Source organism: Scatophagus argus, chromosome 12 (assembly GCF_020382885.2).
Source record: "Scatophagus argus isolate fScaArg1 chromosome 12, fScaArg1.pri, whole genome shotgun sequence".
Taxonomy (NCBI): Eukaryota; Metazoa; Chordata; class Actinopteri; family Scatophagidae; genus Scatophagus; species Scatophagus argus.
Genome location: NC_058504.1, coordinates 5,977,588 through 6,097,556, shown reverse-complemented (window position 1 = coordinate 6,097,556; position 119,969 = coordinate 5,977,588). Strand labels below are relative to the sequence as shown.

The 119,969-nt window shown below is 40.5% G+C and overlaps 3 protein-coding genes and 2 long non-coding RNA genes across 12 annotated transcripts; 2 read left to right on the top strand and 3 right to left on the bottom strand.

Moving 5' to 3' along the window:
• The first annotated feature begins 8,358 nt into the window (after positions 1 to 8,358).
• Positions 8,359 to 73,649, top strand: fgfrl1a (fibroblast growth factor receptor like 1a). Of its 2 annotated transcripts, none has more exons than XM_046405714.1 (8): positions 8,359 to 8,882; positions 10,157 to 10,260; positions 33,997 to 34,269; positions 60,903 to 60,977; positions 64,748 to 65,044; positions 68,021 to 68,193; positions 68,332 to 68,512; positions 68,876 to 73,649. In XM_046405714.1, the coding sequence occupies exons 2-8, from the start codon at positions 10,170 to 10,172 to the stop codon at positions 69,298 to 69,300; spliced, it is 1,515 nt and encodes a 504-aa protein (XP_046261670.1). In that variant the 5' UTR covers positions 8,359 to 8,882; positions 10,157 to 10,169; the 3' UTR covers positions 69,301 to 73,649. The 2 variants fall into 2 exon arrangements, with proteins under 2 accessions (XP_046261670.1, XP_046261671.1); XM_046405715.1 differs by having other exon boundaries at positions 8,411 to 8,452; positions 10,199 to 10,260.
• A 10,890-nt stretch (positions 73,650 to 84,539) lies between these two features.
• LOC124067924 lies at positions 84,540 to 87,783 on the bottom strand. Its single transcript, XR_006844842.1, has 5 exons — positions 87,338 to 87,783; positions 85,900 to 87,103; positions 85,645 to 85,701; positions 85,284 to 85,342; positions 84,540 to 85,197 (listed from the first exon to the last, which is right to left on the bottom strand). It is a non-coding gene; the product is annotated as an uncharacterized LOC124067924 (long non-coding RNA).
• On the top strand, positions 86,785 to 116,941 carry LOC124067922. 7 transcript variants are annotated; one of them, XR_006844841.1, is made up of 6 exons: positions 86,854 to 86,941; positions 88,542 to 88,731; positions 88,882 to 88,980; positions 89,364 to 89,566; positions 90,103 to 90,200; positions 116,754 to 116,941. It is a non-coding gene; the product is annotated as an uncharacterized LOC124067922 (long non-coding RNA). The 7 variants fall into 7 exon arrangements; XR_006844837.1 differs by lacking the exon at positions 116,754 to 116,941 and having other exon boundaries at positions 86,785 to 86,888; positions 90,103 to 91,440; XR_006844839.1 differs by lacking the exon at positions 116,754 to 116,941 and having other exon boundaries at positions 86,810 to 86,882; positions 88,665 to 88,731; positions 90,103 to 91,440.
• si:ch211-255i20.3 (transmembrane emp24 domain-containing protein 11) lies at positions 88,144 to 90,239 on the bottom strand. The gene is made up of 5 exons (XM_046405712.1): positions 90,110 to 90,239; positions 89,469 to 89,560; positions 88,896 to 89,021; positions 88,567 to 88,713; positions 88,144 to 88,304 (listed from the first exon to the last, which is right to left on the bottom strand). Exons 1-5 carry the CDS (start codon positions 90,237 to 90,239, stop codon positions 88,155 to 88,157), a joined length of 645 nt encoding a protein of 214 aa, XP_046261668.1. The 3' UTR covers positions 88,144 to 88,154.
• Positions 92,069 to 100,664, bottom strand: spon2b (spondin 2b, extracellular matrix protein). The gene is made up of 6 exons (XM_046405711.1): positions 100,519 to 100,664; positions 99,161 to 99,431; positions 98,584 to 98,807; positions 96,480 to 96,671; positions 95,792 to 95,978; positions 92,069 to 93,206 (listed from the first exon to the last, which is right to left on the bottom strand). Exons 2-6 carry the CDS (start codon positions 99,393 to 99,395, stop codon positions 93,028 to 93,030), a joined length of 1,017 nt encoding a protein of 338 aa, XP_046261667.1. The 5' UTR covers positions 99,396 to 99,431; positions 100,519 to 100,664; the 3' UTR covers positions 92,069 to 93,027.
• Positions 116,942 to 119,969: the final 3,028 nt, after the last annotated feature.

Genomic DNA, 119,969 nt, shown 5'->3' with positions numbered 1-119,969 from the left:
TACAATATAATGTATAGTGGTGCTGACACTATTCAGAAAATAAAAAAAAAAACACAGCACATGTTGGGTTATCACTAAAAGCTTTATATTAAGTATTGTAAGTGTAGAAACAAATGCAATTAGTTGTTTTTAATCTCTTTCATACAATCATCAACTATAATTCAAATGCATTTAATCAAACAAGAGCAAAAGGCAGAGAAAGACCTGCGTTCAGCTCTACAAACAATCAGAATATCTCATTATGTCACTGTCATTAGGGAGTCTCACACACTCCTGTTACAAACTGCTTTTATCCTACAGCTGATGTCATCACGGCAGGCTGAGACATAGCTGACCCTGAATCAGTCCAGTCTAAGGTTTGGTTACACTAAGTCACCTTAGGTTAGGCAACGTCCTGTTGTATTCTGTTCTGTACCCTTCTGTGCTTTTACAGCTGGCTCCATTACATTACACTTTTTTATTTTCCCAGTCTGGGGGCTAAATATCTCCCGTTAGATTAACGGGCCCCCATGGTCATTTAGACCGATGTGTGTGTGTATATGTGCATGTGTTTAGGTGCTGTGGGGGGTCAGACTACCTGGCATCCAGATGTGGAACAAGACGTTCTGCTTGAAACACAGCTTTTGTTTCTTTCAAACTTTAAGACACAAACTGATACAGTTGTTGTATTGTATAGTAGAAAACAGGTGAAAATACGGTAGTGGCAGAAGTGAGAGGTACTAATACCTGCTGCCAGGGGAGACAGGCGGTGTTTTCAGTAATATTAGTAGTTGCATTATTATTAGCAGCATTAATAGTGGTAGTAGTAGTAGTGCAGTCTTAATAACAGAATATTTGAAAATTCAGTTCAGTGAAATCCATTTTGAGGGGAGCATAACGGGATGTTTTACATCACGCAGCTACCAAGGTGAAAGAAATGTACACTTTAATCCTGCTCTCAGATTTAGAAGCCAGTGCAACAGCTTGTAAATAATACAGCACACAAGTTTTCAGATTACTCTCAGTCATTTCTGGTTCTGCCTTTGGGGTCAAAATGCCGCATTTATAACGCTCGACGAAATTGATGGGTTCCACTTATGAACTTTATTGTATCTCATGTCCTTTATATCTGTTTTTCCAACGTTTCCTGTTAATGTCCAGGGTTTGCAGTCCCCTGGCAAAGGCATGATAATGCAAAACATTTAAGAAAAGCAAAACGCATAAACATATTTTGAGAAACAGGAAGTGAATCTGAAATCTACCAAAAGTCCCTCTTTCTCTCCCCTCCCTCTCTCACTCCCTCTCTCTCCCCCTTGATCGCTCTCTTTCTTTCTGCAGCAGTTTTCCATTATCAGTGCCCAAACCAGCTTGTTAAAAAGAGTGAAACTCAAACCACAGTTTTGAAAATTACAGAATTCCTTCATAAATGCCCAACCCTCCCCGCGGCTACTCTGGGTTCAGGCTTGAGGTGAGACCGACATACTACAACACTCACACATGCACAAATCATATGTATATATGCAGAAACAGCCAAAGATACATGCACACTGCTGCCGAGTGTTGACGCATGTATCTGCACACACGTTATGCTCATGCACATTTATGCAAAGAAAGGGTCGGAACAGTACAGCAGATGCATAAACACATGCCCAACACAGAAATGCATGCTCACACAGAAACATATATGCACAAGGGCACATTAATAGCCCTGTGGCTGCATTGCCCTCTTCCCTTCTTTCAAACATTAGCCAGAGCTATTTCCTACTACAGCTGAGGCTGCCACATAGCAACTGGTCAGACTGCCCTAGCAACATCAACATTATCACTCATTTTTCCTCGTCATGGCAGCAAGCTAAAACTGAAACATTTATTTTTTTACTTACTAAGGGATGTTCAAGGGTAATGCGGAACAGTTTTGCTGTTCCTTCTTTTCCAAACTCTTCAAAATGTCATCAAATCTAAAAGGTGTTTCTGCCATTGGCACACCTGGCTACTCGGTAGATTGCTTTCATAATCTTTGAACTGGCAGGAGAATTTGGGCAGGTATGGTGATGCTGAATAAATTACATTTTCCTGTTCCTCTGCAGCTGCTGTTTGATTTCCCTCTTGTGTGCACTCCTATCACATAACCCTCTCCAACCTGGCTAATAAATTGCAATGATTCTCAGCTGCTCCTACATGTAAAAGGGATAAATTGCTGAAACCTAACAGGATTCATACCCAGTCAGCTTAGATAAGATAAATAATTTAGAGGTGGACAGCCAGTCTTTCCATGCTGCCTTTAACTTTCGCAGCTGGTACAAACACAAAGCTTTTCATGCTGGAATAAGAAGTTAGAGTAACACCAAACCACAAATGTTTCGCACATACACGCCGTTCAGTTTCACTCTCCATGAGTAATTCTATGTTTTGCTTCAAGGGAAATTGGTGCACTTTGGCCATAATTGTTTCAAAACTGCTAGCTAATTATGACCTTTTGAAAACAAAGTGTACAGATTGAATGTGACATTTTGCTGTGCCTGCAGAATATAAACGGCCTCTTGCACTGGCTGAAGCCCAGTAAAACCTAATAGCGAAAATAACCGTGTCCAAACTAGCGCTTTCACTGAACTGGAAGTCTACATTCACAAGTTTCTGCCCACTGACCTCCAGTATACTAGCAGATTGGGAGAGTCAGACTCTGTGCAAAATAATCATCAACAGCCAAAGTATCATATTTGTACATTACACACACTACGGTGTTTGTAAGATATTTAAGTCAACATGAAAATAGGGCTTAGAATAATAAAAAAATTTCCATCTATCTGCTGATGAAAACCATCAGATAAACAAACATGCAGGTTTCACGCTGGCACTGGAAATTTGTTCCAATTCTGCAACTGGTGACAGCAACACGACACCAATTCCAATTTGCTGAAATACAAAAATTATGCTTATCAAATCATAATAATGAAACTTTGAATATGCAACATCAAATCTCTCTTTGTTGACCACTATACATAAATGTGCATACAGTTACCGAGATCAGATGTGTAGGCTTAAGGAGGGTTCAGTTGCAAAATGACTATGCAGCAAACCCATCACACACTCAGAAAAAAATCATCTGTAATGACTAGCCTCTGTTGTTTGTCTTATTTGAAACAGATTCCCAGTTGCAATATGACAAAGACTGCAGAGAAATAGTATGTAATCTGCTGCTGACAGGGGATGTTCTGCATAAGCTGAGTAATTATCGAATCCTCCCCTCAAACAACCTCTCTGAATCTCTCTGCTTACCGAAAACAAATAGACTACTTTGGACTTTCTTTGGATGAGAGAAGAGCAAAAAGTACAGCAGAGGTACAGTATGTCATATAAAGACAAGAAGTTTGTCTCTTACGAAAGTAGTTTCTTCAAATGAACATTTCACAGAAACAGAAGGGGGACTTTTGGAGGTACTTCCTGGATCGGTCCAATCAGCCTAAGATCTAAATTGTAAGCCTGAGAAGGATAAACAAAAAGACATATTAACAGATACAGAAACAGAAGGTGGACTGTGGTCATGGATACTATTACACACGCTAGTGAGACTTCATAAAATGGATTTGATACAGAACAACTTGTGGTGGAAGTGTAATATATAAGCAGGTACCTTCTTACATGCATTGTTGACTTTTTCCTCTGGAAGGAGGTTATTGGAGAATGAAAAACCCTTCCCACAATCTGCCCAACTTTGTCAACTGGGAGATATACCACCAGAAATATCTACAACAGAATTTGGTTTAGCATGGACAGGCGCCATTGCTACCGCTGGAATAAGTCTTTGCCACTGGAAGACAATGATATGTTCAGCAACAGTTGGAATCCCTGAATGTGTTTGTGTGTGTGTGTGTGTGTTAGGTTTGCTTGAAAATGTTGGACACAGATGGGAATATATTATTACACATTACACATACACATACACATACACACACACACACACACACACACACACACACACTCCAAACAGCCTTTACCAGAAACAGTTCCATCCTGCTGCCTGTCACAGTACATAGATTTCAATGGAGCATACTCAACCATATTCCCACCATCTGTCATGATGATTTGAGAAAAATACCAACTATAATTGCACTTAAAACATGAAAGACTGAGTGCTTGCATCCATGTGTGTATTTATGTGTATTTTTGTTCCTCTGCTACCATCTGCTGAAAAAACATGGGATTTAAAGCCCTCTGAAGGTAATACACTGAAAATGGTAATTCAATTTATTTTTAATTCTATGACATATTTGATATAAGTAGTATTGACAGTAGTATTGATTTCAAATTTAATGCTGCAAACCGTTTGGTCAGTAATTAGGTATGCTACATACACAGAGAAAATCTATGACAACATTGGTAATTTCATGGGATTTCAGTCAAATGCAGGGTCATTCAACCGCTGCTGCTCCATCAATGGCTAACAAGAGTCAGGCTCTGTAATAATCAACATGGCAATAACAAACTTCTAGCTCATGGTCACTTCACTTTCAGGGATGGCTGTCAACATAAGAACTCAAAGCCTTGCAGCAGCATCAGCACATTCTCTGGAGTACAAGTTTCTTGCATACAAAAGTAGAAATAACTTTCCTTCATTTGGTGATTGCTAATCTTGAGATTTATTCATAACTTACTACTGAATGTATCGACCGATGATGTAATACAGGATTAAGGATGTAAAACAGACACATAAAACCACATTTCGATATATCTTTGACTTCTGATCACTGACCTTCTGACACTCAGCTCAGATCTTTCTTTTCCTCCATTATCTATACCACTTAACCTGGCACGGTCTTTCTTTTTCTTCTCCTCCCCAGCTTTGCAACTCTGGACGCATTCAGCTGGGATGGGATAGCTTGACTTTTTTCCTCCTTCTCCGTTTCTTTAATTGGTCTCACATTTATATCCAGATGCCATTAACATTTAAAAACACTCAGTTTTTGCTCTTCTGCAGATATTTTTTTCCCAGCTGCTCCGTTACTCAGCGAGACTCCCAGGAGTTTGGTCTGCCTCTGCCTGGTCCTGACACTGAAATAAAACAGTGGTTTAAAGCGGTTAAAGCCGTGGAATTGGAACACCGCCATGGACAATACTCTGCTGTTCTGTTCAGTTAAACCAAATCGTTGCTGTAAATACGGCTGTATTAACTGACATAAAGAACCTGGTATCCTAAAATGTCCTTCAGCCCTTTTCAGACAAACCTAAGGTTGTTTTGAGCCAAATAAAGGCTGGAATTGAAATCATGTAAATTTGCTCTTGAAGCAATAAATACATCAGGACTGCACTCACAATTCCCGCATAAACCTCGACCATCATAAAGCTTGTTTGAACAAAGTGAGGAACATTTTTTTAGAAAATACTTTTGCCTTCTTTGTGTGTCTTGTGGATTTGTTAACTTCAAGGTCAATTAAAAATACCTAGATTACATCAGCCTTAACAAGTTGGCTTTCTGGATCTCCATTGCTTCAGTCTTCAGCTTCAGTCTCAATTTTATTCTGTTAAATGATCTGCACACGCCAGCAAAAACTGCACTGATTTGTACTTTCATTTTTGTAGAATTAATCTGTTATTAATTAATCTAATTAATCCGTGACTAAAGCTGAAGACTTTCTCATATCTGCACATACAGTCTATGCGTCTGCAGTTTGCTGGTGAAAATAAAGATATTTTTTGCATGGCATCAGCTGTTATCACCCCTCTGTTACAAGACTGAGCTTGAGGTCCCTGCACGTACACCCACCTGACCCAACTGCAAGTAGCTCTGAGCTGTCAATCATGACGATTCGCCACCTTTTTTTTATAGCATCAAATAACTAATTAAAACCAAGCTTATCAGAAAAATGAACACTTGAACAAACATCAGCTTGAAAAATAATGATCAAGAATGACAGAGACTACCTTTGGAAACATATGATTTTACATGTACTTTGAGTTTTTTGTTTGGTTAAAGTTGGATCTGTCACCACACCGAAGTCTGACACCAGGGGGGCGATCGAGATGTTTGGCTTCCCATTTGTGGAGCCCTAATGTTGTCCATCTTTATTCACAGTTATTGAGTGTGACCAACCGCACGCACAACTCCAGCACACTAAAACCAGTAATAATCATGACTCATAGCTGTTTATTAAGTTTAGCTATGATGATGATAACATGTTAGAATTATTTTTGGGAGACGTGTCCTCATAATATATGTTGTAATTACAGCCCTGATTTTGACAGCTATTGTGATTAAGATATGACATGATTATAGTGGAAATAATAATCATAATGGAAACAATTTTTGCATTTCATTTTTTGCTGAGGAAAAACAAAAAATATAAAAATGTTGATTATGTGATTTCTTTTGCTGGGGCCTGTGCCAAACAAGCATTTCCTCTTTCGTCCGGCTTCTGCGATTTGGATACTGCACTTGGCCATGTTCTGGTTTCAATACCAATACTAACATGTATATAGTACACATACATATATATACTAGATATATTACTAGAAGAAGAATCTTTACTTATGAAAAGACTCTTCTTCTAGTCACAGATGATCATACTCAATACAAAGTTGTGAAACTTGCTCTCTGCATTTAAGCCATCCCTGAGGAACAGCGGGCAGCCACTGGGACCATCAGATCTAAGCCCAAACCTTGATCATAAAATTAACGTAACACACATGTTTTCATGGAAACCCACTGGAAGAACGTGCAAACGCCACACAGAAAGGACCTGTGCCAGCCGGGAATTAAAACCACCTTGTGCTAACTACTGAACCACCTCAGGTAATTAGAAATTAAAGTTCAAATTGCTTGTCTGGGATGGTCCTGATAGATTCACAAATGTAGACTAATTTTACAGGTCAGATATTATCACAGGACCTGTGAGTGTACCCAAGTTGTGTCCATCTGTCGTGCTTCGCCTTCTCTGCACTGGGACTGATATTCATAACAAGACATGGAAACACTGATGTCCTGTCACCAGGAGATGGCACTACTGCTTTACTGTGTGGGATAGAACAGAGAAGAATCATGCATGTAGAAGGAAAGCAAGGACAGTATGGAGCCAAATCAGGGTCAAAAGTTTCATTACTTTGAAAAATAATAGTTGAACTTGAAAGATGAAATTCTGATTTTGAACTCTGAAAAAAACAACATTGTACTTGAACTAAAAATAAGAGTAGGAGGCTGAGAAGGCCTGAGGGACCCCGTTCACTGCCCTTAATGGGGTCAATAGTGAGGGGTTCCCCCCGCGTTGTTGTTGTTGTTGTTGTTGTTGTTGTTGTTGTTGTTGAGAAAAGAGAAGAGAGAAGAAGAAGACAGAGAAAGAAGAACAAGAATGAATAAAGGAGGACGAAGAGAAAAAAAGAAAGGAGGTGAAGTAAAATACAGAGACAGAAGGATTCAAAAGAAAAGAAAAACACAAAAGAACCAAGAACAAGAATGAACGATTATGAGATTATGGGCTTTCTACAACCATATTAGAAAGTGACAGTCGAACCATAAAACTACGCTTAATGAAAAAACAAACATGTAAAGGTTTATATTTCTGAAGCAGTTTTCATATGTTCATTATGCCATATTTTTTCATGCATTCAACACTCAAGTTCAACTCATTTTTTCAAATTAATGAAACTTTTGATCATGATTTGGCTCCATAAGACCGAAAAATCCAATGTGAATCATTTTATTAGTTAGTGTATTAGTTCTACTACATATCATTGGCTATCACTATTGTGGGACATCCCCCCGTTCGTTTGAGTTAATGTAATAACTCATAAATGCCATGGGGTGGCAGTATTGGTCCACAGCGTGACTTTTCGCAAATTCTCATTCACTGTGGGACAGCGAACCTGCATTAGGCTTCATGTAGAGAATAGAATAGGAAAGCAATCTGTATGATGGAAAGTCCTAAATTCTATAATTATTCAAGACTTTGGTTATTTATTTAGTATTTAGTTGAATTATTTGTTCATTCAATTGTTTGCTACGACGATTACTACTACTACTTGAATTTCCCTCGGGATCAATAAAGTATCTATCTATCTATCTATCTATCTATCTATCTATCTATCTATCTATCTATCTATCTATCTATCTATCTATCCATCTACTAATAATAATAACAATAACAATGAGAAGGAGAAGAAGAAGAAGAAACCTTTTCACATTTGCTCCGGGAGCCCTCCTCAAAGAAGGAAATTGCCCACTCGCCGTGGACCATTTCTATTCCTAACAAATGATTTGACTTGATCTGAGTTAATGCCCGCTCACATCCTCTTCCCTCTATACCGCTCCAAATTTGTCCTGTAAGTTTCTGATCGCTGATTGGTCCCCTCGCTGATTGGCCTGTCCTCTGATTGGCTGAAAGTTCCCTACTCGGACAGTCCGTCGACTCATTTTGTTTTCTCGCCTGCGGCTGAAATTTGGACGGTCTGCTGGTGCTGCAGGCAATGTGGATACAGTATTCAGGTTTTAGTCTTATATATAATCGTCTGAGTAGTTGCGTAAACGGACGGGGAATGTAGACAAAGTTTTTCTCTTCTTTCTTTCCTTCCTTCCTTCCTCTCCCGGTCCTGTTAGTGGTCTGGAGCGTTTCACATGCGGACTGTCATTCAGAAATACTACAGCCTGCATTTTGAGCGCTCACGTGTTTGACCTTAGCCGATTTATTTTTTATTTTTTTTCGCGTAGTTATCACCTTCCTTGTGTACCATGTCGACTTAATTTACTACAGCTGCGTTTTGTTGACAGACGCGTCTCCTAACATCTGTAAATCAGTTTTAGTGAACCACGGATCAAGTTGTCGAGATCATAAAATCACGGATTTTTTGGGATAAAGACACGGTATACGTGCAGGGTTGCAGAGGGCTGCAGAGTGTGGATATCTCGTTAACTTAATGTAAGTCCGACTTTATTAATAAGCCAAAGTTACTATAATATTTACATAATGTATCCACGGGGTCTTAATGTTTCTCTGTCGCGCTTTGTGTTGAGTTTACAGTGAACTTGTATTCCTTATTTTGCCTTAATATGCCTTTCATTCGTATTTCTTTTTAGAAGTAGAAGTTTAGAAGCTTACGTTTGACTCATATGTCTCTGCAGAAGTTAAGTTTAGCTGTGGTAACAGTTTTAACCTGTTACAGCATTCACTTTGGCTTATGAAGTGGTTACAACTATAGACAGCAAATAGTAGGCTAAATGTGGTTTAATAATGCCGTCCTGTATGAATGCAAATGAAAAGGGTTCATCATAATTACACCATTTAAATTAATTTCCACGTGCATTATTAATTTTTTTAAAAACCACAAATGAAGATCATTAGATCTAGGATAATCATAATGCAAACAGTCACAAGTTGCAGACGCTCCTCTTCCTTCAAGAAACTTTTACTCTTTAATTTACAGCCGATTTCAACTCATTTGTATTCGGTTACTGTAAATGTATGGAACAAAGATTGTTCAGTGCACTACCTGTCCAAATTCAAGTATGACTAAAACTGAATTTGATAGGTTTGAAAATCCATCAGATACCCTGCACTTTTAAGTGTCGAGCAGTTTCTGTTTAACCGAGTTTCTGAGGTTGACCGATCCTGATCAAAGATACAGCATGTGAAGTATTGAAATAAGATCTCATAAGGTTCAGGGAAGAATTTATGTGGCGGAAAGATTAAAACCACTGGTAAGGAGAGACATGTGGACAGGTGGACAGAATAAATCTGCAAGGAAAATAGTTTGACTTCCAGAAAATCTTTTGCAGATCTTAATAATGTTCAATGTAACGTGTTACTCTGACCGTGGAACATTTTCAAAGTGAGTCCATGTTTTCTTTCACCTTCTATTGAATGTTTACCTTTAGAATCTTAAGCCTGGTGGGTTTTGGAAACACCTGGACAGTAATTGGCAGTGTAATGAAAAATACATATTTTTTTAGTACCATTGTGCTTGGAGCTATTTTGTCAACGATTCATCAAAAACCCAACAGATGGTAAAATAATAAACTTTCTGAAATAAATCAGCCTCTGACAGAGGACAATACAGCAGTTTTGGTTAATTGAATTGACGATTTAAATAATGAACTGTAATCAAAATGATTTAAAGACGCCTGCAATGTGGGAAAACTTGCTTAGTATTTCCTGAATATAGAAATCATTCATGTTTTTTTTTTTCTTTTCAGGTCAAAAGACTAAATGATCCTTTTTCCTTTAATGAAAACCAGAATGGAGTTTCTCCTGGTCTTTGTGTTGCTGGAGTTGGTCCTGATGTCCACTGCTGCAAGAGGTGAGTAACAGATTTCGACAGTGATTTGGACATTGGATAATGAGATCAGTCACTGCAGCCGATAGCACTAGATAGCCGAAGAACTAGAAGAAATCTCCTAGTTTTGCATTCTTACTGTCACACTGCTCTTCCAAAGCCTCCAGGATTGGTTTGAAACATGGTGGCACAGTTGCTTTGACTGTGGTTTCAGACATAACCTTCTCATTAAAGCTGAGGTATGATGGAGAGGACCAGAAGTTAAAGCCTCTCCTCTGTCTTTTTCATCCCTTCTATGTCATGTTCTTTGGAACTACTGTACTTTAATTTTATGTTTTGCAAACAACTTTGTCAGCATTCATTGGCTCATTTGGCGCTGATATGTTTATTCAGCTCTGATATATCTGCACATGCTTGTCCTGAGGTTTACTTAATGAATGCTTCTGCTTTTTAGATACTTGGCGAACCTTACTCAGCTACTGTCAGGTGTTTGTGCACTCACCTGGCTGCAGTGGGGTTTTTCTACCTTTTGGTTATTTTGCAAGGATACTACCTCGTTGGCTGCAGTATTTCAACTCAAAATACTCAGCTGAACAACCCCACAGGGACATTGGTGGTCAGGGTCAAATACAAAGCACTACCCTCAGTGGTCGGCACGCTAACTTGTTTTTTTTCAATGAAACTAAATATGATAAAAAGTAAACAACAACAGCTACAGTGTTTGCACATAGATAAGAACGATCCCCAGCCTACAAGCATTATGGGCAGACGGTTGTTGAGTTGGCGCCCGTTCCAGAGATCACACCGATGATGAGTTTTCAGTAGGAACAATGCTGCATTCAGCGAGGCGAAGCCGACCCAGCGTGCAGACACAGGGCCGAAAGTAAACACAGGACCATAGACCGCAAAGAGATGAGATTAGATTAGCCTATTAGGGATGTTTGCTGTGCAATGCCGCAGCATTTCCTCCCCCTCACCGCCTGCAGTCCGTCAATGAAACCAGGGCAGGCACCAGAGAGAGAGAGAGAGAGAGAAGGTGGGGGTAATGGTGGAAAGGAGAGAAGAGGCGAGAGATGGAAAAGAAAGAAAAGCAAGAGGCTGAAGGCAGAACTTAGATAGACTGGAGGAATAATGTATGATAAAAAAGAAAGAAGGGAAGGCAGGAAAGGAAAAAAGGTACTAGAGGGAAGTAGTGAAGAAGAAAAAGGGGAAAATAGACAAAAGAGAGGGACAAAATGCCATTATGGGAATATTTTAGAAACCAAAGCCCTCCCATATCTTGTGACAAGGAAGACGACGAGTTCCCAAACAGATCTCTCTTGGTTTAAGTATTAACGCTGGAGATGTCGAACTGAAGCTGCTGTGAGCCCTCGGAGGCTTAGAGGTGAAAAAAAAAGAAAAAACCTAAGAATGTTTGTTTCTATATTTGCCTCAGACAAGTAAGAATTTATTCTGTTATTGTGTGTCTAACTCTGAAAGCTATGAAGAGGCAGCTGAAAGACATCCATGCAATATGGGGGTGCATGAGATGAGAGGAATGCTGGGTTTTGATGGCCATGTGGTATGAGGTCCATACCATGTAACTGTTAATTAGTGGTTTCCAGCTTGAATAATGCGTGACATCTATACTCCATGTCTGTATCTCATGTTCCCAGTTTGCAACACAGAATATAATTTTAACAAAACAGAAGAATTATCTGAAACAGAAAGAATTAACATCTAACGATCTAAATTAGGACCGCTCGGACTGCCATACGGTTATGTTAATGTCACTGTAAACCGATCCTCTCACGCCGTATTTATACCAAGACTGATTATTGCCTCACCTTCCAACTGCAAGTTGCTTGTGGCCTTGGATTTTGTCAAATGTTGCAGTTGTTTCTTGGAAGAATGCATCCAAAAAATGTGCAACTTTTTAGAAGAGCAGTCCATAATCAGTGATCTTTAGCCACAACGATGAGTGTGGTCGTTTTGAAACAGTTTGGCCTTTAGCTGTCGTGAGACTTGCCAAGTACAACTAAAGTGATCTGCCACTGGCCGCTAAGCTCCTTCACTGTGCAGAGAGTAATTACTTCACCAAGTGGAATCTGAACAATAGGTGACAAGGAACAGACAAGAAACATCCAAGCCTGCAGTATCGCAGTCTAACTGAAAAAAAGAAAAAAATCAAACATGTGATCTCAGAATGACCAAAGAGAGCATATCTTTCACTCTTTATGCTAAAGATACATATAAAGAAGCCTTTGAAAGCTTCACAACTGCCCTGGTCTCTCAGTGGGGTTTGGGCTAATGGGGCTTGTGCAGAAAGAAGACAGAAAGAAGAAGAAGATATCAGAACTGAGGCAGATAATATTGTATTTTACCCCTAGAGGTTACAGTAAATGATTGATAGAGAAATGTGCGTAAAGAACGTTGGATGCTCAGCTGTAAAAACTGTGAAAAGCTTATCATATTACACACTGAAAACATTAACTTTTTGTGGCCTCCTTTGCACACAATGCTCAGTCACAAATGTAAGGATGGTATCCCATAAATCCAGGAAGTTATGTCTAACATCATCCTTATAACTGCACCAGGTGGTCAGAGCCACACTAAAATTTCTGCCAAAGTACAATAATAGCTTATTGTATTAAAGAGAAGGCTGAATTAAGGCTGAATGTTCTCTATATTTCAATACAGGGCATATTGAAATATAGAGAACAAAATGATTCCTTTAATGGTAAATGAATAGACACCAGAAAGACCAATTAGTTTTAATGACTGTGACTTGTGGGGGGGGCGAGCATCAGATGACACTGAAGGCTGTTTTCCACTTTGACGGGCCGATTGGCAAATGGAAGCGTGAAACTCGCTGGACTGCTGCGACAGACAAAGATGAAGAGGAAAATTAGGAGAAGGAGTGACGGACCTGGTCAGAAAGAGTGGAACAGAACAGAGAGTGAGAGAGAAACAGATGAAGAGATAAAAAGAAATGGACAGACTGGCTAAAGAGAAAGAACAGGAGGAAGACAGAGTGACAGAAAGAAAGAAAGAAAGCAGTGAGCCCACGGGCAGAGTCAGAAAGTCATTCAAAATGCAACATTTCTGCCTTTCTTGCAGCAGATGTAGCGACACAGTCAGTGCACTGCAGAGACTTACACAACAACGCTGTGAACTGTTGGCTCTGTTTCTCTCTCAGCGCTGATGAAGAGGCATCTGAGAGGTGTGGAGGAGTGTACTGAAAAACATTAGACGCTTCAACTGAACAGATCAGACGTTTGTTTATTGGTTGATTTGCCTGTGTTTCTGCATGCCTCCACATCACACACACACACACACACACCCGCACACCTTAATTGTGCATTTGATGTGAAATGCCACGTGTATGTCGGATGATTTGATATGTTGTACTTACCCCTGAAGAGCGTTTTTTCTTTGCCTCTGCCTGTGAGATTTTGTGTTGCAACGACCAAGAGAGTGTATCACCACATCACGCTCTCATCTGTCTCTTCCACAAACCAGTGAAGCAGACTCAGAAGAGAAAGATAACGAGCGTGGATTTGTGTCCATTGTTTCCAAATGCACAGTTCTGCCTAAACATTTTAATGTCTTCCATGTGATTCTGCCATATCGACCACCCATTAGCTAGTGAGTGGGTGGGTGTGGGTCAGAGATCAGAGGGTTCATTTGTTGTTATACCAAGAGTACTAAAAATGCATCTTCACTGTACTGAAGTTGCCAGAACAGAGACAAACAAGAGAGAATGAGAAGAGCGCAACATCACTGCAGACAAAGACATGCAGACAGTGTAAACAGCCGCATACACAGATGTTGAAAATATATACAACTGGAAGACGCTACCCATAAATATGACCTAACACATGTAAGCACGCACAGACAGACACAGCCCAGAATCACTTAACAACCTTCTGTCCCACACACTCATTACTGAGGAATGTAATTAGCACGCTAACATGAACAATGAAAGGTAGGAGAGAAGTGTGGAGGGTAAAACTGACTGGAGGAGGAGGCTCACAATCACCAGACATGCAAGCAATGGACAAGAGAAGTAAATCGAGCCAAACAGACAGAACAGAGGTGTCAGTGTGGTGATGTTTTCTTTTTTTTTCCACCCCACTTGTGGGCCCTGTTAGGCACATGTGTAAAAGATTTAGGAGTCACATAAAGAAATGTGAGGTGGATGGGAGAAGCACATGAAGACAGCAGAGGGGAGTGAAAGTGCCTTTAAGGGTCGCAGTCAGACGGAAAAACGAGTGCTATTCTTCCCCTTTGCTCAAAGGGACACCCATCCGACTTCTGTGGTCAGAAACCCGTCTTTGGACAGTGTTAGCGCTTCTCAAAAGTGTCAGGGAATACTGAAAAAATAACCAAGTTTCTCAGAGTTTCCAAGCTGACGTCTTCAAATATGTTGTTGCGCTCAGATATCAGTTGGCAATCATGTAAAACACAGAAAAGCAGTAAATCCTCATGTGTGAGAAACATTTTTCTTTAAAAAAAAATGTCCTAAATAATGAAACAATTGAGCTTCCTGAGTAAGTTTTGCAATATGGAGCGCCCCGGTTCACAGTCGCGGTTACAGTTATAGGTGACCAATGAATAAATAGAGTTAATCTTTGTTGAATCAAGTCATTTTATGTTTAAACATCACCCATACTGTTGTGTAGTTTCCCACACAGTGTGTTTTAGATGAAGTCTAACTAAAGTTAGTGCTGATTAAATGTTACATTTTGTAATGAAACACCTTTTTTTCCTCCTCCTTTCTTTTCTTGAGAAGAATGGAGGACGAGGAGGAGGAGGAGAGCATCTTAATTCCTCATAGAGTAAACAACTGCATACCACAACCAGATGCTGTCTGACCACACAACTTCACCTCATTGTAAACAGACACACTCAAAGTCTCACATCACTAAGTCCCCTCCACCCCACTACTGTTTTTTAAGAATGCAACGCGTCCTAAGTCTCAGCTAACTATCGTAAATACCATTTGACATGCTGACAGTCATTATATGGCCTGATGGTGGTGGTGGACTTCTGTCCGTCGGCTTCAGTGTTTGCATTGGACAAGCCGGATCCAGCTCACTGTAGACCCTGTTGAAACATTCTGCAGCATCCATGCATTAATATTTTAGAAAAGTGCATTTTCTCCTCCATGGGACCCAGATTTTTTTTTTTATACTATGAATATTTTTAGTTAAGGAAGAACAGTTTTATGCACATGACCCAGTTTTAGATTCAACAAACTCACTTTTTGTGCCTTTTCAGTTGTAGATTGAGTCTCATTAAAAGATAAAAAAAGACTTTTTTGGTCTTGATCACATGCGATGATCGTTTTATCCTTCAAATAAGAGAAAAGCAAAGCCGTTCGGCGTGTGTGTGTGTGTGTGTGTGCATGCGTGTGTTTGTTAATTACATGGTGATTAACAGACAAAGGGAAGCTTCAAAGGGCACAAACGACTCTTTCAGCTCCTCTTGTTAAATCCTAATGTCAGGGCCAAATGTTGTCTAGTTGACTGTTTGGACTGTGACTGCCAGCAGAAAGTCAAAATAAGACAGACAGATTCATCTTCTTCTGCTGTTGTCTGTTGTAAATTTTGCTTGACTTCAGAAATTTTAAATAAATATTTGCAGATTTGAAATAACTATCAGATCTTCAACGTATGTTTATTGAGATGTAAATAGATGTAAGTACTGTACATGTAAATACTGCACATTTTCACATTTTTAATTTTATTATTTTTATAAGCTTTCTATTTTACAATATTTAATTTTTACTTACCTATTTTTTGGTAGCAGGGACAAAAAGAATTTCACAGCACATTGTACCGTGTATGATTGTGTGTGTGACAAATAAACCTATCTTGTATCTTGAGAGAAATAATTTGAAAACATGACATTACATGCGCACATCATCAATGAAGTCGTTTTCAGGAAACTGAATGGCGGACGTTAAAGGGCAGCCTCTCTCCACCACACCCCACTTTACCAAGATCAGTTCTCCTTCTCAGAGGTTTACAGGGCAATGTTAAAGGCTGTTAAAGGCCCACATTTAGGTAAAGTCAATGTTTGCTTTGAATTTGCTAATGGTGGGGTAGTAATGGGGCGGTCTGGACGTTCTCTGCGGGGGTTGATGGTGTGTTGTGGTGATGTTGGGGGTGTGTGTGGTGTGTGTGTGTGTGTGTGGGGGGGGGGGTTAACAGGTATAAGGCAGCATTACTCATACATGCATGTTCTGCCTGGTTCAACTCTTGCTTTAAACCATATGATGTTTACGCTGAGCAAAATATTTACACCATGTCTTTATGGCTGCACCATTCATTCTAAATGGAAATGTTCTTGACCATCATTTTATACATGATGATTCAGTTTGGTATCATTTAGTACCTCTGAAAACCTTGGGATCGTCTTTAGATCGTCTCTCTCTCTCCCTCTCCCTATCTCTCTCTCTCTATCTCTCCCAGCTTCTCTCTCTCTCTCGCTCTCTCTCTTACATAGTGTAGTATTGTTTGATTGTGGTGCCACAGTGCTGTATTGTGGTCTCAGTGGGGTTAGGGTATGTTTGGTCAGCGCTACAGCGTTGGAGGTTAAAGATCAGCCAGTGGATCAGGGAAAGGTCAGTCAATGTGTGTGTGTGCATGTGTGTGTGTGTGAGAGAGAGAGAGAGAAAGAGAGAGAGTGTGTAAGGTAGGGTCAAAGAAGACACATGCCAGCACCAGAGGAGACTGTAATAACACACCAGGAACCCCACAGGACAAGACACACTCTGCTTTCACTCCTTTATCTTCTCTCCATCTCTCAAACCGCTTCAGTTCAATACCTTTATTGACATGTGTGTATAATCTAGTTTTCAGGTCATTCTTAGAGACTCAATGTCCTTTTCCTTCTGTTTCCAGATTTCTCAAGGCCTCACTGACTAGCAGATCCATGCAATGTGAACATATAAATAGAGTGATGTAGCCAACTGGGCGGCTATGCAGACTGGACAAATTACTTCACATGGCTCTTCTTTGGGTGATTGAGGAGCTTGTGCTAAAAAAAGGTCGTTAATGCAACTTTGTGTTTTAACTGTGCAAATGGAGAAATTCGTAGGTTGTTTCAAGTCTGGCTTCTGGTCTACATCTATTCGTGATTGCAGTTAAATTGATTGTGATGTTGTCTTTTGGCCCGATGACCTGATGACCACAGATAATCCTTTATTAGTCCCCCCTGCAGCCCAAAAGACCTGAGTCTCCTCAGCAGATAAAGTCTGCTCTGTCTTTTCTTGTAAAGTTCATCTGTATTGTCAGTCGAGTCCGGTTTATTGTTCAGATGAACACCCAGGTACTTGTAAGATTTTACTGTATCAGTAACCGATCCCTGGATGTTCACTGGTGCAGCAGGAAAGTATTTGCACCTGTGGAAGTCCACCGCCAGCTCTTTAGTTATTCCCAGCGTTGGTCTGGAGGCTGTTCTGCTTACACCAGTCCACAAAGCCCTGGATGAGTTCCCTCTATTCCTCTATAGTAGAGGAAAGAAATCCTAAATCCTCAGAAAACTTTTGCAAGCGACTTTTAGCTGAGCTGTGTGAAAAGTCGGCAGTGGAGCGGGTGAAGAGGAAAGGTGCCGGAACTGATTTCCTGCAGTCTCATAGCCCCACATGTTGTGACCGGTTGATGAGGTTGTCCATGCTGCTTTTGTAAACTGCACTTGGCAAGGTTTGAAGTTTTTTTTCTCACTTACGTGGGTCAGAGATCTACTTTCCCTAGTCAATGTTCACAGTTTTCTAATAACAGAAACTTCCTTTGATGCCACCCAGCTAACCTCCAGTTAACTCCAGGTTCATTAATCATCGCTTGTGCTTCGCTCAGTAACGTCTTTATCCACCCCACTCTCAATGCTGATCAGCTCTCAACAGAGATGCAAAAGAAGCTAGATGACTCATGCCTTATAGACTTCTATCATCAACTTTGGAAGAAAACAGTGTGTTAAACCACCTGCCCGGTGGGGCAAATGAGTTGCTAGATTTAGTAGCCTAAGGTGGCATTTTACTTTTCCCATGCAGTCCTTAATGTTGAACTCTGCAGGTGTATCATCTTTAAAGTATTACATAGCAGAGCGTATTCCAGTAAGTTTCCACTTCATTAGAATTACAAAAACATATTTCCTCTTGACTCATGGTGGTATTTAACAGGCAGACAGATTGGTTCTCGTTACCAGGCATTATGAAGAAACAGGAACAGTGAAAAAGCTTGCTTTGGATAATCTGTAGGACCAATGGTTTTCATCAGGGACTACAATCTTTTGAAGGTGAAACAAGATAATAAAAACTGTCCACAGTAAATGTCTGTTCCCTCCATCATCTTCATCCTCTGTCTGACCTGCCTGCTCGCTCTGTCACTTTCTGTCGTGCTCTCTGACATTTTAATTCCTCTCCCACTTCCATTTTCTCCACTAGTTTCTCTCTCTCATGTCTGTCCCTTTTAACCTCCACCTACTATGCGCATATGTGCACACACACACACACGCAGAGTCTCCAGCTGTTATTCCTGGTGGCGTTACAAATGAGATGTTGAAAGGTGATCGCTGGGACAGGAGACACAGACCCTTGTTTTCTTTGGGCTTCAGCCTGTCAGACTGGCTTTGGTGTGGGGCAATGCAGCACTCTGGGCAGCTGTGTGTGTGTGTGTGTGTGTGTTTATGTCATTGACGCGCACCAAAAATACAACCATCATGACTTCAGTCTCAAATGTGATTGACATGTTATGGACAGTTCGACGCATTCTCTTCTCGGTTGTTTATCAGACATTCAGGTGACCGTTGACCCCAGGAAGTGGAGGCTGATCGGGGACAGGATGTTCAGGTGGATTGGCTTCAGGAAATACTTTTTGTAAGCTGTTCTAGTTTCTAGCAATGACATACACTATTGTGGTTGTTCTGATGGGCTTTTACTCATATCAGTTAAAGCTGAGTTGTTTATGCACAACAAAGATTCATGTTTATATCATATGTACCCCTTTGTCTTGTGCACTAAAGCAGGAAATGCTTTAAAGTGTTTTTCATCTAAATGATCACAAATGGCAGTGGAACCAGGAGTTTTTCTCCTTTTGGTGTGCTTTACAACAGTCTAGTCAAAAGCCTGAAACTTAAACATGGCACAAAGTCAAGAACCACCACACATGAGGGGACACAAATGTGCTCATCTTTTTCCGCAGTGCCAGCTGTCGATGTGGAATCCATACTGCAGAGGGAATGTGAGAGGGGTGTGAGAGATGTGTGTGTGTGTGAGAGAGAGATGAGTGTGTGTGTGTGTGTGTGTGTGCGGGGGATGAGGGGGGTCAGCAAGACGGGAGCTCTGCTGGCGACATCCACATTGGTGACTGTGACTGTGAGGCCAAACAATTACTGTTTTGTCCTCTCAATTTAAGTATGGTATCATGGAATTCAAAATATCCATATCAACATCCTCACATTTCTTTATTTTGAAATCATTCGTCATTTGCCATCAGTGCCCAGCGTACACTGTTTGCATGACATTTCTGAAAAGCTGTTGAAAATAGTCAGGGCTGGGTCATGCTGGAAAATAACTATTTTGTATGACATGTTGTCCGACCACATGAGACGGTAAACGTGTTTATAGCTGGTCTAAACGTCCACACACGAAGGTGACAAATCGGACGTCACAGAGGGAGGAGATGCAATCATTGTTTAACAAATGGAGCATATTTTCAGACATCCTCTCTTTGAAGACATTCATGCTGTTGCAAGTGTTTGTACTTGAATGAAATACTTGTGTAAAGAATGAAAAAAAAAAGAGGTCTAAACAGGCAGGTTCAAACTAGAGCTGCGCTGATTAATCAGTTAATTGATAGGCTGTCAAATAAAAGTTCTAAAAGTTGTTTTGATTAGAGATTAATCAACTGGAGTAATTTATTAAGTTTATTGTTTAAGTTTACTTTAAAAAGTGTGTAATTAATTGTGTAATTAAGCTTTGATGTGAATATTTTTTGGTTTCTGTGACAGTAAATTGAATAAATTTGAGTTGTGGACACTTGAGGATGTCATCTTGAGTTCTGGGTCACCGTTTTCTGACATTTTGTAGGTCAAACAACTAATGGATTAATTGAGGAGGTACTGATCGGTTTAATCCACATTGAAAGGAATAACTGGTTGCAGCACAAGTTCAATCCTGGCTTACTTTTTCACCACCACGCAGCTCCAAGCACTGCATGGAGTGAATTCTGGATTGTTTTTGTCCAGTCGATGGTGAATTTATCCCTAAATACAGTGAACCACATGATGAAAATTGTGAATTAGACTTGTTGTTATGCACATATGAGATCTGTTGTATGTCTGAAGTAGGATCCCTCCTCCATTGGTGTTGCTGATCTTTCTCTCTTTTTGCCCTTTAAAGGGTTTGCTCTGGGAGTTCTCACCTATCAGAATGGAGGGTCTGAGGTAAACAGACTGAAAAGCACTTTGAAGCAAATTGTGAGTTTTGGCTATCTTGATCAAATTGATTAGACTTTGAAACTGCTGCAAAAATGTCTACACTGAGCTTGAACTTCTGCTAGATGAAAGCCAGACGTCCATAGCCTTGAGACTTGGACAGTGTGTTATGGCATGAGTCTTTCTGGACTTCACATGCAGCCAAAGTAGACAGCACATCCTGTGATGATTATTGTTAATAATTTGTGAAGCCGCAAAGAATGGCATGACTGGCATTTTGTGCATTCTTCCCAAAGTAACAGGCAAAACATTGACACAATCTTTAAAAAGAAAAAGTGTGTATCTAAAACAGTGTATGTAAAGATTCTGATTACAAACAAAGTGAATTACCTCAGGACATAAATCCCCCGCCGGTAGCCACACAGCACTGACGTCTAACTGAAAGGCCAGCTGACCAGTTTGCTGCGTTAATTATCCCCCTCTACATGGCCTTTCATCGCACTGCTCAGCTCAGCATCCGCATTATCCAGAGTAATCCCTCTGTTGTGCTGGTACCATTATGACACAGGGACACAACAGGCCTATTCTTCCACATGTAATTAACAATGGTACTTATGGGCTGCTTTATGGGATTTAACCGTTGTGTTGTCCGCGCTTTAGAGAAGGCAACGAAGTTTAGAAGGTGGGGGAAAGGAAAGCGCGCCAGTCAGTGATGGTGTGGAGGTTTGGGTGCGTGGTTTTAACCACACTGTATTAAGTTTTTTAGATAAGGAAAGTCGTTTTTTTAGCATTTCTGTCCTGCCATCCCACGTACCTCAGCTTTTCATGACCTAAGAATAACAGATTTTTGGCATTTTCCAGATAATCCAGTGGGATCTTATATGGTCTGTTTCACTCACAAAGTATGACAATTGCCTCAACCCATAAAGAACTTCATCAGCTAATTGTTCAGTTTGTCAAATAAATAACGTCATCAATTGTGGAGATACATGCTTCTCACTAGACAGCTGCCTTATTGTACCAGATACATATTGAACCCGTTACTCCACTAGTTATTTTGCTGATTTTGACTTAGGAGCGCAATCAAAGGAAATGCTCATGGAAAGCTCAGAAATGACAATAATTCGTAAGGAAAATTTTAAAAAAGCTAAATTCCAAGGTCAAGTTCTTGTTCCAATTTTTTCCCAGTCGTTCAGCAACATCATGAAGTACAGAAATGCGGTAGCCACTATTAATAATAATATCACACTGAAACAACTGTAGCCGTGCAAGGATGCAATACCAATACCTACCTCACCAGTTACATGAACCTTATAGCATTAATATTAAGTGACTTTCTGTGACTTCTGGCAGCCGTCACAGAAACAAAGCAGAGAGGATGAGTGCCAAGAGAGGGAAGTGGAAACAAGTGTAATTTCAAAATTAGATTAAACTAAAGGTTTATGAACAGAAAATCACAACTTAAGTGTGTTTTCCATTGCCCCAAAAGGCAATAATAGGAACATTGTCACTGGTGTAGAGAGGGAGAGAAAAGAAGTTTAATGTAGTGGGAGTTCTGGGAGATTTTTTTCAGCTCTCCCCTGTAATTATGACGCACACACTCACAGCTACAGAAGAAAGACAGAGAGATTAGTCCACACTGACAGCTCCAAGTGCCATAGTGACTGATGGATTTCAGCTGGAATCGTGCGTGTGCGCGCATCCGTTCGTACATATGAGTGAGTGTGTGGTGCTGAGTGTCCACTATCATTCAACACTTCTCAGGCTCTGTTCCTGGCTCAACTTGTGCCAGTAAGCTTAAGGCTTAACATGGTGAAGTCATGCGACCGTGTTTGTAGCTCCTTTAGAGCCTGACGTTAGCTTTTTGCTTCTGCTGCGGTTGTGCTTCAAGAACCGTAAAAGTACTGAATTTCTAAAGTCTTATCTTGCTGAACAAGAAGTGTAGCCTTAAGTGTCATAAACTTTTGACTGCAATAATTTAGAATTCAATAGAAAAATGCCGTTGGCTTTTTGTCAGGTGACAACATAATGTGTTGATCAACATGTTCAGTGTAAATCCTCACATGCTAAAGGTTAAAGCTTGTTCAAGCATACACGTTTCATACATTTCGTTACTCTAATCCTGCCACAGAAACATTTAATAGAAGACGAAATTTTAAAATTCAGTCATTTTTGCTTCCATGAAGGCTTTAACAGCTTTGAGTTGTGTGAGACGTCGGCAGGATTGCTGCATTTTCCCCAGGCTGCGTCCCCTCTTCATTGTTCACTTTTATGTCCTTTCAAGATTTTACTGGACATTTAGATGTCAATCAAGACGGGGAGGTGAGAAAAAAATGAGATATATGCCAACGTTAAGCTTATGCAATTACTCACACACATACATGCACACACCTAATCCCATCCATTTCTCTCTCACACACACTCACTTGCACACACACACACACACACACACACACTCAGTAGGCTGAGATGAGACAGTGACCTGAGCTGAACAAATGGATTTAGTCACGGCTGAGGATTGGTGTGGAATGTGGGAGGTGGGCACGAGTGAGTGTTTGTGTGTGTGTGTGTGTGTGTGTGTGTGTGTGTTATGTACATGGTTGGAATGTCTAACTCTCCACGCAGTGAACCAGAAAACACACAGGTTGAGAAGGAGAAGGAAATGTGAGCGAGAGGAGAAGGAAATACAAGAGGAAGAAAGAGGGAGGAGGTCCTGTTTTTTTTGTTTGTTTGTTTTGTTTTTTTCATTTGAAATTAACTCGTCAGTTCTTCTTACTTGTCCTTGTGTTTATCATTCACATTCTTTAATCATCTTTTTTGCCAACTATGAGGCATTTTCTAACCCTGGTTTACAAAGTGCCACATTAATAAAGTTGTACTTATAGAACCTCGCTTAGTGTGTCTTAAACAACATTTAAATGTGAGGCAGGACATAACTATGAACTGAATAATACAAGTCACAATGCTGTTGAAACAACTGCTTTTACATTCAGTTTTTATTGCCGACTTTATTTCTTGCAGACCAACTCAAACTAGCTTTCTTGAATGTAGAGTTTATTTGTCATTTTCTCATTGCTCACTGGAGATTACAACAGAGTCTGTATCTACTGTTTTGGCCTTCCAGGGTCACCTACTTTAATACAACCCTTTTATACCTTATCTGCAACTATTTACTGCTAGGAAGCCGAATCCACATATTGAGGTGTTTATAAAAGCAGAGTCTCACTCTCGCCATCTTACCCTGTCTCCTTCTTTATATGGATTATGTCAATATGAAAGGCTCCCTTACAACAAATATTTTATCACTAAAGTGGACCATAGCAGGTGGCAGTAACTGGTTCTGTGTGTGTGTGTGTGTGTGTGTGTTATCACTGTTGTTAATGAGTAACAGTGTCTGCCTCCAAAATGCTGATAAAAGTCCAGCGGAGAACACAAGCTCGCTTCACACGCGCGCACACTCACGCTCACACACACACACACTCACACACACACTCACACACACACACACACATGCTCTAGAGTGTTAACTCTTCCCTTATCTGCAAGGCATGAGGCACTCCTCAGACACATGCAGTTAGTTCGCTTACTACACAAACGGATGTATTTAAAATGACCACTTTGTTGAGACAAATATAGCTCAGCGTATTTGTTGACCACAAAAGTATGTTTGATTTGTCTTCGGTTCAGAGGGTCATAACTAAGTCGTGTTCACTGTTGGTGACGCAAACGTGACAGCGACAGGATAAGTAAACTGGTCTGACCTCAGATTCCTCACATGCAACCACCAGACACCTGCCACTGCCGCACTTCTTTTGGGAGAGACTTTGCAGCCTAACAAGTGTTTGTTAGAAGTCGCGGGTGAAGGTCGGGTGGTTTGAAATGGTGAAACGGTTTACATGTCCGAGTTTTCTTTCTGTGTCAAAATGCCACTCTTTTATTCTCTAATTCATAAAATAAAATCTAATATCTGCAACTGTAAAACCTTAAATGAAAAACTTCTGTTCTGCCAAAGAGAACTTAATTTTCTTGACCAGTTTCCTCTATTTGTTTAATGTATTCTAAAATTTGTGCATTATTACTAGGAAAAAGGTTTGATGGTGAGATTTACTTTTTTTTGTTTCTGTTTTTTTGTTGTTTCTCTGTAGCATGAAGTACCTTTAAATATAGCGTTTTGAAACCTGCCTACTCCATGATATGTTATAAAAGTATATATACATATGTAAAACTATTATATTATCTCTTAGAAGTATTTAATACTTCAGACCTCAGATTGTTCCCAGTTTGTCTCAGGTCTTATTTTGCCCTAAAATAAAACCCAGTCCTCAGCCTCCATTCACTGACCAGCCAGGAATAATACATGAACAAACACATAAATACACACACTGACCTAGAATAGTACTTCATAGATTTATTTATTTTATTTTATTTATTTATAATAGACTTTTGACCTGCTTTCAGGTCCAGCTTGCCTACTTACTCCATTTACTCAGTGTTTTTCTGCACTGTTATCTCTCTCTCTTTCTGCTTTTGCTTTCTTTACTTCCTCGTTTGTCCCTTTGGTGAAGGAGCTATAAGTTGAATTTCCCTGGATGCTTTAATCTCTAATCTAAGCATGATTTATTATTTGACTAAAGCAACACTGAAGCTTGCAAAAATGATTCCCTGTGCAGTTAAAATGTCATCAGGTTACATGGATGCTGTGGAAATCTCATCTCCGCACACAGAAAGCATTTAATACTCTCACTGTCAAACTGCGTAAAAACTAATTTACCCTTCGTCTTTCTGCCGTGAACGCCAGAGGCAACAGCGAAAACATCCTTTTGTGTCTTCGTTTCTGAGCAACTACCAGATCTGTTTTTTTACTGCAATTTGTTAATGGATCGTTGATGATGTCTGTGACTCAGCCACTCTTTTTGTCTCACAGGATGTAAATGTAATACGAGGGAATAGCAAGTACCTTCTGTTACGGTTTTTATCCAAGGTAGTCATTAAAATGTCACTTTCTTGTCCAGTCTGTAAATCTTTAAATGCCAACAGGTAGTTGTTTGGGTGGATTAAGTCATGTCTCTTTATCCCTTCCTGAATTCATTTCTGAACTGCGTTTGTGTGTCTGTGTGTATTAGTGAGTGTGTGACTCTTATGCTGTCTTTTACAATTTATTAGTGTTTTTTCTTCCTTTGCTGTACTTCCCTTAATCTGAATTTATATATAATCAAGTCAAGTTGTCATTACACATACTCACACAAGTGCATACTGTGCATGATGTGGTTTCCGTAAAGCCCTTTATAGACTTTAAAAGAATTTTAGAGGTTCAAATTGCCCTCAAGTCCTCGGTGGTTTGAGGAACTTTATGTTCTCTGTCTCTGTTTTCTCAAAATGCTCGATCCCACTTTTTCCACGTTTGAATATCGTCCATCTTTCCTTTAGGAGATGAAACTACCACAGTGTTTATCTTTGGACCTTGCAGTGCAGGTTTTGCAGGTTGCATTGATATTTTTAATAAATTTGAATTTTGAAACTTGTGATATATATGATATGTATTTTATTTATGCATGTTATGTGAGGAAACAGAAATAAATTAGTGGCTGTTTGTTTCGTATGTTTTGTGTAAGACCACTGAATTTCCACTGCAGTGAACTGAAAAACCTGTCGTGGGGTTATTATAATGGTATCAAACCAGACCATTCAATAACAAATGAATATTCATTCTTCTATAATTACATCATTTCACAGTAGCAAGAAGCCTTGGTTGACAATAGTAGATTTCAAGCTAACAAATTGTTCCCATAATTGCTTTTTCCTTTTCTCCCAGTTAGTTGAATTAATTACTTTTTATAAATCTTTCCTGTATTTATTTGCGTAAGGTGTGTCACTAAGAATAATTGATATCTTTTTAATGTCTTTTTTTTAGGTTTTAAAGTGACCACATTTATTGTTCTTGCCAAGTAGAAAATCAACAGGAAAAGGACTGTGGTACATTTTCCACCTTAGCCTGCTGGTTTCAGAACATTAACATGAGATTTAAACACTGGACTGGGCTGAAGTCAATTATTTTAGTAATTGAGTCTTCTTCTGATTATTGCGATGATTAATGGGATACAAAATACTAAATATGCAATTGACGAAATAATATAGGCATCCTAAAATGAACAACTTGTTCAGTTGTTCATTGAGTAGCAAAAACACAAAGTAAATAGTACATAAAAATACATTAGCCAATCTTATAAACTAACACTGACGGTAACTAAACTTCCATGTTGGCACCATTTATGGCATTGTGTTTTTGTGGATGAAGTGTTTTTAAAAGAGGTTTGTGGAAATCTGTGAGCTTAATTCCCCCTCAAGTTTTTCTAACACAGCAACTTGTTTGGTAGGTTTCTTCTAAATAACAGCGTTGGTTCTTATTCTTAATCCCAATAGTGGAAAGTTTGGCCTCCAGTGAAAAGCAGGCAGGTGCAGCAGTAAGAAGAGAAGAAAGGGTAAAACAATATAACCAGCTTAGAAAAGCTGCAGTGAAAGGAGCAGAGAGAGAAAGCAGAGGCGAAGATCAAGTGTTGAAGGAGAGAAAACCAGCGAGATTACAAATCACATGTCAAAGAAAGGCTGGTGATTATTATCAGGCCGTAAAATACATGATTAAAATAACAGAAAAAAGGATCACAGAAGGTTTTACAACTTGTGTGTGTGTGTGTGTGTGTGTGTGTGTGTGTGTGGGTCGCTCAGGGGGATCAGGTTGCCGTACCAACCACTCAGCAGATTCCTCAAACTGATTCTGGCCATTGTGTTTTCTTTTGTATGTGTGTGTGAGAAAGGGAAGTTCAAGTGTTGGTTTTATGTGTAAAAGTGTGTGTGTGTGTGTGTGTGTATGTGTGTGTGTCATGTAGCCTTAGAATGATGTTGGCATATTCTCCCCTGCCTCAGGCCTAGTGTTAACTGTCAGGACGAGCTAACGAGCAGCAGCTGACCTTTTGTTGGCGTGGAAGTGGTTGGGTCAGAATGTGTGTGTGTGTGTGTGTGTGCATGGGTGGGTGTGCACGCGTGTGTGTACACCTGAAGAAGACAACTTAATGTGTACCCATCAGTCTGCCTATTGCCTCAGGCCGAAGAAAACAGGACAGTACAGGAAGAGAAGGCCAGGCAGTCAGTGAGATCTCAGTTTTTGTCGAGTTAAATGTCACTTTGCACAGCCTGATGAAAAAACAGCTAATGTGGCGCTACGCAACGAGCAGTCGCCATGGTCATAATCAATTTAGAGAGCATTGATGTGATAACAGGATTCGGGCTTATGAAGAGAATTCAGATATACAAACACAACAGCGGGGGATTACAGGGTTTCACTGAAAGCGTTGCATAAATAGCAGACTTATGGGTGCCTGGGTAATTTGAGTAACATGTACACAAATTCTCATTGAAGCACATTGCGAAAGGATAAACCTTGAGTCTATTTTATAAACTCGGAGCTTAGTTAAAACTACAAGAGAGAAAGGAAGAGGTAAACGTTCCTTTTATAACTGATCTGATAATAATAATGACCTCGTGTGGACCTTGTTGTCTTTCAGTGCAACACACTGCATAGCTTAGCATGCATACACACTACCTTGTGTAGTACATCAATGCTGTGTCCCACTGTTAAATGCTCTCCATCAAAAGCATTCCTCGGCTCTCCCCTCTCGCTCCAGTCTCACTTTCCTGCCAACAACAACGTTGTGTTGGACTCTGGAAAGCCATCTGACTCTGAGACCAGTGGAACGTTAAGGGCATTAAAAGCTCAACTCTCGGTCCAAAACCAAAGCATAAAGGGCAGTCCCGGCCGTTACACACTGCCAAAATATGCAACTCAAAATTTAGTTAATTAGCAGGCAATTTTTCAGCACTTGACAAAAAAATGACAAATGTATCTGGATCCTAAAATTATTTTTCTGCTGCTTTCAGGAAACCTCAGTTGTGCCCTTAGAGTAGGCCTTTATAATTCTCATTCATAAATAGTCATAATAAAAAAGATAAAATATGAGTGAATATGATTTGAACAAACATCACTCTGCTCAGACGTTAATTGGCAACAATCTTTGATGTAGAACAGAGAACCAAAGAAAGCAAACTAAACTCGACTATATCTGCTAATGTTAGTATGTGAAAATTCAATAATGTACTAGCAGTACTTGTGGGCCAATGGAGAAAAGCAGTAAATTCAAAGCACAGAAGTCGTGCAAAGAGTCTGGCAACAGTGTTTCCCAACATGAATGCAACTTAAACGCATACTATGTCATTTTCTGCCACTCTCAAAACAAAAATAAGTCCTAAGTCGAGTGGGATCACGGGAGCTGTTGTCTTCATTATTAAACAACCACCACTGCTGACAAAAACCTCTCTGACGTGACTGAATGTTCTAAAGTTCTGTTCATACTATTCTTAGTCACATTCACAGACTTTCCTCATCACTCTCCGACGCTCTCCTGGACGTTACAGCGACAGGTGACCAAACGCTTGCATAAAATTAGGGACTTGTGTTGGGAACAATGGGAATGATGTAAGGACACAACTCAACAAAATATGTAACAAAAGTCGAGTCGTTTTCACAGACATTTTATTGCGAAAATGTTGCATCCATCTTGGTTCTGTAAAATAGTTTTGTTTTTTTTAAAGGAGGGAGTAGTGAGTCAAAGAACAGACTGAACTGATTTCTGCTGTGCTTTACTTGGGCTTCAGACTCTTTCCTTGCAGAGGATGTGCAGCTCTGAGCTGGAAGGTTCTGCCTCTGTGGGAGTCGTGTGTGTCTGTTTCCCTATAGGCAGAATACCAGACATGCACATATAACCTACCTACACACATGTAAGGGGAAACAGAGGGAGGGGTTTGTACTTTGTGTGTGTATGTGTGTGTGTGTGTGTGTGTGTGTGTGTGTGTGTGTGTCAGCCTTCGATGTGCTTAATATTGTCATGGGGAGCCAGTTGCAGGAAACGGAGCACCATAAGCCCTGAATGGACTAAACAGACCAAAGTTTTAACGGCCTGCAATTTTCTTTCTCCCTCCCTCCACACACACATGCAGACACACAAGCACAAAGGCACGTGTTTCCTAAACGGTACACAAACATACAGGGATACACAAGCAGAAAAACTGCAGTTAGCGTAATTGGACTATGTACAATATTTGTCAGCCTTTTCTTCACTTCAGCAGAACATATTTGTTAAATACAACCCACACATGTGTATACACACACACACACACACACACACACACACACACACACTGACCCTGCATCTCATGAAAGAGAAGAATAGATTTTTTTCTTGCTTCAGTTTCACCCCTAGAGACAGATTTAGAGATTTTACTTCTGTCTTGGACTGTGGAGGAGGAGGAGTAGAAGGAGAAGGATGATGAGGAGGAGGGGAAAGAAAGGAGGCTGCTGGTGTATGTTCCCTTCATCGGGCAGAAATGTAGGAGAGGTTAAGTGTGGAAAGTTGAGAGGTTCAGGTAGAGGTCCTGCTCCTGTGATCCTCTGGGGAAGAAACTGGGGAAGTAAATCACACAGGAGTGAAAGGAGATAGCACATTCAGCGAAGAGGATGGCGAGGAGAAAATAGATAGGAAAAGAGTGATGACAGGGAAAAAAAGGGAGACCAGGAGGAGGTATTAAGGGGAAGCGTTAGGGGCAAGAACGAGTGAGGTAGGAGGGGAGTGTTAAGAGTTCAGGAGAATAAGATTTCAATCTGCTGAAGAAAGAAAGAAAGACTGAAAGGACACAGTTTGTATAGAGGAAAGTAGGAAATGGAAAAGAGTGGAAAAAAGATAGAAAGAAAGTGTTAAAATAAGAAAAAGTATAAATGGTATTGGATATATGTAAAAAGGAAGGGAGAATGAGAAAAGAGAAAGAAATGAAGTAGAGAGTAGGAAAAGGAAGAACAGTGAGCTGCTGGTGCCCTGATGAGAAAGCCATAAAGCTGAATGAACACATCCTCCCCTTCCAGACGTGAGGAGGGAGGAGGGAGGAGGGAGGAGGAGGGAGGAGGAGGGAGGAGGAGAGACTCTGGTGACTACCTCTGTGTCACTGATGGCTTTTTCACACATTTCATCTCCATCCATTCTGTCCACCTCCTGTTTTTCTGTTGAAACAACAGCTTGTCGTGACAGCAAATATTAGGAGACTACTATAGCTGTTCTCCTTTTTTATAATCGACTCTATATAAACAGCTCGACTTGAGTCTTATTCATCTCCTGCATCTAGAGCTGCAGCTCTCAAGTTATTTCTAAAGAAATTAAAAAATGTTCCAACTGCTAGCTTCACCAACCAGGGATCGAACCACCTTTGTCTCCTACCTGATCCACTCTGCACCGGACCCCTTGCAGGTGGTGGGCCCGCTGGAGAAAAAAAAAAATAACAATGTATGAATAAACATAGGCAAATGCAACAAATAATCTGTGAGGCAAAGCATTTTTCATGTGAAGTCTTTCACTCTCACTTAAAACAGCAACAAAGAGTAACTAAGGTGTATTACAGTCTGGGTCTTAGTCATCACTTCTGTTAGTAATAATAAGATTTTACGCCCCAAGTTGCTGAGATCTGGGAGTGTGGCGACATCGGGAACAAAAAATCTGACAGGTTGGTCAGGCAAGGTTTAAAAACATTTGAAATAAGCCAACTTATGTGGGAAAGAAAACTTTTGTAAACATCCGTCACATTTGCAGATCAACTTCCAGGGTCAACTTCGACCTGCTGTACTTGTGCGCACACACATTTGTTCAGTGCAACAAGGGATTATTGCTGACATTTTGGGTGCACTTACTTTGGATTTTAACTCCAAATGAAGTGTTCTAAGCAAACTGTTTACATCGCATCTCATCATCTGACTCTTTTTCCATTTTCTTTGTACTGCTGTAGCCATGTTTCCATCCATCCGTTCATCATCTGTCCCAGCTGACAATGACCAAGAGGTGGGCAACAGTCTGGACTGGTTACAAGTTCAGGACTTCTAAATAATTACTGAGTAAAATATGATTTGCTGAAGGACTGACAATGCTACTGTATGAAGAGATGTAGCAAACAAGAATTAGCCATCAAGCAAACCAACAAAGTTGTTCAGCAGGGAGAGTAGGGTGTCCAATAATGTCAAGGTTGGCACTTTGATCCCCTTCTCAACCTGCCAACATGTGGAAATACTCTTGATACGACACACTTTGGCTGTAACGCTTTGTGTATTCATGCCAAACCGCCACGGTGCAGCCTACACGGATGTACCACACGGCATGTAGATCGACGCATGTAATGTAGGAGTCCACATGCATGTGTTCCCCCTGGAAACTTTTAGCCATATGATGTCAGCATTAGGTGAACCTGCTTAAGCACATTTAAGTGCATCTCCCAGATGAAACAAAACATATCCGTATGCATTTGCATTTATTTCCTAACAGCGTCAAAAAAAAACAAAACAAAACAAAAAAAACAAACATTTAACTGTGACACCTAACTTGAGGTAAGAATTGAACTATGACTTTTTTGTACTGCTGCTGGTTATGGCAGTGCATCATCTGCTGTTTTTTTTTTTTTTTTTTTTTAATCTACTTCTAAATTGCTGGAATCTGTTTCACTGCTAGGACCACCTCTTCTTTCCATGTGACCACATCTTGATTTCTCCTTCTCTTACTGCTTCAAAACCCCCCAAATGCTGACAAAAAACCCAACAAAATAGTCTCCAAGGGCAAATTAAAGGCTTCCATATGCAGTATCTGGCACAAGGCTGCGTTAATTCTCTGTGATAAGAAAGTATCAGACAAAAGGAGCAGTGAATTAGACGTGTGTGTACATATGTTTTTAATCTTTATCAGACCATACGTATTCTTATAGATAAGCCTCCATCAGGCACATTGTTAAAATCAAACTGCTCTTTACCCTTCCTTCCCTAAACTACAGGACATGACCTGAAGGCGCTTGTTTTCTGACTGTTCTCCATACAGTTGCCTTTTGCTTGCTACATGGTGGCCTATCGTGCATTTTCGGTGTTTCAGTATTCGAAGGTTATTGTTTTAACCCAGAAGGAGTAGTGAGAAGCCAAACAGAAATGTACAGCGTGCCCTGAACCTTGCTAACTCCTACACACTGCTCCTACACCATCTCTCTCCATAGCTTCCTGTTTGTCTTTCTTTGTACCACTCTCCCAATTGGTCATATTTCACTCCCTTAAATTCCACCCTACCTTACTCCCTTCATTTCCTTCCTTCTTCTCTTCTTACCTTTCTTCCTCTCTTTCTTCTCCCTCTATTTGTTCTCTCCGTCAGCCCCAATTCTCTTCATCACTCTCTAATTTTCTCCCATCAGTGAGACTGAAAGTCAGCCTGCTCCTTCACCCTCTCTGTTCGACTAAGTGTGTAGTTTCATGGTAGACCAGCTGCTGAGCGGTCAAGGTCACGCCTGATTTTATGGCTGGACACAGTTGATATTAGATTGGCTTTGTGTTTTCTCCCTGGGGAAGCTATTGTTGTCTGTGTTAAGCCGTTCTGAACTTCTTAAAGGGTAATTCCTGTCTGTTGAAAGCCGTATTTGGAGGCTTCTTTGGTTCTGAGAAAAGTGGTGAAAATGAGAAGTGGTGTTACGAGAGGTCATCCTAATCTTGATCCTCGACCTGCTGACACATGTACTAATCTCCATCTCCAGCACACCTAATGCTGATCATTTTGATAATCTGAACATTGTTGAGGTTATTTTTCATCATTAGTCATTCATCGTCAATTTTCTGGTTGCAGCTTCTCCACACTGAAGGTCTGCTCCTTCTTTCTTTGCCATGAACTGCTGTAATATATTTGCAATATAACATATTTGGGTTTTGGACTTTTGGTCAGACAAAACAAGATAGTTAAAAAGGTCACTTTTGGTTTGAGGAAGTTTTGATGAGCATTTTTACTCCTTTTTTAAATTTACATTACATAGATTTGTCTTTACATATCGTGTTTACAATGACTACAGTATTACTCACACATACACATGGCAGATTAATACTAATAATTATTTCCAGTTCAATATATTCAAAATACTCTTGTTTCTGGGACTGGATGTGAAAGTCTTTGATGCCTTAATGTATCACAGTCCTCCATAAGAGGATATTGTATCGCTGCCAGAGTGGGTCAGAGTGACCTATTTTAATGCCTATTAAGGGAAAGATCTGAACAATGTGGTCAGTAGGCCACAGTATCTATTTAGTGATTGTACTACTGCTGCATAGTGGTTGTTTACATTTTCTGTAGTAATCTGATTTCTGAGCAGGGAGTGGAGTGGTGGAGCAGTAGTGGAAAAAACATCTTAACTCTCTCTCTTAACTCTTCTTTTTTTCCCTCTCCCTCCCTTAAGGTCCACCCAGGGTGTCAGAGCGAGTGGCGCACCGGCAGAGCGTCCGCCTTGGTCGCACCATGAAGTTGCCCTGCCCCGTGGAGGGCGACCCCCCGCCGCTCATCATGTGGACCAAAGATGGCCGCAACATCCACAGTGGTTGGACGCGGTTCAGGGTGTTACAGCATGGTCTACGTATTAAAGAGGTGGAGGCTGACGACGCGGGGACGTACATCTGTAAGGCTACCAACGGGTTTGGCAGCGTGAATGTCAACTATACACTCATTGTTATAGGTAAGTGCTTTGTAGAAACAATGTCACTGTGATGTGAGACACTTAATAATTAAATAGTCAAAACTGAATTAATAGCACCACTTTTACAGACTTGATATATTATTTCAGAGCAGAAGAAAAAGAACTTATTACTATATACTAGTTACCTGCTGGGTAACATTTTTCAAACAGACTGGGCATAAATGTAGCATTGGGTGCATTTTCAGGTACACATAAAATATTTATTTTGGAGGAGAGCTTGCGATTGTGGGCGTCACGGTAATGCTTAGGTTAGCACCGTCGCTTCACAGCAAGAAGGTTCTGGGTTTGAGTCCGGGTCTGGGACCTTCTGTGTGGAGATGCGTGTTCTTCTGTTTTCTCCCGGTACTCCAGGTTCCTCCCACAGTCCCAGAAACATGCACATTAGGTTAATTGGCGACTCTAACATCCCACCCACCAGGGGTGAGCGTGTCTGTCTTTGTGTGCTGACCCTGTTGTTCGGCTCCAGCTCCCCCCCCAATAACCTGCCATGGATAACCGATATAGAAAAAGGCTGGATGGATGGACTTGTAATCGTGCAGGGAAACAACATGAGTCTGCTCTTGCACTGAAGCAATGTGAAGTTGTGGATTTTGTATGATGACAGACTGATAAAAACCTTCCATTTCTGGGTAAAGCACAAGATTTTGCTCTTTTATTTTTCTAATCCTCTCTTGCTTTCTTCCCATTAATTTAAGTTTGCATTTAGTCTACTGTACCCACGTCTTCTCTTCTTCATTCTTGCTCTGTTATCTTTCATGCTTGCGTGCTCGCTTGCTGCCATTGACTCTGCAGTGTGAGTTTATGGCATATAATTAGCCAGGTTAGTCTGGTATTATCCAGTAATCAAGCCTGTGTAGTTCTGCAGACAATGAAACACTGCCTTTGTCTCAGTTTTCCTGCGCGTTAGTGTGTGTTTGTGACCACAGTTGTTGTTCTTGTGTGTTCCAGCGTTATTATGAATGAGAGTTTGTTAAAGAAGATGCTTTTGTTTTCCCCATGCTTGTTTGTGTGTAGGACGTTGCGTCAGTGTAGTTTGGAATGTGCGTCTCAGTTTTGACGTCTCCATGAAAGACTCATTGTTGTGCTTTGTTCTCTTTGTTTCTTTTTTTTTTATTTATTTTGCATCATTTTCAGCTTTGCATCCAGAAGACTCAGTTGGTTGTCGGTGTGTGTGGGAGTGCAGTCAGTGGTGCAATATGAGCTGTCATCTGGTGACTGTGGTGTGTGACCCTGTGGACTCAGATACAGCTGTTTCTCTTTCTATACTGAGACTCAAATATCTCCTGTCCATGTAAACTGAATACCTGGAGGAAAGACTGTGCACATTTACACAAGCGAGTCAGTGTGTGTCCGTGTGCTGCAGTGTCTCCACACCCCCATGCGTGTGTGTGTGTGTGTGTGTGTGTGCATCATTCCAGTGTGGTTCTCTACATGCCATTCTGTGTGTGTGTCAGGTTCCAGCAATCCAGAGAATCTGACTGAAGCATCTCTCTCTCTCTGCCCAGCGTCAGCACTTCAAAGACAGACTGGAGTAAAATGCTCTGATACAGATATATCCAGCCAATATTTTGTGTACGTTAACATAGTATTGATAAATCTTTGAATAGAAGTTCACTGTTGTGCCCAAGTGAACAGTCTGGTAAGTTTTTTGTACCAACGTTGGAAGTAATGACATCATGTGCTGCTGATAAAATTGTACATTTTCTTGCAGAAGTTGGTCTTATTATTTAATTTATAAAGTGTTATTTGTTCAGTTAATGATTTGTGACATGAGACCAATTAACAAAGTGTACATGGTTTTCTACACGCAGCATTTTGTACTGTTCAACCATAACAAGAACTTTAGATTGAGATAAGAAAATCTGAGTCAGAGCACTTTGACTTGTGATATGTGATAAATCTGTTTACTGCTGATTGTGTCATCCAGAGAATGTTTTACTGGTTACTGAGATTGATTCTTACCTAATTCTTATGACAGGATGACAGGTGTGTGTGTGTGTGTTTAAGATAAATTCTTTTATCATGATAAAATGTTTCAACTATTATGAACAGATGATCTCTTTCTGTCTAATCTCAGGAGACTCAATGTGCTGATTGGGTGAGTTTTTACACCCACAGCAGCCATAGACTAGTAATTATTACTAGTTATTTTGTGCTTAACTTACATTAATGAAACCTTTTTAACGTTGACACTAACGTCAAGTTTGCATTCGTCTTGTAGTTGTAGGATTTCAGTTTTTTTAATCCAAGTTGGTACAACAAATCGGCATATTGCCGTTAAATACGCCCCCCCGCCCCCGGCCGTATTTCCAGTAGTGATTATCGGTATGTGATCCAAAGCAGTATCGGTCTTGACCTGAACTTCAAAGGCGTGCTGGCATACAGAGGGCAGCAGCGTGGAGGGGGGACGGGGCAGCAGCTGCCACTGAGGTCATCCAGACAGACAGCTGCTGCCTCTCTCTCCCTCACTCACCCTCACTCACCCGCTCTCACTCACTGTCCCTTTTATGCAGTTTCACACACACACACACGTTTCAGAAACAAAGGTGTCATATTGTAGATTTTTATTTCTACATTTTTCCGAGAACGTTTAGGAGTTCTCGTCTTTACACTCAGTGCTTCAGGTCTACAGAAAAGACAAATGTGGAAAAACTGATACCAAGACAATCACATGCAAGGCAAGCATAAGATGCTACGTCACTACATTTGCAGATTACAGAAATGGTACCCATTAGTGAAATGTGCTCCTGTGCTCTTCCAGGTTAACCTTCAAGGATCGCCCTTCCCTGTAATTCAAGCCAGGAGTCATGCCACAGCATCTGAGGCAGTTAGCATGGAAAGCAGTGTTTTCATAGCTGGAACAATCTGCATAGGCGCTGATGTTCAGAGCAGGGGGTGGAGGGGTGGAGGTAGATGGATGCGTGGGCACAGTTGTCTCTGTCTAAGAACTGATGGCCTGTGTTCAACAGTTTACAACTAAATGATTTTTACACTGCAGCTTTGTTTTCGGTGTCTCTGTTCAGCGTTTTTGTCTTCGCTGGCTTGCTTTGCCTCCTCCCTTCTCTCCTCCTTCTCTCTGCTTTCATCTCTTCTGTGTGGTCCTGCAGTAATTATTCTATGGAGCGCTCCGTTTCACAGTAATGAGCCCACACCTGTGTCTTATTGTCTTTCCCTCTCAATTTCTAACCTAACGTATCTTTAACACCTTTTTCCTATTAGCACTCAATCACTGCCCTCATTCCTCCTCACTCCGTCAACTGGCTCATTTTTCTCTCTGACCGCCTTTTAATTTGCATCAATATTTTCACAGTTTCCCAGATGTAATAGCATTTGATTGCCGTAAAGCATCCACTGTACTGCTGCCCATTGGCGGGAAGTGATGGCGAGGCGTTTTGTGAAGGCAGGCTTTTGTTGGCGGAGGAAATTAGAAGATTCCTTGGAGTGTTTGTTCTTTTATTGTGTGTAGGTTGGCAAATGTTTGCGTGAGTAAATGGTCTACGTGAGTGTGTGTACACATACTTGTTTATTTGGGGCATTGTGCATGTGTGTATGCATGTGTTGGTGTGCGCAGATTTATAGGACCACCAGTAAAGTGAAACTGAGAAAGAGATTTTTTTCTGCTCAACAAACCTCAGCGTCCTTCAAAAGCGAAATGCCAGGAGAGCTCTCATTTCATCCTCACACTCTCTTGATCTCTCTACTTCGCTCTCTCTCTCTGCTGTCTCTCTTTGTATGAAATTCCGAAATTGTTTCCCTCCTCCCAGAAGAGTGAATGATTGAGAATTTATAGTTTAAAACAGATGTGATGACAATAGGAGCGTGTCTGGAGAGCAGAGTTAAGAAGCCGAGCGTAAGAAGGCAGGAAGCGGTTTGGAGTCGCGTGTGTTTTTAGTGGACGTGAACTACAAAATGCAGTCTTGAGTTTTAAAGGTAGGATTGGTGAAGTGTTTTAGAGACACGTTTCGTTAAAATGTTAATCTGGCATCTGAGGCTGTTACCGGCCTGTAATAAGCTGAAGATCCACCTGTCTGTCTACCTACATACCTGCTTACCTGCACACAGTTTACCTGCACAAGACTGGAGTTTTCCACGAGGCTACATAGATTAGCTAAAGCTATTAGCACGCCAGAATGGCAGAGAACGTGCAGTCAGTATTTTCCAATTTAATAGGTGTGAGTACCAGCAAAAGGCGTGTTTGTCATTTAGGTTCATTATGATATTAGGTGTCCTCTAAGACAGGAGGAAGTTAGTGGATACGGTGAGCGATGCATTGTTTTAGGTTAGTTATGTTTGAATATACAACCTAAAACTAACTCTGAGCCCAAAGAACAAGTGTTGCTGCAGCAGCGACACATAAAGTTTGGCAGTTTTATGTCAGGATTAATCTGCTAAAATTTACTTAATGCATCCTGATGTCACACAGCCCAGCACTGTGTGTCATGACAGTACAGTGTGATGTTCCATGCAGGTAAATAAACATACTTGCTTCAGTCTACTTTTATTTCACGATGAGTAGCCAGTTCTTTGAAATCACATTCCTTCACTCAGGTTCATTCTCTCTCCACTAAACTGCGTTGCTTGTGTGAGACTGCAGCTGTCTTCCGGCCAAAAACGAACACATCGGATCAGGTTGCAGCCCAGCATCATTTCTCCATCCCGCAGTTCCTCTGTGCTGATACCTCCTCTGTTTTTGTGTTCTCAAATTACATAGTTTTTAATTGAGATATCTGGTGCCTCGTCTGGAGAGGATGTAGAGGAGGCCAAGGTTTGCAGCCTAATTGGTATGAGTCATACACGCACACACACACACACACACACACACAGAAGGAGAGAAAGAAAGATAGAGAGAAATGTATGAGCGTGTGTGATTGCGTAGTGCCTTAAAACAATCTCAAATAACCCAGACTCTTTCACACACACACACACACACACACTCACTTAAAAACACAGTAGGGCAGCAGTGCCTGTCTATGCTGTATTTTTCTGTGTGTGTGTGTGTGTGTGTGTATATGTGTGTTATGGGTTTAGTGTTTTTTTTACCACCAGATTCTCTTGCTCAGGTTACACATGCAGCACTTTCTTACTAATGGCAGAAAAATGCATGGAGTGAACCTGGAGCTGCAACTCGCTGGTTTGCAGGAACCACTCGGTTGGTGTTCAGCTGAGGATTTGGGGCCTCACAAGGGGATTATTTTGGGCGGTCTTAATCATGATTTACAGAACATGAAAAAGATGTTATTTTAAAACGGTGCCCAGAAATCATTGTGTGGTTTAGACCCCCTCTATGTGAGCTATATTGTTGCCTTTACAAGCCTAGAATCCATTCTGTTTCTCCTTTTGCTTCTTTGTTGCTGCAAAGATAAAAGCTACAAAAAGTTAGTGCAGAAAAAAATAATTTTGTAAGTCTGACATATAAATCAAAGGTTCCTAAACTCTTCTGCTGCTCCAACTCCAACTGTTTCTGAATTCTGTTCTTGTTTTCATTTCATCAACACATTTCTTCCTGTTTTTATTTCTTGTTTTGTTTTTTTTTTTTGTTTTTTTGTTTTTTTTATACACACTTAAAATGTTGTTTCTGTACTTTAGTTGTGAGACATTATAAGTTTACATTCAAGAAGAGAACTGACAATTCTTACAGCACCAATGGCCTGTCCTACCACCAGCACAGCAGGCAGGAAACATGAGAAAGTGTGGATGAGATCAACAAAAGTCCCCAACCAGAGTCAAACCAGAGAGTCTGATAAGAAACCACAAGCACTCAGGAATGCCTCAAAGTGTAACTTTTGAGGGTATAACTGCTGCCCCGGTGGTCAGAGTGTGACAAAACACGACAATTGATCAGTTGAAAGTTACAACCAAGTTAAAAGAGTGAGTCCAAGCACGTCGGTTTATCAGTTTTCACGATCTCAGTCATGCTGTACATCAGATCATGTTGGTCCTCCGCCCTTACAGCGGGGTAGACAAAGCTGTTCCTCCGGAAATCGGGGTGGCACTGTGGAGAACAGATATGTAAACATGCTGTGTGTGTGTGTGTGTGTGTGTGTGTGAAAGAGAGAACATGCGGGGATTACCAAGGTGCAGACAAGAGGAGAAATAAAGGAATCGAGTTTCAAAAGTTGTTTTCCCCCTTGCTGTTGAGTCCTGTTGAGACAAACTCAGATACACAAAAAGACATGTACATGTGTATCTGTCCAGACATCAACAAGACAAGACAGGAAAACATAATGTTTTTCAGTGCACTCACATGCACGTTACAGACCGACTTGAACAAAGTACAGATGCAGTCACTCGCATCCACACGACCACAAGCTCCTCAGGGGCCCTGGCCTCCATTTCACGGCTGTCTGTCCCACATCCTCTCGTTCTGCCTCGTTTCACTTCCAGCAAAGAGACGGAAAGAAGATGGACAGGACGGAGACGTGGAGAAAAAAAGGAATCGAGCTTCTGTTTTTTCCTGGCTTCGGTTTAAAGACGTCAACAAGTCTGGGTAGCCAAAAAAAAAAAGAAGCACTAATAATGGAAGCTTTGGAAATCCATGTCCTGACAGGCTGAGATGTCACACTTGAATCCAAAACATCGTAGAGATCAAGAGCGGCATCTCTGCTGTATCTATAGAAACTCAAACTTCCTCAAGAGAGCAAAGAAAGATAACACCTTGCCCATTGATAGATTTATTGGTTTGTGGAAGGTAAGTGTAAAAACCACACCACAACACTGAGTCTTTAGTATCCAAAATATAGAGAAATGACAGTATCAAACAAATGTCTTTGTGAAGTGGTTTGTGTTGTAAACCAATAAAGAATCAGTCCAGAAAAAGGTTTATACATTGGTCTCAGTTGTTGTCTCCGCAGCCAAACTCAATATTTTGTACTACTTCTCTTAGATTTGTCTCTCTTCAGCAGCATTTCCACTGCAGGAATTTTTCCCAGGTACAAGAAACCTTTCAAAGAATTGAGTAACCAGCCACCATCTGCTATCCTACCTTTAAAACTCAAGACTGCTTTCTGCTCCCGTTTCTAACAATGTTCATTGTGCTGCGACACATGGACACGGAGTTACAGAAAATAGCATCCGACAGTTGGACGAGTAGCAAAGCCTTACTCTTGTGTAGTTGCATGCAAAAATGAGCAGATCTGTTTGCCTGAACTTCACAGGTTTATAGCGGTGGAAACACAGACAGAGACAGGCTGAAGGAACCTTTTCATTCCTTGAAAAGTAGTTTGTGGGACTAAGAGTTCTGTACTGTGGTTGGAAACATGACCTTACACTATATGGATTAAGTTTTAGGACACCTGACCATTACATAAGCAGAGACAGCTTTGCAACTTCAACAGCGTCCACTGTTCTGAGAAGGCTTTCTCTGTGGGAATTTTTGCCCGCTCATGCAGTAGAGCATTTGTTAGCTCAGGCACTGATGTTGGACCAAAAGGTCTGGCTCAAAGTCTCCGTTCCAGTTCATCGCAAAGGTGTTGGATGGGGTTGAGGTCAGGGCTCTGTGTGAGCCAGTCAAGTTCTCCCACACCAAACTCATCCAACCATGTCTTTATGGAGCTTTGCTTTGTGCACTGGGGCACAGTCATGTTGGAATAGAAAAGGGCCTCCAACAAACTTGTCACAAAGTTGAAAGCATAGCATTGTCCAAAATGTCTTGGTGTGCTGAAGCATTAAGATCTCCCTTCACTGGAGGCCGAGCCCAACCCCTGAAAAACAGCCTTATCCCAATACTTTTATATATATAGCATACCCACCTCAGCTCTCTATCTCTTCTTCTCTCTCCCACGACCCTCGTGTAGTCGTATTCCTCCTGCTAGCCTACAGGAGATGTCTTTTCTCTCGTGCTTCCTTCAGCTCCTCATTCTTCCCCCTTCTGTTTGCCTTCATGCTCCATTTACACTTTTGTACGTGCATGCGTGTGTGTGTGTGTGTGTGTGTGAGCCAGTTGGTAAGTGAGTTTGGCTTGCATCCACTGATTGCATGCCAAGTCAAACTCTCATAGAACCTAATGGGTCTCTGCTAGTTTTAACTTCACTTCTTCATCGTAGATGCCATCTGTCAGTCAGCAGGCCGCTTTCTCGAGCCCCGAGTCGTGAGTCATTCTGAAGGTGAAATCCACCCTAAAACAGACGTAATGCACATGTTTTCTATCATTTTGAGTTTAAATGCTGATGTCTCTCACTGAAACTCAAAATCTCAGTTCAGCTTCCTGAGTTACTTTCCTTCCCTCGAGTCTTTCAGCTCGTCTCACTTGAGTGTGACTGGAAGCATTGACGAGTTACATACATCAGTTCTCGACTATAAGAAGATGTCAACCGGTACCTGCACTTCATATTATCTTCTACATTATCTCTTCACTCCTGCCCCATTCTTTGTAAATTCTGATTAAGGGTGGAGTGTTTAGCAATTATGTTTTCACCCTGGGTTTCCACAGTAACTCTCTCATAGGTAATATGAGGTGTAACTTTACTTCTTAGTGTGTGTTTTGGCATAGTGGGCATCTTTTGAGTACAAAATATAAGTATCAAGTGAAGCAGAATTTGACACATTTGGTACACTTTTACAGACATTAGTAAATCCCGTTCCCAAAAGTGAAACTGAATATTTGAGGATGTGGGCTGCGTTAGAAAAGCTCGGTCCCTCAGTTTGTTTAATGTAATTAAGGCCGAACTCCTCAGTGTGAGTCCAGCAGTAACAAAGGAAGGGAGGAGGTGGGGAGAAGAGATGGAGGGGGGGGGGGGGGGCATAAGCAGGAGGGGGTGAGGAGACAGCAGCAGAGACAATTATTGGAGATAGTGAACCTAAGAAATACTGTATTTGTTGTTTACGGGAACATTTAAATTTTTAGCGCTACTGGATGTCAAACTTTCAATAAATCTTTAGTAGAGAGACTAATGTAAAACCAAGTATCAAAAAAGTTGCTCGGTACAGAGAGCTGGCAAAGCTCAGTTTTCCCAGTTTCAGAATATTTTATTTTGTTACTTTGATTGTTTAGACAGCATTTATCCTTTGAGATTCTTGGCTTCCTTTAGGAAAGAAAAGGAATTTGCAGAAAAGAGCTGTTTAAAGCAAGGTGTCAATCAAGTTTTGTCTTTGTATGCACACTTCACGCTTCATGGCTTCTTAATTTTTTTCTAGCAACCTCAAAAAATATATACGTGAGAACTGTATGAAATCAAATACTGTTAATCGAACAACTGATGAAGTTTCAGGAATGAAATGAGCGAAGGAGCTGAGGGAGTAAACGTGTGATGTAGTGATCATCATCATCAGGGAGAGTTCAGACGTGAAAGGCGACAACAAATCCCCTCAAGGAGACACTCAGTGCTCACTTAACAACCACCCACCAGCGACCCTCAACCCCACCCCACCTACAAGTGAAAGGAAACAAGATGCTTCAGCATCCTGGGCTGCATAACTCCCGATCCACCACACACAACAACAGCGACTGCGCTCTCACAGCCGAGGGGGTTAACCTCTCCAAAATCTCATCAGTGTAAACACACACAGCAAAAGTGATTGGCAAGAGGAGATGGATGGGGGATAGACTGATATATCAAACCAATAATTGAAATTTGAATACATTTCTGATAACTATACATAGGTTTTTAAAAGTGTTTTAACATAAACAAATAAAAAATTTTTTAAGGATCCCTTTAATTTGGATAATCCTGTTTATAGCTGTGAAAAAAAGAAAGATAAAAAAAAAAAATACTAAGAAAGATATTTGAATTTCTGGTTACTAAGTCAGAAGAGATTGATGAGGAGCAAAAGAACGAGAAAGATTCAGAAAATTTTAGAAGGAAAGAAGGTAAAGAGTGTGAGTGGGTGAGCATGGGCATTCATGTCTGATCAGAGCAATTAGCGGGGGAGCTATGTTCCCCTGAATAGACAGCTTAGTGGCCATTATTCGGTCTGGAGGATTTAGTCCTGTTCACTATTGTTACCCTCAGGAGGTAGTATCTCACACACACACACACACACACACACACACATACATCCTTGCTTCCTATTTGCTCCTTTGACTTTTTTCCATTGTATACACGTTTTACTTTATGGCGTTTTGTCCCTGTCACATGGACAGATGCACCCATGACTTGAATGCCAAAAGCACATAGACACCCACTATGCTCCCAGCCCCCCCACGCCCTCTACTCCTCACCACCCTGTGTAACTGCATAATAGGCCATTCTATTGACAGACTTGCTTGTCCACTGAAGGAGTCTTTCCTCATTAGAGCTGGGATTTTGTAGCTGGCCCTGCAGGCGCCATTGTCCCACTCAGAGCAAGTTATTAGGCCTTCTCTCTGTAACAACCCCCCTACTGAATAGACCTGAGAAGAGTGGAGGGCCTACGAAGGGAAGAACAGGGTCTGGCAATTAGCAAAGACATGTGTGAAGAGAAGAGGGAGAGATAAGACTGGAAGAATCAAGGAGAAAGAGGGAGCGGACCTGTGCTACAAAAAGGCTTCTTTTGAAGTTTTAGAAACTTTTGTCTGCTTTTTGCTGCTTCGCTCTTACGCCATCATCAAAGACCGGTTCTTCAACGCGTTCTTCAACAATGTCCCTCCTCCTCTTCCCTCTCTCTCCATTCTTTTCTCTCCTGTTCTTCTCTCATTCGTTACTCCTCTCCCCGAGAATGCATTCGTGTCGGCACTGAAAAGCCTTGTATCTTCTGCAGCCCCTTTGAAGTCTTAATGACGACGTGAAGAGCGAGTTATGCTCAGAGATCCCCCCCGCTTCAGTCTCCCTTTGTCACTCTTCAGATTCCAGCAGTTACATCTGGCTTTTCCGACCTCCCCTCGCCAGCAACGAGCAGGCGGGATGCAGCGCTCGCATTTTCAGAGCAGCAGAAAAGCAGAAAAAGCAGCAGGCATGGAAAAACTTGTTCTACTTATCAAAGGGTTTATCACAGTTTCAGCTATGTATCCCAAAGCCAGTGTTTTATCTGGGTTTGACAAAGCCTTGTTGCCTATTCAAAGTTTTCTTGTCATGTGGTTGTGGAAGGCAGGTAGACTAAACTGGTTTTTGCCAACATGTCATATCTCAGCTCCAGGAAGTTTGATAAAATACTTTATCGCTTGTATGTTTTACACATTTAACATAGCTGATGTGAAGAAAGGCATACAAAAAACAAGCTCTGATTACAGCAAGTAACTGCTGACTTAATTATCTTATGGAATTACATGTAATTTGAAACAGACAATCCCACTGCAAAGCAAGAAATGAGCTCTGAGTCTAACAGACTGGCCGTGTTCAGAGCCATCAGGTGTGTGTCTGCATGTACTTACTTGTATAATGCTGCTGCATTCCACTGCATTATATTTCACATAAATGCATGCACAATATGTTTTTGCTGTGTTGTCTGTGTAAGACGCGCGTGTGTGTGTGTGCGTGTGCGCACAGTATTTCCCCTTGGCTCTTGGACAAACACAGCGATGGTTGTGCGGCGCCTCTGCTATCAGCCTGAAGTTTGATCAGCGTGACAGCACGCTGAAAACTGATACACACAGACACACGCTCTCTGTGGCTGTGACCATAATATCTACTCTGCATTCCTTTGTTCTGACTCTCTTTTGCATTTTCGTATGAGTGTTTACTTCATTTTCCAATTTTAAGATGTGTTTTCATGTCTAAATGTCCAAACCATGATTTAATTTTGCGCACATTATTTTTGGCACACTAAATTCAGCGCCTTTAAATTCCTTTCAACTCGAGAGATTTTTAGCTATCCACGCTTTCATTCAAGATTAACACCCTCAGACACTCTCTCGGTATCGTGATCGGTTTGGGGTGCTTCATGCTGGCATTTGTCGGATTTAATCCATCGTGATGAGCTAAGTGTGTCCTTTCTTTCTTTGTCTGCTGAAACACTACTTGGCCCACACACCAAAGCTCTTACAACAAGTGAATACAGAAGGAAGAGTAAAGCAGCGGAGAGCAGAGGATGTGTAGCTGCTGTCAGAGATGTCATTAAGCAATGAGAACAAGCCGCTTCGTTATGCGTCTGTCAGGTCACGCAGACCCTTTCTTCTCCTGCTATACTGCTGTTAGTTTTCTGACCTTATGAAGTATTTTCAGTGTGGTATGTTCAATGTCACAAACTCAAAAATATGGCTTTGTTTTTGCTGTAAAAGTTTTGTTTTTAATGTATTGGATAGGGATATGATGTGGCATGAAATTCTCTCGACTGGGATGACCTTCGGGTGAAGAGATTATCACCTGACAGCTGCGATTTGTGTTGCTTATTTACACAAGTGCACTTATGACCACACAGGCACACTGCAAACAAATGCCCAGTGGATTATGTTACTTAGTTTTACCCAATTTCATAGTCTAAACTAGGAGCAGGCATGTACAAATATACTCCTTGACTACAAGACCAAACACATGCAAACATCTGCCCTGCTGAAATGTTGTCCGGCAAAACACAGATTATTGGAGGTGAATAAGCAGCGAGAAAGCATCCTGCTGAGCGCAGATAAAAAGTTGCATTATTGTTAACCCACAGAGGGCTCTGAGAAACACAAATGAGTGCTGAACAAAGCAGGCATCGGGGTGAGTCATGTTGAAACGCCGCCCAACAGCGCATCATGATGAGCAGGTTAGTTTTACAGTGTTGTTAATAGTTGTTCATCAAAGAGAGCCTGTCAGCATGTAGCCTCACACAGCAGATTGTGCCAGCATCTTTGAAGTTAAACAAGACGACCGCGTATTCCCAGCGCGTACACTGTAACGCGTACTAAAGGGCATGTAAACACACGTTGGCACACTTGTGTGCAGATCTGTGCAGGAACACCCACACATGCAAGAGTGTGTATGGCAAAAAATAAACGCTAACACACACACACACACATGTGCACATGCATATGCCATAACACACACTTAAGAGGTCCAGTAGTTGCTTTGAAGTGGAGCTTGTTTTTAGGTCTCTCTGCCATTTCTGCACACTCAAGTTCATCACGCCAGGGTGAAGCCATCATGTGTAGAGAAATGAATGATGTAAAACCGACCTTCACCTGTCAGCAATTCTGATTCTTTTGATGCTTAAAAGCCAACTTAAAATATATTTAATAAATTTAATCTTATTTTATTAACTGCTAATTCAATTTCTATGTTATAATGTGTTTAAGTACATATGAGCAAAAAGTAAGGGCCATGTAAAAATAGTACTTTAAAATAGTACTTTTTTGTGTCTGATTTATTTCACGTCATATTTATTTGACAAACTGGAAATCTAATAGAATTGATTTGGCCTACTTGTGCCATAACTTTACAGAATGTGAAACTTTTTTTTTTGTTGAGTCATAGTTTCATGGATGATAATTTCAGATGAAACTGGAAAGGGAGTTAATTGGAATCTGACTGATAAAAAGGAAAGAACATCAGGAATCACGGGTGAATAGTCAGTAATAAGGAGTAGATGAGCCTTATGAGAACAGTGAAGCAGGTGAGTTTGTAGGAAATTAGTCTTTCAGTGGTTGTGATTGAACCTCCTGCACCTCAGTGGTGAAAATTAATTCAGGTAACGTAACATGAGAAGGAGGTCAAATGGGGAGAAAACTACTAAAGTACTAACGAGTAGATATTTAACTGGAGTATAATGTGATACAGGGAAGAGCAGGGTGGGCGACAGAGAGAATGATTGAGAGTTCAAAGACCCGAGCCGATCGGACAGCGGTGTGTGTTTCAAAGGCGGCGCGTGGCGATGGATGTGAGAGATTTGTTAATTCAGCAAAGCAAAGCGCTGCCTTGATGTTTACTAGAGTTACAGAGGCGGCAGCTGGACGAGCACACACACTCTTACAGTACACACACAAACTGTTGCTTCTTGGTGGTGAAGGATGCAGTCATACACGTCTTCGCTTTCAGGCAGATACACAAATAAATGCAGGCAGATAAAACCATATTCATTCATGCATGCACAAATACACGATGCATGCGCGTTTGCATGCACACAGCACACTCATTCACCCATACTGAACAACAACAATAATAATCATAAACCCACATATGATTAACATGTCTACATGCATCTTTATAGTTGCATTCAGAAAATAACAGTCACAGTCTGGCAGTGACATACGGGGGCTGTTCTGTCGTCCGCTGTCCTTAAGGAGTTACTGCAGCATTTCGGTCATGCATAGATCCTGGCATGCTTGGCTGATGGGGAAGCTATTCTTGGGATATGACAGTATATTTTAAAAGCCAGAGTGGTTGGAGGCTGGAGCAAAGTGCTAAATATATCTGACTTGGTGCATCTTAAACAGACAGTTCACATAACATACACTGTCTGCTGAAATTTCTGGTTTACCCTCTAAATGAGCAGGTCCCAAACTTTTTTGCCAAGTAGCAAGGATGTGACCCTTTGCAACAGGTTGCATATGTCTACTATTGATTTTAGAGGCTGTTCAAAGCAAAACTATTCAGTAATTTAAAGGAAAAATGCAAATAGTAGGAAAAAAGGAGTAAAATGTAATTTTTTTACACGTTTGTTGCGCTGAGTGACCTTGTGTAGGAATTCTGCAGCTCTTCAAGCTGTCTTGCAACTTTGCATTTATGTTTTTGACTTCATATGCTGTGTGCATATCCTACATACACTGTGTGGTGTCCCACATTTATTTTTCCCTTCTGTGATCTCAGAGCCCTCCTGTGAGCAGCGGACATGAAGTAATCTAGTGATTCTACTGAAACATTTCTGTCCTTGACTGGATCGCCTCCATAACGTCAATCTGCTGGGTGGAGGGTCAAGGCCTTAGGCTGCAGCTGTATGTTTTCCAGATTCGTGCTTGGTCTCCTTATCCTTTCCATTTTAGGCAAATTTTAGTCTGTGTTCCACATTTGACCCTGCTGCTCCTTTAGTGAAGTGTTAACAGTGACGTAAAATAGCTCTGTGCATAAGCATGTGCATTGCACATACATATGGAAAAGAGTAAGAGAAAGAGAGAAGAAAACAAAGAGGAGGAAGACATCTAAAAGAGAAATGAACTTAACCAGATGCTTATGTTTTGCAAGTACACACAGATATATTTATATCAACGCATGATGAGGAGAGAAAATCGATAACTTGACCCCTAACGGTGCATTTTCAGAACTCATAAACCCCACCGTTATGCGACGTTAATGAGGGAGTGTGTGGAGCCACTTGTGCCTCATGCCTGTATGTTATTTCATCACTCTGTTGATATTTTACACTCTGACACAGTCCATGTTCAGCATTGAGGGAGACCAGGGCGCTTTGTGTATTTTCTCATTGCTGGTTTTCTCAACATTTTTCATGTCATAACCAAAGCCAGGCCTTTTTGTTAACCTAAACCTGACCGCCAAGGCTAAATGGCCCGTGCTTGGCCGCAGCGGCTGAAAATACACCGGAGCTGAATCTAGGAGTAACTCGGCTGGAAAACTGATCTGGATTTATTAACGCCCCATAAAATTGTGGCATGTTAATTACATATTGTATATTTGGATAATATCAAATGAAGATTGAATGGGGCAGGATTTGTGCTTTGTCAGCTGGAAGCAACACAGTTGAACTCTCTCTTCCTTTTCCTCATTTCTAGGGCGAGGTGGGAGTTGCAGGAAGATTAACTGAAATACTTGGAGTGCTTTGGATACTTCATTGATCTGTGGTGTAAAAATGTCCTTCATCTTGACTCAGGAGGGCAATAGCCAAGGTCAGGAGGAGGGAAGAAGATAGGGATTTAGGTCCGTGAAGGGGAATCTATCTTAAAACACTTTCACAGAGTTTACAGAGAGAAGAGATTGGTGGTGCACAGTACATTTCTGTGGTGCTAAAATGTTTTCTCTCATGGAAAATTGGCCAGATGTAAACATTTTATGCCTCCTGCAGCAAGATAAACTCACTTTCAGTAAAGGTTGAAGACAAAATTTCCAGTTTTTGGAAGACTTTATGACTGAATTTTCACTGAATGTGGTCCTCTTAAGCCCAGTTCACACTTCTGCGTGTCCATGAGGGTCTGAAAGACCTACATTTTATTAAATGCCGGTGCACACTGCAAGTTCCCCACACAAGGGAAAAATTGACGTACTTGATACAGAGATTGTGCAAGGAGACCATTGTTATCCACATCATCTGTCTTTAAAGTGGAACAAAAACACACACAAACAAACACAACAAACAAAGGACCTCTTCTTCTCGCTGTCTTCTTGTTTTCTTGTGCATGTGTGGAACGCATCTGTGGAAATAAACCACCAGTTGTTGTACGTCTAATAACTCTGTATTGAAGTCCAACCGCCATCTCGAACAGAGAACACAGGAGTTGCCTCTTGTCTCTTTCCCTGCTGAAGCCAAGCCTTAATAATTAATATACTGTAATGTGCTGTACTGGAAAAGAAAAGTCACAAAGATTAAAATACGTGCAGTTAGCCAACATTAAATTAAGTTTCGTAGAATGTTGTATTAGCACCACATTTGTGTCCGATGACAAAGTCTGTTTATTCTGACCTTAAATTTGAGACTCTTAACTGGTACTCTAAAAGCTTTTGTTCTGTTGCACCATCAGTGCTATGTTTGAACTTAATTAAGTCAATCCAAACATTGTCATGGAGTGTTACATTTCACCCAACAATACGAACAAGTGTCTTCCGTCTTTCTATCTAAAAGATTCAGCTGATGTCAACACCTTAAACAGTACAAGTTCTTGTTAACATCACAGGCAGCATCGCCCATCTCAGGTGAATGCAGTGAACTCACACTTATGCCTTCTTCTTTCATCATAAATGTAAAGTGATGTACGCTGTTACAATGGAACACAATGGATCTGTAAAATCTGTGCCGAAGGGTCTGGAACTATTTTCTGCATGTACTGGTCGTAGATTTTACTTCCTGGAACAGAATTTTATTACTTGCAGTTTTCGCCAGAACTCTCCTTTCTGGCTTAAATTAGTTACCTGGAAGCATCAGCTTATTGGGGATTTTGTCAAGAGGAAGTGGGAACTTTAGGAGCTTTGCTGTTCTCAGTGGCTTTTTTTTTTTTTTTTTTTTTTTTTAACACTTAGGCTACTGCCTGACCTTCATCTTAAGTCAACTGTACTCTCAAGGAAAAGCTTCACCCTGACATTGTTGAAGAGTGAAACATAAGAACACCAGATGTTCTGTCATCATATTAATTTTTACTTTTCATATAAAACTGCCTGTATTGTCTACAACCTGGACGTGAAGTGATTGCACACACAAGTAGTTGACTGGTGTCAATCTCCAGCGATACCCTAAATCCAGTCTGGCATTATATTAAAGATCATATTTGTCCAATTTGTCTCGCACTCACTGAAAAGGTGAAAACATGCGTCACCAAGACTTGTTGCACACATGGAAAACGTGGCTTGAAAGCAAGCAGTTTGTATTGAGCACAAAGTCAGCGGTTTGATGAATCAGAAAAACAATCTGCCCAATCTGTCTCATTCTCTGCTTCTTGCACACACTTAAAGTTTCCATGTGTGTTTAGCCTTAAAACGTCTTCCGGTGTGTCCCTGGTTTTACTGGGACTGACAGCTGGAAAGACAGTCTCAGACACAGGGCTGCCTGGTTGTGAAACACGTCCAAGGCCAAAGTGAATGTAACAGGCCTCACACACACACACACACTCACACACACACACTGAAGGTTAATTTAAGAGTGGAAAAGAGCACCTCTGCCTCCCCAAAGCATGACACTACATTATTGTTCCCTCCAAGTGTGTGTGTGTGTGTGTGTGTGTGGACAGAATGGAAACAGCAGGTCCTCATGCGGCTACTCATACCTCACATACACACACAAACACAGGTGGCTGTAATTAGTGTGTTGAACCCATTTGTGGCACAAGATCAAACTGCGGCCCGCTCGGCTTCAGGAAATACAGGCCTATGCTTAGAGTTGGACACGCATACTTACACACACACACACAGAGATGCATGCACCTTTACTCTTTGCTTCTCTTGTTCTCTCTCTAACGGGATGCTGGCATACAAAAGGTTTCCCCTGAAACTGTTTTTGTTTAGTCTGCAAGTGAAACAGAGCTCTGTTTGACCTCACTGTAGAAACTTACACACTCAGTGTTTACTTCTGCAGAGAACACAGACAGACAGACAGACAAGGTGGAGAGCAGGAGGGACTGTGGGTTAGATAAGCATGAAGTGTTCATCTCCGATCTAACTGAAGAATGTGCACGGCTGCTTTTTGTTGCAGCGGTCAGCAGAACTTGCACAGCCACACCAGCTGGGCACGAGGTTACAAAAGCAGTAATACTGCTGCCGGAGGAAAAGCTTTTTGCTCTCGGTGGTCAGCTCTTCATGCTCGCGGCGTGTGTTTGTGTTCCTCTGTGTGCCTCCCCTTCTCATACACATTAAGATATGACTATTTAGAAATAAAAGAATAGACCATTTCGTAATAAAAGTGCGAGGTGGTTTTACCATGTGATTGAGAAAGAGAAGAAGTCTGCACACTGAATCTTGTTTAATTTGGCACAGTTTTGCCATTCAAGGACTTGGTGAGGTTTTCTACTCCAGGGAAGACGTTGATGGTCAAAACATTGCTTCATTAAACAGTTAGGAAATTGGGGACTGAATGGATGGATATGACTGATGTAGCAGACCCTTTGGCAATGGCCCCAGGGAGAACTATTTTTCCAGCGACTTCCATGCACTCCTGTCAGTAATCCACAGCATTTTTGCATTTCAGCTAAGCTGCTGTGAATTGTCGTATGACTTCAAACTTAAAGCGCCTCTTGTGCAATCCTGCTTTGGCTGTTAGGGCTTGGAACAACGCTCACTGCTTCCTAATTCAATTGGGACTTAAACATTTTGTTCCATTAAAAAAAAAAAAGTTTTAAGGACTGATATGAATCAGTAAGGAAAACCATTTTTGATTCAGTGGCTGGAAAAACTAAAACTGGTTGCTCATGTCAACTGCACCACTTATCAAAACTGTTAGCCAGTTGCATATCTCTCTTTGAAAAATACCAACTATTAAAAGGTGCAGTGTATTTTAGTCAGGACTTGAGTCATTGAAGGGATTATTGTATGTTATCCATTGTAACAAAACCTGAAAGTCAGATTTTTGGATGTCAGTATACATCATACATGACTGAGGATTCACTCTTTGTTCGTTCTTTACAGAAACCTGCAAAGAGAGGAATAACACCAAGATATTAATATTAAATAATATTAACACACACACACACACACACACATCCTGAGCCTCCCTGAACCTATCTTCACTTTGAAATTCGTGCCAGCCTTAGTTAATCAACACATACCAAGATAACTATGTGAAACAGTTTCTGCGTAAATGTGTGTGTGTGTAGGTTAGTAAGTCTGTTTGATGGTGATTGGCTCATACACATACGCTTGTATAAAACAGGTCGAAAAGCTGGAAGCAATTCGCAGCCGAACACTGACGTGTGTTCGTCATGTTTCAGAGAGCTAGAGCCCCGAATGGCACAACGTGTAATCACATTTGTAAATAGCCTCATAAAATTGCACTCGTAAAGGGTTCGTTGTTGTCTTCGCTCGGTCCAAGGGGGCCGAAAGGGGGGGCTGAGAGGGGAGATTATTTGGAGCAGAAAACCCTGTCAGGTGTTGGTGTGTGTATTCAAGTGTGTGTGTGTGTGTGCATGTCTGTACGGTAATGAGATCAAATGTTCCAGGAACATTTCGTACATACATACATACATCACCACCTCGATCTGAGCTTACACACACACACACACACACAAGATGTTAATCTGTCACGTATTCCAGTGTTGTCGCTCGCAGAGAGAAGCAGTTAACCTTGTGATTGTCTGTTCTGCGGTTACAGTTAATAAATCTCTTTCAGCACTGTCGCCTTTTTGCCTCCAGCTCTGTCTTTTCATCTCTCCTGCTGCCTCCTGACCTCCTCTGAAAGTCAGTCAGTTCCCATCTTGTTCCCTCTCTTTCTCTGTCTTAGCCCCTTCCAGTGTCACTCTCTCACGCTGTTAACGGAGGACTGTGTAGCCGCACTAGTTATAATGATTTCCATAAGGCTACACCGCCTCTCCACGGGAGAGAGCGTAAATCACTGTGTGTGTGTGTGTGTGTTTGTGTGTGTGAGCTAAGTACACGTGTGCACATGTGGATCTGACTGTTTCCTCTTGAGATTATGACAACTTTCGGCATCAGGACTATGAGTCTTTCCTCTGGCCCGTGTGTCACAGTGTTGGATTTTGTGAAATATCTTTGTATGAATTCAGTCCGAGTGATGATTAAGGTGATGATTGTTGTCATTATCAAATTGCCTTAAAGCTTAAATCAGCTCTTTTTTTCCAATTTTTGCTTGATAAATGTTCACAATTTATTCAATCAAATTCATATCAATTAAACAGCTGACCATTCATCCATCCATCCATCCATTTTCTATACCGCTTATCCGTCAGGCTGACCATTCATGTTCATTCATATTATCCCAAAGTTCATTCTTGACCCTGCAATTTAACTGTTAAACCTTTTATTATTTTTTATTTTGATTAGTTTTATTTGAATTTATTTTATTGGTGATTTAAGAAGGACTAATAATTTTCACATTGATATCCATGTCTGTTTTACAAGGTACAGTCTAGTGGTTTGGCTTGTTCCCAAGTACATTTAACACCTACTGTCTATGGAGGATTACATGAGCTGCTAATCACATATGAAACACGACCCGTACTGCAGACAGAATGTTTCCACACAACATCTGCAGTATTACACTGTGGATGTGGAGCCACAGCATGGAAATCTGACCATGTATTATAATGACACTGGGTGTAATGTTGCAACTTGTGGCAGCTAAATTAAAATAAATACTCCTAAAATGACTGTGGCTGGAGAGAGAGGTATGTGAGTGACATGGGGTTAGAATACAGTTTGGATGTCTCTTTTTTAACCCACAAACAAAACCCCTCAAGTGTGGAAAAACGTCATATCTGTTGTGTTATTCCAACAGCAGCAATAATGGGCTTAAAGACAAAGAAAAAAACAAAAAACATGTGGTTTCATTGTTTCCACAGTATCGCTGAACTGATGGAGTTATAATCACAGTGTGTGTTTTAGCAGGGGGTCAGTCCACTGACAGGCCGACAAACTGCTGAAGGACGAATTGTGTTTATTCTGCTGGTTGTTACAATAAAGTTTGAAGGGGGATAGATCCAAAACTGAATGATGGGCTTCATCTGTCTGATGCCCAAATACAATATTTATCATCATATCCTGCTAGCCAGGATCTCCAGGAATCTCTGTGGTACCCATCATTGTGTCTACCAGAGGTCACTCGTTGAACAAATAAGCTGGAGTTAACTTTTCTTTGTCTTTTCATTGTCATTGGCTCTAACTGCATCAAATAAACTGCCAGAAGTGTTAAGTGCATCACTTCCTGACTGAACGAGCTTCCTCAGGAAATAATGATGCAGCAGACGAGTTTTCACGTACAGGTTTATCGCACAGGTAATAGGCTGGATAACTGCTGTTTAAATATAGACTGGACAAAGAAGGGCTTTTTTTTCCCCTAAAAAAGCAAAAATAAAGTATGTTTTTTAAACTTTAAACGTGCACTGATAAATTAACTCTGATTATTGATGTGATAACGAAACTCTTTTGTTTTTTGGTTTTTATTTACATATAAAAGAATCAAAATTAATTGATTGTACAGACAAGAGAAAAGTGAACAAAAACAGTGTTTAAAGCCCTAAAAGGAATAAATTTCAGTTTAAAAGGTAGCATGGATCGGTAGTAGTTAAAATACTATATTATCTATATAATCATCTACAATTCCATGGCAACTGATCGAACTCTAGGTGACTCTTTCTGCTCATGACCATCATATAATATGACCCAACTCTGAACCCCAGTTACTTGAAGCACAACATTTAAGCAGTAGATCAGGTTAAAAGAGCTCAGTTGCATTCATGAAATTTGAAGATTATTTTATGGTATTTCTGTTCATTTGCATTCAATGAAGCTGGGTTAAATTTCAACTTTGTTCAAAACTGCAATCCTCTGCAATATTTAAAGCAAGCTATTGTTGCAGAAGCAAAAATAAACCCTCCAGGGACCCGAGTTTAACTGAACAATGCCTCTCTTTTCAGTGTTATGTTAAACTTGCACACTAGCAGTTGTTCCAGTCTGAATTATGAAGTCAAACATGGATGAATGGATGAAGTGTGAGGCGACCTGTGCCTGTGGAAAGCCTGAAACTGTGATCGTGGTCAGTTTTAGAGGACTTACAGTGGATTACTGGGTTTGTCAGACACATTAAATCACATCAGGCTGGTTTTGGCCCTGATGCTGCTACAGCCAGCGGTCAGTAGGAGCTGACACAGAAACAACTGAACACATGCATGTATGGAGGTTCTGTCCACATATCCAGTGTCTCTGTATTAAAACCTAGGAGGACATGACCCTGTAGGAAAACACTGCCCCCCCGGACCCACTCATGCATACAGACACACACATACCTACTGGCCTGTTGGGACTCATATTTCTGAGCGTGTCCAATGCCGCCTTTTCTCTACAGACTTAAAAGTAAATATAAAAAGAAGTTATACAAATACACACACAGAAGGGGTACCCTACCCAGTGGATGTGTGAAATGTAGCACACTTTTAAACGAAGAGGAGCAGCCAATCCTTTCATTTAAGAAGTTGGAACCAGCAGACATTTTTTTGCTTTAGAATTTTTTAGAAGAGGACATTTGGTGCACCTTTAGCTGTGTGTATGTTGGACGAGAAGGCCTGGCAATCTCTGTTCCAGTTCTTCCCAGAGGTGTTGGATGGGGTTGAGGTCAGGACTCTGTGTGGGCCAGTCAAGTCACACCAAACTCATCCAACCATGTCTTTATGGAGCTTGGCTTTGTGCACTGGGGCACAGTCATGCTGGAATAGAAAAGGGCCTTCAACAAACTGTTGCCACAAAGTTGGAAGCATAGCATTGTCCAAAATGTCTTGTGTGCTGAAGCATTAAGGTTTCCCTTTACTGGAAGTCAGGGGCCGAGCACAAACCTTGAAAAACAGCCATGTATATCACACCTGAATTCAATAATGAAGTGTTTTTCCCAATACTTTTGTCTGTGTAGTGTATGTGTGCATGTGGCCAAGTGAGTTTGTGTGTGTGCGTGGATTAGTTGTTGTAATTTTCGGCCAAAGTATCTGGCTGAACATTAGAAGGTGGAACAGGATCAGAAGAAAACACTGTGTTTATTGAAAACAGCTGAAGCAGGGAGTGAATATGTGTGTGTTCGACTTGAAACAAACAGCAAGGACCTTAAATTTACTCCCAACGTTGCGCTCATATAACAGTAGTGAAGAAAGGTGTAAAACCTGACTCTGCTGGCAGAAACTCTTTCTGAAGCCCGGGTGTCTAACATGCTGACATGATTTGCAGGTTTCACACTGAAAGATTCTGTTACAGTGTTGCTCACTAAAGGTCTAGGTGGTTTTGAAAGGTGTCACATCCCATGTCTATGTAAGGGAATGGCAGGAGTCTTGGGTGACTGACTTGTGTGCAAGAGTATAGTGTTAATAACATTATGTTTTGTAAAACACATTCAGTTTGCTCTCTCTGCTCTCTGAATAGGCTTCCTCTTGAAGTCATGATTGAAGTGATAGTGGAGTGGTCTGCTGGTCGTGTGTGCGACATCATGTGCTTGTAGTCAGACGGTATCGCTGTACTGACATCATATGTCTGGTCTTCACTATCAGACTACGTTTATACGAGTGTTGAAATCATTATGTGTTTCAAGAAATGTCGAAGTAGTTTGAAATGATTCATGTCTATTTGATACTGTAGATCAGAATCTCAGCTTTATGGTACCTAATTAGCTTTACCTAAAATGGCAATAATTACTCACTTTCATGGGAGAAACTCAAGTTGTGTGATTTTCTTAACACAGATTTAGGTGTGTGTTTGGAGATGTGTATTTCATCTTTGGAACTGTTTTTTGTTCTGTGCTCTTGCTCTGGTGAAGGCCACTCTGCCAATAATGTGTCCTGTATTCACTCAACTTTAATTTCATTTCTATTAGTCATCTTCCAGCAGCAAAAAAAAAAAAAAAGTACAGTGCTTAAGGTAAAACTATACAGTAAGACAACTGGTGCAGAAGTTTTATTCGCATTCCAGGCTGTAGCATCGACACAACTGCAGTAAAGCTAATGAAAATATAATAAAGGTAAAAAATAAAGACACAAGTGAAAATATTTCAAGTAACTGCCATTGCATCTTTCAAGGCAATTAGATATTTACACAGAACCCAATCAACATTTAGCACAGTCTTTCTATTATACAGGACATTAATACACATCCAAGTAGTTGGTAGACACTCTGTAGTTCAGTAAATAATAGCTACCACACAATACTTCAGAATATCTACATTGGTGTATGGTAGAGAGTATGGTAGTCAGTACATCTAGGTATATGGTGTTTGCATGCACACATTTTCTGTGTTAACTTAACTTGTTCCAAAGATAGGAACCTATTAACTTTTCACACATAACAGCTCTATCGCAAATCTCTCTGTGTTTGTATATTTATGTTATGTTAATCAAAACATCGCCTAAGTACATTTTGTGTTGCCTGTGGTTGGATGCCGATTTGCCTCCGTATCAATACCTCAACATATAGCTGCTACATGTGCATGTAAGTTTTAAATTTGGGACAAACTTTGGATGTATGGCTCTGTAGCAGGTCAGCCAAGTAAGGTTTACAGGCTCGCACCAGGCCTGGGGGAGGGCTTTCTAGCTGTTAAGAGTGCTAAACCATGTTCCCCCTTCAGATCAGACACTCACGCCGCTTGGCTTCAAACACCCTGCCCTTTCTCAGAACACACAGTGCATGTGGCAGGAGGGAGCGATGGGGGGGGGGGGGGGGTCCGAGGGAGGGAAGGGAGAGTGAGGTGCAACAGGAGTACCAGCACCTCAAATTACCACTTAGTTAAATAACACCAGAACACACACACTCACACATGTACTGACACACCCATATAGGAATCCATATCACATATGGGGTCTGCACCACACGGACTGCCAGTATGCTATTAATACCACCCCCCGAGGATGCAGCTCATGCCTCTTATTTGCATTTCAAATGCGTCTTTCATTCCATCGTCCAGATAGTGATGCTTTAAAGACATTTGGCGCTGCATTAAACACTCTGAGCTTTCAGGTGGTCTTCTAAAATCTAAGTCTCTGTATGTACCCACATGTGCAATAAACTGCAGTAATTCCGCACACACTGTCAGATATTTCCTGCAGGCAGTCAGGCAGTCCAGAGGCCGTTTTTCCTCTCTTTCCATAACTGCCACCAGGTTTTGGCCGTTGTCAGTCAGCCACCAACCCCCACCCACCCACCTTGTATTTTGACAGACGTGATATTGGACTGTATCAGCCCTTCCCGCCTCCCTGTTAAAGGGCCCCTCGGATACATTGGCTCCATCTTGAAGCCGTTCCGAGCGTGACAGTGCAGTCAGATGTTTGTATCTTTTTGACAATCTACGTGGGAAAACATCAAACAGATACACCGACGTGAGAGAAAAGGCAGTAAGATACTACAGAAGATGATAGAGGCACATGCAGAATAGAGATATTCAGAGGAGAATTTGTGTTATTTTTTCATGAAAGGGAATGTTGGGAAAATGCTTTCCACTTTCTTTTTAGATCTTTAACCATAAACTGCATTGGCAGTCTCACCTGTTGATCAGATTTTACCTGCCACTTCGGGGAATCACTCCTCCGTTGTTGTATGGTTTTTCTAACCACTGATCCACCTATGTTTTTCTGCTTTTGTTGTTGAAGGATTTTTACTTAAAAAACAAAAAATGGTCTTCTTACTGTAAGGTCTAAATATTTTTAAATGTGTATGACAGTGATGCTTCATTTGCATCCAGTTTGTGAGAGTAGACTAATCTATTACTTATACATTATATTATATTATATATAAGTATTGTGTATGGGGCTGTTTTCCAGGTGCTGGACCCCCTGACTTCCAGTGAAGGGAAATCTTAATGCTTCAGCATACCAAGACATTTTGGACAATGCTATGCTTCCAACTTTGTGCCAACAGTTTGTTGAAGGACCTTTTCTATTCCAGCATGACTGTGCCCCAGTGCACAAAGCAAAGCTCCATAAAGACATGGTTGGATGAGTTTGGCATGGAAGAACCTGACTGGCCCACACAGAGCCCTGACCTCAACCCCATCCAACACCTTTGGGATGAACTGGAACAGAGATTGCGAGCCAGGCCTTTTTGTCTAATATTAGCACTTGACCTCAAACATGCTCTACTGCATGGATGTCATTAAAGTCCCCGTTGGTGTAATGGTCAAGTGTCCCAGTACTTTTGTCTATGTAGTATCTTGGATTGGAAAAGAGCTGTCAGATGCAAAACAGAAAAAAACAACTTCCACTCATGAGGCTTCGTGACATTTGTTTTTAGTTTTTTAGCACATTGACCCACCTCAGCATTTTGCACATAAGTAATGTTTATTTTACTTTAACTAGAGCAGCAAGCGGGTGGAGAAATCATGACTTCATCAAGACAATTCAGCGTTGTTCAGTTGTTTTGTATAAGATAAAACTAATGATCAACTGTTCAGAAGTTGTCAGTTCATTAATGATACTTCTCTCTTTCCCTCACCAGATGACAGTTCAAGAGGTGGAGCCGGGATGGCCAATGGTGACTCCGAACATGCCCCAGAGCTGGCTGGGAAACTGGGTAACCACTCATGATATCTCTGGTGTCATCACTACATGCACATTTTAAAAAGAGAAGGAAGCCTGGAGGTGACTCTGTAGAGTGTGTAACATTTTAAAAAGTACAGTAGCAGCATGTACAATAAACACCGTCCCTCCGCACTGTCAGAGGAGAGAAGGTGAGGGTATATGCCCACACACAAGCACACACAGGCACGTGTCCAAGTGGCTGTTTGCTCAGATAATTGGCTCTGACAGAGGGGAGAGCAGTCTATTTGTGTGTGGTGTGATTTGGTTGGACACATTCCTCCTCCCTCTCTCCTTCCCAAGTCTCTCTGGTCTCCCCATCATGTAACTGAACCCTTCTGTCTTTGCTTCTTGTTGTCCTTTTATCAGACTGTCCCTATTCCTCATTCAATGCACAATCACACTTAAGCGTAATCTCAGTCATTTACTTCTTTGTCGCGGTTTTTGTTTTTTCCCACACATATTCCTTCTCTTTATCCGTTTGTCTCTCTGTCCTCACACACAACCAAACATACACTCTCACTCTCACATACACTCAAACTGATTTTAGCCTGTAATTTATTTGAATGTTCAGGAGTGTTCAGGGGTGTCATCGCAAGGGCGGGAAAAAAGCAGGCGCTCAGCGAAGCAGCTGATCATGGCTCAGCCGTTGGCCGGAAGGCCAATGAAATGTAATGTGGCCTGCATTTCTGCTGTCAACCTTGTGATCGTCGAGACAAAAACACTAAATGATTTTCTCCATTTTCATTTGCAAAATTTTGATTACAAGAATCAAAATCTGTTGCACAATGTTTTGATTTTTGAGTTTGAGCAGTTTGAGCTGAAGGTGACACTGAGAAGTCCTTACTCTCTGCTGTTGTTTACCAAGAAATACCTGCAACTCTTTATAAAAGTCCAGCTTTCTTAAATTTCTGCTCGCTTAAGGATCAAACAAACAATTTAGGTGTTGATTAACAGGTTAAGTGTTTCCCCGACTTCCACTTTGTATGCCAAACGTCCCCTGTTTCCCGGCACTTTAAGCATTAGAGTGGTTTCAGCATCTAATATTTGGTCAAATCCTGACTTAATTGTTCACATTAAACCTATGGTGACTGTAGTCCTTATGTTCATCTCAACTAAACTCAACTCTCGATAAACCACAATTACCCCACTTAGTAAAAATATCTGTAATCTCAGAATCCAAGTTGGAAATCACAAACCTCTCTCTGCCTGTGTGTCTGGCAGTCAGTCAGAGGGTCAGCAGTATTTTTACACTGTGAAGTGTGGCGTTGAAGTGGCCCCTGAGACCCAGAACAAGCCTGCCCTTTCACCCGTTCGTGCTCTCACCTTCTCTCACTGCTTTCCCAGCCTGCCCGACGTCTCCTTTCTGTTTTTCTTTTTCGTCTTCACGTGCCCTCTCTCTTGCCTTTGCTTTTTTTTTTCAGTGTTTTAACTCCAATCCCTCATTCTCTTTGTTCTCAATTTCTCTGCCGTCACTCCAGTTTTATTCGTCTGTTTCTTGCAATCTGTCAGTCCTCTTTTTCACGCTAACCTTACTTTGAACTTCGCTCCTTCTCTTTCCATCGTTTTTCTCCTTAACTTCTGTTTGATTTGGTTCAGCTTTGACAGTATAAATCTATTCATCTCAGTTGCACTTTGCTGTATTTTGTTCATCTTAATCCAATCCGATGTAGCTGCACTTTGGTGTAGCTATTCCATCCTGTGCTTGTGCAGTTAATTTATATCATTATCAAAGTTGCCAGAAGACTAAGCATATTAATCATTGTCTTCTTCTACATTCCCCGCTCTCTGGTAGAACTGTTGACTCAGTCTCGTCTCGGTTCAGCTGTAGTCCGGTAGCTTTTTCTCAAACTCGGCAAAGGCGAGACGTAAAATCCTTTCGAGTATGTTTGTTTTGTCATCCTGCCCAGCTGCCTGTTGGTCGGACAGAGAGCTATATTCCACTGAGTAATGCTGCCGTAGTGAAAGCTCCGCATTTGACCACACAAACCCGTCACATAACTCTCCCCCCTCTTTGTTTACTCTGAGCTAGAATAATAACTGTGTCCAAAGAAAGAGAGGCAACTGCAGTAGTTTCAGAGTGATTTATCGCCCCGGTTGATGGTTATCTGCTGTGGCTAGAGCATGAGGGCTGTAAAATCAAGGGCTGCTGTGAATGATTTCCTCTCCTCCCTCCCTACTGGATAGTTTCTTTTCCCCCTCTTTGATCTGTTTTCACTGCTCACTGATTGTTTTGTTTTGTTTTTTTAAAGAGAGATATGTGGTTGTGAAGAGATTCATGGAGGGATGTGAATGTTTGAACAGGTCTGTGGGGTTAACTGACCATTTAATGTTTGGAAATAAAGGATTTGCATGAATGAAAGGATGTCTGGTGTGTTGCAAAGTCACTGTCTATTTTTACAACTTGTGCACAGGCTGGCATTCATGAGCCGATATGTACAGTAATGTTAAATAGCTGTCTAGTGGGTTTCGAAGGTGATCTCACTGATGCATGATTTGAGGTACAACAAACAACAACAATAAAAGTGGCTTTTTTACGAGTAGCAGAGACATGCAAACCTGGGGCCAGAGGTGCTGGATCAGTGGAAAATAAGGTATCGGGTGTGTGTGTGTGTGTGTCAGTCATGTGAGTGTCTCTTTCATGTCAGAAAGAAGAGGAAGTGATTCAAGCATTTTTTTCCTCATACAAAACAATCTGGTTTATTACAGCAAATTAGACTGTATAGACCAAGAGGCACCGTGTTGTACGTTGTTACAACACAACAAGGAATTCTTGGCACAGCCTGTGCCGATGATCTCAGCCTGTCTGACACTCTTTACACTGCAGAAAATGTCCATCTTAACAACTTACCAAAACTCACGTTCAGTCATAAAAAGTCCCTCAATGTAAAAAAAATAAAAATATTCAATCTGTTCCTAATTTTTCTTGTTTCAAAAAGTTACTGGAAACCCGTGTTTGTCTAGGAAAAACAGAAGCCTTTTCACGTCAGGCATGAATGTACTTGAGTGTAGATGCAGATTATTATTAACTTCAAAGGAACTCATTCATAGTGTGTTGTGGAAGGTTACGCTCCAGTGCAGAGTATTTGTGGAACAGAAAATTAATAAGCTGCTGTAGATGTCTGCATGCATTAACAAGGATTCAACACATACAACCTGAGGGTGAGCCACACGGAAGCAACAACAAACAGTTCATAAAGCCACGCAAACGTGCGTCTGGAATATGGAGTACGAATGCAGGTCATTAACAGTTGTATGTGTTTTTATTCATTCTAAAATAAAATAGATACAACGTGAAATTCATCCGATGTTAAAGGAGAGTTGGCTTTTCCGTCCTGCCTAATTTACAACAACTAATTTCCAGTATATTTAAATTTGCAGTCTATGACAGCAACTCGTCTTCAAAATGCTAATAATAGATTTCTCTAACAGCAAAAATAGTTAGATTTCTGAACCCCTTGTTCATGACACATCCTGCTCAGATAACTTGGATTTGATCTTATAAAAGTAACCTTTAAGACTCTCTGATGAAATAAACCTGCTGTGTGCTGTTCATCTTTGCCAGCAACTTCTTCTGTTCTCTGCTTTCCTGTCCTGCTCATCTTTTATCTGTAGCTGACCGAGAGCCAGAAAGAGAGTTTCTGTGTGTTATTTATCTTTTTACATTTACATTTTCAGTTAACTCAGTAGCAGCACAGCTTGTATTCCGACACTCGATCTGTTTCTAATTAGCAATTCCCTGTTTCACCCTTTCTCCACTTGCAGTACGTCCACGTTTCACTCAGCCGTCAAAGATGAGGAAGCGCGTCATCGCTCGCCCAGTGGGCAGCTCAGTGCGTCTGAAGTGTACGGCAAGTGGTAACCCTCGCCCTGATATTGTCTGGCTGAAGGACAGTCGCCCGCTGGTGGACGAGGGCGGTGGAGCAGGAGGACAGGAAGGGAAGAAGAAGAAGTGGACCCTGAGTCTCAAGAACTTGATGCCTGAGCACAGCGGGAAGTACACCTGCCACGTCTCCAACAGAGCAGGAGAGATCAACGCCACCTACAAAGTGGAAGTCATACGTGAGTCACCATGCATTGCAAACATATAACTATAGTAAATATAAACCACATGTAATCTTCCTACTGCTTGGGTCATGTGACAGCAGGATGTTATTGTACTCGTAAACGTTTAAAATGTTGCCATCTAAACACATGTGAGAATCAGTCTGGTACTGTGTTTGGACTTTTATTGATACTAAGAGGTGGTGAGTTTAGGAAAGATTTTAAGTTCTTCAAAGTCAGTGTCCAACCAACAGTCCAAAACCCAAAGTAGAAGCAGTAAATCCTCAAAAAAAGGAAGAAGTTCATATTTGGCATTCTTCTCACGGATAAGCGGTATAGAAGATGTATGGATGGATTTGGCATTCTTGACAGATGTTAACAAATGTTTTACCGATGATCAAACCTGTTAGCTATTTCTTGTGGATCAACTAATCCATTTATTGACTGCAGGAATTGTTTCAGCAATACTTTCAAGAGATGTGGCATCCTAAAAATGTGCCTTTAAAAATTTTGATCTGATGAAAAATATGGCTGCATGTGGTCATTTGATATCGTGACATGTAAGAAAGCACATTTTTTTTAAATGTGGTGTGTTTGAGTTGTTCCAGCTGGTATATGATACAGTGGTAAATTATGTACCAGCAGAGAACATCCTTCCCAAACAATAGCAGCCATTGTACTGTACAGTGTGTGTATTACTGTTTGACTGATGGGCTATCTGGTAAAATAATACGGTTTTGTTCCCATTCTGACTCACAATACAGTGATTATGTCTAATGTCTAAGATTATATGATCAAGAACACCATAATCAAATTTTCAGCTATTGAAATGATTTGCTGGCAAAGAGTCTGAGTCCAGTGATCAGCCTTTGCTTTCATAAGAGATGCTGCTTGTTCTGTTTGTCAGCCCTGTTTGTCATCGGCAGGCTCTTATATTATCTAATATATTATGTTGGACATGTTAACCAACAGTCGTCAGAGTAAGTGAGATCATTTTGTGACATCCAAAATGGGTATTTTTTTTTACAGATGTTCTGAAAATGTATCCCATTCAGGTTGAAATTACAAATTTTTGAATTAGATGTACAAGTGTGACCCGCAGAGAGAGAGAATCAGCTGGCAATGCTGCTTGTATTAGTTAACTGAAGGCAAAGTCTTGTTTGGTTGGTTCAGATGCAGAACACCCACTGTGCTGGCTAATGAGTTGCACCAAGAATAGACATTTAGCCTTAGACAGATAGCCTTTAAACACCTCCTTTCACTTCACTAACATTTATTGATCACCACCAGGCTTGTCAGTAAACATCAGTCAAGCAAGCAGGGACAATACAGCGGGATTTTCATCATGGACGGTGAGCCAGCTGCAGTTTTAGTCTAAAAAAGGTCAGGTTTTACTGTTGAGAGTAGAAAGTGTGCAGCGATGAGTTGTGAGTGTACTCTGATGTATTAGGCTGTACTGGAAGGCTGCAGAAGCTGTTTTGGTGCTGGATGATTTAATGTTAAGTTCGATGGAGGTTAATTTGTCAGTGTGTGTGTGTGTGTGTGTGTGTGTGCACGGGCGTGTGCGCACTGAACTGCATGTTACTGAATGTGATAGCTCTGCTGAGAGCCTCAGACGAGCTCCTCTCACTTTGCTCACTGCATCTGTTGTACATTAGTGTACAGCTGTAGTGTTTCCTGGAACACACACACACACACACAGAAAGGAAGTAAATCAAACCGCAGCTCGCTTATGTCAAATGTGACATTTTCTCTATCAGTAGAGATTCACACAGTTGTCAGTCACCGACAGCTGTTAGAAGGAAAACATGAAAAAGGATTCCAGGACCGAAAACCAGTGAAATAACTCATAAATTGAAATACTTACAGGACATCAGCAACATCATAAATTCATTCATTTTGCAGGTTTGCACCTGCTTGACCAGGACTTTTGAGCTTTTTAGAGCTGGGATTAAAATCATTTTGAGATGAAAATGTTACTCCTGCATCGTTTGGCATCCCTCCTGAGCTTTGACTGACTACCTAAAAGAAAAATGAATCCCCAAAGTTTTCACACAACGTCTCCTTCCACGTTTGAATAGTTAGCGTTTTGTTGAGTTTTGGCACTGTTGTTTGTGTTTTTGATTCCTTTGCATTTCCTTTCATAAGTAGCCATGTTTGCCAGATGTCTTTGAAATGTGCTGTGACACATTCACACAAAGTTCAAATAATTTAATTTATAACACCCTGAGCTTTCTGCAGTGCTGTCTGTAACAAGACTCTTGCTTTAAAAACAGCAAACGTAGCAAGAAGCTGGCGCTGCAAGCTGCTCTGACAGTCTTAAACCTATTTCTATAGCAAAACACACATCTCATCTTCTCCACATCACCCCATGAGTACATGTCGTATCTTCCTGAAAGTCAGCTGAGGTTTTAAAACTACGCTCCTGTCCAACTTCATGCATTAATTGCATAACAGCGATTCTGCAGACGCCTTTCAGATTCTGCTGACAAAAGGATTCAAAACAGCTGACGGGACAAAGCATCTGATTTTCTTGTTTTTTTTTTTCATTTCTTGCTTGTGCAATTGCATTAACAGATACTAAAAAAGAGACAATTGTCTCTGGCAGGTGTGTTTATTCTGCTGCATAAACTGAGAACAAAAAGGCGGGAGCTGAAGATAAGGAACTTGTTTGAGTATCTTCCACAGAGAGGGAGGATGTGAATACAGACACTATAAATAATGCTTGCAAACTGTTTTCTCTCAGAGCTGGTGTGTTTTTTTGGCTCAAATGCGTTGAACAAAAAGAGGAAATATTTTCCCCTTACTGTGCTTTTCTCGTGATTTTTATTCTGAACGCAGCTGAATTTGACAAGTTTGCAAAACAAAACAATCAAACCGTTTTTTTAATTTATTTTGCCAATTGAATTATGATATTGAATATAATCATAAATTTCTCTTTGTGTGTGTGTGTGTGTGTCGATGTGGTTGTCTCTTTGTTGTATCTTTTTTCAGAGCGCACCAACTCTAAGCCCATTCTGACTGGTACTCACCCAGTCAACACCACAGTGGACTACGGGGGAACCACGTCTTTCCAGTGTAAAGTCCGCAGTGACGTGAAGCCAGTTATTCAGTGGCTTAAAAGAGTTGAACCTGGTGATGAGAACAAATTTAACTCCACCATAGAGGTACACACACACACACACACACACACACACACACACATTACCGAAACCACTTCTTCATGTAAACCCAATTTTTCGTGTAAATAATGCTTAAATAGTAGGATTTGACTGAACTGATATTTTGCATGATTTCATCCAAAGGTTGGAGACCACCGCTTTGTGGTCCTGCCTACAGGGGAGGTTTGGTCACGTCCTGATGGATCCTACCTTAACAAACTGCTGATAACCAGAGCCAAGGAGGAGGATGCTGGCATGTACATCTGCCTGGGAGCAAACACTATGGGCTACAGCTTCAGGAGTGCCTACCTGACGGTGCTACCAGGTCAGAGAATTGTGATCATGTCAAAATATGCAGAATAAGGTCTTTCACCAGCAGATCTGATTCAAAGCAGTACACCTGTGAAGTTGTTTTTCTACTGTTGCTTGTGCTAATGCCAGTTTTCAGTTATTCTAATGCTGTTGGACACCACAATGGCGCCTGAAGGTGTTCAATACTCAGCTCGTTATACCTACTCTACTTAGACTAACCTACATTTGTTAAGCCCCGATGGCTTAATGTTATACACTTCTGTATAACACCATGAGTTGGCAACATGCCAACAATATGTTAAGCTTTTAACATGGAGACAGATGATTCTGTTGTTTTTTTCATTTGTGAATTTTGTCATCTCTCGCTCCCTTGCAGATCTGAAGCCACAAAGCAACTCTGTCCCCACAGTAACATCCCCAAGCCTCCCCTGGCCCGTCATTATTGGAATACCAGCAGGCGTCGCTTTCATCTTAGGCACAGCACTCCTTTGGTTCTGCCAATCAAAACGCACCTGCTCCTCTTCCTCTTCATCATCCACTGCTCTTCCTGCCACCCAGCGTCTTCCTGCGACCAATCGTGACCGAGCCTGCACGGGACCGCCTACTCAACCAGCCAGTGGGGATAAAGATTGTCTTTCATATGAAGACTACATTGCCCATCAGCAGCTGCTCCTGGCTCAGGGAGGCACTGGATTGGTCCCCAAGGTCTACCCAAAGATCTACACGGATATACACACACACACACATTCACACGTGGATGGAAATATACACCAGCACCAGCACATTCACTACCAGTGTTAGCAGCGAGGCTAGCAGCACGTCTCGCCGTTTCACGTTCAGCTCTTACGCGAAAATGTTCCTGTGCATGCAGATTGATTCACAAGAGCTCACACTGACTGCTGATACACACAGCAAAGAACAAGGAAAGCGACACGCAATAGACCACGAGGAGTCATATACAGAAACATGGAATCTTCCTCAGCCTCTCCAGCAGTCATTTTGTTGTGCAAAGACAGACTTATTCAAACCCAAACAATGAAGAATGTAAAGAAAGAAAAGATCTTTATTTTTAGCCAATATGGAAGCCAATCAAGTGAAAACTATACAAGGAAAAACCAAAAACACGTTTTAGCCAAGGTTATTTTTTTATATGAAATCTTTTCTGCAGATTTTTAAATATCTCTTTTTTGCTCCAAGGCCTTATTTGTAGTGACAATGAACAGTCAAGCTTCAAAACGAACTGAGCAAGCCAGCAATTTATCTCAATACACAGCTCTACTACACTACAAGCCTCTACTCGTGTATTCAGTGGAATACAATTATATGGCATTTAGCACCCTGCTTCATCGTGGGTAATCTATGAAGAACAATATAGCATGTGTGTAATGCCATAGCATCATTTTAAATTATATCTCAGGCATCATCCCAACTGAGCCATAAAAAAACACAAATTAAGACAAAGTCCCACCACCTCGGCAAAGATGACGGCTGCTGGTTTTTGCTTCTGCCGAGTTCAGCTGCTATCTGGGTACTGTGTGCAAGGATCTCTCTTACTACACTGATTTTGGCAGCAGCCACAGTGTGATTTCTGTTATAGCCGAGGAGCTCCTCCCTAAGTACATCTGCTGTCCGGTTCTCAACCCTCATTAGTAAAAGGTGGCATTTCCTGTTTCGCGTCATGTCTTTTGACCAGCTTTGATCGATGCTCACTGACTTTAGAAGAGAGGGTTGAAGGATATCAGTGCTCCTCCTGCCATACTTTTAACGTCTATAGCAATATGAAGATCAGCAGCGCTTCTGTGTAAAATGGCGCCTCCCAAGAATTGCTTCCAGATTTCATGGGTCACTGTTGGATTTTTGGATCTGTCACATATTCTTGTTAATCTGTCATGAGATTTAGAGAGCTTTAAAGAGAGTAACTTCATCTTAAACTCTAATTTTAAGATGACACTCAAAGTCCTTAGCTCTTCTTAAAACCCCTCAGAAAATGACATCACCTGTAAAGGAGGTTTTGCATGTGCTCTGTGCTCCACACATGGTTTCTCACAAAGCAGAGTGACTCATCTGTAGCTTTTGAATAAAGGGCTGCCTTCCCGCCTGCAGGGCCATCTGTCAACCTGATAAGGAAAATGAAAGTCGTATGTCGCAGTCATGACATTTTTGATGTTAAAAAGTTAAAATGACGGGATGCAGCTTAAAATTGAATCAGGTATTGGTGTTTTTATCACTAAAATTGAGAGCTCTGCAGAAAGTTATGTTGATTATCATAGAAATACACACTGGCTCCACAGTGGCAATGAATTTAATTTTCAAATAAGCCTGGGATATTTGGTTCTTTATGTTTTGATTCACTCATCTACAGATTTAGCCGATTTTGTTTTAAATGCCTTTACATGCGGGTTGTAGTCATCTTCTCATTACTGTATTACAATTTGATCTCATCTCAATGTCATTTGAAAGCCCATGATGTACCTTCACAAGTGTTTTCACTCCTTTTGGCTGAGAGATCATTTAGACCTTCTGTCTTGTACAGATTGCATTTGATTAATGTTTTGCTCACTCTCATGTTGCACCATTTTGTATAGGACATCCAAAATCTTTCCCAACATTGCTCCATCCTGGGCAGTGGTCTGATCAGCCAGATGAAGAGAAAACACCTGTGTAGGTGTTCTGGTCCAGTTTGTCAGCAAGGTCACCAACAGCTGTTTTGAGTAAAGCAATTAGTGTACTTTGTAAATGACCCCTGAGTTAGCTGCTTTCAGACACTGTAGTCTCAGCTTTAGTAGGAGAGAGTGGCTGTGAAGTTAAGAGGTGATGTTGAGCTGATGATATTGTGTTTGGGGTTCTAAAATCTGATGCATCCTGTGCATCAGGAGAAAGATATCAGGTTGATTCACAAAGTCTAAGTTGTGGCCCTTTTTTCATGATGAAAAAAGGGCCACAACATCTTAGAATCGTGAGCAACACTAATTGCAAAAGGGTTTTGGTTTTTCACAGTCTCGCTTTTCTTTTAGGTGTTACAGATACACAGATTCCCGTTTTTTCTCTTTCTTTTCTTGCTGCTTGGTTTGTTCATGTTCTGAATAACTTTACTCTCATCGTATCATCAGCACTGTATCATGTTTTCACTTCTTGGGAAGTGTTTGGGAAACGTTTGCTTACACCACACTGGGATAAAATCACAAACATTGACTTTCTTTCACTGTTTCTTGGGTGTCCATTTTGTTATTCCTGTGTGTGCTCATGAATCTGACCACTATATAAAAACAGATAAGGTGTAGATTTCATCTGTTTTACATCACAGCATGACACTCCATGCATGTGGTTGAATCAGTGATCAGTGACTTTGTCCAGATATGTTTTAAAACATGTACATTTTAAAAAAAAATGCAACAGTGACAAACTTTACAAGGCTGTCAGAACAGGAAGTGATATATAGGAATCACTTGGTTTAGTTAAATGTGTGCTTGTTCTTCAGCATATTTTTTGCACATAAATCTTTAAACTCTAGGAAAATGTACAAATATATCCACATGGATAATTCATATATACCACTTTTTAATAATACTCATAGATATGTTATCTTTGTGTGAAAAGAACTGTGGAGCTGAAGGCCAGAGATTTCAAACCACTACCAGTCAGGCCTCTGGTCTTTTTCTTGGTATCCCTTTTAGAGATTTTATTTTTTTGTTTTGTTTTTATTTCACTTTCAGAATGATAAGATCTTTAATAAAGTCTGGCCTGTAAAACACTCAGCCCTCAGATAAAATGAACCACACCTGTATACCTGCGCTAAGACCAATTTAAATAAATTAACAAAAAGTATGTCTCATAACCCCAGCACAGACAACCAGCTCCAGCTCCTTGCCCTTACAACAATTAGAATAATTATAAAAGTTTCAAATTGAAATGAAACAACCAAAAAAAACACAAGATACATCAATCAGCCATAATATTACTACCACCTGCCTCATCATCAGCCATCAGCCCATCAGCCAAACCAGCCCTGACCCATCGAGGTCTGGACTCGACTGGAACTCTGAAGGTATGCTGTGGCATCTGGCACCAAACCAGCATTAGCAGATCCTTTAAGTCCTGTAAGTTGTGAGGTGGAACAGACTCCATGGAATAGACTTGTTTTTCCAGCACATCCCACAGATGCTTGATTTGATTGAGATCTGACCCAGTTTTTTGCAGTGTGCCAGGGCACATTATCCTGCTGAAAGAGACCACTGTCATCAGGGAATACCGTTACCATGAAGGGATGCACTTGGTCAGCAGCAATGTTTAAGTAGGTGGTACATGTCAAAGTAAGATCCACATCAATGGTAGGACCCGAGGTTTCCTATCAGAGCATTGCCCAAAACATCAAAACAACATTTTCATTTATTTTCTTTCAGCTCTAACTGATAAACTAAATAAACTTGAAGCATTACCTTAGTAGCTCCTCCTTTGACTGGTCTTCTGTTCTCTCATCTTTTTTGTTCATCTGTTGACAAAGTCACTCCGAGCAGCTGGAGCATGGTCTTCCTTTTCTGTTTCATGGGTGGAAAAAATGCTAAACAGCTCAGTTTTCCTCAGTCACTGCTATATTTTTCTGTGAAAACTATTGTCAAATGACACCCATTTCGCTTTTTTTTTTTTTACCCATTTCATGTCAAATCCATCTTGAGTTTGTATCAAAGCTAATGGACTGCCAACAGACAGACTGTGGTTATGTGAATTAGCATGTACATGCAATGACGTTAGTGTCGAAGTCATAGTAACTATTAGATCCTTTAGTCAGAGGGCTTTGGACCAGACAGTAGCTCTAGCAACTCAGTGGCCCACAAAACATTGCAAATGCTAAATTCAAAAGCGTGTGTCTAACTTATTTTCTTTTAAACATGTTTGTGTTTTCATGTAATTGGGCATTATATTGCATGAGTGGATTTTGTGTTATAGTAGCAATGTAAGCTATGTAGAAAACATCATGTTCATGTCATTGTAAGATACTGTATTTATATGTGCTGACAGAATATACAAAATTTTATCAAATATCTTTGTATCGACAATCTTGTACAGTCTATTGTCATTTAGGTTAAAATTTTATTTTTTTCCCAGTGTAATCATGTTATTGGTGCCATTAAAAAAAAAAAAAAGTTAAAGCTATGCATTATTGTCTTTTTGTCCTTGAATTTTCTGCCTCTCTCACCTCACAGGAAGGGGTTCAAGATTCCTCACTGCGCCATGGGACTGTGTTTAAGTGAACGTCCGTCTCTAAATAGTTGTAGCCCTTCAATATTGAGAGCCGCAGCTGGCGTTTCACCTGTCAACATGTCTGTGTGGAGAGCCGACAGACAGGACATGCGGTGCGTGCAGATGGAGGGCGTAAAGGCCCAGCATCTCTTTCTGCCTCTCTGACTCATTTAGGAGAAGGAGATGGTGAAAGAGAGCACTGCTGAAAGGTTGGGGCACTGTGAAAGGGTGGAAACAGGACAGGACATGGAAAGAGAATGAGATAGTAAGAGATGTTCTTCAGGTTTTTAGCAACGTGTAATCCTCTGACTTCGCTTGATGTTTGTGCACTGTGCTTCTTAGAGACTGCTTGACTGTGAAGCGCAGGCCTGTTGTATCTCGGCTGTCGCAGCACAGGACATACTTACCATTTAACTTACCTTGGATTTAGCTCTTTGACTTTCCAACCAACATGTTGAAGCACAATGTTGATATGGCAAACATCCATTCAGCATTCCAGAGCATCATTAGAGTTTGGAGTTGTGTTTTCTTATATTTACTTTGTTTTGGAACTTGGTTTCCTTTTCAGAGTTATGAAACTACATGTAAGATTTAAAGTCTTGTTTTGTGAGAAGGACTACAGGAAAGGTGAACAAAACAACATTTCTCCCCAAATCTACCAGTGTTTTGAAACTTTTTGTCTTATGTAATTTAAATGTTTTCAGACAGGACCCACACTGTACATAGTTTGACCTTATGTATTGGACGTTTTGAACAAAATAGGATCAGTAAAACTAATACTTTCATAATTTTTTGGATTGTCAAGTTGAAGACTGAGATATGGGTTGTGGGACTGGAGGGAAAAGAAGTCTGAGAAAAGAAACACTGAAAATATACAAAGAAGGAAATCACCTCACAGGAATCTGCGGTTTTGAAATGTTTGCAAAGTCAGCTGTTACTCATGTCTATATGACCAAACCCAGGGATTTAGAAATCCTGGATCCTGTGGATGTCTACGCATCTGGTTAGCTTCATACATAAATAGCATATCTGTTCTGTTTGTGTAAAACTTCAAGCTATGCAAAACATTTTACGTTCTACATTATTGTTAGTGTGAGATAAAAAACTGCTCTGATTGAAGATACTCTACTGGAAATATATGACTTTCTTGGGCTGCTCTCATCTAAAGTTCAATTTACATTCTTTTCTAATCTCTGAGATTAGCTTTTTCCTTTTTTGTGTTCCTGCTTATCTCCTGTGAATTTGATTGACTGGAGAGTTTGGGAGAGGAAGATGGGGAGGACAGACAGAGGAGGAAAATATGAAGAGAGGCAGTCAGGAGGAGGATGACATAGAGCTGAGCTGTTGACAGATGTGTTGGGCAGACTGCTGCTCTGCAATGATCAGAAGACATGAGCAAATGGAGAAATGGAGTGTGACAGAACAGGAAGGGAGAAGAAAACACGACCGAGGCCTGATATATTACATCCACCCCATTTGTCTGTAGTTTCATTGGTCACTCACCAAAATGTTTCATTCAACCATTAATTCCTTTTTTTTCTTTATAGGCATTAATAACAATCTCACATTTTACATCTTCAAAGCACCTAATAGTGATAAGTAAATACCTTTCAATGTTCTAGAGTACAACAAAATACAATTTAGTGCAGCAGCACAAGCGAAGCTCATACAGATTTTCAAACTGTGCTCTTCTATGTGTGACTCATGAAACCCTGCTACTTTGGCCTGTTACATCCTGATAATAAAAAGTCTTGACTGTACATTTATTCATAATCTAAAAATCTAAATCTACACTTTTGAGAGTGTAATAACTAAGATACTCAAAATGGAAATGGAAATGGAGAAAAGAATCACCTAGTTGACAACACAAGACTTTTTTCACAGTATACAGCATATCTAAAGCTTTTTGCTAAGTGTAAGAGATGCATGCTGCTTTTAATACATACAATATATATCTGGCGTTGTAAATGGATGCAAATCCATTACAGATATCCTCCAACTGTTCAGTCTTAAAGCTGTTCTTAAAATCACTCACATAAATCATCTTGAGGGAAGGTTGTTTGAAATACTTTTCTCGTAGTTAACATGCGATCAGATTCAAATGCAGATAGTCTGTAGTTAAATGGAACGTGCTACCTGTTCCTTCAGACAACCTGCATGTTGTACATTCTGCACAATCTGCACAGTTTGTAATCTGATAAGCCTGTTTCTCTGATGACTTTCAGTGGGCTGTGGTTGGCTTAGAAGACAAGTGCACATCTACCTTGATGATACCTTTGCCCCCAATGTCAACAAGGATGTTATGTCAACATTTGGACATAGTTCCCAGAAAAAAAAGGTGACTGATCATTGTTATTTTGCAGAGAGATGCCTTAACTCAAAGGGGGAATATTTAAAAATATCCCTACAAAGAAGCAGAAGGGTGTAAATTCACTGAAGACATTCCAGAGCTGCCGAGACGAAGGACGATTCCTTTGTTTGTTTTGTATGTCAATTACCGGAAATGATGAGATGTGTACACGCTTGCCTAATACCTTCTATATCTCTATGTTGGAGGGCTTACTTGCTGCTCCGACCGGCGAGCATACTTTTATCAAAATTTATTTTGTAAGCCAAGTAAGCCGTCACAATTACAAGTGAAGTTTTGTTCTCCTCTGTCACAGCCGTACATCATCCTCATTCATTTTGACTAGATCTTGTCCATTGCCAGAACAACACTTAGTCCTTTTAAACCTTGAGGTCTTGCAGGACCTTTTGCTCACTCACAGAATGGGTTCTGGCGTGCGGTTGACTGGTTGAAAAGGGTGTGAACCCGTGGAGGAGATTCCTGGGCGCTTGAGTCAACAGCAGCTGTGGTTGGAGATGAAGAGAAGCTGTCCAAAGAGCTTTTCACCGGCAACTGCCTTTTCACTGTGAAAGGATGGCTCAGGTGAATGTAGTCAGTGACCATGAAGAACTCACACACACAGACACACACCTGGGAGAAAACATTACGCACATCCACTCACAGAAACCAGCAAGATACCTATGCATACACACACTGACGTGGAAAAGAGATGGAGATATGCAACACGTGCACACAGCTGCACATGGAAGTTTGCACGCAGATGCACACACACACACAAAAGCGCAAATGCATGCATCACACACACACACACACACACAGATGGGAACAACACAGACACCTGGCTGGTATTGAAGCGCTGTTCTGTTTGCATACCTCTCCCTCTCTCCACTCATCCTCCACACAGTCACAAAGCCGGCATTAAAACTAGGAAAACAAAAACACAAAAAAAGAGGCTAAAAGGGGGCAACAGGCGGCTTCCATCCTTCTTCCACCCATCCCTCCCTTCCACCCTTCCTCTGTGTCTCTGTACCAAATGTTTACCTTCCCCCTGTGAAAAGAGAGGGATGTGGACAGACAGGGTGAGAAAAGAAAGAAATCTGGCAGAGGGGAAGGGAGCCAGGCCCTTTAAAGTCTGCCACAGAGCCGTGACAAAAGCCTCTTAATCTCGGTGTTGTCTTTCGGCCCCTTTTTCTCCCTGCACATCCTGCCAAGTGTGCACTGCTGCGTGCGTGTATGTGTGGAAGAAAGTCAGTCGGTGTGTGTTATGCAAGTAACAGTGTGTGTCTGTGTGTGGATTTATAAATAAAGTAGAAAGGCAGCACAAGAGATTGCATCTGATAAGGAAGTGTGTGTGTCGGTGTGTGTGTGTGGTTCAGGTCAACCATCCTCACCTGTTCCTCTCGGACTCATAAACCGCCCCTATTTTAGCCCCCTTCTGCTAAAATGCAGGGTGTGTTTTGTGTGTCCAACAGTTCCTCAGTCTCATCCTTTTCTCCTTCTACAAAAGCAGCAGATGTGAACAGAAGTGTGTGTGTGTGTGTGTGTGTGTCTCGTCCTGAACGCTCCTTTCTCATCCTGTCGATCCCTATCAGAGGCAGCTGTGGTCCTCAGTTCTTCATGCTCAGCAGAGGAATGCATGCTGGAGCTATCATGATATACAGCATACACAGCTGGTAGGCTATAGTGCCATCTACAGGCCAATCCATGTAAAGTCAGACTCCAATTTACTTTCATTTTTCTGTAAATATGGTTTCACTTCATCCATCCACAGAAAGGATGGTTCATTTTTATGAAGCTCAGTGTCACCTAGAGCTCTGTGATATGCAATTAATATCAACATATGATAATATTTAAATGACAGATGATTATAATAGGTGGCGCAGTGCAGTGGTTAGCACTGTTGCGTCATAGCAAGAGGGTTCCAGGTTTGAATCCCGGTCTGGGCCCTTCTGTGTGGAGTTTGCATGTTCTCCCTGTGCCTGCGTGGGTTTTCTCCGGGTACTCCGGCTTCCTCCCACAATACCAAAAACATGCACATTAGGTTGATTGGCTACTCTAAATTGCCCCTAGGTGTGAGTGTGAGAGTGTGTGGTTGTCTGTCTTTGTATGTTAGCCCTGCGATTGACTGGCGACCAGTCCAGGGTGAACCCCGCCTCTCGCCCGTAGTCAGCTGGGATAGGCTCCCCCGTGACCCTGACAGATAAGCGGTATAGAAAATGGATGGATGGATGATTATAACAATGTTTTTGTGACAGGGAAATAAATACGCAAACACATAAAATTTATGAAACCCATGAAAGCCTAGTTAAACTGTTCTACATTAAATCAGACGCAATTTACTTACAGGCTAAACAAGGATGCTCAATCGTTTTTGGTTTGGAACATCTAACAGGCACACACAGCAAAGACTGATGATCCCTTCTGATTGTTTTATTGTTGTAGTTACATTTTAAACAAAAACATCATCATTAGTCCTCTTACATTAAACAATAAAGGATAATGGTGCTGGGATCGCCAATCATACAGCGAACGGAAACTCTGTGTGAGCACCTCAGAAAGACAAATAGCTGCAGTGTGAAATCATTTCATTCATGTCGTGTCTTGCCTAGAGGGGATTACACTTACAGCACCAAAGGTATAAGACTGAAACTCTGAGTGACAAAGTGTGAAACCTGGATGAGATTATGAGAGAAGCTTCTTTTTCACAAACACACACACACACACAGAAAAACGGAGATGGAGAGATTGAGAGAGGGAGGGAGGGAGGGGTGGACAAACTGTGGGAAAACACTGTTGAATAATTATTACTGACATTGGAACAGTTTTCTTTAGCTCTCTGAAGTGGCAGGACTCATTTGTACAGCCTGGAGGCATGCAGACGTGTGTGTGTGTGTGACAAAGAGGCAAAGACTGTGTGTGTAGAGGAGAAAGTAAGAGAGGGAAAGAGATAAAAAGGGAGAAAGAGATGTCTTAGTGGGTGAGAAAAGAGAAAAAAAATGGTGTGTCGTCATTCAAAAGAAAATGACAATATTACTGTAATTGCGACTACTGCGCGCACGTGTGTATGTGTGTGTGTGCACGCATAAGCAAGAGATTATTTTGATTTACTCTTCTCCCTGTCAGTGTCTGACACCATGACAGCTTAGTCCGCCTCAGGGAGCCATTTCTCTCTAAGTGGACCTTAAAAAACAGGAAACGAGTTCAATTCCCACTGGAGCACAGACGAGGATCAGGCCTACTGACTCTGTACAATACCCTTTAACTTATCACATGCTCTCTCTCTTTCTCTCTCTCTCTCTCACACACACACACACACACACACACACTATTAACTGCCTGAATACGGTGCGCACAAACCCAGAACACACACACAGTCACACCTGAGCTTTCTTCAATAGATACCATTCACCACCCTGACAGCTGGGGACAATAGAGGCAAAAACGCAGGCTGACAAAGACTGAATGGACCTGTCTGAACACATCTGGTCATCCCAGCCACCCGCTTCACAGCATCAGCTTTTCCTCGCTGTGATGACTTCAGGTGATATCACGTTTCTCTTTCGATACACTTTGCTTTGCCTTCACTTGCAGCTGTTTTGTAGCAACATTTGAGGGTGAAATCCTGAAGTCACGTTACTGTTACATGCAACATGCCAGGAGTGTGGAAACTATTGTGGAGAGTCGTTAACTACATAGCACATGTAGTTAAAACTACATAGCTGCCTAAAGGCTTTTTGAATGTTATTGCAGCTTTTGTCTGTCAACCTTAAAGTCTAGTCTTGCGAATCAAGTGAGCTGACATTTTTTTCTTCACAAGCATAATCCCAGTTTATCTTTGTTAATTGAGCAGGTGCCAGTACAACATGGTAACATTCATGTCAAATTGTGCCTTTGGCTACAAGCTTGTAAGGCCTGTGGGTCTCTCTGCTGGATACGTGAAATGACTTTCACAAGGCTTGTGTCATTATTTCATCCGTTTAATTGAAGATCACACACAAAAAAAATGCAATTCAACCACACACAATCTGGGTTTAGTCATCAGTGTAGATACAGTACATCCTGGCTAAAAAGAATTTCACACAAACACACAAACTGGCTTGTGACTTTTAGGTTTTAGTGGTTTTAGGTTGTGAGAAACGTACATATTTCTATAAATGCATCTGTCTCCAGGTGTATTTCCTCTAGAGGCCTCGTGGCATGTGTGTTTGTTAAGAAGGAAGGCGGCTCAGGGAGTGTCTGAAGGAGGAAGGAGGTGTGGAGAAGGGATACTTTGATTCCACATCTCTGGAGTGTCTGAAGGAGGAAGAAGGTGTGTTGAAGGGATACTTCGATTCCACATCTCTGGAGTGTCTGAAGGAGGAAGGAGGTGTGGAGTAGGGATACTTCGATTCCACACCTCTGGATTGTCTGAAGGAGGAAGGAGGTGTGGAGTAGGGATACTTCGATTCCACACCTCTGGATTGTCTGAAGGAGGAAGGAGGTGTGGAGTAGGGATACTTTGATTCCACACCTCTGGAGCGTCTGAAGGAGGAAGGAGGTGTGGAGTAGGGATACTTCGATTCCACACCTCTGGAGCGTCTGAAGGAGGAAGGAGGTGTGGAGTAGGGATACTTCGATTCCACACCTCTGGAGCGTCTGAAGGAGGAAGGAGGTGTGGAGTAGGGATACTTGGCTTCCACACCTCTGGAGCGTCTGAAGGAGGAAGGAGGTGTGAAGAAGGGATACTTTGATTCCACGCCTCTGGTCCTCTGACCTTTTGAAATAGCTGGGGCCAACACTGATTGTTTAAATAGACTGGGAGAGGAGAGGAGAGTTCGCTCACACTTCATGCTTATTTTTATTAAATTCTTGAAATGGGAACTGCTGAACCATATTTACACTTCCAGCAACATGTTTAAATAAAGATATTTCCTTTTATTTTATTTTTTTTGTTATTGTCAACAAATGCCATGAAACAAGCAAAACCAACACCAGTACTGATTACTGATTAATGATTATTTTTTTAAAAAAAAAAAAAGCTAAACCATTTCTTTAAAGTAGTGAATGTCAGTCAAAGCAGAGTAAATACTGTATGTGTTGGGTGTCATTTTTAGCCAAAGATTTGATGTGCTCATGAGCATTTGTGACAGCAGGACAGTATGGATGTGAAACAGAGGTGAAGAGTAAACTGTATCAGGCCTCAGGTGCACACGTTTCAGTTAGATTAACTCATTGTTGCGCTGGGATTTTCATGAGATTTGTGAACAATAAAAAAAATATATAGAATATTACCAGACTAATCCTTTAGATTTATTGAATCAAGCCATTAAAAACAAAATTAACAAAAGTGGCCTCGTCAAAATGTATGTAGATAAATAAATGAAGTATATGGATGCATTTGTTAGATTTTTAATGAAGGGAAATTAGTCACCTGAGCGTGTCTAAGCAGACGTTCTCATTGGATGATCCGTGAGGGGTGGTGCCTGCACGCAACACCAGAGAGATCCAACATTAATCCTTTACAAAGGTCATATGGACAAAATGGCTATTAATGATTTAAACACACACACACAATATTTCTTGGTCATTATGAACTTGTCTCTTCTTCCATAACATGAGTTTGCTACAAGTTCCATTTGGAAAATCCTCCAGGAAGACAAGATAAATGGGCGAGTCATCTTCCAGAGTATCTCATTGTTTTCACCTCACACAGACTAAGATGTTGCTACCCAGTAGAGCAAAACACCTCCAGTGTGTAAAAACAACCCTCTGCAGCAGAAAGCTCCACAGTAAATGGAACGTGTCTTTCTTATCTAGCAAGAAAATTAAAAATTAAATTAATTAAGTTAAACCATTAAATTAAATGGTTTGGTAAGCCCTTTGAGTATGTATATGGTGAGGATCTACACAATCCTAATGACATCTGAAGGCTGTTACATCAGAGGTCAAATCCTTTAAGGGACCAAATTAAGTAATCAAAGAGAATGAGCTCATTAGGTGTGATCCTAAACATAACAACAGCCGAAATCTGCACTTATTTAGTCACTGTCGGTGGTCAACTGTTGAGTCCATAACCCCCCAGCAAGAGCGGGCAGGAAGATAGTTTATCAGCTGATTATAGTGCAGTCATGTCTCTGTCAGTGTGACAGACTGTGTAGAAATATGCAACTTTAGATGCATTACTTTGGCAGAGAGAGAGGGACTCTCAGATTTAACTGTGTTATAATGACGTGATGAATTTTAGTGCCATGGATGGTGTCAAACCACTAACCCTGAATTTGTTAGTATAATGCCTTATGCACTGATGTTCTGAAAATTAGAGTAATGACTCACAGAGATCACCAAAGTCGATGAAATGTTATGAGGCAAAGCCACAGACTTCCTATAATGACAACCAAAAACAGGCTTTATGACTGAACAAACAAAGCACTTACCCAGTTGTGTATCCTGTGGATGAATGAATAATGACAGTTTTTGGAGAGGCTGAAGGACAAAGACAGCAGAGACACACATCATCACAAATGATACCTTTTTATTTGCTTGTTACTCAAAACTTTTGCTCTCCATGTAGTAAAGACTTGAATAATCATTACACGAATTGTATAGCAGAAATGGAAGGTAAAATAATGAAGCCTACCTTCTTGAACTGACTCCTTTCATTCACCTCCATGCTTTCAGTGCTGCAGGGGAGCACACTTCATTAAAGGCTTGGGTTCAGTTGGCTAAGCACTGCAGTGATGACTTAACTTTTTCATAAAAAGTCAAACATATATCTAACAGCATTTGAAGTTTAATTCCAGAGAAAAATATTCATTATTTGAAACACTGACATTTTCTGTGTAAAGTTTTCCCACTTTAATTATATTCATTATTTGTTAAAGGTTAACGTAATATGGAGCTTAAATATTTTATGTAGTCTTATGGCTTAAGAAAAAAATTTTGTAGACGAGTATCAAAATATTTTGAAAAAAAGACAAAAAATGAAAAAAATGAATTTGTATTATTCCTACTAAAATGGCTTTATGATCATATGTTAAAAAGTAACTTCACGCATGGCGATCCCATCAGCGAACAAAGCATCAGTTTACTTTTTTACAGCAAAACTGAACTGACCATGAAGCAAGGCACTAATACTCCAAATGGGGTTAAGGTTCATGATCCTTCATCGAGACTGCTCTCACTCAGTAAGAAAAATCCAAAGTCTCAGTGGACAAAACAACATTTATGCTATTAAACTCAAGCAGCCAATCAATCTTGTGTCAATAGTTTCAAGAAAACCCAATAGGGAATCCTGAATAAACCTAAACAAAGTTTAGCTTATTCAGGTGTGTGTGTGTGTGTAGGTAGCAGCAGGGCAGGGCAAAGCTATACAAGAGCTAAAGCTAACATAAAATACCAATGCTGAACCCAGGATATAGCTTGTTTGCACTGTCAAACGCCCTCTCCACTCTGCCTCTCTCGCTCATATGGCGAGAGGTAACGAAGGGCAGAGGAGAAAGACACAGTCTGAGATGATGAAGACAGTGCAAATCACAGAGCAGCAGACGGAAGTTGATGATATTCAGAGATACAGAGTGCAGTTATGGACTCACCCATCAGTCGAGGAGTGTCTCGAGCGGCATCTGTTATATGGCATCTGTGGCACTGACACCAAACAAGAAACAGAAACACAACATCAATAACCACCATATACTATTAACGGCGATGAGATATTAATGGGCATGCAGACAATGAAATGCATGGGTGGATGATACGACCAAAGAGACATGACTCGAGCCAGTTTCATGGTCAGTCAGCGACCTAATTCAACCAGTCACGTGAGTTTCTCGTCTTGTTCAATAATTACTTGTATTACTGAAAGAGTTTGTGCAATTATGTAACAAGTAGTAGTCTTGACTGGTCAAGCTTAAAAAATATAACAATTCATAACACTGAGTCCTTTAAATTTTGGGAATGTAATCATTTTGTGTTACTTAGTACATAGTTTCGAAGCCTTATCTCATAGTTTTTCTGTTATCTCGAAATAACAGTAAATAATGCCAAATTTGGGTTTTCATATCACATTTCAAAATTTTCTAAATCCAAAGGACTGTATCAAGTGGTTCAAGTAAAATTGAATCTTACTGTGAGCAACTTAAAGACAACAGTGTGAAGAATACTGATGTATTTTGGTCTCAGTTTTGACTTGGATACAATCAGAAAATGTTCCTGACTTGGACGAAAGCCAGTTTGGATTTGGATTTCATTAGTATAATGAAATGTTAATATTTATGAAAATGTGAATGGCAGGTCCTGGTGTTTAGATTAAATAAGTGTCTTACACTGAGGAGGCTGTCTGATCAGACACCAATACAGTGATCAATACAGCAGTGACATCCAATCATCAGTTTACTGTTTACCCGGGTTTTGTCCATGTGACGCATGGGAACTGTGGCTCGGGTGAGGGACTGATGAAACTTTGGCTCTGAGTGAGAACAGTAAGAAGATTAATTAGTTCCAACAAAACAGTCACAGCTGCTTAGAACATATTGAGAGTGTGGGTGAACCTTTCTCCTTCAAGGTGTGCTCAAGCAAGACAAACAATCTTGCAGTCGTGTTTGTGGCTGTAACAGGCCAGGAGTGACACCTAGTGAGAGGTGAGGCATAACAGCCAGCTTGGTCCTCAATAACTTTATATGCTAAGGCGCTGCCGAATCCAAAGAGGCACACACCACCGACATTTATTTCAAAATCACTACAGCTTTTACTACTAGTCTTTTATTTCATGAGCATCATGATCACTGATGCATGGCCACACAGTATAAGATATGATACAAAGAATGAAAGAGGCGTGAGCTAAATGCTTCAGGACGGTTAGGTTTTTGGAACAGTTCAAATTTGCACAGATTAGGACAGTTTGACAAATGTGCCAGTGAAAGATCGAATTTACAAGCAAACAGACAGCCCAAAAAACATCAAAACAACAAAACTGTAATGCACAAACGATACTCAGTAAAAACCAAGGATGACATTATCATAACACCAGCATGTATGTCTACATCTGACATGTTTATCTTTGAACGGAAATGCTGTACCTCTGTTGCTGAAGAGAGTTTTCCAGTTTAGTAATGTAGGCACTCTGCTCATTGAGCATCCTTTAAAAAGGGAAAAAATAAAATACTTTTCGTAAAATGCAATTTTGAAATGTGTATGAAAATGCTTATAAATCTCTTTCGCTTACGCTGTCATGTGCTGCCTTTCCTCCCTCATCTGGACTAAAACCTCATCTTGTTTCCCACTCTGCAGTTGATCATATGGTTAGTGGTGCACTACTACTGCAGGTGTCACTATATCATACTGTAAGAGCTGCTTTATCTATTTTAATAGGTAGCTAATAAAATAGGAATCTAATTGAATCATACTTCCAATATGGTTGGTGAGCTTAAAAAAAATCCTGTCACACGCGTTTTCTACGTAGCAAAATTAATGGAATTGAACCAAAAAATGCCTGCCAAATTACCTGCCAAGTGAAGAACTGCAAACCCTCAAAGAGACACACACACACATCAAACACCTACTGCAGCAACAGGGATGTCTCTCACCCTTTCTTGGTAATAGTTTGTCAGTCTCTTTTGATGGTGTGCCTGGAAATCGAGAACCTGAGAAAAGTCAATAAACAATGTAATGTAAAGACTGCAGTGCGCACAAGCCGCACAACAGCTTTTTGAACAAACCATCTTGTACTGGCTGAAACAGAATTAAATGCTGAACTGATAAAAGCAGTTAATATTTTCTAATGTTAACTACATTTCTAATATTCCAATATCTTATGATGTGAAGTTAGGAAATAACCAAACTTTGCTGATTTCTGCCAAGTGTTTGGATGCCAGAACGCTGATGTCTGTGAACATAGCCTTCACTTGTGAGTTGCTCTGAAAAAATAGAAAAGAAACATTTCACGTGACTGTAATAACAGCAGGACCATAAAATTATATAAAGTCTGATTATTTGTGTGATTATCCCACCAAAGGATTTCTATTCAATGAAAAGAAAAATGCTTACTTCGTCAGACAGAAGAGCTATTTGGCATTGGGCGTAGCATATTAGACATTCATCTGGTTTGCCTGAAAACATGCAATTTCATACTGACACAATTGCAAAGCAGCAAAATAAATGCATGGTCTTTTTAGGCTCACACTGAATAAAAGATATGTAGGCTCTGAACCCAATACAGCAACTGAAGAAAAAGGGATTCTCATAGTGCTTATAGGCAAGATCCAGAATTACTGAACTGTGACCACTGGGTCTAACCCTGCATGCCAGAGTAAATTAAAATATAACTGAACCTTATAGAGTTTTTAATGAGATTACACTTATTGGGAATAAACCCGCGGCTTGTGAATACGTTCAGTGTCTCTCAAAGGGGGACTGAGAGACCCCCAGGAGTACCTCAGGAGGTCCCTTATCCAATGTCAATTTGTGAAATTTCACTCTTATTTCATCTGAGGGTATAATGAGAAGTACTCACTGTCAGAACACGAGTGGATCGGAGGTTTCACTCCCTCCACTGTAACATAACAATGGCCAAGAACAACATCAAAACCAGCGTAACATCAAACACTGAATGTGGTTTCCTCTGGGAAAGTTTATTTAGAGGAGAACTAATTTGTGTGTTTTGAGAGGACTTAAGCATAGAAAAGCTTATTTAGAACCTCCTGGCTTGAGCACACCCGGTGTCAAAACTGAGTCATCAGCTGTGCAATAACCCTTCAAATCCAACAGATGTCCCTATGTAATCACGCTTGCCCTTGACTGAGGCTGGAGGCATAGTACGACTGAGGTGAAGGTCTGGTACTGAACTTCACAATACATCCTCAACACAGCACAACACTCCTAAAAGTGATTGTTTTGACTGTTGTTTATATTCTAATTTCTTTTGTCTACCTCTCTGATAACAGACGTTACAGATGATATGGCCACAGTCTGTGACAGCCAGATTTCGGTCAGCATTGTAGGGACGGAAGCAGGAGTTACAGCACACCCAGGTTGACATTTGAAGACCTGCAAGATACGATTAGCTAAGTTAATAAGCGAGCTTTGCTAGCTTAACTCGTCGTGGCTACTGTGTAGTGGGTTTACTTAGCATTAACAAGTTTAGCCAAGTGACAACACAACTGCCACCTTCATTGAGTACTTTAAACCATTTTCTGTGTCTCTTTTAAGTTTGGGAGAACTTTAAAACAGGCTAACAGCTTCTTACAGTTCAGTAACTCGCATGTAGATTTATTGCCTTACCTTGGGTATCCCACTACAAGTGAAGCTAACGTTAGCTTCTAGCTAGCCGGCTAAATGATGGATCTGCGGCCTGCAGTGTAACGTACCTCAATGTACGCTGCTACCCTGTAATAATCTGAAGCATATGTCAAGTATCTGAAATAGCTAACGACTGCACATAACGACGTTGGTTTTCACACTATGTTAGCTCACCTAAATGATGTTAAAAGCAACGTAACTAACGTTTGATCGCTAATTTAACCTTTATAGGCAGGCAAGACGATCTTTGTTCGCTGGACCATTGAACCTCAAATAAAGCTTGTGTATTATTTGATCATGAGGTAAATCATGCGCAAAAGCTGTTTAATTCATCATGCTTATGGTTCAAGAGGGAAATAATCAGAAAAACAACCGACTTTTATTATTTTACATCCTGTGTTGTTGTTATGCACAAGACACAAACACTGGTGCTTATCAGTTTCAGAGTTGAAGAATAAAAAGAAGAGAAGGAGAAGGTGACAAAAAGAATAAGAATTAAAATTATAGTAAATATTGCATTGGGCAAGATTGTTCATATTCTTTAACATTTAAAAAGTAGTGCAGTGGATTTATTTCAAAACTGTCTCATATCCTTAAACTTGTTTTTCAAACATCATTATTTCGGCCATACATAATGTTAATTCTGTACCCCATGACCACTTAACCATCTGTACAGACCTTGTGTTTATCTTATGTGTTTATCAGCCAACAGTAAATGCACTGAGACAGATACGGACATGACACTACACATAATGTTATAAGGTCATCACACTTAGAGTTGACTCGTCACAGGTCATCATCAGACCAGCTTCTTGGCGATGAAGAAGTCTTTGAGTCGTTTCATCTGCCAGAAACCAACGGACAGCAGAAGAGAAGTCTGCACCACGGCCCACCATAGCACTTTACTGTTGGTGTCCTCACTGATCTGCCGAAACACCTCCTCTTTCTCCTGAGTCAGAGGAGGAAATGGAAAACATAGAAATCATTTCTCAATTTTTGTTTTTACATTTTGAAGACATGACATGCTGTAAGAATTATTTCAGCTTAGACTGAATTATATCTCTTAACAGGATTAATATAATTTACTAACATAATATTCAGAGCATGATTTTGTGGTGGTTAACAGGTTGTGCGCTGTACCCACGTGTACTCTCATATAATAACCTGGGCTTGTTCATGTTTGCAGGCAGTAGAGTAAAATACTGAATTACCCTCTGGTACTCCTGCTGTCTGGCGATGTGCATCATCTGATCTATGAGGTGCTTGAGGTTGCTCTCCAGAATCTCCAAGTTGTCTTTGGTGTTTTCAGTGCTGGGGTCAGTCGAGTGCTCTCCCATCTGAACATCCAAATGTAGCTTCTGAGCAACAAAATAGAGGTAAATTAGATTGTTTTTTTTCTTCAAAGATCTCTGATTAGTCTGCATGCAATTTACAGACTGTGATTGATTGTTCTAATGCTGTCTTTCGTTCTGTATGCGCTGCTGCAGTTCTTCCCTTTGTTAAATTAATTTTGCTTGTGTTCATAGGTCATAGGTCTCACCAGCTTCTCTCCGGCAAACACAGCAAACCTTGTGGAGTTGGTTTGGAAGCAAAGGTAGTGCTGACCAGAGGCGTGAGCTGTAAAGGTGAATTTACCGAATTTACCATATCGTTTGGACATCTGAACCTAGAGAGGAGGAGAAACACTTTGTTAGTCCATCATTTTTTTAGCTAGGGGTCAACAAAATGGCTATTTTTAATTTAGTTAATTTAATATATTATGCAGCAGATATCCATTCGTTGTTTGTTGAATTTGAGCTGAAAATCTGTAGTTTTTTTGTTTTGTTTTTTTTTTCATATTGATAGCACATCAGATGAGTGGGGAAAAAGTCGAACAAGGGGCGTGAGATAGTAATTTTATAATACAATAACAGATACAAAGGCTTTTGCTGTCAGTCGTATAAGTTCTCGTCAGTCAAATTGCACAGTGCTAATCTTAAGTAACTCTGTTAAATTCATTTCATCCTAGTTTGGTGTGAATGGGGAAACCAGCCACAACATGTTTTTGAGTACCATCATACACGTGTGTGTGTGGCCCTGGCCTGGTGATATACCTCTCCTTTGAGTGCAGTACCTCATAGTCTGGATCTTTGACTGTCACAGTCACACCGAGGTGAGGGGAGTGAGTGAGTGTCTTCAAATCCCAGGGCTCCAACAAGAAATAACCTGAAGGTAAGACACAGTCTCACATGAGTCCACTCACATACGCAGTCCCGCTCGATCAGTAGTCGACGTCATTATCAAGCTGGTAACAACCCCATAGGCTTAGGTTAAGCATGAAGAGATAACGAAATAGATTAAAATGAGTAATATTATATAATGTGTTTAAAAATAATATAATAATTTATACATTCATGGACATTACTATTAAAACAGAAGTATGCAAATGCTTTTCTCTCTGTCACTTACTGTAGAACTTATTATAGAGAATACTTAGTGCTTATAAAAACAGTGAGTCGAGCCCCCTTTACATTTTCAAAGCAGAACAAATCATAGCAATTCATGAATACACTGCTTGTTGGACAGTTTGAAGTCATAAATGACTTTTGCACTGGCTGAAATAAGAGCCGTGCTGTCATGGAAATGCATTACTGCGTGACTCAAAATTCAGGTGGCAATTCACGATACAGTTTTAAAGAATCTAATTTCACATTCATTAGCTCTGCTGAGCTTGTAAACGACACTCAGGAGAAATATTCTTTCTCCAGGACTCACCAGTAACCAGCGTGTCAACAGGAATCTCCTCAATGATACATTTTTCCTCCTGCTCTCCGAGATCAAAATACATGGCTGCTGCCAACATCAGGTAGCACTGGAGGAGAAAGCCAGTGCCTCGCAAACTCATTTTCAGTTAACAATGGGCTATTAAATTACAATACGCTTGACAGTGACCAGATATTTGTTCTGTAGTTCCAAATGGCTTTTTTGTAATTCTAACTCAAGATTGAGGTATTTTTCATCAGCTGTAGCCAAAGACTCATGTTCTAGTAGCATATACCGAAAGTGGAGGGAGACGGTGTGAGAAACTCGCAGGTGCTGCTTTGTGGCTTTGTGTGACGAGACATTCTGGTCATGACTGGTGACTGGTTAACCTGGGAGCCAGTTGCAAGGCTGCTGAGAACATTGAATAAGTGGGAGTGACCATTTGCCCACTGATGAACTGATAATCCCACAGTGTGCATACCAACATGGAAGGAGTTGCACCGTGACCTTTCAAAATGCGTACCTGGCACATGCTATATTTCTGATGCCATTGTGCAGAAAATATCTCCCTGTCAGTATAATACAGTAAGACCTTTGGGGCCTGCTCTACGTTCAGCCAATATCTCCAAAACTCTACAGCTCACACCAAAGCAATCTGGATGGGCTAAATAGGACAACGGATAAGAGGGAGAAAAATGTATTTTTGATTTTGGGGTGAACTTTGCCTCTAAGCAGTAGGGATTAGCAGTGTCACCATGTCTGTGACTACAGTGTGCAACAAAGTCCAAATCTTTGGAAACTGAGGGGCAGTTGTAATCAAAACAGTAGTGGCCATTTGCTTACCCCGTATGAGGTCATTATAAAGTAAAGCCCCACACACTGGATGAACCCTTCTCATATTTAACATCTGCAAAAGTTGTTATTCCTCAGAGTAAGCAAAGAGTCAGATTTCCCACACTTCAGTAGCTTTAGAGAAAGTGCAAATACTAAATCAGTAAGTGTAATAGTCCTGCCATTAAAATAGATTTGGTTTTAAACTCCAATTGATTTGTACCGTGTCTGCAAAAGTGTGTCTCACTCTGTATTGTTGCAAGATATGTAATATCTTGTAGTAATACAAACAATCTGCAATTCACCATGAACCACATAATTCATAATTCAGTCTCTCAGTCAGTTCATACATTTCTTTCTGCCATTTTAACACTTTCCTGCTGCAAGAGATTGATCTTGTTGTTTGTTTGAAATTATAACATCATTGCAGGGGCACCATATATGATAATTTTCACAGTTTTTATCTATGAGCTAACCTGAACTAGTTCCTATGTACCCCATAATGCGTTGTTCATCACAGTCTGTCTTCTGCAGCATGGTTTCTGTGTTCTGTGCAAATGTTGTTCACTAATAAGTCATTTTTTGTCATAAATTGTCTTGTCGAGAAACTTTCAAGGCAAGAGACTTTTTCTGGAAAAGAAAAAGAGGTCAGTTTTTGTTTAACTTGTGTCTGTTTTGCCTATTAAATGGGACTCCAGCTTCATACTGGGATGTTCTGCTCTGGGTGTTACAGCATGAAGTGAGCTCTGGGAGATTTCATGCCTCGTAATCTAAATCAACATTTGGTGAACTGTTTTAAATACTTGGTGAGGTCATTTTGTCCGTTTTATGACCAACACTTCATCAGGGCAAATCCTAAAGCCAATACAGAGGCTTGAACCCAGGTCATCCAGTTAAAAGCATTTCTCTCTACGCTCAATTTGATCCTGAAGCCCCAGTGTTAGTAATTTTACCTTGGGAGCCCAAATGTGTGGTTCAGATTTAAATGTCAAACTGAGCAGAGGTACTAAAAGGGATTTAAATCTGTATAATGGAAAACAATTTAACTGACAACTGTTACTTCGATTATTACGTTTTGTGATGTTGGCACTCAAAACATGCACAATGTAGTGTTTTTCTTTCGTACAGAAAAGTCATCAGTGAGGTCACAAAAAAGGTATTTAGTCTTTATTTTCCATATAGACAACATACATTTTTTTCACAATTTAGTATTTTTTACTAAAAAAAACTTTCTGTATTGAACTCATAACCCACTAACATACAGGAATACAAATTATTACTTTCAGATTTGATATACTGTACACTACAGGTTAAAATCCTGTCAATAAATATATTCTTTGTCTTCTGGAAAACAACCACATCTTGTCTGTCAACAGTATGTTTTAAATGTGGCGTAGTTTATAGCACTGTATATTAACTTCAAAGTCTGACTCACTTTTCTGCCAGTGATACTTCTGCCAGTGGGACTATTTGGGCTTCTTGTTTTCCCTTGTGCTGAAGGAAAGTGATATTATTTTGATTTTTTTATTATTATTATTGTTGTTGTTGTTGAGTATTTCCAGGATGTAAGGATCTTAGATCTTAAATATCAGGTATCATTATTTATATGAATTTATTTTATCTGGGAGTTATAATTCACAACCAGCAGACAAAAGTCTGTGACGTTCAGAAGTATCAAACTAAACCCAATTATAATGTGGAGATGTGTTCTCAGTGAATGGCTGTGTTTATCATTGTCCTGTCCACGGTCAGTTTTGATAATCTGCCAAAACTGAATTGGTGTCTAATAGCCGTTTTAGCCAAACTACACCTCTGTAGTACTGTCAGATCCATCAATGCAACCCGAGGATGAGACTTTTTTTGTGGTGTGTCTCTTCCAATTTAACAGTCAGGCAGCCAGTTTGTACATTAGTCATTAAGAGAGCATGGCCAGGGAGGAAAGAAGGGAGTTTGATTCCAAATCTTTATGACTCATGTGAATACACCACAGACCTTTTACTGTTTCTCTGTCTTCGTCCTTTCCTCCCTTTCCCGGCTTTCCTGTCTTTTTTCTCCCTCCTCTCCTTCCTCTCTTTTTTCTCCCTCCTTTCCTGGCCTAGTCATAAGCAGTTGTCAGGAAAGCACTTCCTCTCTTCCTCCAGCAGGGGGCAGGCTGCTCCATTGTTGGCTGGGTGCATTAGGATGTAGCGTGTGCGGTGCTGCACGCCTGAGTCTCCACACTTGCCTTTGCACAAGCCCCAAGGAGACCACACAGAAACCTCGCAGTCCAGAGGGGTATCTGCAGAGAGAGTGGGGAGCATTTTAATCACAACAACATAACTTTTTGGTTTGTAATTTTGACGGAATCATCGGTTTCCTGCACAAGCCCGTCTTTTCTCCCTTTTCTCTATGGTTTGGAAGTAGCAATGGTTGACATTTGTGTTTCCTTTTATAGGTTTAAATGGAAAGGACAGGAGTTAGTCATAATAGGTCTGCTCACTGCTCTTAAACCCTTATTTGTCTTTAAAAAAGTGAATAAAATAATGAAAGGGAAGTAAATGTTGGCGTTCTGTGCTTGTAGCTCTTTATGATCTCATAACTTCTCGTTATAGATTCTTGGAAGTGGTTGTGCTGTTGGGGTTACATTTGATTATGGCTCTGAATTTTTTACACTTCATTTTTTGTGTCTTTTTTATTTATTTCTTTCTTTATTTTTTTGGCTGACTGTGCTCGCAAACAACTCTTCCATTTAATGAGTCAGCTGTCTATGAGGACTGAGTACAGGGAGCTGCCTTTTCAACCATTTCAGCTCCGATATATGTTCAGCCACTTCTTCAGCGTTGTGAACTTGCTGACTTCCTTGGCCAACCTTGATGTGAACTTGTTTACAGCTGATATGTATCACAGACTCAGTTGTCTGTTAAAAAGTAGAAAAGCAGAAGGACTGGAGCTGGTACGGAAGCTACAAGGATAGATAGTCGGGTGGAGGGATGGAACAAGCAAGTCAAATCTCCCTCCGTCATTTGTAGTCATTAAGCACAGAGGGAAGGATAACGTTATAATAACAATGCTATTAAAAAGCACATTTATCTAACTTCACCGAGATATTGTATTGTAGATACAGTCTAGAGCAGGTGATTGCTAATCTGTCATGAAAATTGTTTAAGCCCTGGGGAGAAGGCATAAAAGAGACGGCGGAATTAATGAACGGAGGGAAGGATAAACAGATGGAGGGGTAGGATGGAGTATTGGGATCAAGGCAGGAAACCCCAACAGATTGTTGGCCCCTACTCCGTTGTTTGTTGATGGGTAGTCATGGGAACGTACTTGTAGTCTGCATTGCTGAGTCAAACCTTTACAGTCACCCTGAACTCTGAATGTGATTAGAGCACTGCCAGGTTGACACGCCATCTTTCCCCCGCCACCCAAGAAACCTTTCTTGGTCAAGTCATCTGTTTAGATTTTTTGTAGTTAAGTGTATTTTTATAAAAGGTTATTTTCCCCTTTTTGTCATATTGGAGAACATCAGTCACATGGACAACTTGTTTGACTGCTACAGCTTTACTTGTAGTTTGACACAATCTTCATATGTATTTTTCCAAGCTGTCTTTCCAGTCCTTTTTGCAGTTTGGCTTTTTTACTGTTACCACTAATCTGTACAACAGGGAGTCTTAAAATTTAACAGTCTGACAACAAACATTAAGTAAATCCAGCTTCGCCTTATGGATCCAGCTCTTGTTAAAACGCGTGTCTGCATTCTATTTTGACTCATGACCAAGTCAACTTTGCTTTACATAATTTCTGCATAGTTTTCTGAAAATACTAGTTCACTTTCTCAGTCTCTCATCTTCATACTATTCCACTGGATGCCAGATGTGCCCCTGGTATTTTGTGATGCCCTCCCCTCACTTGGCCTCTTTGGTTTCTTGTTGGAAGACATTGAGTTTGTGTGTGGGCTGTAATGGTTCCCAAATGCTTTAATTTGAATCAGCAAAAGACTAAGACCAAAGCTCCTTGCATCGTGGGAAACTCAACATCTGTATTTCACACAGTTTAGAGCATATATTATACGTAGTATGTAACACATAGATTTTTTGACTTTTAAATATGTATGTTATTTGTTCAGTGCAGATGGAATTGAGGGAGTTCAGGGTTGGAGTGGTGGATGCAAACGTGGTTTGCATGTTGATCTCGTTAGGCCATATTTCAAAACATTGTGTCAGTTATGTAGTTTTATTTTTTCTTTCTTGTCTTGAAACTAAACTACATTCATGTTTGAGTTTTGCTCCTGGATATTGTGACTTCAAAGCTACCTTGTTGTCTGCTTACTTGCACGTGTGCAACATAAAACACTATCTTGAAAACACTGAGTCACAGCACTACTAGTGACCAAAAACTGCAACACAGAAAAGCTGGTACAGCTTTTGCTGCAAGGTGACACGACAAATACATGTAAGTACACATTCCTGCAGGGTCATTTTGTAGTATCACTTTCCACTGCTTATCTTGGCAATGTCATGATGAAAGCTGCCATTTTGTCTGTCATAAAACTTTGCAGAGTGTATAATCCTGTTTGTCAGTAATAAACTGTTGTGCAGTGTTTTGGAATATATTAATGCTTTAAATGTCTGTTACTGTTACTCTAATTGGACTTCTTGGCTCACCACACTTGTATCAGTGCAGCCCCCTCTGTTGTTTCAATGCAGGGTTGTTTTGATCCAAACATCTGGCCAATATAATACTAACTTAATATAATTACAGTACAGCACAATTTTTTCTTTTACTAGTTAGGAGAAGCCATTTGTTAAAGTGATTACTGCCATCATGTGAGTGTCTCATACTCAAGAATATACCACAGTGTGTGTTTATGTTTCTCAGCCTTACTTATGAGCTTGTCTTCGATCTCGTTTCCTGTTGGCAGTTGGTTGGACTGGGTGGGCTCCACAGGCAGGCTGATGATCTGATTGGTCTTCTTTATCTTGGTCAGCATTACCTTGGCAATGGGTGGCAGATGCTTTAGGCGCGGGTAGAAGAAGGAGTTGGCAGGGTGGCTCGGGAAGGACGACGTGATCTGTGCAGGGGAACATAGACAAGGAATACCAGTGAATATACGGTGATTAACTGGAGGTGAAAGTAGGTGTCAGAATTTGTAGCAACATCCTTTTCATTTTTACTCATGTGAAATGTGAAAGGAATGCATGATTTTAAACAAGATCTTAATGCGTTGACTCTTTAGGGTACCACAGTCCCCATGGCAATGGTTTTCAGATGGTAATAATAATAGTAGTTTATATTGTCCCCCATGTGCAAAGTGTATGTTTTAAGACATTACATATCAAGGATGAAACAACCCAGTAGACACAAGATGTGTCTTTAAGGCATTTATTTTGTCTCCTGTTTACAAATTGAGTACACTTTGCTTCTTCTGTGTTCAGTGAAACGTCATTATAAAGCAATGTGCGCTTTCTTGCTAACGCTGCGAGTCAAGTTAAAAGTTCATGTCACTGTTGCCACAGTTACTGATATTTGACTCTGGACTGATGGATGTTGCACTTGGCTCTGGTTGACCCACCTGTGTGATTTTATCCTGTGGAATGGTCTCAAAGTTGGGGGAGGAGAAAGTGAACCCACTGTCAGTTCCTGCATCGTAGGGGAAAAGATCCATCGACACACTGTCTTTCCAGTGGTCGCCGTCACACAGGTCAACACTATCCACGCCCACAAACCAGTCCGGACTTGGAACGATCCGGACGATAAACGACAGCTGCGGATTGAGAAGAGGAAGTAGAGCGTGGGGAGGGAGATGGAGCATAGCGAGAGGAAAAAAAGACAAACAGAGGGAAATGAGGAGGTGGATCAGAGAGAAGGAAGGAGATAAGGAGAGAGAGAGAAGAGGTGAAAGAGATTGGTGGGAAAGAAAATGGAAAATAGTTCTTATTCTCCAGTATTTTTTGGCTACAAAACATCCTTATATCATTCAGTCAAGAAAGAAATTAGAAGTACTCCTAAGCTTTCCTTAGCTTCAACTTTGTTGGACTGGAGATGGGCAGTTTTAAAAAAGTATTATCAGCTAATGTAACCTTAAGAAGAAATGAACAGTGGCCTACAGATTTTTACAATCTTCTTACCCAACCAACGCTGACTCAAGTGACATAACTTAAGGTAATTTATTAGACTATGTGAAGCTCCCAAAGACTTTATGCAACTCTTTGCATGTGAAATGTAGTACAATTCTCCTTTTAATAAACCAAAATGTCATGTGTACTGTATATCATATGATAATGTACTATATTTCACCCTGCTATAATGTGTTCATGTACAGGTGTGCATTATCATAGTGGGGATTCGTAGTCCAATAACTCATCCGCCTCCTTACACGTGATGTTATTCCTGTAGTAGACTAAAACTTGTTTTATATAAGTGGACTTCTTCTATGTCCAGCTAGCCTTTTTCCATTTCTCTCACCTCTAATATACACCTTCACTTGTCCAAGCCTGACATTGCAGTTGGTTAACTTTATTAGCTAGGCAGACACAGTAGGAAGTTGAACAGTCAACCCCTGCAGAGTTTTACATAATTTATGGAGACATAAATTAGGCTTGCTACATTTTCAAAAGCTGTCTTTAGGGAGCAGCATATTGGGGGAAAAAACACTCTGGAGCTGGTTTTATAGTGGCATTAACTGCTTTTCCACATCAACCTAGTAAAAAATGTATAATGCAGCTCTCTTTCTTTTATTCCAGTGCTTTTATGATCAACAATTAGCAGTAGTATGACAACTTATTACATGGCTAAAGAGACACTTGGGACGTTAACTTATAGCTTTAAGGTTTTTTTACAACCCTGGGCTCATTTTTTTATAATTTTGGCTGATACTCACGGTCATGGTTTTTGCTTGTCTAGTTTAAAACACTTATTTGTAGTGAATGCACGCAAACTGTATATTATAATGATACACTGTGCAGCTACAGTAAGTGTGGTAGGTGGTAAGTTGAACTGGTTCCAGTAAAGCAGCAACAGACAGCAACAACAACAGACATTGAGTGATAACAAACAGTTAAGTTTATAATGTGGTCGAAATGGAAATTTTAATCTGTGTCTAGTTAAATGTTATTTTATCTGAGGAAGAAAGCTGCACATAAACTATGTAACATTTACTCAGTAAATTGTCTAAAAGTGACGTGAACTTTGTTGTATATTTTATTGCATTACGTACTTACATTATCCCCAGATATTTCCAACTATGTTTTTTTTTTTTGGGGTGTTTCATTTGGTTGCCTGTTACTATAACTTCGAGGATGAGAGGCAGAGAGAGAAGGAATTCTGCTAACATAACTCAACATCACGCGGATAAAACTTCAAAACGTTACCTTGGCTGTAAACATAGCTGTCTGAGTCACTGCACATAGATTTTCATGACAGTTGTTATTGTTCAGTAATGAAGATGATCTCATGCTCTGTCGTCAAACTGCATGTTTTGTTTTCATTGTTTCGTTTGAGAGAACCGTAGTGGTGGAAATTGCAACCTGTGCCTTTAACAAGAGATTCTTTATTTCTCCCAAGCTCAGCGAAGGAAAGCATCGCATCACCTTGTTATGTATATTGACTCATCAGAAAAGGCCTTTGACATACTTAATGCCCTCACCCTGAGGGAAACAAGGTGTTGAGTGACTTACATAGGAGTGCCTGGCGAAGACCTCAAGCTCAGTGTTCATCTGGCCTGTGCCTCCCACAACAGCTGGAGTGGAGAAGATCCCATAAACGCTTTGGATGCGCTCGCCAGCCTCCTCAACTTCCTTCATGAGCGTCCAGGCCTCTCCTTTTTCAGCAAACTCCCTCACTCCATTGCTGGCAAACTCATTACGTTGCCAGATGTGATAGTCAGAGCTGTGAGTTACCCCTAAGAGCAGAGAGAAAGGGAAAGGAAGTTAGATGCTGCAGCAGGTTATTGTTGTATTGTTATTAGTCTGCAGGTGTTAGAGATGCATTTAAGCTGCATTAGACAGTTTATATCTCAAAAAATACTGAGAAAACTGCATCTTCATTGACAATCATTTGTTGCATTCAATGGGAGGCGTTTGCTAGTAACTTCCTGTATGCTGACCAGTCACGGCATTCTTCCCTGGATTGCTTTGCATATACTTTTCTAGTGTAGCCTTCTGTTACTCAACCAGTCAGTATAGCCTTCCACATCTGCTGCCAGTACTGTGACCAATGAGAATACAACTCGACAGCAGCTTGCCCTGGACTTACCAATAACGTTTGACCACTGTGCAGGGGGACGGTAGACAGGATACTGTTTAGGGAAGGCTGCCTGAGACCACTTGCCAGTGAATGTTAGCCTGTACTGTGCAGGTTCCGAGGCTGTGCACATGGGGATGTCAGTAGGAACAGGCATTGACCGAACACCTTGGCCTAGTGTCAACATCATGATGACGAGGTGATAGAGTGTCTCAGAGATGGAGAGGATGTTCCGTGTGGTGTCCATGATAATGAAGGCTTATTTTTGGGGAGGACAAAGGACCTGAGGAAGGCATATAAAAACGAGGAGAAAGAAATCAGAAAAATCACACACTGGTTCAGGCTTTGGAACAGTCTAATTTGCAGTTGGTTTTCTTTTGTTTTATTTGTTTTGAGGTCTTTGCTTGAAGTTGTTCTTTCCCTGTCAGATTTGGTGCATGACAATGAGAAATGCCAAAAGGGCAATCTATTTGGCTGCTGCAATAGTGTTGTGTTCAAGAGGGACATGTGAGTCAGAGGGGAAATTTTTACTCTTACTCTAATTTTTTAAACTTTATCCACTGTTTTTCCACTGTTTGGACTTGTGAAGTCAGTTCAAAAGTGTAGGATTGGCAGAAAGAGGTATTGTATTAATTTACATGTAAATGCAAGCTGACTTCCTGCCTTGTTATGTCATATGTCTAACCTGTATTTTAATGCTCCAGGCAGGGAACAGCAGCAGGGCTCCCATCCTGCAACATGCCTGAACTCTTTCAACCACTCCTGAATGTGTATGTCTTCTCTCTCATGTCCCTGATTAATCAGGTGTTCAAATTCCCCCCTGTGGGACCTGCATTCGGTTTCTATGAAGCACATCCATGCATCTAACCAGTAAATATATGAAATGCATGCACATAGAGTGATATACAGTTTTGTTATATTGATTCATCAGGTAAACCTCTTAACTGAGTAATGTCAGCTTAACACAGAGAATGCATATCCATTTAAATACTGGCAAAAGTAGTTCCTAATCTTATTTTAAATTTCGATTAAATGAAAGGAAGTGCACAAGCGATTGCACAAAGGGGAGCAGGATGTGTTTAATGTTTGTTGGCAGTTGTTTGCATTTCACTGCAGCACTAATTTTATAGTTCCACACTTCATTGTCATGTGTTTGCTTACTCTCTCTGAATTTGTTTTTGCTTCAATCGGATTGCATACATTTCCTCCGCACCAGTAATTAAACACACTTGCTTAGTAGCCTTCTATAACACATCTGTCTTTTCTAATAATTCGTGCAAACCGTTGAACGCAGTCTTCCAGATGTGAGCATCATATCTCTGTACTGTCATGTGGAGACAGGAAGAAGATGTGGTGCAGAGACTACTCACTGATTTTTGCTCAGGGTTCCAGATGAATGAAGGGCTGCAGCAGATGAGGTGAGAGGAGGCCTGGTGGTGAGGAGAAGGGGAGAGTAGAGCGACGGATGGTGGCTGTCGGGAATAGTGACTGCGAGGATCCAAGTCCTCATTCAGCTATTTATGTCTTGCAGGAGGTTCACCCCTCACTCCCCTCTCCCTCTTTCCCTCCTTTCTCCCTTTTCTTTCCCCTCCTTCCCTCTCTTGCTCCACTCCCCTTTTCACCCTGCTTCACTTTTCTTTCAGTGCTCTCTATCGGCTTGTCAGTGACTTCCCTGCCCCCTTCATGGCCTTTGACTTTGGCCTTCCCTCCTCCACTCTCTTCCTCATCTCTCTCCCACTCTTTTTAAGTAGCCCATTAACTGACTAATGTGTTCAGCAGTTCTGGGTGCACAGGCAGGGGTCCAGTGTAACTCCATGGGTAGAGTATCATTTCACAGTGTGATACTGTAGGTCTCTATACCTGCAAATATGACTAATGAGGCTAATAATGAAGTTCTTGAATACTCTAAACTCTATACTCTATACTCGGTCACTTTTGGTTGCAGTTGAAGAGCTAAATTCAATCCCAGTACTGCTTTTTAACTCATGAAGCAAGTTATATTGCCTGTGTCATAGTCAATTTCCATAACTTATTTGATGTGTTTTTCAGGGCCTCCTAAAGGCAGGTGAGTTAAGGCATCATTCAACAACATGGTGAGGAATTATAGGCTTTAAGACACAAAGAGATGCATTTGAAGGCACTGCATTGGGTTAGGGATTAGGAGAAATCTCACACCTTCAAAACTTTCTCTTTGTAGCAGATTAGTTCAGATGTTCATAATACTGAGGGACTTGACTGATTTGTAAAGGACATTTACTTCAAATTGTGGATACTTAAGCATTTTCTAGTAAATTAGCCTGTTATAGTCTCCCAGAGCCATAATAATAATAATAGTGAAGACTGTTTTTTTTGGCAGGGCAAAAGACCTGAAAAAAAAACAGGACAAAGAAATAAGTTTGAACTACATTGTGAAGTAAGACAATGAGCCAAGTTGAATATTGTGAAAACATGAAATTTACTATCTTAAAATTACAAAAACTGCTGATTGCACTGAAGCACCTGGTGATTTTTCTGGATGGACTTACTGCTGTTTCTAGACGTTTTCCTATTATAAAGTCGAAATAGTTTGTCTGTACAGTAAAGTCTTATGTCCCATAAGACTTATGTCCCATAAGACTTTACTGCAAAATTTAACATGTGATAATAGTATCATAACATGGGTTTTTTAATGTAAAAAAGCAAACATTAAGTGTTTGTGATCATAATGTTGGTAGAAAACTGGTTTGGGTTGGACATGAACAGACTATGCAGTGTATCTCAGTGTTTTATGGTGTGCGATGTGCGACTACCACACCCTCAAGCAGTCACGATAACAGCTGCTGTTATTTCCTGGATCCTGAGTTGTGTATCTTCAGAGAATATTTGTGGGTGTGTGTGTGTGAGTGTGGAAATCAGGGGGGTGTGGTGTTTGACTTACTGAACCTGGAGGTGGCATACAGCACTCAATAGATTCACGTGCAAACACACAAATGTGCCAGCATGCTGACTCAGCCCAATTCTAATGAGTTCCATACGGTCACGTTTCTTACAAACTAACACACACACAGACAGAAGAGACAAGTTACCCTCACTCAACCTCTCTCAATTTCCAGGGTTTATTGTTTGGCTTTTAGACTTCTGTCTGCTTTCAGTCTGTGGCATTTGAAAAAGGAAAGTTAACTCGTCACCACCATCATAACTCTTGCTCACTGAACAGTGGGGTTGGGAGATATTAAAATTTTCTAACTGCCCACCATCAGCTAAACGAGCAGCAATTGCAGATTTACCTGCACAGGTGTGTGCACGACATGCCACGAGGGCCAGTGGAGAGCTAGCAAACCTACTCAGGAATGACCCTTCCACGGTCTCATAGATTGTCAAAAAAGGAACTATCACCTTTTTTTCCATATTAAACAGAAAAATACCACTGTACACCATCTGAGTTCAAGCTTCTCTCTTTCACTGAACCAAGACAAACTTAGTCGCCCTGTCTTAAAACACATTTTGTTCAAAATCAGCAGAAACAAAATAAACTCATCACTTTGTTACAGCATGCAGATGGATATTATCACACCTTTATAGGCAGTGGGGTACCATGTCATATATTATAGAAAGACCATCTGTGATATTGCTGTGTCTGCAGACACCTACGCTGCTGCAGTGTTCTGGACTAAGCTCCTGAATCTCAGCCAACTCCTGGTCTGTTCCTCTGTTGTAGACCTGACTGGCTGAACTGACCCACAGGCGCAAGTATCAAGTTATTGCAAGTAATAGTACTACAAATGATATACAAAAGGATCTCATCTCAAGGTCCACCTATTCACTTGTACTGGAGTGTTTGACTATTATCTCTATGTTCATAAAAGGTTTGTATTTATTTTGTCCCTTTTTCCCTCAGTGTCATTTCCTCAGTCTTCTACAGCCTGAATGTGAATGAATTTTGAAGTAATTTACTGAAGTCACACTTAAGCACAGTTTGCTGCCTTGTCCCATGTTATTGTTTTGGAATTCCTTTTGATTCTGCCTCTGCTGTTGCTGTGGCAAAGGACAGCTTCACAGGTGCACAGTGGCGTGTTTTTGCTTTATGTTTTCAGCATGTGACTTAAAACGGGGACTGCAGGTCTTGGAGTAAAAAGAGAATTAAACGTTTGTTTTGGAAAATGACCAGTTGCGTGTTGTTTCAAAGGAGGCAGTAAATACTCAGAGGGAGGAGAGTTTAAGAGAATATAGGTCAGAAAACACCACGAAGGCCTGGGGCCAGAGAGGCGACTCTGTCACGTGTCTGCTGCAACTGTGCTGGGTGTGGAGGATATATAAGGTGATGGAAAGGTGGGAGTGCTGCCAGCATCCTATATTATACAGTGGTAATGACGGTGACATGTGAGTAGAATAAACGTGACTGATTTTCTAGTGTGGTCTTTAGTTCAGTTTAATGGCTTCATCTGAAGCCTAATGTTCCTTAACTGGTAATGGTTTTATCTATCAAGATATTAGATCACATTGGGGAAATTTACCAAGGAACTTAATTTCTCTCTTGTTCTGAGCTGTTTACCAGTGGTAGAAGAGCCAAAGTTTACTTTTAAACTTTTGGAATTAAAAAGTGGAGTTTTCTTCATTCTCACTTATCAACCTGTCTGCTGCAGCGAGTCGATTTGAATAGTGTATATGAATAGCCATGCATTGTCTTCAGAAATAAAGTTTGCCAGAGCAGAGTCCGCTGTCCCAATCCATCATTTTAAACAAAACTCTGTAGACTCTGGACCAGCTGCCAAACCATTTTTTGATGTAAACAAATCAGCTCATTGAATTTGAAAATGTTTAAGTTGCCTTTATCAGTTATTGATAAATTTAAACATAAATCAGTGGTAATTGGTTGAAAGGGTGCATCTAAGTTTGATGAGTAGCCTGAACAAAGCCTGTTGATAAGACTATTAAGGCCCTGTGCGGTCCAGAGGAACAAGATATTAATCAAATCAAATATGAATTGGTTCTGTGAAACCTGCAATAAAATGCAAGAAGATGTGGACATAAATTTAAGATGGTTTGCAAAAGCACCAGTATTGGTGTTGTAGAGATCTTCTCATGTTGTTTCTTAGATGCCCAAAACTTCAGCTAAATCAGCTAATACAAATCTTGTCCTTAGCTGAACCCACTGGCCTCTCCAGTGCATCATATCAAAACGATTTCAGATTTGGTCCCTTTTTATATGCAGGCACAAACTTTCATTGCTAAGCAGTTTCATCCAGAAATGGTTTACAAGCTGGAATTGGCTTTTATGCCAAGTAACATCAGTGAACTTTCTAACAGAAAGTCGGAGGTAAGACTGAGTGCATTGATGTCTTTGACCGGGTGCTGAAGGCCTCCCAGAGGCCACCATATGTCAGCCGGATGGACCGGAACCCGTGCAAACACAGCAACACAGTTTGTTGCTGTGGGTTAATGGATTTTCTGGCTTTGTTTAAGAAAATCTTAGCACTGAGAACAGCGAATCTGGAAATGCTCATTAACAGACATCCGTGCATGGACTCAGAAAGCGGTTATGCGTATTGACACACACACACGCACGCACACCTACACCTGGTCTTAGCATTGAGCCTTTTTCACACTGCTCTCTCCTCTAACCTCCACTCAGCGTATCTCTGGGGTCTTATTAGAGCAATAATCACCCCTGATTTCCGGCAATAATTTCCTCAACTGTGTGGGAGCAATCTGTGTGCATTCATTTGCACATTTCTGTATAAATTGTGTGTGTGTGTGTCCTGTAATGGAAGCTGCAGGCTGATGGTGATATTGTATATCCATGCAGCACATGGCTCACTCTGGTTTGGCTGAAGCTTCACTCGTGTTTATGCTGGGAGAACTCTGTAGTTGACTCGTTGTTCAGTGCTGTTGTATTTTGTACTTCCACCGCTCGTTTCACACACACAGGCCTAAATATTAGATTTGTCTAATAAAGGTTGTACTGGAATTCAGTGGCATAAACTTCCTGACCTGCCTCAGCCCTGTGATGATACATTATCTGAGTCCTATTCAGTCACTTCACAGACACAGACTGCTGTTTTCATAACTGACTTTGCTGAATGTTTGTGCCATCAATCATCAAAACCCACGTTGGTCAGACAAGCCAATATTAGATGTCGAGACCAAATTTATATCTGAGAATTATGGATGAATAGCTGTGGTCCAGGGTATTAGGTGACCGCAGAGTATTAAAACACAACGCATATAAATTCAACTGCTGCTGAGTTTGCTGTTCTCAGTCTTTCTTGTGCCTGTCATGACAATTTGCTGCGCAGTTGGCACCTGGATTGTTCAGGTTTAGTAGAATGGCTTTTAAAAGCTGCACAAAGCAGATTTGCACATGGGCATCTCTAAGTGGCAGTGATGGGGTCATGTGGTGGGGGGTTGAGGGGGACTATGGGAAACAGACTACTGGAGCAGAAAGGCTAATAGTTTGCCTATTTCCCCTTAAGTTCTAAGGCTTATTGGTAGATTTTTCCTGATCATTGAGAGCTTGAGCTGGGTCAGGAACTGTTGTTGATGTGGGCCTTGAGAGCCCAAAAGAACACAGATTTAATTTTCAGTAAGGCTTTTTAAAGTCTGACATTGTGCCTGCTTATAAACAATCAAATAAGTTTCCCTTCCTCTATCAAACCCTTTATTTCCCTGCTCTATAAGGAGGTCTGTCATTTTTCTCATTTCTTTTCCAGTTTTTTTGGGTGCTTTTAATTCTTTTTGCATTCCCAATGTGGAATTGGGTCTTGCTGCAACATTTCTTGTTGCTAGAAAAGGTTTTGAAATAGGGAGTCTGATTTTTATTGCTGTTACTGTGGTTTTATGTCTTCATATACTACAGATTTTATTTCTCTTTTTCAGTCTGACTGCTTTTCAGTATTTTACCCCCTACTGTCTCTGTGGCTCTCTCATCCAGTGTAGACAGCTCCTCCCTCCTCCCTCACAGCCCCACATTCTCCTTTGGCCCTTTTCTTCCTCTCTCTCTGACCCACTAATGTGAGATCCCATCATGTTTTTCCTATCTTGCTCTCCTCCCACCCTGCGGTGAAGTAGTGAACCCCCGGCCGGAGGTATAAAGGACATGATTTACGAGGCCCCTTCTCAAACAAAAAAACAAGAAGAAGAAGAAAAAAAAGCATTAAATGAGAGGTCAGTTTCCAGCACAGTAAACTTGTACTTCAGTGCAGGTTTCACTCTTCAACGTGCTGACTTTAAATATGGCAGTCTGGCCCTGATGTAGTGTGGTACAATTTTGTCAGGTTGCAAAAGTGTCAAAATGTGTTTCCACAGTAGAAGAAAACTGAAAAAAACAGTCTGAGTGTGTGTTTTGTTGACGAGTCTGGATGGAGCAACAGGGAGATCCCAGTGAGGGAGGAAGTGGGAACAACAGTTAAACATTACAGCCCAAGGCTGCTAATTGACACGTTGTAATTCTGTTGTGTTTCTGTCTGTCTGTGAAAGAAAGTATGGGATGTAAAGTCCCAATTAAATGAAGTCTGCCTTTTTTCTCGTTGGCTGTTGTTACAGTTTAATGCAGTTTAACTGAAACAAACAACCCTCTGCGTGTTGTCGAGAAGATTGAAGCGATTTTTGAACGACAAGAAGATGGTGGTGGTGGTGTTGTGGAAGGTTGTCCACGCGAATGTTGCTGATTTATTTATTTAAAAAAGACTTGGATGAGGTGACAGTTTGTAGCCTGTGAGCTGCTGGGTTGTTGTTGTTGAATCTTGTATTACATCACAACAAGTGCAATAAGCATATCAACATTTCTCAATAGCAGCCATAACTGGCCTGCATTTCTTATTCTCTGCCACGCAGATGATATTTTGACTCAAAGGCATTGCACAGTGCACAGTTTTTACAGAATTATTTAAGCAGGTAATATTTGATTTGTCATTGCCCTAAAATAGTGCTTTTGTAACTCTATTCTTCCAGAGAAAAGTTAGAAGTTGTTTGTGTCTATCAGAAAAAAAACCTGCTTTATACTTTGACAAATTTACACCTTGTGGTTCTTCAGCACAAACACAATCTTCTGCTGCTGAGTGTGACCAACAGAGCAAAGTCAAGTTATCATGTGAAACATCAAAATGCGATCTCTGTTAAAATAAAAGCATTTAAAATAAAGAATGAGTTAGCGATGAAACGTTCCACTGATTCTATGAAGTGTTATAAACGTAGCAGCCTGGAAGTTAGAGCATCAGCCTGGAAAGTCACCTATTTACTTAATGGATAGAGTTAAGAGGGAAAATGAACAAATGTTTCCACCAAAGCATTTTAGTCCCACCTAGTCTGGTGGAGCACGTCCACAGTCAATAGGAGAAGGCTGTGTTTACACTGGAAATCTCTCTAATGTAAGTATGATGCAGATTTAGTCCATATTTTATTCTGGCAAAAGTGACTAATTGTAACATTGGGAAAACTGATGCCTTAGAATTGTAATAAGAATCTAACCTCTAAATGCTGAATTTATTAACTTCTAGTGTTCCACCTCCTGTCACATAATAATGGCTACACTTGAGTTTTTTTTCACCAGTTTTCCAGATTGGATTTACTGCATCAGAACTGACCACCCATCCTGCAGAGGTGACTGTAAAATTCAACACATTAGGTGATTGATTTTGAGTTGGGGACAGAAATAAGAAGCATTTGTGCATCTGGCTTCCTACAGGGAAATTGTACGTCTTTATCATGTTTTGGAACAAATCTGACAAACTGCAAAGGGCAACTTTTGTATTATATTGCGCTTTCTTTTTCCTCTTTTGAGGAGCAGTGACTGTATGTGACTGGAATGACAACGGCACTGTTGCTGTTTCTGTATATTCCACAATATGAAGTATTCCTAGATGCTAACTTTGCAAAGTAAACAACAACAACAAGGACACATCATTGTTATAGTCTTGGTACCATTTCATGCTGTGACATTAAAGTGGAGGCACTGAGCTCACACTCTGCATGTGCAGTGTTGGTGTTGTAAATGCAGACTCATGCATAAAGACACAAACATACAACCTGTTGGGTACGAGTTGGCCCGTGTAGTGTTGCGGTATAATCAGAAACACGTTGAGTCTTGGTCAACATCTCATCTCTCCTCTCCGTTGCAAACAACAGTGCTCAGACAGACAAACACTCCTCCTGAACACTGCCAGACAGTGACAGGCTAGGCTAATAAATTTCACCACTGGATACACACCAGTACATCTGTGCTGCAGTGTCAAAGCAAACCCCAAACACCCATAAATAATTGTTATTACACTTGCATAACCACAACTAAGAGTAAAGCAGCTGAAGGCTGAAAATGCATTCGAGAAAATACAGTAAAATAAAAAAAAAAATGAAATCTAGCATAAAATTAATTGAATTGATTTTTTTTCTTGTTCATGTTTAATTTTGAATGAATTTTGAATGAATTTTAATGAATAAATGTTAAAGTGACAATCTCTAATAAGTTCTCTTAATCTAATGGACGTTTTGATTCAAATGCTTTCAAGTTTTGTTTTGTTTTGTTTTTTTTAAATAGTGCTTACCTGAGGTTTAGATTATTATATATATTTAATCATGCCATGATTGTAGTGATGTTTAGTCCTTAAAATATTGATACTATAATAACAAGAGTAAAGCCCGCATAATACACCCAACTGGGCATAACGTAGTAAATGTTTTTCTATCTCTATCTGGAGTCAACTTGTTAAACCATCGTGGTCGAGGTGTGCAGACATCCACCCAGAGCTTACACTTACACCCTCTGCTCATGAAATTTACATCATGCATACCACAGTGGCCCCAAGCATACTCTTGTAGAAAGTATAATTTCGGCTTAAGAGGCTACAGCCATGCTAGCAGCAGTGTAAGGCTGTTCTTATGCACCAAATTAAAATGTTGAGCTCTTAAAGGTGCTATGTGGAAAATAAAGAAAACCCAAAGTTCTAACCATTAGTCCTGACTTGAGCGTGGATGTGTTTCATTGCAGTCTGTTCAGTTGTTCACTTAAAACCACAAATGTCAAGCTCAAGGTGGCACAAGATGAAAAGTCAGGGAATCATCAAAGCCAATAGGATACATCATCTGGGAACCATGATTGTATCACATGCATTAAATTTCAGGGAGTTGCAGTCAATAGCTGTAGAGATGTTTCAATCTGCAGAGAATTGCCAGACTGTGTCAGCATAACTTTCAAAGCCTGCGCATGAAGTCCACCACCTTCTACCACCCAAAGTTTTCTTAAAGTTTACCCCACACTTTACCCAGTTGCTTATTTTCTATCATTAGTTCATTTATTGACCACAGCAAAACTGAACTGTGAGAGTAAAAAACCTAAGTTTTTTAGTTTAAAAAGTTTACCGGTCAAGTAAAGCAGATTTAGTTGGCAGTGGAGAAACCCAGCAAATCCAGAACAGTAGCAATAATAATCAACTCACAAACCATCATTTCAAGTTTTATTCTGGGTAATTTCTGTGTTTTGTTTTGTTTTTTTTCTCTTCAACTCGGATTATGTAATCGAAGGATTACAGTTGGACTAAATGGATGCTTTTTCTGAAAATGATGGTAAAACGATCAGTGTCTGTTTGCGCTGTACACCGAGGCCTTGACTGGAGGTTGCGTCTCCTTGATGATTAAATGCTGGTTTGAGGATTGAGGCTGATTATTAACATCTCAGTCTGAACCAAGCTGTAACACAGAGGTTTGTGGCACTGAAAAGGAAATCTAATGGGTTAAACACTCAAACCCTACACCCAGATTTCCTTTCAGTATATTTAAAGATTTTCAATAAGCATCTCAGTTATATCTCTATATGGTTGCTTGGCGGTTGCTGTGTTTTCATTGTGAGCTATTACAGATCTTTATCACTGCTGTGAACATAAGAGTCAGTAACCTCATGATGATAATAAATGTACAGTAAGGATTTTAGTGCTATGCCTCCCTCTTCCCTTAGTTCTCCAGTTAAACCACCCATTTTAATCATTCAGCGTTTAAGCAGGCTACAGCCACATCCACCATTTGTTTTTGACCCACCAGCTAACAGCATCCCCACACAAAGCCGCCTCAGAGTTTAATATTTAAAACAGGTGTGATTAATATACTTTACATTTTGTTGTCTGTCAGTAAGGTAATGCAAATGACCAACGGTATTGCAAAATCGTTTGTGTAAGTGAAAGATCACTTTCGACAGGATGTTGAAAGGAGGCCGCTGTCCTTCACACACGAACACAGAGTGATGGTGGATCACTCAACTTTTCCCCTTATGCTATAGATGGATAGGAAGCTGTACACTGTCATGTTGTCACGTACCTGTATTGTAAAACCATCAGGAGTTAAAAGTATATGCTTTTGTAGGTCTTTATTTTGTATTTAATGATGGAACGCTGGCAAGAAGATTGAAAGTCAACATCCATAACAAAACAGATCATTCATATAGTCTGTTGACTACAACAAGTCTGGGGTCAGGGTAATTACAGGTCACTCTGTTATATAAGTATGTATGCATAACAGATCAGATTTTTTTCTTTCGTCAAAGAGGAATATAAAACACGAGAAGATGAACCTCCACCCATGTGCAGCTTTAACCCTTACGTTATATCAGGGACACATTGCAAGTAAGAGAACTCTGGCAGCCTGGATCGGATGGTGAGGACTTGTGAGTTTATGTAATTATGTAACTATTCTAGTCTATTAATGTCCTGAGTTTTCCATATTTTCCAAAAATTAATCATTCATATTTTCATTATTTTGACTGGTTTCACTGAATTTGCAAGAGGCACATGAAGGTCATTCTTAAAATAAATTGTCATCACTACCAATTTTTATTCAGAAACAGCTTTGATCACCAAAGGATACCATGCCTTTCAGGATAAGGAATTTGTAAGTGGTGGTCCCTGCATGTCTCGACATCCTTCATTTTATCTGTCTTGCTACTGTAATGTAGTCTATAAAAATCTTTTCTTTGAAAGCAGCAACAGGGCTAAAACAGGGTTCAGTTAATAAATATAACAGTATCCAAAACTGAACAGCTTACCAACAGAGTATTTCAAACACTGCTGAAGTGGAGCTACAGAATTAGACTATAGACAACACCAAACGTCTCATGTTCAGACTAATGTCAAGACAGTTAAAAAAATAATATTATACATTGGTCCCTTAATCTTTCTCCACATTAGAAAATTAAATGAAATACTTGATACTGAGGATACCCACAAGTGAAACACCCACCAGTGTGAGTCACACATTATTTTCACTTGTGATTGTTGGAGGAGGAATCATTTAGACAGAAGTCCATCCATCAGTCTGTCAGGCTTTGATGCATAAAAATTCCTAATGGTTTGGAAATCAAGAGACACGGGAGGATATTAAATTATCACTGCAGTCAAAAGAAAACCTCGAATCTCTGAAGACGTATACTTTTCACCCCGCAAAAGCATCCATCTTACACGCTGTCTTAGTTTAATGAAAAAAAAGAGAGAAAAATGTGAGTTAATCTGACTGGCTCTCAGTGCAGTTTTTAAAAGTTTTACTTAAAAATGATGACATTGTGAATAAGGATAATATCACCACAGAGCACCAAGATAACATCGCTTGAAAAATGCTTAAACAAGCTAGTTGGCTTTTGTGAAAATGACATCACCCCTCTGGCGGTGTTTGCCTCACTCGATTTTAAGACTCAACAACACTGAATGACTTGTCAAGATGGTTATTTTTTGCAGTGCAGGAGAAAGAGAAAACGGATTCTCATTTTCCAGTTGACGCCAACGGATTTTTATAAAACTTCTACAATTGGCTTTGGAGAATGAATGGTTTCCACAGACATAAAGGTCATATCACTCCCTCAGCATGTTGGGGGATGATGTCATCTTTAAAGTCGAGGCGAAAATGAAGCAAAGGCCAAAAGCGAAAATGCAAGATTTCCACATGACTGAGGCGTTGCATAACGACACTTGGACAGTGATGCCCCTGGTGGCCCATGATACCGTGGCCAGTTAAGTCTGCAAATCCAAGCTTGATTGACGGGCTGCTGAGATGACGTTGGGCAAAGTACCAGTCATGCAAAACAGCGGACATGACACACTTGTCATGCACACCTATGCATATGAGCAAAGAGCAGGATGTATAAAAATGCAAGAGCACATACAGAAACCGTCGGTGAAGATGTGGTTTGATATTAAATCAGATGCACGCACAAAGAATTTATAGACTTTCTGGTTTTGTTATTATGTGAGGGGAGAATTGAAGGCGTATTCACACTGATTTGTGAAGTCCCATAAAAATACAGACATTTAATTCATGCCATTAAGGACAAGAAACACAAGATATTAATATACACAGCACATATGTGCGGTCACACTAGAAGCTGTCGCACGCTCTCACACACTATCTGCTTGCAGTATGCCAGCCAGGAAATTCATCGTGTGTTGCTGGTGTCCCTCTGTTCAGGGATTTACTGTCCCTCTCTGAGGAACCATTAATGCTACTCTGCTTTCCAGAAATGCTGCAATTCCTAAGAACACAGCCACACACCAAATGCAGAATAAAAAACTACCAGGAGCACCTGTTGTTTCCATGAAAGCGGCTGACCAGGTGAAACCAGGTGAAACCTCACATCTGTCACTCAGCTCACCCAATAAATCCCCTTCTGCTGTCAAGGTTTTGGACATGTGGAAGGAGGATTTTTGAGCCTTGAGACAATTCTTAAACATACATGGACTGGGTCAAAGCAGGTGAAAGCAAGAGCTGAAGGAGTCTTTTAAAACCTCAACTGTAATATTTAAAGCTCGTTGCCCTTGACAGGTGTTTGGATAATCAAAAAACAAAATTTGGATTGTTGGATTGATTGTCGTAAAATTTGATATGGACAATAATGTCCCCTCCAGGTGAACTTTAATAACTTTTGGAGTTTTCACTTGGCTCCATCATCAGGTCATAATTTTAATAATTCCAATGCTTTGGTGTATGGTGTACCATACTTGAAAAACTAATTAATAATTGTAAATACCTTTATATTAAATAGAAGTTATGTTTGACTTCGTGTCATACTTTGTGTCGGTGCATGTTGACAGGAGAAGTCATAAAGACACATAAGCAGGCCAGAACATGTTTAGGTGTCAAAGATCCACGCACAGATATGATCACATAATAGCAAGAAGTTTACGCTCTTAACTCCACAACAGTCAAGGTAAATTTAAAGCACTTTGTCATTTTCAGTGGGTGAAACCAGAGTTGGAGTCTGGCCAATTTCTTTTGTAACCTTTTTGTGTATTACTGAGCTTCTTTGTGGCAGCAAAGCTTTAGCCTTGATTTTTGTTGACATTTGAGGAAAGTTCAAGGGGAAAAAAGAAAATCTATGAGTTCAGTACTGCTCAGCCTTTATCAGCACTAACAGGAGCCCTGAATATGCACACTTCTGACATTTTTAGTCCTCTTTAGTTACAGAAAGGTTTAATAAGAGATGAAATGTTTCTTTTCCCTAATGGAATAGTTAATGTGACATTTAATGACCCAGTTTTTGGTGTACTTTAAAGTGACTTTGGACAACAAATGAAAGAAATGCACTTTTCTTTCATCCTGTGTCACTCTTAATAATAAAAAATAATTCAGGCATTTGATTTTCAATTCTTGCCTTCAACCGTGTGTATCACGGCATTTTGAAACAACTGTCAGCAATTATTTCAGGTATGTATCATTAGATTATATTGTATTTATTGTACTTCACAGTTTACGTACAAGTAAAATACCTGAATTTCATTTAGGCAAAAATTACCGCCACCTTCGTGTACCTGGAATTTGTTATTTCTCACCTTTTTCTGTGTATTATTGCAGTGAGATAAGAGTTATGATTTTTTAATGGGATTACTGAAACACCATAATCCGTTTCTTCCTACCCTTAGTTTCCTGTGACGTCTTGACAGGGTAATAAGGGCCGCACTTTATTTTCATAGGTGTGAGCAGTTATAGCATAATAATCTGTGTGAATGGCCTTGCCAGCTGGCCTCTCTCAGGTTTCTCTTTCAGTGAAATAATGATGACAGATGCGAGAAGCGCTAATCCGAAATCTGACAGCTGAAGGGGGTGATCGAGAGGAAGACTTCCACTTTTGTACCTGTTTTTTTCTCTTTTTGTTTGCCTGCCTGCCTGTGTGTGTGTGAGCGTGTGCGTGCATGCGTGCGTGCATCATCATTTACAAACATTCATTTGAGTCTTTCCCACCCGAGTGTTCATTTTCTGTATGAAAGGAAGCCAAATGAATAACTCCTGCCTCTCCTTTTAAAGCACCTAACCTGCAAATGACTAATTGCTGCCAATACTCTTGTCCAGAGTAATTGTCTCCCTTTAGAATGAGTCTCATGACACACACACACACACACACAACTTTGACTGCTTCTTCCAGTCAGCGCTGACAAGGTGACAGCTAGTTGTGATGTAGCTTTCCTTTGTGAGGGCTGTCCAGCAGTCAGTCACAGCTAGCTTGTCTCCCCTGGCTGACTTCGCTTTTAGCTCACACTTCTTGCAGCTCTAGACACCCCCACCCAACCCCAGCTGAGGTGATCTCATCCTTGGACATGTCAGCTGGGTGCCTGTCCGTGACATGGTACAGCATAGTGCTAGTACTACTGCTAAACTGAACATTAGCATCGCACAATAAGCATTTTACTTTGTTGCCTTTCTGAAGGAAATGTTCCCACGTTAAGCTTTTAGCACGCTTAATTTTCAACCTCTGACTGCGAGCTAGTGAAATCATCAGTGGAGAGTTTGTGTATGTTTGCACACAGATCTTATTATCTGTCCCCTTGATTACTAATATCGGTGACGGGGTCAGATTATTAATATCAAATCCGCTGACCCCCTAGTAGGTCCCTACTTAGATAATCTGGCTGTAGAGATCCCATTGCAGTCCCAGTAGAAACCATTTAGCATCCGGGGCCAACAGCTCATGTTTAGGGACTTCTCGGTGGATATCAGTATAACAGATATCCAAGCCAGGACTTCCTTCAGATTGTGCTGATCATTGTTTACAGCACAGTTAGCGGCTTGTTTAGGTCCAGATTGCTAATCCTAATCCCTATAAATAGATATTTGTGCATGAAAGCAGATAAAATAGATCAAAAAAGCTGCTAAAAAACTCAATCGTCAAGAGACGATAGTCAGTGGCTTCTAAGATTTTGCATTTTGGCTGATGCATTCTGCCTCTACACATGCACTGTTTACTTGTATGCAACCGAAGCACCCAAACATGATTGGTCAGTACTGCTGAAAATGCTTTCACTACCAAATTGTGCTCCTTGCCTGCAGAATCTGCATCCACATGGAGATACCTGTCCAGATTAGTTGAAAGATAAATGCAGTCCTGGATTGGACATTGACTGATATGTCACCATTTATCTTGACTGCATGCTTGTCTGTTTTGTATTTCACTTTCTGTCTATGCATTGGCTTTAACGCTCTAAGTCTTGTGAAAAGCCTCCTGGATCAGTGTTTAGGAAAACAGACTATTATTAATCTGTGACGGAATGAAGCGCTGCCATGTGATCTGAATTTATGCTCCACTGATTCCTAGAAGAATGTTACTTTTGATTTGTTCAAACGAGACGTTTCTGCAGATGTTAAAATGTTTCTTGGAAATATCCCAGTAGGGATTGAGTTGAACAAGGCTGCGTTGGTTTTACTTTGGAAAATTGACGTGGGTTAAGCTGCAAGTAAAATGAGGATCAAAAATTTCTTAAAACTTAATGTAGAGTTTCAATATTCCCCAGTCACTGGAGGCAGGTGTGTTATTATGAGTGGATAGATATCTCATAAGAACTTTAGGGTATATTTGTCCGTTCTGTACAAACAGACATGCATCTCCTTTATAATGAAACTTTGACAAAATCATCACAAAAGCAGATTTGAGAGGACGACACGATGGAAAAAAACCTTTTGAGATGGAGAGGGTTCTTGTGCAGTTGTATAAATCTTTCTCCAGGATTTTGTTTTATCCCAGTTTCCGTTTCTTAGCAGACGATAACATCGCCTGCACATTGTTTCCCTCATGTCTCATCCTTCACCCTATACAGTACTATAAAAAAAACAATACTTCATACCGCTTTTCATACTGCGGCAAAAAGAAAAGACCACATGCATGCAACCAACCTGCACGTGGTCAGTCATCAAACACATACCAACATATTTGTCATAAGAGATAAATAGTAGATTGAGTACTTTCAGTGCCGTCGAATATGCATTTCCTGTTGTTTTAAATGTGGTATTGCGGTATTGACACAGGTATACTTCACAGAACCTCCTCTGTCTCTTTTTCATCTCTTTTCATGTGTAAAATGACTGCACCATGGCTGCCTTTCAGGAGAGACTCACCCAAAGCGTGTGCTCCTTTCCCTATTTGAACAGTTTTGTGGCTCTAAGCAGCCATAAACAATATTGCCTTCAGACAAGATTGGATGAGAAATCATGCATTTTAGATATAAATTTAGGTTAGGTTCTAAGTAAACATGAATGTGGATGGATTAGTGTGTTGTTCATATTTTGTTCACCACCTGTCATAATTTTATATGTATGTAAATGTCCTGCATGTAGTCCTTCATCTGCTGTGTTTTTTTATCTTTGCGTGTGTGTATGTGTGTGTGTTTAGGTGAACCACATGGCATCTGTCAAGTGTCAGCTCCTCCCACCTCAGACACATGTGGCTCACAGAAGAAAACCACAGAAACCTGGCTGCAGAAACTGGGTCACCACCTTCACAGACTCGATTGGGAAACACGCGTAAACACACACACACACTCTCAACACAACACGTTTAGGGGAAAATGTGAAAACGTGACCAGGATTCCCATAGAAAAATGTAAATATAATGGTTGAAAAGAGTGGATTTTCATTTTATTTCTGCAATAATAAAATAAAAAAGACTTTGTTTCAGGCCTCAACTCTTCTCCCCCTCTCTTTTGTTTGTATCTTTAGCTGTATGTCTCATAATCTTTGTCCTCTCATTTGATTCCTTGTGGTTTCTCTGGCAGTGCGTATTCTATCCAGCACTCTGTTTATTTTACATGTAAACTATTGTGCAGTGTTTCCAACAGTGCATGGGTCGAACAAAATCCATTAGGCTAGAGATAACAATATAATCTACTTTAACAGACCCAACTCTGTAGTTAAAGCCTTTTGTTTTGACTTGTTAAAGTACAAGTACTGAATGAGGCATCCAGAGGCGTACGATCAACAAAATACTGCATGTTTGGTTTAAGGCCAACAGCTACAGTCAAATTTAAATCTTTCTTCCGTGTCTCCATATTGCCATCTTGGTAACAGTTGCTGCAATAACTAGTCAGTGCTCAAAAAGTTTTTCAAGCTGACTTCCATCTGTTGTTGACATTTTACAATCCAATTGAATGATGTAGCTTGGCTGTAATATCTCGACACGTTTTCTACATGTGTGACGCGGTGGTGGCCAGCTATCATTGTAAAATCTGATAAACTGGAACAGTATTGCAAACAGTGCACCATTTTTGCTTTCTACCAACAAAATATTGGTGACCTGCCAAAAGAGTCAATGGAGTTGGCACCTTTCAGGCGGGCAGCCAGCATTTACAAGCACGTGTCTGGTGTTTATTAAACACCAGACATTTTTCTTGGCAGGGTGGAAGGGCCCTGTGAAATCGCATGTGGACCCAGTGGATAGTGAAACCTGCCATTGAAATAAATGCTTATGGAAATCCTGTATTTGGTGGGGAACTCAGCAGGATGCCTCACCGTCTCAGTGTTCAGGCCGCCACTGTATTCCATCGCATTTTTTTTTTTTTTTTGGATAATAATCTTTTGTTAGACTTTACTTGGACTGTGCCCAGTTGTGAAGAAAAGAGGGTAGAATATGATGCAGAAGAGAGAAAATGTCAGCAGGAGGAAACCGCAGAGAGGAGAGTGGAGATGTGAGAGGAAAGGTGAGAAGAGCAGAGGGACAGGAAAGGGAGATGCAAGGAGGAAATGTGGAAGTCCACCCATTTCCTCCATGTCCATCATTGAGCAGTTCAACTGTTAAAGCCTGGACCCACCTCTTGAAAACATACACTAGAGGTCTTTGTCACTTCTCGCAACAGACGTTCTGATCTTACACAAGGTCTATAATGATTAAAGCTGCTTTTTCACGCTATGACTTCATATGAAACTCAGCAGCTGCAAATACGACAGATTGACAGGCGGGCAGGTAAACCTTCCTTTTAGAAATCCAGGCAGATGTATTGTAGTTACTTGTATCCATTACTCAGAACTGCTTGATCTTCATCTCTCAGTCAAATAGATATTAAATTGTTAATATTATTATGAAATATTTAATTGCAAAAAAGCCAATATCTTAAACAAGGGGAAAAGAATAAAGAAAGACATTTAACCTTCAGAATACTTAAAACAAAATCTAAAACAACTGAAAATTTATTGTTGTGGAACTTAAATTCAAAGGATATTGATGTATAAAGTCAGGAATCTCAATAATGTCACCTTGAAGGAAGGTCTATAGTTTAAATACCAAGAAATCACAATAAATTTAATCTTGTGTTTATTAACACTTCTGGTTGTTCTGCTGATACAGATTTTATCACAAGCTGGTAATAACATTCTCTGTGTAAAAACTAATACTGTAAAACATTTAATTAGGGTTTTTTTTCATCTGCTTTAAGATGACAAGAAAGCATAAGGCTGGCGGTAATTATTACTAGTATTCTTCTTATGGTCATTAAAACCCATGACAACTCTGAAGCAACCACCACTGTTTGTTAGCACAGACACACATGGGATTTGCTGACAATAACAAAATTATAGAAATGATGTTGGATACTGTTTCTGTAAGGGATGAAAACATAATTAGGTCAGATCTCTCTGGACTTGAAAGCAACATTCGCTCATAGCACTTACCTCTATTGTTGGGTCCTCATCTGTTCCCCCTGCATTCAGTTGCCTCCTGTGTTTCAATGTACTAGTGAAATAACAAATGTAACAAGTAAAATCCAGCAGGTGAATGACTCTTTTTTAACACAGTTTAGGGCACAGTCATTTGCTGTAATCCTGACATCTTTGTTTGAGGACTGAGAAATAAACACGTGGTAGGTAAGCCATCATGCTGTGACTTTTTTGATCGAGTTCAATTCGAGCTCAGATGTGAAAAACAGTTTTTGAATATCTGTGTCTGCTAAACATCACTTAAAAGTCTTCATGTTTGTGAGCAGTCTTGTAAGTGGCATGCTACAGACGCGTGGATCAGAGCAATAACAAAAAACTGAGAGCAGTCTGTCGTAACAAAGCCACTGTGTTTTAAGATATTTGTAGTGACACGAAATTAAAATAAAATATGAAAATATATATACATAAAACTTTTATTATCAGCCATTTTTTCCTCCATCCATCAACGTCTCAGAGGTTTACTGGTTGGAAAAGGCCTCTCTTGTGCTCTGTCCATTTACAAGAGCTGTTTCATTTAAACTTACAGGGTGCTGTTCACTTCATGCCTCAGACTGTCTTGTCCGACAGCCAAGGCTTTAACAAGGAAAAAGCTCCACTCTCCTGCTTGAACCCTGTAAAACAGAATTATGTTATAACATGGATTTATGTTAAGTGCCTTGCCCAAGGGCAGTTCATCTGTGTTTCCCGAAGGAGCGGAGAATGTTAGTCATTCACCTGTCCTTTCCAGGAATTCTCCACTTCTTCTAACAAGTCAGCATCTCTTAAATTTTCATACTTATTCCATATTCTCAGAGGAAGATGTGACTGCACAGAACATAGCGATGGGTTTTATAAAATGCTGCTGACTTTGGTGGTCAGTGCTAACACTTCTGATTTAAGCATACAGTCATTTCTGACCTAA

Coding starts and splice junctions, on each gene's coding strand:
- fgfrl1a (XM_046405714.1), top strand. CDS start 10,170: ATGATCCTTTTTCCTTTAATGAAAACCAGAATGGAGTTTCTCCTGGTC. Junction 10,261..33,996: donor GATGTCCACTGCTGCAAGAG/GTGAGTAACAGA, acceptor CCCTCCCTTAAG/GTCCACCCAGGGTGTCAGAG. Junction 34,270..60,902: donor CTATACACTCATTGTTATAG/GTAAGTGCTTTG, acceptor TTCCCTCACCAG/ATGACAGTTCAAGAGGTGGA.
- si:ch211-255i20.3 (XM_046405712.1), bottom strand. CDS start 90,239: ATGAGTTTGCGAGGCACTGGCTTTCTCCTCCAGTGCTACCTGATGTTG. Junction 88,714..88,895: donor TGTTTGCCGGAGAGAAGCTG/GTGAGACCTATG, acceptor TTTGTTGCTCAG/AAGCTACATTTGGATGTTCA. Junction 88,305..88,566: donor GACAGCAGGAGTACCAGAGG/GTAATTCAGTAT, acceptor CCTCTGACTCAG/GAGAAAGAGGAGGTGTTTCG.
- spon2b (XM_046405711.1), bottom strand. CDS start 99,395: ATGGACACCACACGGAACATCCTCTCCATCTCTGAGACACTCTATCAC. Junction 96,672..98,583: donor TCTTCGCCAGGCACTCCTAT/GTAAGTCACTCA, acceptor CTCAATCCGCAG/CTGTCGTTTATCGTCCGGAT. Junction 93,207..95,791: donor GATCGAAGACAAGCTCATAA/GTAAGGCTGAGA, acceptor CTCTCTCTGCAG/ATACCCCTCTGGACTGCGAG.